This window comes from Ovis canadensis, chromosome 7, assembly GCF_042477335.2.
Source record: "Ovis canadensis isolate MfBH-ARS-UI-01 breed Bighorn chromosome 7, ARS-UI_OviCan_v2, whole genome shotgun sequence".
In the NCBI taxonomy this organism is placed as follows: domain Eukaryota; kingdom Metazoa; phylum Chordata; class Mammalia; order Artiodactyla; family Bovidae; genus Ovis; species Ovis canadensis.
In genome coordinates, this window is record NC_091251.1 from 67,922,611 (window position 1) to 68,066,789 (window position 144,179).

The 144,179-nt window shown below is 43.3% G+C and overlaps 1 protein-coding gene, 1 long non-coding RNA gene and 1 pseudogene across 2 annotated transcripts; all 3 read left to right on the forward strand.

Moving 5' to 3' along the window:
- Positions 1-8,073: 8,073 nt before the first annotated feature.
- On the forward strand, positions 8,074-8,564 carry LOC138443671 (peptidyl-prolyl cis-trans isomerase A pseudogene; annotated as a pseudogene).
- A 49,651-nt stretch (positions 8,565-58,215) lies between these two features.
- On the forward strand, positions 58,216-64,547 carry LOC138444171 (uncharacterized). Its single transcript, XR_011258402.1, has 4 exons — positions 58,216-58,831; positions 59,829-60,159; positions 60,371-60,459; positions 63,771-64,547. It is a non-coding gene; the product is annotated as an uncharacterized lncRNA (long non-coding RNA).
- Positions 64,548-73,278: 8,731 nt separating this feature from the next.
- ONECUT1 (one cut homeobox 1) lies at positions 73,279-107,717 on the forward strand. Its single transcript, XM_069596478.1, has 2 exons — positions 73,279-75,657; positions 105,663-107,717. The coding sequence occupies exons 1-2, from the start codon at positions 74,553-74,555 to the stop codon at positions 105,950-105,952; spliced, it is 1,395 nt and encodes a 464-aa protein (XP_069452579.1). The 5' UTR covers positions 73,279-74,552; the 3' UTR covers positions 105,953-107,717.
- Positions 107,718-144,179: the final 36,462 nt, after the last annotated feature.

Consider the following 144,179-nt stretch of genomic DNA (forward strand, 5'->3'; position numbering starts at 1 on the left):
TGATGTACTCTGCATTTAAGTTAAGTAAGCAAGGTGACACTGTACAGCCTTGACGTACTCCTTTCCTGGGACCACTCCATTGTTCCACGTCCAGTTCTAACTGTTGCTTCTTAACCTGCATACAGATTTCTCAGGAGGCAGGTAGTGTGGTCTGGTATTCCCATCTCTTTGAGAATTTTCCACAGTTTGTTGTGATCCACACAGTCAAAGGCTTTGGCATAGTCAATAAAGCAGAAGTAGATGTCTTCCTGGAATTTTTTTGCTTTTTATATGATCCAACAGATGTTGGCAATTTGATCTCTGGTTCCTCTGCCTTTTCTAAATGCAGCTTGAACATCTGAAAGTTCTCGGTTCATGTACTATTGAAGCCTAGCTTGGAGAATTTTGAGCATTACTTTGCTAGCGTGTGAGATGAGTGCAATTGTCCTACCCTCTTAGGCAGAGTCAGATGTCACATTCCTCATAGTCAAGTGATTACATGTACAAGTCTTCATTTCATTTGCCCTGTTGTGTTGTATTTTCATGTTATCATCAAGATAATTCAGTGCATATCACTGCGAGCTTCATTAGGATAGGGACTGTGTCTCAGACATCTTTGCATTCCCAATGCTTAGCACAGTGCCAGCACATGATAGATGCTCAACAAATACTTGTTGAATACAAGTAATCTTTGTTCTCTAGCCCTGGAAATGACCTTTCCTTTCGTTCCCACTTTTTCCAAAACAATGGTGTGGGCTCCTTGTTCTTCTTCATCCTGCTGCCTACAATGTCCAATCTTTACCCTGGTTTCCTTCCCCATGTATTTCTGGGGATGGAGAGAAGGTCTGAAGGATATACTTCTCATATCCTTAGGGACTTAACAGCCAGGGGTTATCTGGTTGTCACCTGTCACATAGATCTGAAATACTACTCTAGGCTTTTCTGTGGGTCATTGTTTGGCATGGTGAGCTTCTTCAGGCCACCTGAGAACCCTCGGTATCCATTTTACTAAGTGAGTAAAATGTCTTTTACTGTCTTTTAATTCTGTCTTTTAATTCTCAACACATAGTCTTAGGCAAGCTATCTTGGTCAGCAGACAAGTATCAAAGGGGAATTACAAAATACCAAAGGGGAATTACAAAAACAAGGAAGACCCATAAAACCTTATGTGAGCCATCACTGCTCCAAAGTCCATGAAGTCTCAAACTGTCCTTTTCAAGCAGGATCTGCACTTTACCTTTGCATTACCAAAGGCATGGTAAAATGTTAGAGTTCCCAGACCAAAGGAAAAAGAAACAGAATAGTCTTCGGGTCTTTCACAGTATAAAATCTCTGCCTCTGAAAAACAGAAAACTGCTACTATCTTTGAAATAAAAAATTTCACTAATCATCAAGCCTTCACAAACATTGTATTCTAGGTTCAGAGTATTGCCCTAGTGAAATGAATAAATCCATGAAAGAATAAACCAAAAATATCTACACAATGTGATTAAGGTTTTAGGAAAGAGACACAAGAGAAGAAATCATTTAAACCTACAAAGAATGGGGAAACTCATTCCAGGAGAAAGAATACAGAGCATAGGTCAGAACCCAGCAAACAGAAACTTTATGACACTTTCTAGGAAAATTATGGAGGAATCCAAGTTTATCAGTTAGGAGAAGTCAGACTGAAAGGTTAAGTAAGACCCCTTCCAATACTGAAATCCACTCCACTTAGAAGGGAAGCGACTTGAATTAAAATGTGTGTTTAAAGTGATAAGCAATGGTAAACCTTTCAAGGTTTTTGCTTAGTCTCCTATCACCTTGTGGGTTGCTAATTTTTGGTAGGAATGGTTGCAGTGAACCAGGTCATCAAATTACAAAAATGATGAAAGGAAAAAAATGCCACAGCATTAACAGTACCAGACCACCTGACCAGCCTCTTGAGAAACCTATATGCAGGTCAGGAAGCAACAGTTAGAACTGGACATGGAAAAACAGACTGGTTCCAAATAGGAAAAGGAGTACATCAAGGCTGTATATTGTCACCCTGCTTATTTAACTTATATGCAGAGTACATCATGAGAAATGCTGGGCTGCAAGAATCACAACCTGGAATCAAGATTGCCAGGAGAAATATCAATAACCTCAGATATGCAGATGACACCACCCTTATGGCAGAAAGTGAAGAAGAACTAAAAAGCCTCTTGATGAAAGTGAAAGAGGAGAGTGAAAAAGGCGGCTTAAAGCTCAACATTCAGAAAACGAAGATCATAGCATCTGGTCCCATCACTTCATGAGAAATAGATGGGTAAACAGTGGAAACAGTGTCAGACTTTATTTTGGGGGGCTCCAAAATCACTGCAGATGGTGATTGCAGCCATGAAATTAAAAGACGCTTACTCCTTGGAAGGAAAGTTATGACCAAACTAGATAGCATATTCAAAAGCAGAGACATCACTTTGCCAACAAAGGTCCGTCTAGTCAACGCTATGGTTTTTCCAGTAGTCCTGGATGGATGTGAGAGTTGGACTGTGAAGAAAGCTGAGCACCAAAGAATTGATGCTTTTGAACTGTGGTGTTGAAGAAGACTCTTGAGAGTCCTTTGGACTACAAGGAGATCCAACCAGTCCATTCTGAAGGAGATCAGTCCTGGGTGTTCTTTGGAAGGAATGATGCTAAAGCTGAAACTCCAGTACTTTGGCCACCTCATGCGAGGAGTTGACTCATTGGAAAAGACTCTGATGCTGGGAGGGATTGGGGACAGGAGGAGAAGGGGACAACAGAGGATGAGATGGCTGGATTGCATCACCAACTTGATGGACATGAGTTTGAGTGACCTCTGGGAGTTGGTGATGGACAGGGAGACCTGGCATGCTGCAATTCATGGGGTCACAAAGAGTCGGACATGATTGAGCGACTGAACTGAACTGAACTGCCTACTGATGATGAAATTATGATCGAATTGTTTTTGTTGTTTCATGTTTAGTACTGCTTCTTTATACATTTCTGCATAATATCCCAAAAATTTTTGCAAGAAGCATTTACCACTACAAGATAAATCTAAGGAAAATGTTGCTATAGCATTCATAATTTTTAAAACAAACTCTACGAAAAATCCTGAATAACAGTCAAATTAAAAGAAAGAGTCCTCATTGAGCAAACTTAGCCTTCTCTAATGGCACATTTACTAAGAAGGTAATTCAGCCGCTAAAAGCATTACCTCTCAAAAACTGCAGAGAATGGCAATGACCAAATCAGTATTAAATACAAAAAGTTGTATCAACTATGCCCAAGCCACTTTATCTTAATGAGTATACAGAGGCATAAGTATTCCTTTGTCCTCAGCAAGAGCCAGAGACAAGCAGAATGGCAAGAGGAGTTTCACTTCTTCCTAGAAACACATTTTTCTAGGAGCTAAATCCTAGTGGCAAAGAGCAAGTAACCTTACTCGTAGGCTAGGTACTTAGAGTACCTAAAAGAGAAATCATATTGGAGATTCCAAACAACTGAAGCCCACACTAGAGGAGGAATGAACAAGTTCAAAATGACATGCTTCTCAGAAAGAAAGTTTTCAAAAAGAGAAGAAAGAAGGAAGCTATAGAGTTAGAATACGCCCTGGTCTATGGGGTGAAAGAAATCCCTCAAGGACTTGGGAATCATAATCAAGATTAATGCTGGACATACATGGAAAGCATGTGGCATCATTTTGAAGATGGAAACATCAACATGAAATACCTGAATGAGCCTAAAAGTGAGAAAACAATGCCTGGAAAGGAGACGATAACGGAGGCCCACATGACCCTTCAAAGTGAACACAAGGAGAAGGCAAAGGTCAACGGTGAGATGGGAAGAGCTGCCAGTGGGATGAACTGGATGAAGGATGAAGTGAGCACAGGGACAAAGAAAAGGAGCATCAAATGAAGAGGTTGCCATACCATACACAACCTTTTCTGTAAAGCAACTCAGCCACTGGCCAATAATCCTTCAGGACAGAGAAGAAATTATCTGCCAGTTTTGAGCTTTGTGACTGTCATAATTCATAGCTAAGGTCCCAGCTTTTGACTAGGTGCTCCAAGATCAGCACACTTCAATATAGACACTGAAAGAAATTTTGAAATAAAATAAGTCAGTGGATTCAGGCCACATGTTTGAGTCTTAAGGCAAAAAGGAGTAGCAAACATTCATGGAAACATTAGCTTAAGAAACACAGGTTAGTGATCCAAAGGGTTTTCTAGATCAAAGGAGGGGTCATACTAGGACTTTGGGCTTAGTTGCTATAGAATTAATTGCTCTGTCCTGGATGTCCAAACTGACGGCAAATCCATGAAAAAAATTTGTTGAGGGAATCCCAATAATACAGAGAGAACTGAAAAAGAAGTCTTCAAATAGAATGCAGAAAGCAAAGGGAGAACTCATACATTTTCCTATTACCTGCAGGTAAGAGAAAAAGAGGCTGATGAGCCCTGGAATGCTGAGAAAAGCTGGACTTCATCAAATATAAAACAAAGTCCACACTGCAGCTACATAGAGGCTCACAAGACAAATAAAAGTTCTCTTTTCTTTTATTTGACTTTATATCCTAAAATGATATTTATAATCTATTCCACTTATAGATTATTATATCTATTATTATAATAAATTCCACTAAAGTGATTCATTCTAGATCACACATGAAATAACATGTGCAAAAGAAGTTACATAACAATATATATTGAGAAAGTAGGAATAATTCCTGGTTCATAACTGGTATTCAATAGATAGCTTGTAGTCATTCACTTGGAGCTTCCTAGATGGCACTAGTAAGAAACCTGCCTGCCAATTCAGGAGATGTAAAGAGATGCAGGTTTCATCCCTGGGCTGGGAAGATCCCCTGGAGGAGTGCACAGCAAACCACTCCATTATTCTTACCTGGAGCCCTTGGACAGAGGAGGCTGGCAGGCTATAATCCATAGGGTCACAAAGAGTTGGACATGAATGAAGCGACTTAGCACCCACACACACATTCACTTATTTATTTATTTATTCAATATTTATTGACTGTATACTATATGCAAGGCACTATTCTAGACACTGAGGATTCAGCATTAAAAAAAAAAAAAAAGACAAGGCCCTCATGAAGCTTCCATTCCAGTGGCGGAGACTGGTAAATACACAAATACTACATGTAACAAAGGCAGAGCATAATGAGTGAGTGCTATGAAGAAAAAGAAGATTAAGGACACAGAGAACACCTAGGAGTCTCTTTGGGGCTTCACTGGTGGCTCAGATGATAAAGAATCTGCCAGCAATGTGGGAGATCCAGGTTCAATCCCTGAGTCAGAAAGATCCCCTCGAGAAGGGAATGGCTACTCACTCCAGTATTCCTGCCTGGAGAATTCCATGGACAGAGGAGCCTGGTGGGCTACAGTCCATGGGGTCGCAAAGAGTCAGACAACTGAGCAACTAACACCTTCGCTCTTTCCAGAGGTCTCTTTAGATAGGGCAATTGGGGAGGTCTTTCTGGGGAGATGGCATTCAAGCAGAGACCTGGATGAAGTGAGGAAATACAAGGAAACATCATGCAGCAAGAGGGCAAATGCAAGGTCTTGAGTAAAGGACCAGTAAGGAGATGAGTGAGGCTGGATCACAGTGAGGAAGGAAAGAAGGATGGGAAACCAGTGGGAGAGAGAGGTGAGTGCCAGGTGAGTGCCAAAGTCATGAGAAGGACTTTGGATAGTATTTCAAATGTGGGAGGAAGCCATATGAGGGTCCTAAGCAGGAAAGCCACATGATCTGATTTCTATATTAAAATAACCATTGTGACAGATTTGTAGAGAGTGAGATGAGTGCAATTGTGCAGTAGTTTGAGCATTCTTTGGCATTGCCTTTCTTTGGGATTGGAATGAAAACTGACCTTTTCCAGTCCTGTGACTACTACTGAGTTTTCCAAAGTTGCTGGCATATTGAGTGCAGCACTTTCACAGCATCATCTTTCAGGATTTGAAATAGCTCAACTGGAATTTCTTCACCTCCACTAGCTTTGTTCGTAGTGATGCTTTCTAAGGCCCACTTGACTTCACATTCCAAGATGTCTGGCTCTAGATTAGTGATCACATCATCATGATTATCTGGGTCGTGAAGACCTTTTTTGTACAGTTCTTCTGTGTATTCGTGCCACCTCTTCTTAATATCTTCTGCTTCTGTTAGGTCCATACCATTTCTGTCCTTTATTGAGCCCATCTTTGCATGAAATGTTCCCTTGGTATCTCTAATTTTCTTGAAGAGATCTCTAGTCTTTCCCATTCTGTTTTCCTCTATTTCTTTGCATTGATTGCTGAAGAAGGCTTTCTTATCTCTTCTTGCTATTCTTTGGAACTCTGCATTCAGATGCTTATATCTTTCCTTTTCTCCTTTGCTTTTTGCCTCTCTTCTTTTCACAGCTATTTGTAAGGCCTCCCCAGACAGCCATTTTGCTTTTTTGCATTTCTTTTCCATGGAGATGGTCTTGATCCCTGTCTCCTGTAAAGTGTCACGAACCTCATTCCATAGTTCATCAGGCACTCTATCTATCAGATCTAGGCCCTTAAATCTATTTCTCACTTCCACTGTATAATCATAAGGGATTTGATTGGTCTAGCAGTTTTCCCTACTTTCTTCAATTTGAGTCTGAATTTGGTAATAAGGAGTTCATGATCTGAGCAACAGTCAGCTCCTGGTCTTGTTTTTGTTGACTGTATAGAGCTTCTCCATCTGTGGCTGCATAAAATATAATCAATCTGATTTCAGTGTTGACCATCTGGTGATGTCCATGTGTAGAGTCTTCTCTTGTGTTGTTGGAGGAGGGTGTTTGCTATGACCAGTGCATTTTCTTGGCAAAACTCTATTAGTCTTTGCCCTGCTTCATTCCACATTCCAAGGCTAAATTTTCCTGTTACTTCAGGTGTTTCTTGACTTCCTACTTTAGCATTCCAGTCTGCTATAATGAAAAGGACATCTTTTTTGGGTGTTAGTTCTAAAAGGTCTTGAAGGTCTTCATAAAACCGTTCAACTTCAGCTTCTTCAGCATTACTGGTTGGGGCATAGACTTGGATAACTGTGATATTGAATGGTTTGCCTTGGAGACAAACAGAGATCATTCTGTTGTTTTTGAGATTGCATCCAAGTACTGCATTTCAGACTCTTTTGTTGACCATGATGGCTACTCCATTTCTTCTGAGGGATTCCTGCCCGCAGTAGTAGATATAATGGTCATCTGAGTTAAATTCACCCATTCCAGTCCATTTTACTTTGCTGATTCCTAGAATGTCGACGTTCACTCTTGCCATCCCTTGTTTAACCACTTCCAATTTGCCTTGATTCATGGACCTGACATTCCAGGTTCCTATGCAATATTGCTCTTTACAGCATCGGACCTTGCTTCTATCACCAGTCACATGCACAACTGGGTATTGTTTTTGCTTTGGCTTCATCCCTTCATTCTTTCTAAAGTTATTTCTCCACTGATCTCCAGTAGCATATTGGGCACCTAATGACCTGGGGAGTTCCTCTTTTGGTATGCTATCATTTTGTCTTTTCATACTGTTCATGGGGTTCTCAAGGCAAGAATACTGAAGTGGCTTGCCATTCCCTTCTCCAGTGGACCACGTTCTGTCAGACCTCTCCACCATGACCCGCCGGTCTTGGGTTGCCCCGCAGGCATGGCCTGGTTTCATTGAGTTAGACAAGGCTGTGGTCCTAGTGTGATTAGAATGACTAGTTTTCTGTGAGTATGGTTTCAGTGTGTCTGCCCTCTGATACCCTCTTGCAACACCTACCATCTTACTTGGGTTTCTCTTACCTTGGGCATGGGCTATCTCTTCACAGCTGCTTCAGCAAAGCACAACTGCTGCTCCTTACCTTGGACAAGGGGTATTTCCCTACCGCCGCTGTTCCTGGCCTTCAATGTGGGATAGCTCCTCTAGGGGTTGCAAAGATCGGACATGACTGAGCGACTGAACTGAACTGAACTGAACTGTAGAGAGTGAACTGTGGAGGGTGTGAGAGAAAGAGTGGAAGCAGGGAGAAAGCTGGATCAAAGAATGCAAGAAGGACCTCACAGATGCAGCTGCCTAGAGCCTCACCCACTGCCCAACCATGGTCAACCCCACCTGGTCTTGGACATTGCCAACAAGCCCTTGGGTCACTTCTCTCTCAAGCTGTTTGCAGACAACGTTCCAAAGACAGCAGAACACTTCTGAACTCTGAGCACTAGAGAGAAAACATTTGACATAAAGTTTCCTGCTTTCACAGAGTAATTCCAGCATTTATGTATGTGCAGGGTGGTGACTTCACAAACCATAATGGCTCTGATGGCTAGTCCATCTTTGGAAAGAAATTTGATGACAAGAATTTCATCCTGTAGCACACAGGTCCTAGTATCTTGTTCATGACCAATGCTGGTGCCAACACAAATGGTTCCCAGTTTTTCATCTACAGTATACCAAGACCGAGTGTTTGGATAGCAAGTATGTGGTCTTTGGCAAGGCGAAAGAGGGCATGAATACTGTAGAAGCCACAGAGTGCTGCAGTCCAAGAATGGCAAGACCAGCAAGAAGATAAAAATTGCTGACTGTGGACAAATCTAATAAATCTGACTTGTATTTAACCACCAGACATTCCCTCTGTAGCTCTGGAGAGCATCCCATCATCCACATCTTCTTGAAATAGCTTCCATAATTTCTGTGCTCCCACTGCTGTTCTTTGGGTTCCATATTTTCCTTATTCCCCTCCAAGTTTAGCTGGATTGCAAAGTTAAGTTTATGACTATGAAATAAAAACTAAACAAAAAAAAAGGAATGAGAAGAAAATGACAGCTCAGGAGATGAAATAGAAGGCATCTCCAAAGAGAAGGTTCCCAAAAAGTATTTTAGCCAACTTGAATATATAATTTCAAGAATGTGGATTTGTCAAATTTCTACTTAAAGAAAGCTAGTGTTTTAATTTCATTCACATATATATTTAAATTATATCTACAGAATCAATCTAAAAATACCAATTTATCAATCAAGTATTTCTTCTTTACCAATCTCATATAAATGAAATAATTTTGATAAAACTCATCACAAGCATGTTTGACATCTTTTAAGAGCCACTTTTGGGGTCACTTCACACAAATTTCTAGGGCATGCCACTTTCACTCCCCTCTATACCTGTTTTGAACCCATGTATGGGCTTTCCTGGTGGCTCAGATGATAAAGAATCTGCCTGCAATGCAGGAGAGTTGGGTTCGATCACTGGGTTTGGAAGATCCCCTGGAGAAGGGAATGGCTACCCACTCCAGTATTCTTGAACTTCCATGGACAGAGGAGTCTGGTGGGCTATAGTCCATGGTGTCACAAAGAGCTGGACACAACTGAGCAACTAACATACACACACAACACACACACACACATAATGCTGTAGCTGAATGCTTATTCCAAATCACAAATACCCATTTGCAAAGATTCAGATTTTAAAGTAGAACTTACATCAGAATGTAGATTCTTTGATAGCAAGGATATTGTTTTCTGAACTGCTGTATCCCCAGTGCCTAGAACAGGGATCAGCAAATATGGCCTATGGACCAAACCTGTGAACAACAGTTTTATGAACAGTTTCATTGGAACACTGGCAGGCTTATTTATTTGCATATCGTCTGTGACTGCTTTTGCTCTGTCACAGCAGAGCTGAACAGTTATGACAGAGACTGTATGACTTGCAAAGCCTAAAACATCTAGTTCCTGGCCCTTTACAGAAAAAGTTTGCTGATCCCTTGTCCAGAGCATTGTATAGCCTACAGTAGGTATTCAACAGAAATTTGATATTGACTATATAGGTACAAGGAAACTTTATTTTCTGAAAAACAATTTGCAGAAGGAAAAAGCAAAACCTGATATTCTGTAGTATTTGTCAAATTCATCCTCAGCTCCCTCCATGCTTGGCCCTTCTAGTGGTTCTTTTCAAGCAATAAGTGGCATAAAAGCGTTTCTATCTGATTTCTATGGGAGCATTTTCTAAGGCAGCTCTCCTTCCCTCCACACCATAAATAACTCTAAAGACATCACATCTCTCTTCTGTGCCTCCATTTTCCACAACTTGAAAACAGAGTGTTAGTGGAACTTGCCGGTCAAGTGTTTTCAGAGAAAAGGAACTGCAGTAGGAGTGTTGGACTTTTATATCTGGAAAAAGCAAGGGGCAGAAGCATGGGAAGCCCATATACACACAGAGGGGTGAAAGGGCCAGTCAGCAGCTGGAGCCAGGAGAGAGCAAGCCTTGTGGAAAGAGAGCACCTTTTGAAAAGGGACTTCTTTCTCCATAGTTCAAACTTCTCTTATAAAAGCATGCTTTGAAGGGGTCCTGAAATTCTGTTCCCTCACATGTTGAAAAGCTATGTACAAATGTTCTGATTTTTATAGTACGCAGGCTCTTTCAGAAGTTTCCAGTGCTCCTATGCAGGTATGTTGGAAAGGTTTGCAGGTAGCTCAGCCTAGCTAAGGCTCTGTCAACAGCTGCACTGCTGGATATAAAATCACCTGAAAGAACTCCAAGCTAGAAAACTGACAGAATGGTGACTGCTTTATTTATTCTTGCAGAGCAAAGTGGGAATTACCTCACTTGTCGAAAGAGAATATAGTCTTAAGAGTCAAAGAGCCTATAGTTTTTGTCATTGTAAAGGGCTCAAAATAGTTCTGCTTAAACTCTCTGGTTCTTCTGCTTTCTGGAAAGGAACAGAGAGGAACTCTGAGAGAAGTCAGATGAACCCTTTTAAAGTATTCTAGCAGCAATTTGTATAGAGGATTGTCCTGGGAGTGACTTACTGTAGCCTGAACTATCGCCAGGGGCAGAAAGCAGAAGCTGTGAGGGCTTTTGTGGCCAAGCCTGAAGACCTGGAGCCACAGTCCTGCCCTGGAGCAGACTCCTCCAAGACCGACTTCAGAGGGAGTGAGCAAAGAAGCCTTCTAAGGAAGCCAGATTGCTAACTCAGCCTTGCTTTCTTCATTAAACACTATAAAAGAAATAACTTACAATGTGAAAGCACCTAGGGCAAAAAGTTCAGCTTAGCCTGGGATCCCCCCTGAGGGAGACTCAAGATGAGACAGAGGTTGTCAACTTGAAAGACACAAGAAACATCAGCAGGCAAGTGAGGAAGTGAGACCTGGCAGAAAAGGCAGCAATGAGGGGGCAGATAGCAAACCAGCTACACTGTGGATGACCAGGGAGCTTACTCCAGGGAGAAAGTCTGGGACATTGTGTAAAACAAGAGCCGTTGGGGCAGAGGGGCAGAGGGGCAAAGGGGAAAAGGAGTCCAATCACTGGATTCAGTGATTGATGGACAGATGGTGGTATGGTGTTAATTCCCCTAGAACTCCCTTTTTAGGTGAAGAGATGCAGATGCTGACACAGCATCTTAATAAGGTAAATTCCAATGGATATGGGTGGCATATTCACCATATATACTACCAGGTCTCTCAATAAAAGTTTCCTCTGGTCTTTTCTTGCCCACATGCCACTCCTTGGAAGCAAGAAGTTTGCTGGGATGGAGCAGTGATACCCACTTCATTCACAGGGTCCATTATCTCTCTCTTTTTTTTTTCGGCCTCACCATGTGGCATACAGGATCTTAGTTCCCCAACCAGGGATCAAACCTGTGCCCCCTGCATTGGAAGCACAGAATCTTAACCACCAAACTGCCATGGAAGTCCCAGAGCTCATTATCTTTTGAATTGACTTCTGTTTGGGGAAATACCTACACTGTGAATCCAAACTCTCCAAAGTAGAGCACAAATGTCCAGTTTCCCTTGTAGCTAGGACACAGGCCTGAGGTTAAGGCTCTGCCAATTTGGTGCACAAAGGTGACACTATTTGGGGGGTAAGCATGCAATGCTGGTGACAGACTGATGGAGATTTCCCTTGCTCGTGTGGAGAGGAGTGGTAGAGGCATGTAGTTTGGGGTGGTGGAGGCAGCAATGCCTCTGGAGGTTTTCTGGTAGTTCAGGGTACAATTTTTGACACAAAATTGGCAGCGAGGCTAGTGGCTTTAGCACTTGCAGTAATTTGGACTTGCCAGCATCATCTGGTGCTCAACAACTTCAGGGCTTTCCCATCAGGCCAGCTTCTGCAACTGGGTATGGGTGATCCTCCAAGAAGCTTGATCTCGAGTATGTTTCCCCCCACGCCCAGCTTTATATACTTTATGTCAATCCCTTTCTTGCTTTAACTAGTCAGAGTGGACTCTGCACTTCATGCCTAAGCCCATGACTGATACAGGGGTAAAAACAAATGGTAAAGTATGTAGTATGACATGGTGTATTTTATAAAAGCATAAAGAAACCGAAAGGGACTACTTGGTCTCCCCCTAATCTTCATAAAGAAAGTTACCTATAAACTATCTCAAATGAGAAACTAGTTTTCAAGTCTCCAGTGAGAAAATTCTATACAACCTAAAGAATCACAGGCTTCCCTGCTGGCCAAGATGGTAAAGAACTCACCTGCAATTTGGAAGACCTGGGTTTGATCTCTGGGTTGGGAAGATCTCCTGTAGAAGTGAATGGATACCCACTTCAGTATTCTGGCCTGGAGAATTCCCATGGACAGAGGAGCCTGGTGGACTACAGTCCACAGGGTCGCAAACAGTCACACTTGACTGAGCGACTTTCAGTTCAGTTCAGTCCAGTTCAGTTGCTCAGTCGTGTCCAACTCTTTACGACCCCATGGACTGCAGCATGCCAGTCCTCCCTGTCATCACCAACTCCCGAAGTTTACTAAAACTCATCTCCATTGAGTCGGTGATGCCATCCAACAATCTCATCCTCTGTCATCCCCGTCTCCTACCTTCAAACTTTCCCAGCATCAGGGTCTTTTCAAATGAGTCAGCTGTTGGCATCAGGTGGCCAAATTATTGGAGTTTCAGCTTCAGCAAAAGTCCTTCCAATGAATATTCAGAGATGATTTCCTTTAAGATGGACTGACTGGATCTCCTTGCAGTCTAAGGGACTCTCAAGAGTCTTCTCCAACATCATAGTTCAAAAGCATCAATTCTTCGGCACTCAGCTTTCTTTCTAGTCCAACTCTCACTGGATCCAAATCAGGAAAGGAGTATGTCAAGGCTGTATATTGTCACCCTGCTTAACTTATATGCAGAGTACATCATGAGAAATGCTGGGCTGGAAGAAGCACAACCTGAAATCAAGATTGCCAGGAGAAATATCAATAACCTCAGATATGCAGATGACACCACCCTTATGGCAGAAAGCGAAGAAGAACTAAAGAGCCTCTTGATGAACGTGAAAGAGGAGAGTGAAAAAGTTAGCTCAAAGCTCAACATTCAGAAAACTAAGACCATGGCATCTGGTCCCATCACTTCATGGCAAATAGATGGGGAAACAGTGCAAACAGTGGCTGACTTTATTTTTTGGGGCTCCAAAATCACTGCAGATGGTGACTGCAGCCATGAAATTAAAAGACGCTTACTTCTTGGAAGGAAAGTTATGACCAACCTAGACAACATACTAAAAAGCAGAGACATTACTTTGTCAACAAAGGTCTGTCTAGTCAAGGCTATGGTTTTTCCAGTAGTCATGTATGGATGTGAGAGTTGGACTATAAAGAAAGCTGAGCACCAAAGAATTGATGCTTTTGAACTGTGGTGTTGAAGAAGACTCTTGAGAGTCCCTTGGACTGCAAGGAGATTCAACCAGTCCACCCTAAAGGAGATCAGTCCTGACTGTTCACAGGAAGGACTGATGTTGAAGCTGAAACTCCAATACTTTGGCCACCTGATCTGAAGAGCTGACTCATCTGAAAAGACCCTGACACTGGGAAAGATTGAGGGTAGGAGGAGAAAGGGATGACAGAGGATGAAATGGTTGGATGGCATCACCAGCTTAATGAACATGGGTTTGGTGGACTCCGGGAGTTGGTGATGGACAGGGAGGCCTGGCATGCTCCAGTCCATGGGGTCGCCAAGAGTCAGACACAACTGAGCGACTGAACTGAGCTGAACTGAACACATCCACACGACTACTGGAAAAACCATAGCTTTAACTAGATGGACCTTTGTTGGCAAAGTAATGTCTCTGCTTTTATTAAAAAGCTTATTAAGGCTGTCTAGGTTTGTCATAATTTTTCTTCCAAGGAGCAAGTGTCTTTTAGTTTCATGGCTGCAGTCACCATCTGCAGTGATTTTGGAGCCCCAAAAAATACGTCTCTCACTGCTTCCACTGTTCCCCCATCTATTTCCCATGAAGTGATGGGACTGGATGCCATGATCTTCGTTTTCTGAATGTTGAGTTTTAAGCCAACTTTTTCACCCTCCTCTTTCATTTTCATCAAGAGGTTCTTTAGTTCTTCTTCACTTTCTGCCATAAGGGTGGTGTCATCTGCATATCTGAGGTTATTGACATTTCTCCCTGCAATCTTGATTCTAACTTGTGCTTCCTCCAGCCTAGCATTTCTCATGCTGTACTCTGCATATAAGTTAAATAAGCAAGATGACAATATACAGCCTTGACATATCCCTTTCCCAATTTCAAACCAATCTGTTGTTCCAAGTCCAGTTCTAACTGTTGCTTCCTGACCTACATACAGATTTCTCAAGAGGAAGGTCAGGTGGTCTGTTATTCTCATCTCTTGAAGAATTTTCCACAGCGTGCTGTGGTCCACACAGTCAAAGGCTTTGGCATAGTCAATAAAGCAGAAGTAGATGTTTTTCTAGAACTCTCTTGCTTTTTCCATGATCCAGCAGATGTTGACAATTTGATCTCTGGTTCCTCTGCCTTTTCTAAAATCAGCTTGAACATCTGGAAGTTCTTGGTTCACCTACTGTTGAAGCCTGGCTTGGAGAATTTTGAGCATTACTTTGCTTGCGTGTGAGATGATTACAATTGTGCAGTAGTTTGAGCATTCTTTGGCATTGCCTTTCTTTGGGATTAGAACGAAAACTGACCTTTTCCAGGCCTGTGGCCACTGCTGAGTTTTCTAAATTTGCTGACATATTGAGTGCAGCACTTTCACAGCATCATCTTTTAGGATTTGAAATAGCTTAACTGGAATTCCGTCATTGTGCATAGTGATGCTTCCTAAGGCCCACTTGACTTCACATTCTAGGATGTCTGGCTCTAGGTGAGTGATCACACCATCGTGATTATCTGGGTCATGAAGATCTTTTTTGTATAGTTCTTCTGTGTATTCTTGCCACCTCTTCTTAATATCTTCTGCTTCTGTTAGGTCCATACCATTTCTGTCCCTTGTTGCACCCATCTTTGCATGAAATGTTCCCTTGGTATCTCTAATTTTCTTAAAGAGATCTCTAGTCTTTGCCATTCTATTGTTTTCCTCTATTTCTTTGCATTGATCACTGAGGAAGGCTTTCTTATCTCTCCTTGATATTCTTTGGAACTCTGCATTCCATAGGGTTACAAAGAGTCGGACATGACTGAGAGTCTTTCACTTTCACTTCAAGAATCACACCATTGCAGGAACCTACAACACCCAATGCCAGAATGTTCTACTTTTGTAGTCAAGGAGATACAAGAACTTTCTGTAGTCGTTTAAAAGAAAAATGTACTTAAATAACTCATTTTCTCAGTGAATTTACCTTTAATGGTTTTTAATTTTATTATGTATAGAGCTGCCAACTGGCAGACATTAAGGAATCATCATCTTCATTTTTTTCCAGTTTAAGGTGAGTCAGACGAAAACTTGAGCGGAGACAAAGATGTCAATATTATTTTTAGTACCAAAGAAAACTCTTTCCATGTCACATGGGCATGAGAAGCACTTATTTTCTTACTTTCAGTTTCCCTTCTATTCTGGGTCTTTTGAAGCCATGGCAGGAAGTCAGGGAAACTTTCTCAAATCTCTACACCAAAAGCCAACATGAGAATTTTACCTGAATTCCTTCCTTCCCTTGTGAAAATGACAGTCTCCTTTCAGGAGCACAAATTTATCTTCCTCCAGTTCTTGAAGGATGTTTGTCCTCTGATACTTGCACTTAATGGCAAGAGTAATGATGATGATGATTACATATCTGTCAGTGGTTTTCAGAAATCATTTGAAGGGCATTGGGCCTCAGCAGTATTTCATTAACATCTTACCTTAAATGTTTTACTCATCGACCTTAAAATGCTTCAAAATTCATATTTTTCTTTAAAATTACTGGAAAATGTTATAAATATAACAAGCATAATGATTCATGAACAAATCAGGTTACACTCACAGGGAATAAGAGTTGGAATCAGACAAGCCTAGACTGCAAGGAAGGATCCTCCCATGTTTGTAACCTGATTCTCCATAGTTGTTAACTGCATACCATGGCCAAATCACTTAATAAGTCTTAGACTTAGTTTCTTCATATGTGACTGGGATCACATTACCCATCACATTGGATTGTTGTGAGGTTAGTGATGTAACATTTAAAGTAAGTAAAAACATACCTGGCATATAAAAATTCAGTTGTTTGCACTAACTCTTGTCCAACTTTGCAACCCCATGGACTGTAGCCCGCTAGCTTCCTCTGTCCATGGAATTCCCCAAGCAAGCATATAGGAGTGAGTTGCCATTTCCTTTACCATAGCATATAATGAAAATTCAGTAGATGGTTAACTATTATTTTTTTCTTAACCATCCATCTATACATGACTGTTTTCAAACAAATATGGCATATATTTAAATACGGATGAGAATTTTCTTTCAACTCTTGGTTTCAAAATTTTACATATCTCATTTCTGTGATCTGAGCCATTGTTAATTTAGTAGTCTTAGGATGATGACCATCTTTTCCATCATATCTTCTGACCTCTGCCAAAGTTCTTTTTTCCAATGCACATCAACCCACACTTTCATGTGCCAAAGTGGTTTCTCATTGCTGTGTGGATCTAATTCAAGCTCTTTATCACCTCCTACAGTCATTCTCCCATTCCCCAGCCGTGAATCACAGAGCTTAGGTGGTTTAAAATTACATTTTGCAAATCCCCTTGCTTAATAAATTATACCAGCAGTCCCCAGCTTTTTTGGCACCAGGGACCAGTTTCATGGAAACAATTTTTCCACAGACCAGGGAGTGGGGGTGGGGAGAGTTTTGTTAGGGGAAGCACACTGACTGAAACTGCCCACCCTGGCCAGGCACCATAGTAACCATTTGCATGAGCTGTTTTACGACAGGAGGTCCTGTTAAGGAACATGGAACTAATAAGCCACCACCAAGCAGGAGAGTTCGGGAAAGGTCAAAAGGAGACACCACATGTCCAACCACCTCCCAGAATCCTTCTCTCTGGCATCCATCTTGGCTGAACAAGGTGTGCACGACCAGGAAGGACTCTGAGTCAGAATGATTGGTGAAAGACAGCCCAGAAACTAATCCCATCACCATAAAACCCAAGACTGCGAGCCACATGGCAGAGCTGTTCTCCTGGGTTCCCTTACCCTACTGCTCTCCACCCAGGTGCCCTTTCCCAGTAAAATCTCTTGCTTTGTCAGCACATGTGTCTCCTCGGACAATTCATTTCCAAGTGTTAGACAAGAGCCCAGTTTGGGGCTCTGGAAGGGATCCCCCTTCCTGCAACAGTTTCAGGATGATTCAAGCGCATTTATTGTGTATTTTATTTCTATTATTATTATATCAATTCCACCTCAGACCCAGATCCCAGAGGCTCGGGACCCCTAAATTATACCCAGAGTAAGTAAAGTTGTTGAAGCTTTAATGACACCAGTGCCCAAGATCAGGAGCCACCAAATGCTTCCCATCCCAGATCTAGGTAAGAATCTAACACCATTATGCTTTTAAAAGTTTCTCCCCCACACTCATTCCAATTTCAAGTTTTCCTCTGGATACTTTAGTTCAGTCTCAACTCTCCCTGTGTATTTCTTTTCATTCTCTTGAATTCTTTGAGCCCACTTTGATCTCCCTTATATTGCAAACTGCTTAAAGGCAGAGAGATTATTTTGTTCACGGCAGTAAACGATCTTCTACCCAATTCACACACACACACACTCCAAGAAAACTGCTGTAGCATACTATAGATCCTTTTTAAAATGCTTGTTTGCATATCTCTTTGACGTTAAATGTTCCTCTCTTGGCATTCAGAACACAGTGGGTTACTTTGTGCTGAATTGCTTGCTCCCTCCAAGCTCAGAGCATCAAAAATGCCCAGTAAAAATCTTAGAAAGATGTATTTTCAGAACTATAGGGAGCCAGGCCTTAAACACCACCCTAACAAAGGCACCTAAACTGAGCCCACAGAGCCCACAATTGTCTCCAGAGAGTCAGATGAACAACCAGGTCATCTCCACCGGTTTGCAAAGAATTCCAGAGTCACAAGATATTTGAGACAGGAAGGACTTCAAGGGTCCTATTGTCCAACCTCTTCAATCAGTAGATGAAGAAACAGGACAAGAATAGAGAAACTGACTTGCTCAAGGTCATCCAGATGCTTTGCCCAAGAAGGACCTGGAGCCCCCAGCCTCTCTTCACTCAGTCACACTCTGCGTGCATGGCCTGGGGTGTTCAAACCACTCTTAGCAGTATCTGAAAAGCTCTTCAAGGGCCATTGGGAAATCAAGAGTGTACCTGACATCAGCCTTTCCCCAGAGTTCTTGGGTGATGACAGGGATAGTGACCTCAGTGACAGGTCCCTCAGCACTTCCCCAGCATCTTCACATCCTACTCTGCCCACACTCAATTCTCTTTAACCCTTCATTTATCACCCCAGAACTTGAGAGTGAAGCCAGAATGAGAGAAGGCCACCATTACTGGGTGTCCCCCACACCACCCTTCCTGCCCATAATCTCTGAGTAATGATTCCTTTTGCCAGAAGCTCAGCTCCCGAAATAGTGTGGTGCCTTGGCGGCAGTCCAGGAGCTAATAGGGATGGCAGCATTGTATCTTATGAGCCGTTTTAACTGAGCTAATTTAGAATTTACCTGACCAATAGTACCATAAAATGTACTCCTCAAGATGAGATTGTTAATTACCACAGGATGACTGCCTGTGTTTGCTGGCCAGGGGGAGAGCTGGAGGGGAAAGGCTGGTTTCCAGAAATAATCCTTCTCTCAGCACCAAATAGGAATTAAATGTGGGAAAGGGCAAAGGGGATGGACAGAGAGATTCACCCACAGGAACTAAATAGGGTTATAATTAGTTTGTGTGTTTGCAGGTGTCATCTTTCACCCTCTGCCTGCGGAGGAGACTGCGGGTAGGCTCAGAATCCTTTGTGTCTCTTAGAGAAGGGCATTGCGATCCTTGGGGTGTTACAGGAAGAGCAGGAAGCAAGACGACTGCTAGGAGCAAGGCGAGCAAAGTCTCTGTGGTGCAGAGATGCCCGACGCAATGACCCCCGAATATAACACTGTTTACTGACAGCAGCTCCCCACAGCTATTACAGAGCTGCCTGAGAGCATCCTAATTAGTGAGGGTTGTCAGCACTCCCATTATAATCCCCAGTTGAGTGAGCTAAGTGTTTATCTCAGCCACTTCAAGTCACAGTCTCTGAAACACAGCCTTGAGTCTCCAGTTTCATTACCCCATGACTTATCTAGTAATTCCTGTTTCATATGCATCTCAAATATATATTTAAGCAGTGCCATTTCAAATCATATCAACTGGATTCTCATAGCTGCCTTATTGCTGAGATATCTACATTTTACAAAAATGTCCTAAGCATTCTCTTTCCAAATATTTTTGAGATAGGAGTTATGTTAGATTCAAAGCATTTTCTCCCCACCACTTCTTTTAATGTTTTCTCTCGAGCTGGCTTTATATACTAGGACTTAACCTTACAATAGTTCTGTTCCTGCTTTGGGCTAAATGATAGTCTTGTGCATGAGTCAAAAATTGTTCTGTGAATTCATCCTAAGCATACTCTCCTTAAAATTCATTCATTCATGAAACCCATGTGAAATTTAGACTGTGTGAGATATTTAAAGACCAACCTTATTTAAAGACAAACCTTATTAAAAGTAAGGAGTATCTTGCATTTTGAATCAAGAACAGGAATAAAACTCAAATGGGACAACAAAAGTGTAAAAACATGATTCATATGGATACAGTCTTGTTAGAACTGCTTCCCTTCTTAGAATGCCCGTTTTCCATAGCCACAATTGTCAGGAGAATTCTAGGGTGAAGGGATGTGGAGGGGGAGCCTTATTTTATTGAAGTACCAGACAATACCCTAGGTAAGTATATCAAATATCAGGCTTCCCTTAGGCAGTGTGGAGCTGACCTAAGCTTAAGTCTGTCACCAAAACAAGTGGTTTTGTGAAAAAAGAGAAGTTCAATAGATACTAAGAAAATAGAGCCCACATTGAATCCTTTTTGAGATCCATGTAAAATTAATACTAAAAATGCTTAATGTGAATTCATCTATTAAACAATGCAAGAACATTAACAATAGTCAAATTAAAATTGCTTCGATTTACAGAGTTATAATCCAACACTTAAACTGAATATCATTTTTTAACTTTGTATTATAGGGATTTTTAAATGCAGACAAAAACAGAATAGTTTAGTGAATCCTATGTATTCATTACTCAGCTTCAACACTATTCACTCTTTTTTTTAATTTATTTATTTATTTTAATTGGAGGCTAATTACTTTACAGTATTGTAGTGGTTTTTGCCATACATTGACATGAATCAATCATAGGTGTGCATGTGTCTCCCATCCTGAACCCCCTCCAACCTCCCTCCCCGTCCCATCCCTCAGGATCATCCCAGTGCACCGGGCCTGAGCACCCTGTGTCATGCATCGAACCTGGACTGGCGATCTGTTTCACATACGGTAATATACATGTTTCAATGCTATTCTCTCAAATCATCCCACTCTTGCCTTCTCCCACAGAGTCCAAAAGTCTGTTCTTTATATCTGTGTCTCTTTTGCTGTCTCACATATAGGGTCATCATTACTACCTTTCTAAATTCCATATATATGCATTAATATACTGTATTGGTGTTTTTCTTTCTGACTTACTTCACTCTGTATAATAGGCTCCAGTTTCACTCTTAAAAACCTTGTTTCATCTTTACTCGTCATCACCACCTCTACTCACCCACCCCCATATTAGTTTAAAGCTAAATTCAGACTATTTCAAGAAATTTAAACAGGAATTTTACCTGCCTTAGAAAATTCATTTTGGATGGATTTCCACCTCCAGTTAGTGTACTGGGTGTACCCCCTGCTACACTCTCATAACCCTACCAGCCTCAGAAAGTGAAAGTGAAGTCACTCAGTCATGTCTGACTCTTTGTGACCCTATGAACTGTAGCCTACCAGGCTCCTCTGTCTATGGGGTTTTCCAGGCAAGAATACTGGAGTGGGTTGCCATTTCCTTCCCTACCAGCCTCAAGAAGGTCTCAAAACTGAACACAGCCATCAGAGATATCCTTCCAGGGTATCTTCAAACTCACTATGAACCCCATCAGTGGCCCAAAATCCAAGGGAGTGACTAGGTGCCCCCAAGTAAGAGCAACTACCAGATGAATCTTACAACCTGAGGGGCAACACTACCCTTGGCCTGAGAATGGCCCTCATGACAGGACAGCATTTCCTAGTTACTAGGGCATTGACAGCAAATGCTCCATTATCAATGAACTGAAAACAAGAACGCATCATCCTTACCACTGAAAAGTTCATTCTCTTTAAAACAAAAACAGAAAATAAACATGCACCTATGGTTTGTGAACAAGTGTAGTCTTCATTGTAGAGAAACACACATGGAGAGCAACATCATTGCAATGAATGCCCCAAAAAATGTTTTTCAAATACAGCTTGTACTATGATACCAAAAGCTGACTCCCATGTCATCACCACTATTTATATATTTGAAGCTATTCTTTCTAGAATCATATTAGAAAGACATGTAAGGGGGAAAAAAACATTTGCACCCCCTGAAAAGCAACTTTACTCCTCAAAGTATGTAGGAACTTAAAGATATAAGCAAATGTGTGAAATAAATATCTAAGGCAGTGAGAATTTTAAGTGTCTAAAAATAATTTTTTAAATCAGCAAGCCCCAGATCTTGGCACATTAGGAGCTATTGCTATACTAAAATGATCTGTCTGGAAGGCATGGAAAAATCACAGACATTCTCCACTGGAAAGTAAACAAGTTTGACTAACAAGATGAGCCTGTACTAAACTGATTATTTTCCTCATCAGAGCAAGAGTAAATGGAGGCATTAATGAGAAAATACACATTTTTAGATGACATTCTAGAAATATACATCGGATAAAATGTGCATCCACAGAGTAGCTAACTTGGAAAGAAAGAGCAAATTTTAGGTACTAGTTATTAGGAAAAAAGAAAGGAGATCTTCTTAATCAGCCTTTGCCACCTGAAACACAAGGAGAATGGCAATACCAGTAACCAGGCTTTGTCAACAAAGAAGGTAGAGCTGAAGGAGCCCTAAGAGTTAAAACCCTGTTTACTATGTCTGGAGGTAGTGCAATCTATATACCAATCACTGAAGTCATTTGAAGCTTGCCTGTTGCTGACAAACGTAGATGGACAGATATGTAAAGATGATACGTCATGAACTACAGCTGATGAATTTCCTGCAGAAGCCCCTGTACTCACATCAGAAGTGTCAAGAGGTGACAGAGCTACATCACACCGAGTCTGGCAGTTTAATTTGGTGTCGGCTATTAGTGTTGACTCTCAGCACTATTGCCATTCAGTGTTTCTGCTGGCAAAGTGGCATAGCCTTAAAGATTGCTAAATTTCTTTGTTGAGTGAAAGAGAGGTTGCCTTAGTAATCCCTTGCTGAACAATGAGAATTGCAAAGGGGCAGTGGAAGGAAAGAGGGGAAAGGAGAATTCATTTCACAGGTCTCCTTTAAAACATTTATTGTATAACTCCAGGTAAGAATCTGATGGCTTTGATAGGTAAAAAGCAAACATCTGAGACAAGGATGATTTATGTTGAAGGTTTGGCTGAATCAGAACCTGAGTGCCCAGGCATCACGGAAGTACTCTCCCTATATGGGTCCCAGAGAAACCACCACATTTGCTTAGTAAGGAGGATGTGGTGAGCTGCTCTGACCTCTGGGTGTCACCCAATGAGTCAAGCTCCCTTCTCCTGGCCCCATGCTTAGGGGAGACACAGACTTTGGCCATGTATCCAAAGACATTTCAAATTTCCTTGGTTATTCTTCCTCCAGAGAATGTGTCTATAGCCTACATCCTTCCCCTATCTCATGCCACTGCTTGCAGGGTAAGAAGACATGGGGTGCAGGTCAGGGAGGCCCTTGCAGCTCCATACTGCCTGAGGAAGCTTGACATTGACTCAAGGAATTTGGTCAAAACCTAATAATAGATATCCCCTCCTCCACTCTGCCCAGGACAGCACTGCCATAGAGAAATGTGGCAGTCTTCACACCATGCAGGCCACAGGAAGGTGATAAAGATTACCAGCTCCTAGTATACAAACTTCCAAAACTATGAGAGTAGGGGAAGGAGTTAAAGAAACATGGAAAATTAGTTTCGGTCTTTGGGAGTGAAATAATCTGTAGCACCAAGAAAAACATGGCTCAAAATTTAAGCAATTTATCCAAGGTAGCAATTACGATTAGAGGGGCAAAGAGGAAACCAGTTAGGAACTCTGTAAGAACAAGAACAGACTGCAGTGCTTCTTATCACCTGCCCTACCACACTGGACAAGAGCCTGCTCACAATACTACCCTCCACATATTTTCATGGTATTTCATACTTGTCTGTGATTTTTTACCCCCATTATCTCTTTGGAGCCTCAGTCATTCCATGGTTTCCTGAAGGCACTCCCAGAGGCCATCCTCTGATTCTGAGCTCTTTCAAGGCACCAACTTCCACCCACATTCTTCTACTTTAAAGAAGAAAGAAAGCTGCATGTTTCAGGAGAATTTCACACACTGCCTTATGAAACCAATACCATCTGAAACCAGCACAATACCACAATCCAACTTCCCTGGTAGAACAGCTTAGAAACTTATTGTGGGTAAATTTCTAAGAAGGAAATTCATAGGTTATCCCAAGGAATTCTGCATAAACAAGAAATTTTACAAGATTTTACAACATTTTACAAGAACCTCCTTAGAATGAATTTCCAATCTAAAAGTCTTTGGAAATACAAATTCACAATTATAGCGCTCTTACAGGGTTTTCTTTGCCTGTGAAAACATCTGTGGTTGAAGGACATTAACACTAACATCTGAAGGGTCCTATGTCTCTGACTTCTGCTTTCTGAAACTACCTCCCTCCCACAGACATCTTTATAAGTTTCCAAAGCTCCCGTAAAGGCTACTGGACTGTATACGTGGACATAATGTCTGGAACAAAGTCAGCGAGAGTCCCTGCTCCACACTGATCACCTACCTGGAATATCGAGTCCAGCTGTAGGAGCCACACTTGATGAGGGGACTGACCAGTGGAGAACGTTCATGGGAGAGCAGCTGGGGCAGTGGGACGGTGACACCACCACAGGGAGTGGTTGAAGGTCCTTGGCCAAAGAAGACAAAGATAGGTAGAGCCAAAGTCCTCAGTCAGTTAGAGAGCTGTCACATGAAAGCTAAGACATGTTTATAAAAGAAAATAGAGCAAGGCTTTTCTGACTAGAGAGGGGTCCATATGGTGTTGTTCTAGGTTCCTGCAACAACTTAAAGAGAAACTTTCGCCATGTGCAGAGCCCTTGATGCCTGCAAACGAAGGAAGAGGACGTTGCAAATGAAAGAAGAGGACATCTCAAATTCCTTGCAGCAGAAACAAACTGAGGTGACCGGCTTACCAATGGAGCTGTAAGTCTACAAGAGGAAAAGCAATGGCATCTGAAACATAAGTCTGAAGAGAACGTGGTAAAAGCTTTTGCTCCTACCACTGTTGCCATTTAAAACCCAGCTGAGGTCCTCACCACATCCTCCAGGAATGCTGGCCTGCCAGCTGTGTTGAAGGCTCCTCTTGCAGCTTCACGTCTGGAAGCTGGAACCTTCCCTAACTAGACCCAGGCAGCCTTCTGGAAGCCTGGATCTCGGCTGGTGGTTGATTCCAGGGCGACAACAACTTCTCACAGAGGTGTCCCATGTTAGCCCGCCTACCGCTACTGTGTAACACAGGCTGTTCTCTGTGACTGGACACTGTCACCCCAAACTACAAGGAATGTCCCACTGAGGCAGGTCTGAGGTGACCGGGGGGAGGGCAAGGGAGGGGGCGGTGGTTGGCAGCCCCTTCAGTTGAGATTAGCCCCTCACGAGGTCCTCCTCACTGGAAGCTTTCCCGCCTCAAACTCCCTCTGTCTGGGCCTTGCTCTGCTTCGTTTTTTTCAAAAGACCATTAATTTTCTGTCAGCCATATTTTCAGTTTCTGTTTAAGAGTCTGTGGAAGGCCAGCTTAACCACCAGTCAGTGGTTGTTCCTGCCTGAACAACCTGAGCGGTTGGGGCCGCAGTCCAGTCCCAGATGGCGAGTGGTGGTGGGCTGTGATTCCTCCTCGCACAGGTTGGAAAGCAGAAATTGGGAAGTTGGCGCAGCCCATAGTCTCTGAGACGCCTCCTGGGTCATAACCTTGTCAGCAGCAGTCTCCTTTTCAGTCCCCTCAAGATCTCTGCAGCAGGAGAGAGCAGGTAACTACGCGAGACTTCCCACGGGAGTTTGTCAGGTGGCACTCACTAACCCTGCAAGACTTCCCAGGGGAGTTTGCGAAGCGGGTGGGATGGGCGGGGATGCGAGGCTGGGTGGGGAGTGGGGCAGCGCCTGCGCAGAAAGTCTAGATCTTCACCTTCCAGACCATCACCTGCCACCTCAGACCCACCGCTTCCTCGAGGGAGCTCCCCTGTGTGGGAGTGACAGGTGTTCACACACAGAGGAGGGTCTGCGTTACACAGCAGAGGTAGGCGGGTTAACACGGAATTACTCTGTGAGAGGCTGTGGTTGCCCTGGGATCAGCTACCAGCCGAGGTCCCGGATCCCAGAAGGTTATTGGATCTGGTTAGGAAAGGTTCCAGATTCTAGTTGTGAAACCACAAAAGGAGCAGCTATAGTGGCAACAGTAGACTTCAGGGCAGCTGGCGGTTATTCCTAGAGAATGTGACACTGACCTTTCATAGTGAAAGAAACTAGTCTTTGAGGAATATATGAAATAACTTTGGACTTGAATCTCATCTCAGGTGGTGCAATGATAAAGACTCTGTCTTTCTGCCAATACAGGAGACACAAGATCAGTTTCTGGGTTGGGAAGATCCCCTGGAGAAGGAAATGGCAACCCACTCCAGTATTCTTGCCTGGAAAATTCCATGGACAGAGGAGCCTGGTGGGCTACAGTCCACAGCTGGCAAAGAGACCCACACGACTGAACGGGCGCACGCACACACGTTGTTGGAATCTCAATCTAATAGCTGATAGCAGTGAATCCAAGAGCATTCGCAAGGCTCCACCCAGTGACTTGATGAAGCAGATGAGAATTAAAGGAGAGCAGGCGGCGGGGGCGCGGGGGCCCGGGGGCGTGGGGGGGGGGGGGGGCGAGGAGGGGGGGGACATCAAAACAGCCTTGGGAAATGTCTTAAAATGTATATAAATTACCTTCAACCAAAAAGAATTTCAGTTTGAACCTATCTCATTTGCTCCCTCTCCAATCCTAACCTTCCCCATCTCCTTTTTCTGCTGCTATCTTTCTAATTAGTATTTCAACATCAATGATGCTGTCAGTCACCACAGAAATCCCTTTGACAAGTCAGAAACTTGCCAAAAATTAGTGACCAATATCATTGTGAAGAAGCATGATTATCTGTACCAAAGCTTGGACTTTAGAAAATAAAGCATAGAGGCATGAAGTCATAGGGTTTTTTTTCTTAGCCTGGGCATGCTGAGAGAAAGCATTTATTAATAATTACAAAGTAACATACCTCCCTTACACTCTGTGATACAGACCCTGGGTTGGTAGGAGTTAATGTGGGTGCAGAGCCCATATCTCCCACTTCTTTCTTGCTCTCACAAAGTTCAGCAATGTTTTCCACCTCATAGGAACTCAATAAGCAATTAATAGATTGAAGTGGAGAGTTACTGTTGGCAATCTCACACCAGGCACAAAATTCACAAGACTTACCATTGCTACTGCCTATAGAGATTGATCCAGCTCAAAACTATATATACATGTAATGGATTTGTAGCCTTAAACTTTAAAAAGCACTGATATTTCCAATCTGGAGAAATAAAGATATTTTAATCCTATTGCATCTTTCCATTTAAGATATTATATTAGACTGAAACAGAAATTATAACTCTTACTCAAGAGATATCTCTTCCAGCCTCATTCCATTAGTTACAACAGGGCCCATCATTAAAGACTTTACCCTTGCTGGGAGAGAAGTGATGAGTGACTGACTCTGACAATTGGCTTAGGGAACCAGACTCATTCATTGAATCAAAGAAAAAGAACATCAAGGAATAAGAGAACATCAAAGAATAATTCTCTAGGCTCATTTTTTTTTAATTTCCTTGAGTCAGATCACTAGTATCTTTCTTAGAAATGAGGTAACATTCCAGAACAAAGATCTGAGAGCTCAAGTAACTTCAGTGGGTCTGCAGCATTCATTAAGCACTGAGTGTGTGAGTGAGTGAAAGGTGCTCAGTCATGTCTGACTCTTTGCGACCCCATGGACTATACAGTCCATGGAATTCTCCATGCCAGAAAAAGAAGTGGGTAGCCTTTTCCTTCTCCAGGGGGATCTTTCCAACCCAGGGATCAAACCCAGATCTTCCTCATTGCAGGTGGATTCTTTGCCATCTACGCTACCAGGGAAGCCCTTCATTAAGCACTGCTGCTGCTGCTAAGTAGTTTCAGTCGTGTCCAACTCTGCAACCCCATAGACAGCCCACCAGGCTCCCCTGTCCCTGGGATTCTCCAGGCAAGAATACTGGAGTGGGTTGCCATTTCCTTCTCCAATGCATGAAAGTGAAAAGTGAAAGTGAAGTCACTCAGTCATGTCCAACTCCTGGCAACCCCATGGACTGTAGCCCACCATGCTCCTCCATCCATGGGATTTTCCAGGCAAGAGTACTGGAGTGGGTTGCCATTGCCTTCTCCACATTAAGCACTAGCTGTATACAAATCCTTCAATGGGATGATAACTGCTACTGAAGAACCTACTGCAGACCTGACCATGCATTCTTTGCCTGAGAACCTTATTATCTCGTTGAGAAGACTTAAAACAGAGCAGAGGTTTTTTTCAAAGAAAGAGCACCATAAAAAATTAGTGGAAAATAATAAAATGCTAATGAAATACCCAAGGGGCAAGAAGAGTTGGATTAAAGCAGCAATTAAGTCAACATAGGCAATAACAAATAATTCTTTCCATGTATATAATACTCCACAGTTTTCTAATTATTCACATATATCACCTCTTAATTTTCAAACAATTTTATGAAATAGGTTTTATCTTCCCCAGTTTTTTGATGAGAAAGCAGTCCCATAAGGATGAGGTGACATGTCCACAGCCCTGGTAAGTGGCAGAGCTGAACAGAAAATAATTTAGGACTCTAACCTGCTGACATCTAGGCATCATTGTTTCCACTTTCCCACATAATCACTCAACACATATATCTGTGCAGAGCTTTATTTTCACAAAACATTTTCATGGGCATTTTATCATTTGGTGCTCTCAGTGCCTAATGTGAAAGGAAGGGCAAAAATTCCACAGGAGAGCAAACATGGATGCTGGTGAGCTTTCCCGCATGAAGCCATCCAACCAGAGATTGTTGTTGCATCCTGACTCCCCAGCACAGGGACCACTGATTCACACCTAGCTGTGATTTCATGGTAGGGTGAACAAGAAAAAGGACAGGGCTAACAGGAAAAATGTACGTGCACTTTCACTTCTTCCTGGATCTCTACCTGTCAGGTAGCAATTCAAACCATGAGACTAGAAGAGGAGAGGGGCTGATGTACACACCAGCCTGTTCTCTCAGCAGCTTCCTTGCTTTTCAGAGCATAAGGAATGGTGATGGTTCCTCACATCCCCTGCACACCTCTTTTGGATGTAGGAAATGGAGTTAGATGGTGAATTTAAATCATGTCCCCAGCTCCCAACGCTAACCTGTCTAGGCTGTCAGAGGAATTGCCACAGCCTCTCTGTTTTGCATGCACTCTGCAAAGGAGAAGGAGAGAAGATAACCCCGGGGTGAGCAAGAGAACCACTTTGGGAAATGTATTCCTGCAGCACCTGAGAAAGAGTGGGCTAATTGGCTCCAGAGGCAGCGACAGTCGTGCAGGCAGGTAGGATCATGCCTTCCTTTATTGACTAGTGCAGTCACTTGTTGGGAACCTGTGTTCATTAGCTGTGTGTAAAGTGATATTAGAGCAGAGACGCTGGGTCCTGTGCTGAATGATTGAGCGCCCCACCTGATGGGAGGTGCATTATGTAAAAGCACTTGCAAGAGTAATCCGGTTACTTAAGTGGATGTGTTGAACGCATCTGAGAGGGTGATGCTGTGAGAATGCAAGATCAGGGCATTGAAATGTGAAAGGCGACTCTACCTCAACTGAAATAAGCCCTCAGCCCTTTCATACCCATTCTCCATTGCTCTCTGGAGTTATTGTGCAGAGCTAAAAGGTCTTCCCCCTCTCCTGTGCTCACTCTTCATGTTTCTAAGCAAAAAAGTGGGTAGTGAGCTACCTGAACCTGTTTGTTTAACAGGTCCAGGAGGAAAGCAGAGAGGCCAGCTCTTCCCTCAAATCTTCCTTTAGTCCTTTCTGTGACGTGAGGAAGCTCATTGGCTACTCCCTAGGCTTTCAAAGATACCAATAAATTTTTTAAAGCTACTAAAACAATGGTGTCTCCCAGGATGTTTGCTGGTTCAAGCCAAAAGTAACAGAGAGCTCACTGTATTTGTCCCCACCCACCCTTGCTTTTGGAAGCATAGAAAGGAGAGTCGGGATAGCATCAGCCTTGTGCTGAGACCAAACAAGGTCACCAACCCTCAAAATGGGATGCGTCAAACTGCAGCATCTCCACCACTGTTGCTCCACAAAGTGTTTGTCATTAGTCCCCTTCTTTATTTCCTAGTTCACTGCCCTCTGAAACCCCCTCCTCTCCTCTTAACCACAGCCATCTCAGAGAGACAGTGACATTACACAAAAGCTTTTCTCTGACTCTGCCCCCACTCACTCTGCAGGACCTGCAGACCCCTCCAGAGCCTCCCAAATCATCCCAAGAATCCCCAAGAGTACTTCCTAAGTGCTGCTTCAAAACCAAAGTTATGGGCTACCAATGTCCCCTAGACCTACCACATTTGCAAAGTTGTAGGAAGTGTCTCCCATCAGAGCTAGCACCAAATAAATTTATATTAAAAAAAAAAAGTAGCACCTATGCCTCCTGAAGTCTAGAACTCAGATCCCTTGTGCAAGTGGTCTGCAGCTGGATGTTCAATCCCCATCCCAGTTCTCCAAACATGGCACATGCTAGAGGGACCAAAGCTTCAGTTCACACCAGGACCTAGCTCACTTTTAATGGCTCTAAACCATGTACACTTCCCAGGTGGTTCAGTGGTAAAGAATCCACCTGCTAATCCAGGAGACACAGAAAACATGGGTCCGATCCTCTGGTAGGGAAGATCCCCTGGAGGAAGGAATGGCAACCAACTCCAATATTTTTGCCTGGAGAATCCTATGGACAGAGAAGCCTAGTGGGCTACAGTCCATAGAGTCATAAAGAGTCAGACACAACTGAGCAACTGAACTTGCTTGCACCAGGCTTCCATCTCTTTCAGCTCAAACCATGTACACAGTGCAGCCCAAATTCTTCACCCTGGCATTCAAAGCCCCAGTCACTCCATTTCCACTGCAGTTCCTCTTCCTGCAAATCAATCCTTACATCCAACTCATCACCCACCTCCCAAACTATACACCTTTCACTAAACACATTTTGAATTCTTCCTGCCACATGCCTTTATCCTAGGTTTCCTGCAGTTGATGTCCCTCCCCTCTACCCTACTCATAGGCCTTTCAAAATCCAGCCTATCAGACAGCAAGACCCAGCTCAGGCTTTCCTCCTTCCTGTCATTGCAAACCAGCTTATATCACAGTCAGTGGTGTGGGTCCCTTCCTAAAGGATACTCCCTGGGGAGCAAGGACCACATCTAGTTTATCTAAATCCCTAATGTCAATAGGGGTTCCCTGGTGGCTCGGATGGTAAAGAGAGAGTCCACCTTCAATGCAGGAGACTCAGGTTCAATCTCTGGGCTGGGAAGATCTGGAGAAGGAAATGGCAACCCACTCTAGTATTCTTGCCTGGAAAATCCCATGGACAGAGGAGCCTGGTGGGCTACAGTCCATGGGGTCACAAAGAGTCTGACATGACTGAACGACTAACACTAGTGTCAGTAACAGATTGCTTTGCACGTAGTATTGTGAGTATGTGCTTAGTTGCTCAGTCATGTCTGACTCTTTGTGACCCTTTGGACTATAGCCCACCAGGCTCCTCTCTGTGCATGAGAATTTCCCAGGCAAGAATACTAGAGCAGGTTGCTTTTTTCCTTCTCCAGGAGATCTTCTTGACCCAGGGATCAAACCCACCTCTCCTGTATCTCCTGTATTGCAGATGGAGTCTTTACCCTCTTAGCCATCTAGGAAGCCTGCTTTGCACACAGTGTGTGCTCACTAAGTGGTTATCGGATTGAAGAGGATATGCTATGAATCATTGCCTAATTATAAAATCATTTATCCATGTGTCTCTTTTACCTGAAAGTGTTCCAGAGTAATAGGACCCAGAACTGACAAAGTTAGATAAGGTAAGGTTAGGATTGGAAAATGCCTAAAGCCTGGTCCACAGGACACCCATGTGTAAGGTCCTTACCACCAGTGGGAAACAAAGAAAATGGAGTAAGTGGAGAAACAAGGTGGGAGAAAGGAGACAGTCAAAACAAAGAAGCAGGGATGTCCCTGGTGGTCCACTAGTTAAGACTCCATGCTTCCAATTGGTTGGGGGGGGGGGGGGACCTGGGTTCAATCCTTGGTCAGGGAACTAGATCCCATATGTTGCAGCTAAGACCCAGTGCAGGCAAAAGAGGAAAAAAAGAGCCATCACTGACAATGCATGCTAGTTGATACCCTTCAACCTTTTACTTCAAAAATAAAAAGTTTTGTGAGAAGTTGAAATCATCAAATATTAGAATTACATGGCCTAACCCCTTCATTTTGTAGAATCAGCAGTGGATGCTCAGAGAGGTAAAATAACTTCCCCAAGGTCACACAGCCAATTAGCAGCAATGTCAGAACTAAAACCAAGGTCTCCTGAGTACATTGTGTATTTTTTTAACTAATATTATAGTCTTTTCTTCCCATATATTTATCATTCATTTTCATAAGACAAATGAGAATGAAGTGAAAGGATGAGGAGGCAGAGAAAGGGGAACTGAAAAGCAATATTCATTCATAAATCTTGGTCATATTTCCAATGAATCCCCCAGCACAACCAGTAAAAAGCTTTTATAAATTCCCTTGTTTTCCTGAAAAGAAGACATGAAACTCACAAATGAAGGCGTGAAATTCATAAGTGACTATGTAACCAGATGTTGAAAGCTAAACTCCCCCTGCTAGGTACGGGCACCTAGCCCTCCTGCTAGCTAGCATGGGTAGGCTGAGCATGTGGGTGCATGTCTTTGGCACTAGTCCCCAATCCTGCCAGCCTTTCCTCTCTGATTTATTAGCACAAACCCAGCACTCTAAAAATATAATTACTACATTTACAGTGTTCTACCTATCTGTAGGCTGCAGGGGCTTAAGCAGCACATAAACTCTTCTGACATTGAATTATACCCTGAAAAACCAAAACTGTGCACTCTGCAAAGCCAGCCTGACAGCTGGATGATCCAATGAGCTGGTGGAGCTCGTTAGCAGCTGCCACGTGAATGAGAGCCGTGATCATTTTTAACATAAAGTCACAATTAATAGCAAAGAAGGCAGCCTCATAGATCTTGATCATCTTAATATGGATTATTTTCTGAGTTTTAAAAAATACCTCCAGATTCTCATCCTTGATCTAGAGAGAAACTATAGCATTTCTTTGTGACATTACTAATACAAGACAGGTTAAAGAGATGAGTTAGGCACCATGTTTCTGATGAAAAGAGTGTCTGGGAAACACAGTTAACCTGAAGCATGGGTCCCTCAAACTCAACCATCTACCTCTTTTATATGACCTTTAATGCCTTACAGACTCCTCACGGTCTCCAGGCCCCTCCAGGACCCTGAGAAGGCCTTGAGGTATAGTGACTTGTGTATCAGCCTATCCCTGGAGGTTTACTGTGTGATCATGCAAAATGGTTCTTTGTGTTTTGATCATCACAGTCACAAAATGGGGGTAACAGCCTTCCTGTATTAGCTTATCAGGGCCACCATGACAAAATACCTTGGACTGAGGGGCTTAAATAACAGTACTTTTTCTCCATAGTTATGGAAGCTAGACAGTCAAGATTGAGACATCAGCAAGGCTGATTTCATGCTAAGGCCTCTCCCCTTGGCATGCATGTGGCCGCTCTCTCCCTATGTCCTCAGATGGCCTTTTCTCTGTGCTCACACATCTCTGGTATCTCTCTGTGTATCCAAATTTCCTTTCCTTGTAAGGAAATCTGTCAGATTGGTTTAGAGCCCACCCTAATGGCTTCATTTTAGCTTAATTACCTCCTTAAAGACCTTCTCTCCAAATGTGATTTCATTCTGAGATACTAGGGGTTAGGACTTCAACAAACCAATTTTAGGAGTGGGAAAGGGAGACACAATTCAACCCATAACACCCTGACACTGACGTGATGGTAAGAAGCAAATGCAGTAATGTGTGTAAGTAGCTAAAAGAGAGTCTCTACACAGTAAATGTCAGCTCTTACTATTATCATTATTGGCTCTTTTGATAAGATAATTTTGAGTTTTAAATAAGATTCAGTTTTATAATGTGTATTCCCTGATTAGAAAGCTTGCAATGTCATTGGAGGCTTTTGACCAGAATAACAGTCTAACAACCTTAGCATCACTTATAAACTCTTCAGAACCAGGGTTGACCTACCTTTCCTACCTTAGTCATGCCTTCACATTCCTGACGCTCTGTTACTCCAGACTTCTTTGTGTTCTCCAAATTTGCTGGCTCTATCACACATTTAAGTACCTCTTCCCTCCGCTATACACTGGATGAACCACACATCCTTCAACACCCATACTAAATTTTACATCTTTTGTGAAACCTTTCTCCTAATCCTAAGTCAAAGTCAGTTTCTCTTGTTATACAAATAAATTACTTTGCCTACAAATTCACATTAGCATGTATTGCTTTATACTATAAATATTTATCAATATGACTATCAGTGGTTTATTTACCCTTTTCCACATAGTAGGTGAAATTGTATCAGAATACAAAACAAAAATTGTATTGGAATTTAATAAAATGGTATTGAAAGAATAGGGATGGAGGGAGTAAAGAAGGAATGGGAGATGAAAGAAGAGACAATCATAGGGGGAAAAAAGAGAAAAGAAAAGAGAAAAACCAGAAGGAAAATAAAGAAAGAAAATCCAGCAAACCATACCTATGAAAAAGCTAAAGACAGCAGAGGCAAAGGAAGCCAGAGGTCAAGCCAAAAGTCTAACCTCACCACATCCCCACTGATGCAGTGTGCTAGAGAAAACCAAAATCGTTAAACAGACAGAAAAGCAGATGTCAGCGAAGAAGCACATCTTCAACAACATGAGTACTTCCATTACTAAAGTGGTGCCTTTTGGCTTCAAAGCTGGTAGAGGATGGAAACTGTGAGTCACCTAGTTTCCCCAGAGGATCTAACCCAATGCCCACTAAATGAATATGAAATGAAAACACACCTAACCACGTCTGGTTTGGTGTTGCCAAATCAAATTGATTTTTGTGCAAATAAAATGTTTAATATGTCTCAGTTCATCTTTTAACAGCTCTGGTGTCAGAGAGGACCTGAGGAGACCCCCCAATAACTCCCAGAAGCAATGAGCGACCAGGTGTAGGCACCCATGAGCACCCTGAGCTTGCTGCTTTTTCGCTGCCTCCAGAGGTCACCTGTAGGTAAGTCCCTCTTGGATCCCAGCTCCATAGCCGTTGCCTTATGAGTTTTCAGAGACTTTACTTAAGCATTTCTTTTCCTGGACTGGGTCTGAAACCAGTGGCAGGTCTGCCTGGTTTTGACTTAGAAACTGGACCAGGTCCACAGTCCGAGTAGGTCCAATTTAAAGTAGTAGACTGGGTCCATTGTAAGGTCTTGGGTGAATAAAATTTTGTTTTGAGGATGAACAAGTAGGTTAAACTGACCAAAGATAATCTTGAATTACAGTGGCCACAGTGGAAAACTTTCAACCATCTTAGATGAGCTTATCCATTTGCAAGGTGCCCTAGGGTAAAGGGGGATCTTAAGCCAAACGCTTAGCATAATGGGTAGAGAGAAACTTATTTTTCCTCCTCTACAATTCTAGTGATCAAGATGAGACCCACTGGATGTCTCACTCCAGACTCTACAGACCTGGGAAAGCTTGCAGTAGCTGTTGAAGGGTAAAGATTCTTAATGAAGTCAGCTCTCACAGAACTCATTCTGTGGTGACTGGGCAAGAGAGAAAGGTAAGGGCTTCCCTGGTGACTCAGTGGTTAAAAATACAGCTGCCGATACAGGGGACATGGGTTCTATCCCTGATCCAGGAAGATTCCACATTCCCCAGAGCAGCTAAGCCTGTGTGCCACAACTACTGAAGCCAGAGCACCCTAGAGGCTGTGCTCCTCAACCAGAGAAGCCACCACACTGAAATTAGAGAGTAGCCCCTACTCACCACAACCAGAGAAAGCCCATGAGCAGTAGCAAAGACACAGCAAAGCCATAAGTAAATAAATAAATTTTTTAAAAAGAAGAAGGTAAAACTTCACATTGTTCCTTTCTTTCCAAATGCAGATTGGCAGAAAAAAAATTCTGGTTATTGCTCCTTCCTCTCTCTCAGGGACAACTAATGTCTTCTTTTTGGTCTCATTTTGTGTCCTGAAACATGGAATGTCTGGACCAGATGAACACCAGCTGTTTCTTGAAGCCTTTCCCAAGGCCTTCCGGTTAGTTCTTGCATCATATGAGAGGTGTTGTTCTTCTTCTTCTTCAGTCACTCCATCGTGTCTGATTCTTTGTGACCCCATGGACTGCAGCACACCAGTCTTCCCTGTCCTTCACCATCTCCTGGAGCTTACTCAAACTCACATCCATTGAGTCAGTGATGCCATCCAACCGTCCCGCCCTCTGTTGCCCCCTTATCCTCCTGCCTTCAATCTTTTCCCAGCATCAGGGTCTTTTCCAATGAGTCGGCTCTTTGCATCAGATGGCCAAAGTATTGGAGCTTCAGCTTCAGCATCAGTCCTTCCAATGAACACTCAGGCTTGATTTTCTTTCAGATTGACTGGTTTGATCTCCTTGTTGTCCAAGGGATTCTCAAGAGTCTTCTCCAACATCACAGTTCAAAGGCATCAATTCATCAGCAATCAGCCTTCTATATGGTCCATCTCTCACATCCACACATGACTACTGGAAAAACCATAGCTTTGACTAGAAGGACCTTTCTTGGCAAAGTAATATCTCTGCTTTTTAATATGCTGTCTAGGTTGGTCATAGCTTTTCTTCCAAGGAGCAAGCATCTTTTAATGTCATGGCTGCAGTCACCATCTGCAGTGATTTTGGAGACCAAGAAAATAAAGTCTGTCACTGTTTCAATTTTTTGCCCATCTATTTGCCATGAAGTGATGGGATCGGATGTCATGACCTTCATTTTTTGAATGTTGAGTTTTAAGCCAACTTTTTCACTCTCCTTTTTCTCCTTCAGGAGGCTCATTAGTTCCTCTTCACTTTCTGCCATTAGGGTGGTGTCATCTACATATCTGAGGTTATTGATATTTTTCCCTGCAATCTTGATTCCAGCTTGTGCTTCATCCAGCCTGGCATTTTTCTCATGATATACTGTGCTGCTGCTGCTGCTGCTGCTGCTGCTGCTGCTGCTGCTAAGTCGCTTCAGTCGTGTCCGACTCTGTGCAACCCCATAGACGGCAGCCCACCAGGCTCCGCCATCCCTGGGATTCTCCAGGCAAGAACACTGGAGTGGGTTGCCATCTCCTTCTCCAATGCATGAAAGTGAAAAGTGAAAGTGAAGTCGCTCAGTCATGCCAGACTCTAGCGACCCCATGGACTGCAGCCTACCAGGCTCCTCCATCCATGGGATTTTCCAGGCCAAAGTACTGGAGTGGGGTGCCATTGCTTTCTCTGGATATACTCTGCATATAAGTTAAATAAGCAGGGTGACAATATACAGCCTTGATGTACTCCTTTCCCAGTTTGGAACCAGTCCATTGTTCCATAAGAGAAGTGAGTCACAACTATTTAAGAGACCCCCTGACTAACCAGAGAACACTCTAAGAAGAGAAAAAGAAACTGAAGATGTTGGTATAGAACATAAGGAAAACTTGGAAGCATGGCCTTAAGTCTTAGTCCAAAAGCTCAAGGAGCCCAGTGTTCAGTTGGAGTCCAAAGATAGGAAAAGATTGATGTTCTAGCTCAAACATTCAGACAGGAGTTCCCTCTTACTTAGCCTTTTCATTTTATTCAGATTTTTTAATTGATTGGATGAGACCCACCAACATTAAGGAGGGCAATATGCTTTACCCAGTCTACCAATTCAAATGTTAATCTCATCTGGAAATAACCTCACAGATGCACACAGAAATAATGTTTGACCCAATGTCTGGGCACCCCGTGTCTCAGTTAGGTTGACACTTAAATTTAATCACCTCACGTAGTGTTCCCAAAACTTATCTGACCTCAGAATGCCTCTCTAGAACAGTGTTTCTCAGGCCATGGTGTTCCATGGGTCACCTGTTTCAGAATTCCCTGAACTGCTCTCTTGAGATTCTGATTCAGATTTGGAGTTAGACCCATGAAGCAGCATTTTCAGGACCATAACACGTGAACCCATGGATCAATCTCAGTGCCACTAAAAGTGGGACTCCTCTTGCTGTGTCACAGTAGAAAACACACTGCACCACCTGTCATATATTCTTGCTCCTAAATGGAACCAAATCTAAACAAATCTTAAATCTCAGTGACTATCAGTTAATAGGAAATAATGGCAAACTAATTAAAATTAACTGTTGGAATACAGTAAGCCAAATTTAAAATGTTGCATATTCCAAAGGATTAATTGTTTGATTTCTTCAACAAATTAGTGGTATGGGCTTTCCTGGTGGCTCAGACATTAAAGAATCTGCCTGCAACACAAGAGAACCTGAGTTCAGTCCCTAGATTGGGAAGATCCCCTGGAGGGGGAATGGCTACCCACAAGTATTCTTGCCTGAAGAATACCATGGACAGAGGAGCCTGGTGGGCTACAGTTTACATGGGGTCTCAAAGAGTCAGACATGACTGAGTAACACTCACTTTTTTTTTCTTCAACAAATAAGTGGTATTTTTTAAATTGATGGGGGACTATCATAGATTAACAGAAACTTAAGAAATATAAAACTCAGTGCAATGTGTAATATGTAGAAACTATCTTTAAAAGATATTTTGGAGACAAATATGAAACAATCAGACAATATGAGTATGGATTATGCATGCATGCTTAGTCCCTCAGTCGTGTGCTACTCTGTGACCCCATGGACTATAACCCTCCAGGTTCCTCTATCCGTGGGATTTTTTCAGGCAAAAATGCTGAAGTGGGTTACTATTTCCTTCTCCGAGGATCTTCCTAACTCAGAGAACAACCCAAGTTTCCTCTGTCTCCTGCACTGCAGGTGAATTCTTTACCCACTGAGCCATCGGGGAAGATTGGGTACTAGCTTAATATGAGGGAATTATTGCTAATTTTATTATATGAGATAATGGTATTGTGAGTGTGTACAAAGAAGTGTCATCTGGGAGAGATGCATATTGAAGTACATGCAGATGATATATATATACCATCATATGATAACTGAGATTTTCCTTAATTACTCCATTTAAAAAATTATAAAGATGAAATATTTGCAAATGTTGATTATAGCTGAATGTGGGTGGAGGACATAATTTTAAATATAATTTTCTCAACTGTTTATTATATTTACATTGTTCCATGAAAAAAAATATTTAAGAAAAGATAAAAGGAAAAAGCACCTCTGGATGATTCTTACACATTCTGAAGTTTTGCTCTCCAAGTGGTGCTAGGACAAGTGGGTAATAAAGAACCAGAAATCAACTCACTATTTCAGAAGTCTTCTAACAGTCAGATATATCTGACTCTGAGAGTGTTTAGGAGAAGGTCAGGGATAAAGGCAGCTGCAGAGGGCCTTTCTGTATTGTTTTTGGGGACTGGACAGTGATCCACATAGCCAGTAGCTTGTGCAGTCTAAGGCCTTTCCTTCACCATTCCTGGCCACCTGCCCTCCAGGGAACAGGAAGGTTACCAAGTTCCAGCCACCTATCCTCATTCAGCATAGTCACAGCTCTCATGTTATAAAATGTCTAATCTCCAACTCTGAGGATGGTGAGGGCCCATAGAGTTTTTGGTGAGACTTACCACCCGCTTTGAACTTAAAGTGGCTTGTCCCAGACAAAGGCAGTGGATCAGTCATGTGAGAGCCTCTCTAGCCAGTTATTTGAAATATTTGACAGGCCTTGCAAATAGTCACTTGCTCAGGGCAAGAAACTATTTATTAGGGGCACATAGAAAAGGATATTAATTTCACTTACTGTACTGCACGTATTTGTCCCTGGAGGGCAAGGAGAGATCTAGTTTTAAAAAAAGAAAAAGCTACTGTGGGCTAAGGGGAATCTATAAATTTTTAAGTATGATGGTTTAGGAATATGTTTAATTTGAATTTGACAAATTCATGTGCTAATTGTCTAGCTCCTCCATGTCCTGATGGAGAACCAGCTGAAACTGTGAGAGATACCAAATAATGAAGAAAAACAAGACATGTCCATTCATCACAGCTGAAGCTGGAGACAGGCTAATGAAGTTGGCTTGCAAAGTGTCAGTTATACTTTGCTCTTAAGGTTATCCGGAGCATTTTATTTTCCTTCATTTCTTGCCCTTTAAAGGTTTTCTAGCACCTTGGCCTGTAAAAATCACCTTTGCAAATAGTGGCCGTGATTGAACACAGAAGTGAGCTCCCTGTTTCAATTCAGAATCACACACAGTTATTCAGTGACTTTTCCAATCAGCTATGTTTATGATGGCTGCATGGCAAGGATGCCACCTCACAGTTATTTTTCTTCTGCAAAGTAATGGTGTTGCGTGTCTCTATTAAAATAAGTGTGTTTGACTTTTCTATTAAGGTATATTACTCTAAATGGGTTGTCAGTCAGATTGTGCTTATTAGGCATTCAAAACTCCAAGTTCATCAGGGAATAAATTTAGACTGGCTAATGATGTTACAAAGCTGCCAACTCTTATTCATAAGAAAAACTGGTTCTGTGATGTCTCAGGAATCCATCTCTTCCTTTCTTCCCCCATAAATCTTATTCAAATTCAGACCCTCCCTCCCTCTGGCACACAAAAAAGCCTTCTCTCCTCCATCTCCACTCACTTCACACACATACACACACACACACACACACACACACACACACACACACACACAGAGCTTTGCTCTTCACTTTGACATTTAAACCAAACCATCTTCTTCCCTGGTGGTGGTTCAATGGTAAAGAATTTGCGTGCCAATGCAGTAGACATGGGCTCGATCCCTGGGTCAGGAAGATCCCCTGGAGAAGGAAATGGCAACCACTCCAGTATTCTTGCCAGGGAAATCCCTTGGAAAGAGGAGACTGGCAGGCCTGTCCATGGGTCACAAAAGAGTCAGACACGACTTGGTGATTACACAACAAACAACCATCTTTCTGGCTTTATCTCTACTCCCATCTTCCCATCAAGGCTCCCACTACATCACTAAATTGATGTCCCAAACACATCCCACGGTTACTATGTCCTGAATAGATTTAGTATGTATCCCTTGCCACTCCTTCCTGCCTGAATGTCCCTAACCCACTTCTAGGTGAAATTTTCATGTTTTCTAAATAGCTAATCTCTTCCTTCATTCATTTAACTCTCCTTATACCATTCTTACAGTACACCAATAGCTTATAAATTTTATAACTATGCAGGTACATACCTTCTCCTCCACCAGAAAATGAGCCGTGGGAGACAGAGACCTGTCATGTTCATCTTTGCTTCTCAGGCAACATCTACCTGGCATATGGCAAATGTCCCAAATGTTTCAAGGTTACAATGAAATGCTAGGCAGCCATTCAAAATAATACATGAAACTATAAACAAGATATAACATTAAGTAGAAAGCAAAGCCAGGAAAGTATTTATACTATGTTGCCATTTATGTAAAATAAAATATGGATAGAGATATATAGAGATATAAATAGATTGATCTCTGATACCTCTCTCAAAAGAAATACTTACATACATGGACCAAAACAAAAGCAAAAACAGAAAGCCTCTGATAACAGTGGTTGGCACTGAGGAGGGAACAGGTACACAGGGTCAGTGGTGGGACAGAGTCTTATTTTCTCTGTATACCATTTCATAGTGTTTAAATTTTATTACCATTGTATGTATTACCTTGTACATAAATTATCCACATTACCTATGCAAAGATAACAATTCAATTCAATTAAATTGAAAGTAATAAATGTTTGACTTTAATTGAAACTGAACTGAACAACCCTGAAATTAATAATAGAACTAGCTGAAGTAGTCAAATTAGCCATTCCCAAGGAGTTCAGCATTCATAAAGAGAATTTTATTCCTCTAATTATATGGTGATCCAATGCCAAGTTGAATTCATTACTTTTAATAATAGTAATAATAATGAATATGCTTATAAAATTAATAGATCAGATATAATTTTTCATGTTGAGAAATTTTATCCAAGTGTATAAATTCTATCAGTTCACTAACAATGTGAGCTCTCAGCTTTTTATCCAGGATTATTATTGAAAAGTATTGCCAAATAGCATAAACTGAAACATTGCAATAAATTTATCATTAAATCTTACAATTGTATAAATTATATCAGTAAGTACTTGCTGGAAATGTGTGCATAGATGGAATAAAAACTGGCCTGTTCAAGATATGATATCGCCTGAGAAAAGCCTTTCAGTGAAGAACTAGAATATGGTATTTATAGCTAAGAGGTTCCCAGACTGAGCTGTGTGGCCACGTTTGCACAAGTCTGTGGAAAATGTCATCCTTCTTCAAATTTCCACCATACAAGGAAAGCACTCACTCTGTCATACTAACTCAAGACACCATGGCTCCCTGTTTAGCTACTTTTGTGTCTTTCCTTCTTCATGATCTGTTAGCAAATACATGAACATTCAAAGAAGATTTTAAAACTTAAAAGAAACCCTTTCACAGCATACATGGACTGCCTTCTTCAGCCTTTCTGGTGAAAAGACCCTGCTTTGGACCCCACGGTTGCATTGCTTTCATCATTATTTTAGCCTCTGGAGCTACAAATGTTACATGTGGCAGTTAAATTATCCTGCCATCTCTAAGATTCCTTTTTAAAGAGTCACCTATGATGTATGAGCAGCACTGAAACCCCACTCCTGGAGGCACTCACTGAAATGTTAGGGGCAGAATGGAAACCCATGCTGCAGCGGCAGATCCTGGGGGATGCTAATGAGGGGCAGGGCCCTGCTTTTATTAATATATTAGCCCTGTAGGGCACTGTGCCAGTTTTAATAAGCAACCAGTCTGCAAGACTTCTCTGCTATGAAACATCTGGAAACTAAGGGAAAAATAACCATCTATACTATAACACCTCATTTCCAGCAATGCCTAAAAAACACTTTCCATAACAACAAATTCTCAGTCACTGCTAGTCAGTATACTAATCTTAGTATTAGTGCTAATATGAACATGACTTGTTACTCTCTACAACCAGTATGTTTATCATAGTGTATATGTACTGAATATACTGCCATAGCACTCATGCTAATGATTATAAACTGTCATAAATATTTTGTTCACCACTGGAACCCCAGGGACTAGCCTGGGATGTGGCAGGTGCCCAGTACTGGTTGAATCTAACTGAGTATTACATACAATATGATACATAACATACTGTCTTATTTCCAAGAATGAAGATGCAATTTCTTGAAAATGATTTCTGACTCTCATATGTTCCTATCTGCAGATATCATCATTTACTTGAAAATCACAGAAAAAGGAGACAGCAAAAATTCAGAGATGGATACATCAGAGGAAAGACTAAGGAGAAGAGAGCCTCTGAGCAGCTGTACAAGGTCAGTGACGAGTCACCCTGTCCCTCCTTCCTGCAGTCAGTCCTCCCTGCTAAAGCATGAAGAGCAATCTTCGCCTTTAGACAAAAAAAAAATTTTCATATTCAAGCCTCTGACCCTTCTTTTAAGTGCCCATTTCTTCTCTTTGTCTTCTAGTCCATGACAGACTCTGAATCACTTATGGAAAGTACTTGCAACCACTTTCCCCAGATTCTGGAAAAAAATATCAGCAATGCCCTTTAAGTTCCAGGTTCCAGTCATATACTGCTGGTTGGCAAGAATATTGGTACAAGTATTTTAAAGAGAAGTTTGGCAATATACTAGTAAGAGCTCTAGAACTGTGCATTTCATTTGGTCCAGTAAGTCACCTTCTGGAAAGCTAACCTAATGGAGTCATCCCAAATACATAAAAGGCTTTCTAGTTGAATGTATGCAGAGCCACATCTGTAACAGTGAAAATCTGGATGCAACCTGACTTACTAACCAATGACAGAATGTTTTAATCCATTCACATGTTGAAACACTATACGGCCATTTAAAGATTATTTATGAAAATCATGTAACAAAGAGGAATCGTTATGTTTTCATTATAAGAAAGTATGTGTATATAGGATGATCTTAACTTATTTTAACTTATTAAAATATATGCAGAAAAATAAGAGGCTCAATTTCACTAAACGAACTGCAAATAAAAATTACAATGAGATACTACTTCACAACTTGAGATCAGCAGAATTTAAAGTCTGCCAATAGAAGTGTTGATGAGGCTGTGGAAAAATTAAATTCTTGGGCTGGGATAGCAAAAGTTTTTTTACTGAATATATAAATTTTTTTATGATGGTTGGAGAAACGGGCATTCTCATACAGTGTTGGAAAGGATAGCCCCAGCCAGCGCATGAGACCCACTGGTGCACCCCGGGCTGAGGACAATCCTTCATACCCATACTATGTTTGACTTGCAATCTTCCCTTTTTTACTCTATCCAATCAACTTAGCAGGGGTCAAGAGCAACACTTCTAAATTTCCAGAGAGCAGCCAAGATGGTGAAGTAGAAGGATCCCAAGCTCACCTCTCATGAGCACACCAAAATCACAACAACTTGCAGAACTATCATTTAAAAAGTGTGAAAAGATATTCTACAACTAAAGACATTAAGAAGGAACCACAAAGAGACTGGTAGGAGGAACAGACTCATGATATAATCAAATCCATACCCCCAGATAGGTGACCCACAAACTGGAGAATAATTATGTTACAGAGGTTCTTCCACAGGAGTGAGTTATGAGCCCTGCATCAGGCTCCCCAGCCCAGGGGTCCAGCACTGGGAACATGAACCTCCAGAGCACTTGACTCTGAAGGTCAGCAGGGCTTTGTTACAGAATCTCCACAGAAAGGAGGGAAATAGAGACTTCACTCGTAAAAAGATGCACACAAAATCTCACACACAAGGGCAAAAGCAGTAATTTCATAGGCATCTCAGCCAGACCTATCTAGGTCTTCATGGGGAGGTGGGGAGTGGCTGTGGCTCACACTGGGGACACAGGCACTGGTTGTGGGCACCCCAATGTTCACTGCTGTACTGATTACAATACCCAAGACGTGGAAGCAACCTAAATGTCCATGGACAGATGAATGGATAAAGGTGTGATATACATATACAGTGGAATAGTACTCAGCCATGAAGAGAATGAAATAATGCCATTTGCAGTAACATGGATGGACCTAGAGATAATCATACTAAGTGAAGCAAGTTAGACAGAAAAAGACAAATGTCATATGACATCACTTATCTGTGGAGTCTAAAAAAAATGATACAAACAAATTTATATACAAAACAGAAATAGACTCAGAGACATAAAAAACTGACTTATGGTTACTAAAGGGGAAGTTTGGGATTAACATGTATTCATTACCATATATAAAGCATATAACCAACAAGGACCTACTATATACCCCAGGAAAATAACTCAATATTTCACAATATCCTATAAGGGAAAAGAATCTCAAAAAAATAGATATTTGTATAACTGAATCACTTTGCTCACAACATTGCAAACCAACTATATATCAATAAAAAATAAAATTATAAAAAATAAAAGAATGGAAATATGTTTAAAATAAATTACCAAATGAAACAAATTTTAAAAAGACTAACAATAATAGGTTTAGTATGCTCTATATCTGGCGGGCTGCCGTCTATGGGGTTGCACAGACTCGGACACGACTGACACGACTTAGCAGCAGCAGCAGCATGCTCTATTTGTGTATTATTTTTAAAATATTTTTCAAGCATATGCCTGCATATACATGGAAGAATTTAAAATATTTTTAATGTATAAAAGATTACATGAGAAGCTGTTAAGAATGATTCCTGGAGGAGAGGAATAATGGAGAAAGAGGTTTATTTTTCTTTTCATACCCTATGGTGTTTTGAATTTTTAATATTTATATATATTGACTTCAGCTATATTGCTTTTATTTTAAATGTTTCTTTCATTTGTTTAGAAATAAGTAGCTATTACTGTGTTTTTTCAAATACATGTATGTGCTGTGTGCTCAGATGTGTCCAATTCTTTGCAACTCCATGGACTGTGGCCCGCCAAATTCCTCTGTCCCTGGAATTTTCCAGGCAAGAATATTGGAGTAGGTTGCCATTTCTTTCTCCAGGGGATCTCCCCAACCTAGGGATCAAACCCAGGTCTCCTGCATTGGCACATGGATCCTTTACCATTGGCACATGGATCCTTTACCATTGGCACATACATATCTGGGAAACCCTGATATGTACATGTGTACATGTTTATGTGTATGTGTATGTGTGCAAAAAAACAGACAAAAGAAGCATCACTGGATCTACATTAAAGAGGTAAATAGTATACAGCATTATTCTGGGTTAAATGATATAGACTTTGAACACTTGAAAATATACTTCTATTTCTTAAACACTCTTTTCACTTCCCTTCCTTCCACCTCCATACATTTTGTTTGTGCTTTCAATTAGAATGACAAACTGTTTCCCCTGAATAGTATAAAGCCCAGTCCAAATATTGTAAATCTCAAATAGTCCAAATCAGTCACATCTTAGAATGCTTCCTTTGTGATCCTACAACATACCTATTACTATGGAGGCTTCTTGAAGAATATGAGTATTCATATTGATGACTAAGTGGGAAGGCAGATGTAAAAAGAAGAGAATATTTAGGGAAGAAAGTTAAAAACCGAAAAGAAAAGTTAGACAAGACAAAAAAACATTTCTGTGAATGTTAGGAATAGTTGTGGGAAGTAAATGTGATTACACAGGAAGAGGTGTTTCTTTGTAACTGAAACTTGGCAGGAGGGACATTAAGATACGACAGTTGGAACAGACTATATTTGAAAAGGTAATAATACTATAAGAAACTCCAAGAGATTTCCTAGAGTGTTGAAAAGAGTAGCAATTGTTTGATGACATATAAGATTCTGAAAACATGTGAAGCAAAATTAAACATCGTTTAAGAATATAAATCTATACCCTGTGTATATCAGTAAAAACAGTCTTAGTTAAAAGTAGGCAAAAATAGATGCCTGTCTGCTGTATTTTTAAAGATCCCTTGGAATAGGGATCACATGTTTATGTACACTCGTATATACACAAAGTGTAATGACCAATCATCCCAATTTGCTTGGAACTAATGGGTTCCCTGGATGCAGGACTTTTGGTACTGAAACCAGGATAGTCCTAGGCAAACTAGGAAAACATTCATTACACTAACACAGAGGTAGATAAACAAATATTAGGACAAATAGATAGGTATATATGATAGATAATGTAGATAATGAATATAGAAACCTTTACATACAGGTCTCTGAAATATGTTTGCAGCATTACAAAAAAATTAGAATTATTGCTGTGGCTATTATTTTTCAAGGCTATTTTTTTAGAGGAGTTTTAAATTCACAGCAAAATGGAAAAGAAAGTACAGAGATTTTCCATATACTCCGACTACACATAAGCACAGCCTACCCCATCATCAACATCCCCAACCAGGGTGGTACATTTGTCACAATTAAAGAACTTACCTTGACGCATCATTATCATCCAAAGTTTATAGTTTACATTAGGTCTCACTCCAGACGGTGAACCTTCAATAGGTTTTGACAAATGACTTTCTGGGTGGCTCAGACAGTAAAGAATCCTCCTGCAATTCAGGAGACATGGGAGACATAGGTTTGATCCCTGGGTAGGGAAGATCCCCTGGAGAAGGGAATGGATACCCATTCCAGTATTCTTGCCTGGAGAATTCTATGGACAAAGGATCCTGGAAGGCTCCAGTTCATGGGGTCACATAGATTGTATGTGTCCAGTATTTTTGGTGTGAGGACTGGTTTTGGTATGGATGACAGCCACATCTTTCCCCAAAGTGTGCTGGCCATTATCCCCTTGATAGAGGGTGTGATTGGTGTTGTAGTGACTAGATCCTGTGCTGAATGTGAGGTAGGGTATTGGCTATCACTGACCTTTTGAGGTAGAGTTTGCTCCCCAGTTGTTGGAGTAGAAGCCCTGAGGTTTGGGTTCAATCAGTCTCCATTGCCCTTGAGTATGTGCCTTTTCCCAAAGGAGGGAATTGCGGAAACAAGTGAGGCCCATGTAGTCACAGAGCTCCTATGCACTGTCTGTGTAGACATCCACCATTCGTCTCAGAAGTGGCCCAAGGTTGCATCCCTTTCTCTGTTTTGTTCGTCCCGGATCTAGTACAAGGCTGTAGTGTGGATTAAGCTGCAGCTGGGAATCGGGACCCTGTGGCTGTAGGAACTGAGGTGTCTGTGCCACCACCTGGGATCTGGACTGCTTCTGTGGCAGATGTCTCCCAGGACCTGTCTGCTCCAGATCTGGTGCTAAGCTGCAGTATAGAGTGGGAGGGGCCAGTGCACTCTCTCTGTGCACTGAGATTCAGCACTTAAGCACCATGCATTCTTGTGGCTCACCCAGTGTGCATGCTGACAATGTCTAGCGGTCTCAACCTGCCACCCCCGTGCATGTACTGACAATGGCCTCGGCAATTCTGCCCAAATCACACCCCAGGAACCTGGGTCTGTCTCTGTGTAGCTAGACCAAATCTTTGCCCTGATTTCACACCAGGTTGTCATGTGGAGTGAACGGGGCCAGGGCACTTGCCCCTTTAGGTAGGGAAGTACAATAAGGAAGTGCAGCCAGCCAATACAAGGCTCTCTTTGCCCTGATCGTCAGCAAGCTAGCTTGGACATACTCTTCATGAGTGAGGCTAGGCTTCTCCAGCCTTTCTATCTGTCTCAGTGGATTTCCCAGCAGGCAAAGGGCTTGTCTTCTCGATGCAGGGCCCTAGGACTGTGATGCCCAGATTTTGAGTCAGTCTGCTCCCTCCCAAGGGTGAGGGTCCACCCTGTGTGGACCTTCTTTTCCCTACAGATCTGTGCCAGGGGCACAGGTCCTGACCTAATGCTTGTTTTTCCCCATCCTACTTGGTTATGTAGAGATCTTCCTTGCAGCTTTGTTGTATAGGAGATCTTCTGCCACTTTCCAATTAGTTTTCTGTAAGAATTGTTCCACATGTGGATGCATTTTTGACGTGTTTGTGGGGGGAGGTGAGCTCCGCATCTTCATAGTCTGCCATCTGGATTCTCTTCTCCTTAAGAGTTATCTTTTAAACTCTTTTCCCTCACTACTGCTTCCCAGGTGGCGCTAGTGGTAAAGAATCCACCTGCCAATGCTGGAGATGCAAGAGACACAGGTTCAATCCCTGGATGGGGAAAATCCCCTGGAGTAAGGAAGGTAACCCATCCCAATATTCTTGCCTGGAAAATTCCATGGACAGAGGAGCCTGGGAGGCTACATAGGGTTGCAAAGAGTCAGACAGAACTGAGCAACTACCTCTCCACTTTCATTTCATCTACAGTTGTTATCAACTCCACTTCTGAATCACATTCCAAAAGTCTCCATTTTTCTTTTTATTCATGTTACTTTACACTTTTTCTATAATTTAACTGTGGTGAGAACACTTATGAAATTTACCCACTTAACATTATATAGTATAGAAATACCATATTGTTATCTATAGGTACAATGTTGTACAGCAGATTCTGGAACTTACCTTGCATAACTGAAATGTTATACCTATTGATTAGCAACTCCCTATCTCCCCCACTCCCAGCCCCGGGCAACTACAATTCTATTATTTGCTTTCATGAGTTTAACTATTTTAGACACCTCCTATAAGTGGAATTTTGCAGTATTTGTCCTTCTGTGACTAACTTATTTCACTTAGCATTATGTGATTCAAGTTCATTCATGTTGTTGCACAAGACAGGATTTCTTTCCTTTTTTATGCCTGAGTAATATGTATGTATATACCATGTTTTCTTTATCTGTTCGCTTGTCTGTAAACATTTACATTTTTCCCACTTCTTGACTACTGTGAATAATGCTACAGTGAACTTTTAAAAGCAAGTATCTCTTCAGAATCCTGATTTCAATTTGGGGGGATAAATACCCATAAATGGGATTGCTGGATCATGTGGTAGTTCTATTTTTAATTTTTGAGAAACCTGCATACTGTTTTCCATAGTGGCTGCACTAATTTACATTCTCATCAGCAATGCACTAAGGGTTCTCTTTTCTCCACATCCTCACCTGCACTGGCTACTGCTTACCTTTTTTTAATATACAATAGTCATTCTATACTTCTGATTTACCAGTTTTAGATTAAAAGTTCCCATAACTACTCCTCAGACTTTTCAATGCCAGTCACAAGTCTAGGCTGTTATATGTACTTCTAACTGACTGGTTATAAATCAGACTTTCCCACAACCCTCTCCTTTGGTAATAGTAATTTGCTAGAGTGACTCAAAGAACTCAGAGAAACATAATACTACATCAGTGCTTTATTATAGAAAGATATAACTCAAGAACAGCCAGATGGAAGAGATGCACAAAAATAATAATTTTAGGTTGTCAGACACATCTTAAATTTCTTCCTTTCCTTTTTTCCAGTGCTAATTTGTCTTTAAATGTGGGTTATTCTGCTTCTGAAATAAACAGGCAAAGGAGTGAGACATTTCTCCAAAGAAGGTATACAAATTGTCAATAATCACATGAAAAGATGATCAACATGACTAGTTATTAGGGGAATATAAATTCAAACCACAATGAGATACCAGATAGAAGAGATACACAGGGCTAGGAACCGGGAAAGAACATGTGGCTTCCATGCCCTCTGAGAGGGTGCCACTCTCCCCAAACCTCCATGTGTTCACCAACCTGGAATCTCTCCAGACCCCATTCTTTGGGGTTTTTATAGAGACTTCATAACACAGGCATGGCTAAATTCTTGGCCATCAGCAGCTGAGTCAACCTCCAGCCCCTCTCCCTTCCCCAGAGGTCAGGTGGTGGGATGAAAGTTCCAACCCTCTAATCACATGGCTGATTCTCCTGGCAACCAGCCCCCATCCTTAAGTGCTATGCAAAAGTGTCTTCATTAACATAATAAAAGACATTTTTATAGCTCTCCACACTTCGCAAAGTCTAGGTTTTAGGAGCTCTGTACCAGAAATGGGGAAGAAGACAAATATATATTTCTTATTATAAACCACATCACAATGTTCATCGGGGAATATTGGCCTATAGTTTTCTTTTGGTGTCTTTACATAGACTTGGAATCTTGACCTCATAAAATTAGTTTGGAAGGGTTCCCTTCTCTTCAGTTTTTTGGAAGAGTTTGAGAAGGATTAGCATTCAAAAGTTCCATTTTTATCCTTCTCCACAGCCGCCACCTGAGTCCAAATCATCATTTCTCACCTGAAACTGCTACTGCTGCTGCTGCTAAGTCGCTTCAGTTGTGTCCAACTCTGTGCGACCCCATAGACGGCAGCCCACTAGGCTCCTCTGTCCCTGGGATTCTCCAGGCAAGAATACTGGAGTGGGTTGCCATTTCCTTCTCCAATGCATGAAAGTGAAAAGTGAAAGTGACGTCACTCAGTCATCCTAAACTGCAATAGCCCCCTATTCACAACATCCACTCTTGAACTTCTACTATTCATTCCTCTCAGAGCAGCCAGAGGAATCTTTTAAATCACAGATTAGATCATGTCACTCTGTTAGAAATCCTTTAGGGGCTTCACACCACCTTTGGAATACAATGTAGACCACAAAACCCTGTGTGGTCCAATCCGATCTACCCAAGTCTCCAACCTTGTGCCACTGTAGCGCTCAACTGCAATTCTTTATCTAAGCAGTCCATCTTAACAGACACATTTATTGATTTGAGCAAATATATGTTAACTTTTGGGCTTCCCAGGTGGTGCTAGTGGTATAAAGAACCAGTCTGCCAATGCAGGAAATATAAGAGACATGGGTTTGATCCCTGGATCAGAAAGATCCCCTGGAGGAGGGCATGACAACCCACTCCAGTATTCTTGCCTGGAGAATCCCATGGACAGAGAAGCCTGGAGAGCTACAGTTCATGGGGTCACAAAGAGTTGGACACCACTGAAGTGATTTAGCACGCACAAATATGTCAACTTTCTTGGAGTCAGGAGAAGGAAGGTAAATACTATCTGTATCACAAACTAAAACAAATAATTATCCTTTTTTAAAATCTAACATTTGCATAGATTTATTTGTGCATCAGGAATAAAATTCAAAACAAGTAGGCAGATACTGTTGCTCTCCTTTGACAACTGAAACATGCAGAAAAAGTCATGATACATGAAGTAGTCATAACTGCCTCAACTTAAATGTAAATTAAATCTTAATGGAACTTCAGACTACAATTCATCCTTCAGAGTAATATTAAGTCAGCATCAAATATATGCCCTATATTACAAAAGTCTTAAGAACTATAATGTTATATTGCTTACATTCATTTTTAAAGAACCATTTTTAAACATCTGCATCATTCTCCCTCCGAAAATTGTGTTATTATTACAATTTGGATTGTCTCCATAGAGCAAAATTGCATTTGTATTGTCATTATGGCAAAAGAAAGTCTTGAAATATATAAACCACCCATGTTAATAAGGGACAATCATTAATTTTCTTAAGTCAAAAATCTAGTTAGTGATCTTTGACATTTCAAAACAAAATAAAAACTCATAAAAACAAGTGGGATATTTTTATCAATATAGGTTAAGATTTGTTCTTATTTGAATGCTAAAATTAATTTTAGAAGAGAATTTTTATTGTATTTGCTCATTTGTTAGTAATCACTAAGAATGAGAAGAACTAAATGACCCAGAGGTGCTGAAAATACTAATTATATATGCCTATTTGAGGTACAGTACCAAATAATGCTTTCTTATTGCTTTTGTAAATAAATTCTTTACCCAAACTAATTCATACCCAAAGTATTTTATAAAATAGAGCTACTGTGGTTTGAGTGGGGATAAAAACCCAGCAATCCACCAGCAGAGTCACCTCCTCATTTCAGTCCCCTAAGAACCTAGGGTCTGTTAGATTTCTGCTTTATAATCCACAGAAGTTGCTGAAATTTTACTTTTTGTCCAGATGAAAATGATGAATTTTATAACACAAATTTAACAAGTATCATAGCTTGGTTTTATTTTTTACTTAAAGTAGTATTTCTATTTCAAATTGTTTATTGCTCTCTTTTCTCTTATATGATTAACTCTATTGTTATTCTGTTTCCATTTTCAGTGACTATAAGCTATGAATTTCTAAAATACAAAGGGGAATAAACATACATTTTAAGGAAGAGATTCAGCATTTTCATGTATTAATATTTTGTTCTAGAAACTTTGGATCCAGTGAGCCATAAGACACTGGCCGTTGTAATGTACGGCTGGGCACCTGGCTCGGAAATAAGAACAAAAGTCAGTGGTTTGAAGCCAAATGCTCCAGCGCTGAAATAAAAACAACAGAAAAAGGCACGTGAACACGAGTTTCTGGGGGATTTTGCTATCTACATCAATAAATCCAAATAGAAGAGAATATATCATAACAGAAAAAAAATAATGTTATAAGTCTCAAAGAAGGAATAAATTAAATTCAAGCACAAGAGTACTAGATATCAAACTCAAACATAAGAGAAACCCTTAATTATGTGGCTTGAAGACAAAGTCATTTAGGAGAGCCCCCCACTAACCAATGTTTTATTTTTTCAGTAAGTGGATAATAGTCTCCATCACTTTAAGCACCACCTGGATGCAGGCGTGCCTCAGGGATAGCCCATGTCAGCCAGGGTAAACAGGCATTTTTTTATAGCATAGGTCTGGGTCTCCCCATCATCTCCCCAATCCAATCATACCCAAAACCTGCTTTATTAAGAAATATTTTGGTATGTTTCCTTTACTCTCTAAAGTAAAATTAATTAATACTATAACCTACTAATGCACATGTTTCATAAGGTTCCAATAATGATGTAAAGAAGAAATAAAGCAATTTATCATTTAAGAGTAAATATTTCAAAATGTAAATATTCAGACATCACTGAAGAACTAATAAAGTAATTGGAAGCTTATAGCTTACCAATAATGAATGAATGTTTGGTTTAAGAAATATAAGAAAATATTATAAAAATCTTAAACCAAATACATTTTATATACAAAACAGATAAAAGAGGGCATATGAAAGAAAGAACATACAATAAAATCTAGTGTTAGGAGAAGTAACAAGAAACCAAAATGTAACTGTATGCAACAAGACAAAGAAAATAACCAATAGTCCATGATAAGTTACAGACTGCCAAATTAAATTAAGATATATTATATTCTTTCGATTGATTAATAATGTCAGTATACCCCTGCCAAGACTACCAGATTTTAGAATTTACTTTCAAAGTCTGTGAAGGTAATATCACTCAGAAATACATGCAGCAGCTGCCAGTAACATCTCTGAAATAACCTTGACTTAAATCTGATAAAGGCCTCTCTCAAAAGGAAAACCTAAAGTTAGAATGATCATCAGGAACCAGGCTTCTATATTTCTGCCATGCTACCTTTAACATATAGCTTTTATCCTCAAAATAGCCTCATTATTGCAAGATGATCACTGCAGATCCAACCATCAAGTCTATGACCCAGGCATCAGGATAAAGAGAAGGGCAAGGACCAAGGTCACACATTCCAGCTAACTCAGCCTCCTTTAAAGTACTTTCCTGGAAGTCTCACCATGTGATACATGCTTACCACTCATGGACCACTCTCCTTAACTGCAAGAGAAAGGGGGAGATTCAGCTGCACATTTGGGCACATTGCTACACCCAACAATCTAGGAGTTTTACTGCTGAGGAAAAAAGGGGGAAATTCTGGGGCAAGAATAAAGAGATATCTAAAGATGAAATTTAGGAAGTTTTGCCTATGAAGAGCTAAGTAAAAAAGGGTAGTTCAAATTTTAAGACACTTTCAAGAAGACAGATAGTAAAGATCCACTTTATTTTTCAAAGCTTTTTGAATTGCTTTGTGTTTCATTTTAATATGACCAGGTCACACTGCCCTAAAGACAAGCTTCCTGTCCTGGGGCAATGATTATCCCCCCAAAACATACAAATCAAATTCAGTTGAGAGCAATAAGATTCAAAGGCAAAGCTAAAGGGTATTTATTGTAATAGAAGGGGAAATGAACCAAAAGTAATAGTAAACAGAAAAAAAATTATACATTCTCCTCAGATAAAATTTCATACTGCGATTTCTCTCTGATTAAATCAGAAAAATGAAGATTTGGAAAATCATTTAATGAATTAGGGCTTCATATACACTCATTGGAAAAGACTCTGATGCTGGGAGGGATTGGGGGCAGGAGGAGAAGGGGACGACAGAGGATGAGATAGCTGGATGGCATCACTGACTCAACAGACGTGAGTCTGAGCGAACTCTGGGAGTTGGCGATGGACAGGGAAGCCTGGCGTGCTGCGATACATGGTCACAAAGAGTCGGACACGACTAAGCGACTGAACTGAACTGAACTGATACACCAAGAGTATGAGTACTGGTTTCGGTTTGGTTTTCTGTTTTGTCATTTTTATACTGGCCTTCCTAACCCCCATCTTCTCATGCTGCCACAGGTTATCCAGGGGATTTTCCCAACCCAAGAATCGAACCTACATTTCCTGCATTGGCAGGCAGATTCTTTACCACTGAGCCACCAGCGAAGCCTGACAAAATGTCTAGTGGAAGGGACAATAAAAAGTATTTCCCTTTCTATTTAATGGATTATCACAGAGCAGAAAGAGAAAGTGAGGTTAGGTGGGCAGCAGTAGGAAAGACCTCTAGAGAGAGGAGAAAAAGCAGCGAAAGAAAGAGAAAAAAGCTCTCCAATTTCAGACTCTGCTGTCTACCTACCTATACCTCCTGACTACTGTCTTTTCCTCAAGAAGTCATCCCAGCCAATGCCTTGCCCCTTTCCCATTGAGCCTTCTATCTGGGATTTTCCACTGCTAACCAAAAATAAAAAGGAAAATTTGAGTTATACCAAAAATCCAAATGATGTGATTTTACTAGGATATTTACTCTATCTTGACTAACTATCTATTTTATCAATATAAATGCCTATATTACATTCAGTAGTATTTATTTTGTTCTAGCAAATAAGAATAATTCAGGGTTTATATTGTCTCTGTAACCAGCAACGTCCAACAGGTCAATTTGATTTTTCTTCACATTCTTTGAGAAACATTCTTAGAATAAGATGGCTTATCTTTTTAATGTTTTAAATCTAAATTGTGTCTGAAAATTCCTTTCTTTAGCTCTTTAATATTTGGCATCTGCAGATTTTAGTCCCAGAGTTAGATCAGCCTGGAGAGTTTCTAATTTCTTGAACTCTCAGTTCTGGCCTGATTCCTACCCCCTGGGAAATATAATGCTACTTCTAGAATCTATCTAAACCACACAAGGACTGTTGTGTAAGGACATTTCAGTGATCAGAGTTTATGACTCAGAGCTTTAAAAAGTCTAAATTTTAGTATCTATTCTTAAATTGTGTCCTGGTCAGAGTTTAAGCCTCCCAGTTTTCCCCCACTTCATGTTACAAAAACTAGATCCAAGAATTGATGAGACAAACTACATTTGCAAAGATAATGTTAGATTATGATAAGAAAACAGTTTACAGAAGACAAGAATAAACATAAGGGGAGAGAAAAGTTAATGAATATTTGGCAGTCATTTAGAAATTAACCCAATATTGAATATCTACTATATGCCAAGTAATTTCACATATATTCTCCCATTTAATCATTAAAGTAACCTTGTGGCATAGGTACTATGTGACTCATTAAAAGGGAAAACTGAGGCTCAAAGTGGTTAAACGCCTTGCCCAAGGGTCCCATCACTAGTGAGAGTTACAAGACTCCTAGTACAGAATTCTTTTCCCTGCCCCACTCTGTTGAAAAGACTAATAATTCTACAGTTGGCAATTTGTCATCCACTACCTATGATTCACTATTTAATATAAACCTTACTAAAATAAATTCATTTTTATTCTAGTACAAACTCAAAATATTACCTTGTCTAGAAAAGTAAAATTGCAAGGTTGTCCCTATTAAAATAGTCTAAGCAAGAATGGGGAAAGGTGGAATTTATAGAGAGTTGATACCATTCCCTGGATTCTTTACAAACAAGGATAAACCCCTATCTAATGCAGACTACTCAATGCTGTCTCCTTTTAGTCTAAGTGGGGCCCTTTTACCGAGGAAGCTGCTAATATGGCATCAAGCTATTAATGGGAAAAGCATTTACTTTAGATTAAGAATAGTGTAAAGTAGAGCCGGGCCCTCTATGACTGGCTATTAGGGATGTTAATTAAATATTTATAATGTCTAAATTAGCATAGTGAAAGCTCAATTCATCAATTTGTTCTGGTCTGTTTGTAAGGGGGAAAAAATAACTCCAAATGCCCATGAAGAAAGATGCTATGTGAGTCAATAGGAGGATGACTGAACAATTTATTATGATTGTGGTAAACTTTTTATTTTGATTTTATTTAAAGATACTTGTTGCAGCACCTTATCTTAAAGACCATTTACCACAGTCAATATACTGGAGGGCCATGTATTATTCATTGTTATCCAATGAAAAATTTGCTAAGGTGCTTCCATGCTGAATGTCTGATTGATTCATTGATTTCTTGATAGTTGCTTCCAAAAAGTAAAGGCTAAGTTTGATCTTGAGAAGTGGGGCTGGAAGCCAGAAGCCCCAATTCCTTCCTTTATTACCAACTAGCCTGCTGAAAGGCCTAGTTTTCCAAGCCTTTAGATGATATCTTGCTAATAGAACAGTTTTCAGGCTTCATGGTTAGTAACTGAGAGAAATAGTTGGATCTTCCACTGAAAACTGCTAAGTATGTGGCTGCTTCTCCTTCTGTCCCTGTAGGGAAGCCAGGAATATTAACACCTAAATGCCCATAGCCTGTGAATGCCTAATTAATGTCTTTTATGAATTCCATTCAATTAAAATTATTTTTAATCTCATTTTATTATGAGAAAGTTCCCAAAGGAAAATTTCAACTGTAGATGAGGCTGGCTGCAGTGGAGACTTCATCACCAACATTTAAATGAAGTTGTGTGTGGCTGGCTTAAGCTCATCACCACTCACACACGTTTGGGTAAATACACTTAAATATGGGTGGAAAGTTTGGAACTTTTTTTTAGCAAATCCATTCTCCCCATACTGGCCCAGGAGTTAGTTCCCTGATCATACCTGATGAATGCACTTCCCCTCCAAAACTAAAAACTAGAAAATAAAACTATTAAGACCTCATAGTTTGTTTTGGTTATAATGAACTGTTTTCCTTCTGTCTTGTAGGTTTTCTTCTCCAATTAAGAAGTGACCCGAAATACAATGTGACCCCTCGTTATATGGGTGCATCTGATCACCCTCTTTCTTTCCTCCATCAGACAAGCTGGCCTTCCCTAGAGGGTGGGCTGGCGTGAAAGGGTTAAAGGTTCTCTGGTCAAAATGACCCAACAGAAGGAGCCCGGCCCAGAGCTGAAATCTAAGTGCTAATGACCGCTGCCCTTCACCCCGCTGTTGTCCACCGGCCGGACCTGAGGCCGGGTAGGGGCCGGGACTGGGAGTGGGCACAATGTTCTGCATTTAACATTTGAACTTCTCCTATCCGAGGCAGCAGGCCGTTTTGTCCTGAGGTCGCTGACCCTGGCTCCCCCATCAGCTGCCCTGAAACCTTAATTGAATGACAGATGGTCATCTTCGGGGGCGCCAGAAGCTGCGGGCTGCCTGCCGCGCAGGGGCTGCGGCCCCAGGCCCCAGCGGTCCTGCCCCGGCCCAGCCAACAAGGGGCGGGCAGCAGAGGCAGCAGGAGGCCCTCGGGAGCGGCGGACCTGGTGGGTCTCGGCCAAAGGCGTGGCCCCGCGCCCCCTGAGGAAACAAGCGCCTAAGTGGTCGCACGGGCGAATAGCCGGTTCCTAGTGCCCTAACCAGCCTCCCAGGCCGAGCGCCCCAAACAGTCCAGGCCCTATCTAGGCCTCGGGCCCCGGAAGGCAGCCGAGAAGGGACAAAACGTCTCATTGTCGAAGGCCCGTATTCCAACAACCGCGGGCCCCAGGCGTCGAGGTCTGGAGTCCGTGCGGCCTAAGGCAAACGGGCCAGCGTTCAAGCCCAAGATGCCCATCCCCAGGTGGGTCCACCCTCCTGAGCCGGCGAAAAGGCCCGGAAAAGACCGATCCCATACCGCATGCGGCCTGCCCTGAGTCACCAAGAGCGCCTTCGGGCGAGCGCCATTCCCGGCCGGAGGCCACGCGAGCCACGCTGATGTCCGAGCGCTGGTGCCCCAAAACCACCCCATTGCAAAGAGCTTTCAGGGCTCTAGGGTAATAGATGGGAGCCCCAAAAGGCTCCTGGAGGCACCAGAGTACAGCAGCGCTGCCTCAGCCGTTCGTCCGCGCCCTAGTGTCCTATTTCTTTAAAATAAAAGCTGCGAGCCCTACAATTACTGGGATTACAGTGAGCAGGTATTGATCTGCAGCCGGCATTGTAGGATCAAGCAGGCGGAGTGAGGCAGACATTGCCGCTCCCACCCCCTTGCCGCCGCCTAGACCTGCAAAACGCTAAAAAACCGTTTCTAAATGTTTGGTTTCAAACGCACCATCAACACCTGCTGCAAAAGTACGACCGTCACCGCCCCCCTCCCCGCCTGCACCTCACCTCCTCCCCTCCGCCCGTGGGCCTCCCAGGCCCAAGCCAACTACATCGCCACCTTAAGCCCCCTCCCCCCCCTTCTTCCTTTATTTTTAATTACTGAGGGAAAATATACACATAAGCACAAAAAAAAAAAAAAAGCCTCCCCGGCAGGCGCGAGCGGGGGTGTTGAGGAGGCAGGCGAAGGCGGTAATGCAACGCTAATGCACAGATAGCTGACATCAACTTCCGTCAGGCAGCTCCTGGAGATCGAACCTTTCGATTGTAACTGGGACAATTTGCATAGTGATTCCCTTTCAGAGCTTTCCCGGGTCCATAACAAGCCCCGGCAGCTATTCAAATGCAAGTTGCAACCCCAAATGCAAGACTTGCCGGACCAAAAAGAGCTTTCCGGCGCTCGGGAGAAGCGAGACCCGTGCTTTGGATGTCATCCTTCTCTCTTCTTTTTTCTTTCTCTTCTCGGGTTCCTGATTTAGCTGGGAGCTGTTTATTTATGGCTGCAAATGTGTGCGTGCGAGAGAGAGGGAGAATTGATCTTTTCCTGGACTTAAAGATGGAGCCGAAGGCGCTAGAGGGAATTTGGGTTTGTGCGCCTAGCTCAGACCGGGGCGCCGAAGGGGGCCGTTTGGCACGAAGCCCGAGGTCGCTCTTTTCCACACCCCTCACCTCGCGACATTTCAGGGATCTGAGGGGTCCTGAAGCGGCCTGGCTAACCCACCTGCCCGGGCTGCCCGGGGCCGAGCTACCGAGAAAGGCTTCATGGAGGGAGCCATCCGGTCCCTGTCTTTAAAATGAGCGCAATAAAAGGTATCACCTGCGACTTATGCGGATCACTTTTTCTTACTGTCCACTGGTTCGGGGGCGGGAGCGGAGGGGAATTACAGTTTCCGGGGTGAGGGGGGGGCTTATAGAATCCCGGGGAGGGGGGAATTAGGAGGCTAGAAGTTAGGCTCCCCAGTTTCCCGGTTTCTTTCTCATTTGAAATTATGCAGATTGACTCTCGTTTCCTCCCTCCTAGGGGGCAAATCCTCAAACGCGAACCTGATCACTTGTCACAGAAGCAACTTGCCATGAAATCCGCTAATGCGCCGCGACTCGCCCACCCGGGTAAGCCTCTCTCACAGGCGCGTGCGGAGGTGGGTGTTGGGGACAGGCCGGGGCAGGGGCTCCAGGGGCCCGGCGTCGCTGGTCCACTGCTGAGCCAGTAGCCACGCAGACAGGGTAGGAACCGAGGGCGGAGGGCAGAAGCCGCGTCACGGTCAGGGAGCCGAGCTAGGGCGCCCCCCTCCCACCCTGCCCACCCAGCTCCGGCGCTAACAGGTCCTCCTGGCAAATTTAAAGTAGCAAATGAGGGCGGGGAGGAGGCCTCCCAAATAGGGTGTAAATATCCGGGCGTGCCAAGCGTGGCGGCGGGTACGCGAGCGCGCGTCTGCGGTCTCTGAGCGGTTCTCCCGCGAAGCCGCATGCGGCGGCAGAACTGCACCTGCATCCGTCCGAGTCGTAGAAATGGAGATAGCCAGGGTCACTGACCTGGGGAAAACCCCGAGTTAGAACTTGTCTACACTTCCCTAGGCTGGTTCCTGCTTTCTAAATCTCCCAGGTGGCTTGTTGTCTGCAAATCCAACACAAACCTGCTCAGGATTATCTCAGGCCACTGTCCTTGCAGCACTGACCATTATCTCGATGGAAGAACCAGCTTCTCTGGTCAGAAAGCATAAAGCGGCGGCTAAATTCGTGTCTGTCCCCACCCACCCACCCTGCCCTTTAATGGTGAGAAAATATAGGCTTCTCAAATCCGCAGAAGCAACCAAACACACATTCCCCAATGTTCTTTGTTTATATCCGTTCGGGTGCTGGAAGCTGTCTAACAGGGAGCTTTTTCGTTGAGCCTGTTTTACGCAGAGCACTTGGGATATTTTTCAGTCTTGTATCTTAAACATATATATATATATATATATATATATATATATATATATATATATATATGGTGCTTTATGGATGGTTTTGCAATAGGTTTCTTAAGGAACAGACATGCTCCTAAGTGTTTGGGATTGAATGGTGAGAGAAGCTGCCTGGAAAGTATAAATAAACCCAATGCAAATTAAAAACACATTGAACAGAAGAATGAAGATGAGGGCATTAACTAGTTTGGAAAAAAGCGATTTTAATGTCTGAATTTTCCAGATTTCATGGCCACAAATAACAAATTGAAAGGAATTTAGTCTATCCTTTTACTTATGTTTTCTTCATACACAATGGAAGAACACAGGCCCCACTGGGTTTGTCTGTCAAGTGCACATTTATAAGCATTTCAATGGACAAATCAGATTTGGGATGTTTTCCCACTTTTTCCGTAAACCACAACCAGTTTAGTTCTGATGGAAAACAATTTAAAATTAATTCAAGGTGTAGAAAAAAGAAAAAATGTAAAATCCTGACAGTTAAACTATTACCAGATTCCAAGGGGTTAATTTGATATAAATAACCCACTTGCCTGTGAGCACAGAAGGTGGAAGTTAGAGGTCCTGGCAGCAAAAAGACTCTGGTGGTAACAGAGCTTTGTGAGTCTGAGGGGGTCTGCAGAGGATCTCAGCCTAGCTTTGGGTTTGTTGCATCCCTCTTGCTCACTTAAAACAGTAACTCAAGATGTAAGTAAAAGTGTTTTCATTTTTTATTGATCCCACTAACATCTTTCATTATCCAGCATGTAGCCACAGCAAATTATTGCTCATTTGATACCGAGAATTCTATTGACCATCGCTTTCGTTGGAGAGAGAATTCTAACTACTGGGCTCCTCTATAGTCAGAGCTGAGGCTGAGAACATTCCTCGGCTAAAACCCAAGTAATTGAGCCCTCTGCCTCCAGGAATTGATGGAGATGTGTTCATTACATGAAGCCACGTGAATGTGCATAGAGATCTGCTTTTTACTCTGCCTGCCTTGCCCCCACTCATGCGAAAGGTCGGTCCCTTTGGAACAGATCTGCCTACTTGGAGAGCTGGGCATTTGTTAACCTCTCCTGGAGTCCTTCTGGCAACTTCTTTCCAACTCTGACCAGGGTTAGGGCAAGAGAAATGAGGAAACAAAAGCCTGCTCTTAAGGTCAGTCAGTCCTGTGCTCAAAACCACCCCAATGTAGACACCTATGGAAATCATTACCCACTCCCTCCCCAAAAAAAATGACTCCTAAAATATCCAGATGAGTGACTTTATAGTCTGGATACAACTTTCTAAATTAAACTACCATCCCCTTCAACTCTTCTTGTCATCAAAGAGGTCTAAGTACTGGAAGAGGGAGCTCTGAGTTCAATGTCTGTTTTCTCTTTGGTTGGCAATGGGTGTCCAGCCCCGAATGACAGGCCAGGCGACTCCCGTGCTCCCCGCCAGTGCACGAAGAAGGCGAACCCTGCCGCCTGCGCCCCCAAGCCCCCAGTGAAGGCCTGACCTTTGACCCCAGGGCTAGCAGCTTCGGAGTACTCATGGCTAAAGAGGGAGGAAGGTAGAGAAAAGAGGCTGGAGAGAGGGTCCGGGAGAGGAAAGGAGAGACCAGACTTGTTTCCCGAGAAGCTAGTGGCTGAATTGCCTTCACGCGAAAGGAGTCCAGAGCTGCCCCCAAGCAGGCGCCAGGCGAGGTCTCAACCCTCGGGCTGCCTTCCCCCTTCCCAAGGTGGCTTCCTCAGATCTGCCCGTCCGGACCCAGGCGCCCTTTCGGTCTCCCTTCGGGCGTCTCCGTGAAAAGTGCCCCGATTAGAGGGTGCGCTGAACTGGCACCCCAGCAACGAAGGGAAAGACGTCAAGCCTGACAGCGAGCGGGGCCCGACCACCGCTAGCCCGCCGTCGGCGCCCAGCCGTGCTTGTCACGTTTCCCAGTAGTAGCAATCCATGCTCGCTACACCGTAAGCCCTCCACCCCAAGAGGAGGCCAGGACGGTCTTGCAGAAGCTATGCCCGTGAGGACTCGGTAGAGGAGACGGTTTGGTTAGGTTTCATTTCCACAACCACCAGGTTTTCCCCTAGGTTCCAGAACAAACGGAGAGCAAATTAATGCGTTTAAGAAATGAGTCGGCGCTTGCAGCCCGCCAAACGGCTCCAACTCCAAATCCGAAGGCGGATTTGGGGCTCTTAGGGACCCTCTAGGTAGTTATTTTCCTAATGGTGCTAAATGAGCTTAAAACTGTTCTCTCGGGGACCGCGCTCCAGGAACCTTGTGCGTCTGGGAGCCACTCTTGTTCTAGAACAAGGTAGTGACGGGTTGGGAGCATGCTCTGAGCACGCGGGACTCTTGCCCAAGAGCAGCAGCCTAGAGATGAGAGTAGATTCCAAGTGGGCTTTTAGGGGTTTCGAAATAGGGGAGGGGAATTTAAGCTGGGATTCATACAGTGGATTTTTTTCTTTGTTTTTCTTTTTGTTTTTAACGTAGATAGATAACCCCGGCAGTGGTGTAACCAGCGCGCGTGCCCAAAGCCGTCTTGTCCCTCGAATGCGCTCACCGCCGGCAACACTTGGAGAATCCAGCCCACAGTGGTTTCGAAAACCCCATTTTCCTGATTGCAGCTCAGACTCTGGAACCCCGAGAGCCTCCCCAGAGAGGGAGCCTGAATCGGGCCAAGTAGTGGGTCGGGGACACACATACACATACGCACGCACGCACATGCACACAGAGGCAGAGCAGTGCTTCATAGGATCTAGATCCAGAGTGGCTGGAAAGGGATCTGGGAGGCCATGGCTGAGGGAGCCAGCAAGGCCCTGGTGCTGCCCCTGCCAGAGCTGTGCAGCCACTGAAGCAGCCTGATCCTGATAGTTATTTTGGGGGAAAAAAAATCTGGAAGCCAGGTTTGAGCTAAAGAAAGTAAGGGCAAGTGACAGATGATCAAGCATTTCTTTGAAATGAGGAAGAACTGAGAACTACCCAGCTGGCCTGGCATTAGGGCAAGCTGGACATTAGGAAACTACTCTCCTCGAACACAGAGCAGCACACATCCTCCGACGGCAAGCTCACCCATGCCCAGCAAGGGCCACTGCACCTCCTAACTGCTTTTTCGGCCTCCTCCAGGTTTTGCCAGGCAAATGAAACAAGAACTCAATAGTAAATTATTTTGTTGAGACTTCTGTCTTTTTATGAAAATAAAAGGCAACACTTTGTCATTTTTAATCATATAAGCAGACAATAAACCTAATCTTGATATTGATTTTTCCAGAATCAAGTGATTTTGTGCAGTGTCTGTTTTATTTCCTTTCTGAGGAAGAGCCGTTTGTTGGTAGATGGTGTGGCTCTAAGACTACACTCCAGTGGGCAGGTGCTTATCTGAAACATGTAGTTGATTGTGGACTTTGAAGCGAGATAGCTAAAATGGGGTTCTGCCTGGGTGGCAGGAAGTTTGGTTTTTGTCTAGTTATCGAGATAATGGTTTCAACCTCTGGTGCCCTAGGACAGGTTTAAGACTCAGCTGGTGCTTTTAGAAGTTACGGCCTCAGAGTTTCATTGCAATTTTTTTCAACATAAAATCAAATAAATAAAAATAAAACCAACAACCCCAAAATCTTGATGTTATTGGTCCCAGACAGCACCGTGAGAAGCATTAGCAAGAAGAGCGCGCTCTCGAAGCAGCCCCAAGTTTAGGAAAGGGATTATGAACCTGAGCTGGCCGACCTTGGACACCTGCAAAAGCCCAGTAGATAAGTGGCAAGGGATGCAGGTTCCTGCTAATGGGCTCAGAGACATGGATGATTTCTCTGAATTCTGGTGTTCTTTCTTTCCTTTATCAAAAACAAAGTGATATTTGATGCTGATGCCAAATGGTGTTGGCACCTTTCATGTGAAAGTCTTGAGGTGCAGGGAGGTGGGCCTGGCCTCCACCTAGCTATAGAAGGAAGAGAAAGAGGGAGGGGATGAGGGGAGAAAGCTTCAGAGAAGAAAGGAATGAGTTGGAGAGAGGAAGGAAGAAAAGGAAAAAAAAATGAAGAGGTGGAAAAGGAAATGAAATGGGAGGAAGAGAGTAAGATAGAAATAAAAGGGGGAAAGAGAAGTAACAAGGATGGTGAAGGAGAGGAAGAAAGGAAAAGAGGAAAAAACAGATTTCAAAAGACCTAATAAAAAAACAAAATTACCCCATCCCTCGGAGGGAATTGTTTGCTCTGTGGACTACGTGGGAATTTTCTCACAGCTCTAGGTAGTTTCTCCTCCTTCCTGAAATGCAGAACAAATTACAGTCGCCAGCATAAATTAAAATCCCCGAAACTCCCACTCCAATCCAAAAGGCTGGATTCAGGGCGAGCCGACCGCGGACCCACCGGCAATCCTGCCATCCACCAGCTCCCCCCAGCAACCCCCTCCCCCGCCCCCTCAGTGAATGGCAGAGGTCACCACCAGCCCACTCCACCACCCACCACCAATTTCCAAGGGCCTAGGACCCTGGCTAAGGGAAGCGGACTTGATGGTTCTATGCCCTGCGGAGGGGGATGGAACCTCGGGCCTTCGAGTGACCCTAGGGCTCTGACCTTTGCCGCGGTCCTCTGGGGTCAGCAGTTAACCTATCGCTCCCCGCCCCTCTTCCCGTCCCGCCCTGGTCACTCAGCGGCCCCGGGCTAGGGAGAGTGCGTCAATATTTGGGACCAGCGTGGGGGAGGGAGCGGCGTCCAGGCAGGATTGCAGGAGGATGGAGCCCAAACCTGCGTGCTCATTCCGCTCCCCATACCCAGAAGACCCAGCCTCAAAGATCCGTCGCTTGCCTGGCGCTCAATGTCAAGGCCCAGCTAACCTCGTGCCTGGTAAAAAACCCGCTAAGGCACGTAGGAAGAGAGTGGGGATCTTTCTCAGTTTTCCTGCCCTGTTTAGAGCAATTTATCTTCATTCAAAGTGTTACACACCCTTCAGACACCAGCCACCCACCCTTTTGCATTTGGGGAATTCAAAGAGCCTTGGGTGAGAGGGGGAGCAGTGTAGAGTTAGTCTTGTGTCCTCCTCAAGCCCGAAACCTTGGACTAGTCTCTGCGAGCAGCTGCCAAGAGAACTAGTGAAGAAATTGGGCCAAAGTCCATGCTACGGGGCCCAGCTGACCGCCTCACTGTCCCCTCCGGGACTACGGGAACCAGCCTAGCGCCTGCCCCATCCCACTTCCAAAAGTGCCTGCGACCGGCGCCCCAGAGGGCTCTCCCGGCGGGGACGGAGGGGAAAGCGGGCGGCAAACCGGAGGCTGCCGAGGCTGGCGGAGCGCCCCCAGCCCCCAGCTCACCGCTGCTTGGGGTTTTCGCGGTCTACCCAGCTGGAGCCGGGGCCGCCAGGAGCCGAGAGCGTTAGGTTCAAATGCATCAAGGCTCTGAAGTCATTTATCCGGTTTCATAAATAATTTTCTTATTACACTTAAGCCCGATTCCTGCCCCCTTCCCGTTTTTATTGCGGGGTTTCAGCGGCTAAAAAGTTTCTAAGTCGGGTGGGCCGTTGTTTTCCTTTTTCCATCATTAACATCATTAATATAAGCTATCAATAACCCTGTCGTTCGGAGCCGAGTTTCACGGTATTGATCCACGCGGCTATTCATCTCTGCCATGCAAGACACGGAATAATTTTCGCATTACAGTAGCTTGGATTTGCTTTTAATTCATATTTAAAGCTGCAACCGGCTCGGTGGAGCGCTCTGCGAAAGACTAGAGGCGCCTAATTAATAATAAGTTAGAAACGAAGGAAGGCACCGGCGAATAAATAATTAATACAGACATCTATGTCTCTTTGAATATTGCTCCTTTAAAAATTTAGACTTACCAGGACCATACTGTAAGTCTGCAATTTATATTGCAGGGATGATTTAAGAAAGCTATTTTTTTTTCCTTGAAATACAATACTAAATTATTTACAGTGTTTTTGCAAACCTAAGTTCCTTCATTAGCCAGCCCCTCGGGTTTGTTCCTTCCAGGTGGAAAACACCAATTAAAAAAAAATAGTAATCAAAATAAGAATCACAATAAACTCCCAAGAACCACTGGCTATGATTAGTTTAAAGGTGGCAAGGGTGGGGGCAGATTGGCTGGAAGAGAGGCTTATGGGGTTTTCAGAGGAGCAAAGAGCTGCCCTGTGGGGGGCTTGAGGGGGAGGGCTTGTTAGAGAAAACAAAAAAATCTAGTCAGTGGCAGTGACTTGGGACATTCACTGGTGCTGTAAGGAACAAAGTTTTAGGTAAACTCAGAGTTCTCAAGGGGACTCAGGGAGTGTCCCAGGTCCTCCCCCCTAAAACACCCCCTGGGAGGAGGGGGAAATAGAATTTTTAAAGAAAAACTATTGAAAGTCATTTCTGGATTCCAGGCTATCTGGGAGCTACCACTGGGCTAGGAAAGATAACAAAAGTTAAGCAGGTCAAAGTGACTGAGAATCAGACAAGGGTTTGTGTGAGAGAGACTAAAATTTGTTTGCAATATTGTTAGCAATATTGATTTTTTTTTGTTATTTGGATTAATGTATGTTAAACAGAGAAATACAGGCATTAGTAAAGTACATTATAATCATCTATTGTTGGGAGCAACCTTTCTCAGGTGAGTGCTGGAGACTCAAGACTTCGAAGCACTTCCAGGGGCTCAAGAGCATCCAGGTCCAGATAGGGGCATCCGGGAGCCCACAGGGGCGGGTAGTGCAGACAGAAGGCACCCTCAACCCCAGCTTGCTCTTCCTCCTGCTCCTTTTAGAATTACAGGCTTATTTAACCAATCTACTACCCAGGTATGTCAGGCTCAATCTCTAGCTGTGTAGGTGACTACAGAAATGTACATACAAGCTAAGTCACTTCAGTTGCGTCTGACTTGTTGCAACCTCATGAACTGCCAGGTTTCTCTGTCCATGGGATTTTCCAGGCAAGAATACTAGAGTGGGTTATCTGGAGAGGTGGAGGCATTCTTGACACCAGAAATTCTTCGCCAGCCCCAGGCATTTTCCCACAGCCTCCTAGACCGGCTTCCAGGTCTATTGGCCCTGGTGACTATCCCTACAACCAGTTTGGGTTTCGACCTAAGGCTGGGAACTCCCACATCCCAGTCAGTGGCCTGAGGCCTGGCAGGGAGCACATTGGTGTGCCTACCCGAGTACATACAGATGCATCCACACCAGTTAGACCTGAAAAAAGATACAAACTGGGGAGACAGACACCTGGAGACCCTCCCAGTCCTGGCTCTGGATCTTGGGTGCTGGCACAGCCCTGGGAAGTGTGCCTCTGAGACAGCAGACATCCCCCACATAACGGTCCCCAGTCATCCCTTCACCCCAACCCAACCGCAGGCCTGCTCCCCACAGGCCCTGGAGCCTTGCCCTGCCTCTTCCCCCGCAGTTTGGGGGGAGGGGTTCTAAGACCACACACTCTGCTTTTTTTTCTCATCCCCTCTCCTGCACCCTGGGTCACTGTATTTAAGGAGCAAGACCCTGCGACATGAAGTTCCCAGCAAGTGAAGGTGAAGGTCTTTTACAAGCTGCACTCATGTTAAAGGACTTGCAAAGGGCCCCTTGGGCCTTGGATGGTTCAGAAGGGGGCAAAAGTGTTAGAAGGTAAGGGCTGTAGGGGGAAAGACTTATGGGCACCATTGCTCGGATGGTGCTGGGTCAGACACTGGCCCAGAGCCCAAGAATCACAGCCGAGGCTGGTTCTCCTGTCAGCCGCAGGGATGAAGGAATGAGAAGGCCAAAACTTACAAGATGTACAGGGCCGGATGGGCAAAGAAAGAAGGGAACGTGTAGAAAGTGTGATGGGGAAAGGAAAGATGAAGGTTGGGAGGGGAAAAGGTGGCTCAGCCTCAAAAAAACACATGGCCAGGCGCAACCAGGGCGGGAGGCACAGGCAAGGGATGCGGAGCCCAGAACACCAACACCGGCGTTTCATTTTTAAATCTTCTAGGTGTCTGCGGGTCAAATAAAGACAAGGGCAGTAACGATTATTCTGTTAAATCTATGGTACTTGACTTCGCAAACACTAATTGATTAGACACCAAAATGATTTGTTTAAAGAGTTTTCGTTCCCAAGTGCAGCTGCTCTCCAGTGGGTCGGCATGATACTGCAAGGCTGCGGAGGAGCTCACCAAATGGGCCATGCTCCCGGCTGCAGAGGCTGCAATCAGCCCAGCGCTCTGGGGGCTAGTCCACACCCATCCACCTCAGATTCTGGGCTGGACTGCCACCCTCGACTTCCATCCTTCCTGTCCACCAGGTCCGAAGCTTGGTTTACCTGGAAATCATTGTGAGCCAACTTTGCCCTCTCTCCAGTCCTTTTGCTCGAAGTTGTCCTCACTTTGGGTCGCTTTGATCTGCTCCAGTGAAAGGACCCCTTTTCCCTGTCCTTCCCAGTCTCAAGCCCTGTCGTTCTCTACATCAGGGGCTCACCAGCTAGCCTAGAATAGAGCCCCAGAAAGGAAGCACTGGAAGAGCATTTACCACCGCCCCAAATCTTGTAAAGTCACTGCCCCACCGCACCTGCAGCCCAGATAGGTCTCCTTTGTAATATACTTCAACAATACAAAGACTAGGAAAGAAAATTCACTGAAGGGTTGGCCAGAGAAGGTCACCTGCCCCGGAATCTGCTGGCTGTATCCATAGCAGGGTCTTGAAAACAGTATGTTCCATCTGGGAGCCTTGGACCCCATCCCAAGCCCCAGGGCATCGGGAAGCCCCTCTCCCTTTAGGGCTCTTAGAGATCTTGAAAGAGATCTTGAAAAGCCCTAGCCAAAGTGGGCAGCCATTGGAATGAATTTAAGTCCAGGAAAAGCTGCCTCTAGCTTATCCGGTGGCCCAATTGCCCAAGAATGGGGAGAGGAATGTTGGACCACCTGGGCATCTCCTATAACCCAGAGTCTGCTGAGCTGGCAGGAGCTGTCAAAGAGCTCTACACCAGAGCATCTTCTCTTTGGGATTTGGAAAGTGTAGGTGGGAAATGCCACAAAGGAGAGAGTGAACTCACACTATATATAGTGTGCAAAACATAATTTACATTAAAAAGGAAAAAACTAACAACAGATGAATAAGAAGTATATGAAGGTCAAAGATTGATGAAGAGGGCTAGAATAATTGATTAGCACTTCCTTGGCCCTCATAAAGTGGAGAGAAGCCACTGACTAAATTTTTTTAATGGTTGTCAATAGGGAATCACAGGCCACCCTCTTCTGAATTTGTCCTATTCTAAGCCAGTAGCAATTTTCTGGATTTAAAAAAAAAAAAAAAATTCTGCAGAGGTGGGAGGAAGACAGGAGAACCTGGCTAGAAGCACCCAGGATCAAATCCTTCAACCACAGTTATCAAGTGCCTAACTCTACCCAACACCAAAGAAATGGTTCCTCACCTAGAGGTTAATTCTAAACTTGCTACAGGCATCAGAAAGGCTGGTGAGTTACCAGCCTTGCCATGAAGCCCTGGATGAGGGAATCCACCCTGACACTCAGCTTTGCTGTTTGTGCTGTCTACAAACAGGAAGTAAACATTTAATGACTCAGAGGGGCTGGAAACAGTTCTTTGGAAAGGTACTGAAAACTGGGACTGAGTCATATGCCACATCTCTGTTACTCACAAAGAACACTAAAGCAGCAACTCTGAAACTGATAGAAGGTTCTCAAAGAACCTAGTGTGGCCAGCATTTGGAGGAAAGACTTCATTCTCATTCTCTTTTCTAAGCCTTCTGGGGTCACCAGGCAAGCTCTAGCCCACCTAGCATAGGAAGGACTGGACCTGCCTGACCACCACCAAGCAGTACTCCAACTACAAAATAAGTAGTCTGAAATCCTTGTTTCCACACTGAAAATATTGCCAGCAACAAGCATCCAGTCCATAGGCTTGTTTCCTTTTTTCTTGAATATATAAGTGTATGAAACAGAGTCGTGACTGACATTTTTTTTTTAAGTTCCTGCAGCTACTCAAAATCTAACCAACTAACAATGAGCCCTCCCCTCAAGCTTCTTGGCTATTATATAGAACTGTACACATCCTGTAATCACATACATTAAACCCATCAGGTAATTTCAAGAGACCCATCCTTGGGCTCTTTATTCCTCCATAGTGCACCTGATGGGTGCCAGGCTGGGCAGTGGGACGTGGAAGGGCAGAGAGGGACAAAATGACAAGAAGCTATCCCAGTCCTCTGGTTCCCCCCTATACACACATATGCACACGCACACACATAGATATGCATTCACCTTAATTAGGCCTAAGAGCACCCATCCCACCCAACATACATTCTTAGTAACAGGAAAGTTTTCCAAGACATTGAGTAAGAATAAAAATGTTTCTGAGAAATCACTGCTATTCAGTCAACTCCAGGAAAATGAAGGTTAAATAAAAGGCATAAATGACCAAGAAAAATTAAGGAGATTTCCTCCCCAAGCAAGTCCTGTACACACTTTAGTCCACCATATAAATACTTATCCAGATTTTTACTTTGGCTCCTCCTTTAGGGACCAGCACTGAACCAGGCCCCTTTTCATAAGGTCGGGGGAGGGAGAGTTAAGCTCACCTGATCCCAGCCCTCTTCAGGTAGACTCTAGAGGTTCAACAAGGAGCCTCAAAGGAGGGAAGGTTTCTAGGATCAAGTCCCTAATTAGTTACACAAAGAGAAAACCATGAACAATTTGTGCATTTGGTGGTATTTACTTCTTTCTTTTAACAAACTGCCTTTTGGGAACAGAGTTGTCATAAGGGCAAATCAATCACTTCAGGAGGATTAGAATGAAGGGGGAGAGGCAAAAGGGAGGCAAACGGTTTAGCTCAAAGTCTGCCTTCTATGTTAACCCATTGTTTGGTCTCATACCAGAGCTACATGCTCTGTGTTGTAAGAAATGAGATCAGAAACATTAAGGAACCAGCAATTCAGCTTGCCGCCAACATATTGTGATCCACTAGGCAGAAAATATGTTTTTTGCTTGTATGTGTGTATGTATAAATAGACAGATGTAGATACGAGTAATTTTAAAATTAATTTTTGTTTTCTGAATTCCTTTTTGTCAGTCTGTGTTTCCCAAAGACCTTTTACCCTCCAGAGGTTTTAGATCCTAAATATTCATTGTTCAAGTTGATGCTAAGTCCACAGAGATGGACCCCCATAGGCATTGTTTGGACAAAATAGGAGTGTCTGTGGTGATGAAACCAACCAGGTTAACCCATCTCTGAACAGGACAGCTTTCAAAGAAGTCAGAGAGTGAACCCACTGGTCTTGACCTACGTTGATCTTCATGTTTCCTGGGCTGTGGTAGGGACCTGTGCAAAGAGATTGGCCTGCTTATGCTTAGCTGGTGGGACGTTTCCCCACCTCCTCCCTCACCCCATGGATAGGCCAGCCCAAGCTTTTGCCTAAGGGACTCAGCCACCACCACTATCACCACCGCACCAACATGAGCTTTCCTAGGGTCTGGGAACATTCCCAGGAGAGACACCGGTGATGGGCTCTGATCGGAATATAAGGTTGGAGTTTGTCTCTGCTCAGGTCACAAACACTTTATTTCATATCCCAACCCAGATAGACACCCAGGCTCTGAGTTGTTCCCCCATTGTGAGCACCACTCGCCCGGGGCTGAGGCTCGGCACTGACCGGGTCGTAACTGCCAAGGGCCTGACAATGGGCACATCTGTCCTTTCTCTGAGGGATGAAAGCACCTAAGCGGACACGCTCTGCCTTTTGTTACGGACTTTTTTTTCTTTCTTTTGTAAATGAAAGAAAGCCGGCATGTGGCAGCCGGGAATACGTCCCATACTGGGGGCTTCCCCACGCGTCCCCAACCAGGCCCAAGGACCAGGTTCGATTCCGGATTGGAGCGCGATTGTGGAAAGCGAACAATTACTCCCGAAGCTGAATTGATTTTCAAATCTGGAGGCTTCTCGCAGGGACGCCGGGAAGAGTGCGTCCCTACGGGCCAAGCAGAGACCGGCGCGCCTGATCCACCCTGAGGGCGTCAGTCCTTCCGCAAGCAGCGGCCTCTGCGTGCTTTACCAGGAGGGCCATGAAGAAGCCACAGAAACAGCACGAACCTCTGCGGCCCCATCAGAACCCACGAGTTAACGTAGGAACCCATCCAGGGCACTTATAACACACACACACACACACACGCACACACGCGCGCGCGCGCCAGTCATTCACGAAGCGGCGCACCGCTTATTATCAGCTGAACCGGAGAAGGACCCAGGCGGATGAGGACGGAGAGGTATGGTCCGGCCGCGACTCTTGGCACTAAGCGCGCCTCTTCGCAGAGCATGGAAGAGGAAGGGTGGGCAAAGTATTAGGGATCACAGAGACTGTCGGCTGAACAGCCACTGGGTTGACCAAGGCCTTTAAAATATTTGCTCCCCTCCCCAGCAAAAGGTCAAACACCTGAAGCTGGGGAGAGCGTGGACTCTCAGAGGCCCTCCCGGGAAACAGGCCAGGGTGGAAGAAGTGATGACACCAGCTGAGGCTCCTGGGTAACCTTCACCAGGAGGCAGCAACTGGAGAGAGGGGCGATGGCTCTCTAGGCACCGTGCGCCACTCGGATGCGAGTCCAGCAGGTGCGGCCGGGGACTGGGAGGAGAGCCCACCCGAGGCAGGGAGCCAAGGGGGACGCGTTTCCCGGCGCGGGGTAGCAGCCCCAGGTCGCGCTCTACGTTAGACACTCGCACGCGCCCGCCGCTTCCCCGCCACCCGGCGCTGCTGGTCAGGCGTGGAGGCCCCCCACCTTCATTTGTACGGGGACGTCACCGACCGAGAGCGCGGGGACCGAGGGGGCGGGGCCGGTTGGCGCGCCTGCGCGCTGCGCCCGGCTGGCGGGAGGGTGGGCCGCGGCGGCGGCGGCGGCGGAACAGCGGCCACAGAGTCTGCAACAGTAACCGAGCCATGGCTGGAGCTGGCCAGCGGCACGGACAGGCAGCAGCCGCGGAAGGCGCGCGGGCTGCGTCAGGGGAGCCGGGGGCCTCACGATTCTAAGAAGGAGAGGGGCGAGAGGGGGCCAGGGGCGGGAGGGCTGGGGGCACCGCGCTCGCCCAACGGCGCAGATCCTTTTTGGAAATTAATATTTAAAAAAAAAAAAAGAGGACGCAGAGGGGAAGGTGGGGACAAGAGGGAAGGCGAGACACACTGAGAGGGAGACAGAGCCCCACAGTGAGAGGAAGGAAGGAAGGCAACAGTCACCAGCAGCCGATGTGAAAACCGGACTGCGTGCGCCCTTCGCCGCCTCTGCCCGGCCTCATCGATGTTGTGTCCGCCGCCCGCTCGCCCAGATCACGATGAACGCGCAGCTGACCATGGAGGCAATCGGGGAACTGCACGGGGTGAGCCATGAGCCGGTGCCGGCCCCTGCCGACTTGCTGGGCGGCAGCCCCCACGCGCGAAGCTCGGTGGCGCACCGCGGCAGCCACCTGCCCCCGGCGCACCCGCGCTCCATGGGCATGGCGTCCTTGCTGGACGGCGGCGGCGGGAGCGGCGATTACCACCACCACCACCGGGCCCCCGAGCACAGCCTGGCCGGCCCCCTGCACCCCACCATGACCATGGCCTGCGAGACTCCCCCAGGTATGAGCATGCCCACCACCTACACCACCTTAACCCCTCTGCAGCCGCTGCCGCCCATCTCCACCGTCTCGGACAAGTTCCCTCACCATCACCATCACCACCACCACCACCACCACCCGCACCACCACCAGCGCCTGGCAGGCAACGTGAGCGGTAGCTTCACACTCATGCGGGACGAGCGCGGGCTGGCCTCCATGAATAACCTCTATACCCCCTACCACAAGGACGTGGCCGGCATGGGCCAGAGCCTCTCGCCCCTTTCCGGCTCCGGTCTGGGCGGCATCCACAACTCCCAGCAAGGGCTCCCACACTATGCCCACCCGGGTGCCGCCATGCCCACCGACAAAATGCTCACCCCCAACGGCTTCGAAGCCCACCACCCGGCCATGCTCGGTCGTCACGGGGAGCAGCACCTCACGCCCACTTCGGCAGGCATGGTTCCCATCAACGGCCTTCCTCCACACCACCCCCACGCCCACCTGAACGCCCAGGGCCACGGGCAACTCCTGGGCACGGCCCGGGAGCCCAACCCTTCGGTAACCGGTGCGCAGGTCAGCAATGGAAGTAATTCAGGGCAGATGGAAGAGATCAATACCAAAGAGGTGGCGCAGCGTATCACCACCGAGCTCAAGCGCTACAGCATCCCACAGGCCATCTTCGCGCAGAGGGTGCTCTGCCGTTCCCAAGGGACCCTCTCGGACCTGCTACGCAACCCCAAACCCTGGAGCAAACTCAAGTCCGGCCGGGAGACCTTCAGGAGAATGTGGAAGTGGCTGCAGGAGCCGGAGTTCCAGCGTATGTCTGCGCTCCGCTTAGCAGGTGAGCGGCCAAGTTGTTAGGCGCGAGAGCAGATAAGGTATTGGGGAAGCTAAAGGGACCCAAGGAGGCAGAGAAGGACAGCCTTCTGTGCACGCTTCATCCCGTCCTTCTTTCACTGAGAGGGGGGTTCCTAGGCCTGGAAGAGCCTGAGCGTGGCTCTCGGGAGCAGACAGCCCCTTCCAGGACTCAGTGCATTGGGCTGTGGAAGGTTCCGGGAGCTGAGCGGCGCGGCCTGGGTGATTGCGGGGACGCATTTGTGCTGGGAGACAGCGCAGGAAGCTCGAACAACCATAGGAAGAGAGGAATCCCCACACCTGGATGGATACGATTTGTGCGTCGCTTCTGGGTTTCACACTCGGGTTTGGGGAGAGAGAGGCGAAGCGTGCGTGAAACTGTGCGCAGATGCTGCCAACCAGTATCCTTGGCACATACCTGGGCGCTGCGCTGGAGCGTGCAGGAGCTGCCTGCCAATGTTTATCTGAACTCGCTGCGTTGACTCCCCACTCTGGCGCTCACTCTAGTGGCACCGAGAAGGGCAGGGGTCTGGGGAGTGGGGAGCGCACTCTGGGAGTTCCAGCAAATGGTTAGGGAACCGCGGAGGTGGGTGTGTGGCGCAGATGCTTCCTAAGATTTAGCACGCACTTTGCGCGGGTGACCGACTGTTGAGACGGAGGCAGACCGTGCCAAGGTCCAGGTGAGGGCGGCCAAGGAGTAAGGGAGCTTCTACATGAGCGCAGAGACCGCTTTCGTTGCCGATTCGCTTAGTACTTCTCATTTTGTTTTATTCTTCCACATCAATTTTCGTCTGAATCCCCATGCAGGGGGTGGGAGTGTGAGAGGAAAAAACAAAAAACAAGTCTTCGAGCAGAGGTCTCCTGGCCCCAAACCCCGAGCACTAGTGTTTCTGAGTTGGGCGGGAAGGTCTCGGTGGCGTTGCATACACACAGCGCCCAGCTCCCCCAGCCTCTCTAGGCCAAGATACGGCGAAGGCTCTGGTCAGCCGACTGGCGGAGGGGACAAGTGACGCCAGCCTGAATCACACGGGGGACTTCAAGCAGATTCAGCCACCCTCTAGGGCGGAGGACAAGCGGAGAGGTAGAGCCAAGGGGAGCCGAGGGTGGACTCGGTTTGATGAGACCGGGGCTGAGTTGATTGACTCTTGGGTACATACTGCCGCTCCCCACCCCATCTTAGCCCGGCGCCCTCGCCAGAGTCCTGGCGAAGAAAAAGGTAAAAGCCGGAATGAGGGTTTGTTAATTAACTGATCGTTCTCCATTAATTCGTCCCTGGAGTACAAGAGACAGTCAATCCGCTCAGAGCCGGGGGCACTGAGCCGTTTCACAGTCTAAAATCAAAGCGAGAGGCCAGGGCCCCCTCCCCCACATCGTGCGGGCCAATGAGAAGCTAGAGGGGAGCAGGTGCCGGCGTCCCCGCGAGCTTGCGACTAGAGCCGGAGAGGACTCAAAGCACTCCTGGCGTGTGAGCGCTTGTGGCCTGGCTAAAACGCCTCGCCGCCTGAGCCTCTGCCACCGCCAGGTTTTCCAGCCCAACCCCGCGCTCGTAGGCTCCAAGCAAAGTCCCCAGGAGGACTCGTGTAGCCTTCGCCCAGAAGTCTGGAGAGGCTGGGGTAAGGGGACGGGAGGGCAAGAAAGAGCTTGTCCGGGTATCCTCTGGGGCTCCCGCAATTCCATTCTGTAGTTGTGTGTGCGGCCACCAGATCGCCACCCCCCCCCCCCCCATCTCATGGGTTGACCGAGACCCCAGGACAGTTGAAGTTCTAGAAGGAATGGCCGAAAAGCCTGTTCCTCTCCCTGACTGCTTCGCCTCTACGGGAGCCCAAGGTAGTGCCTTTTCACACGCGCGCACGCCAGGCCAGCCTCGAGTCGGGCTTCAGGACCTTTTACCCAGGCAGTGTACACACAAGCCTCACTTAGTGGGGTTAGGGGAATGCAAGGAGAGAAAGCCGTCCCCTCAGGAAAACTCGCTCCACGCCCCCTACCTCGTGAAGGCGCTTCTTCAGGACTTCAACGACTCTCTTTCCCCAGGGCCTCCCATCTCCCCCTCGAAAGACTGACTGAGAAGTTAGGTTCAGAGACGTCCCAGAGCCCTGGCAACACGGCCTAGAGCTCTGTCCTGCAGGAGCGTCCTCTGACCTCCTTGCGTGGGCAGGCCTGGGGAGGTGCGGGCGGCGTACCCACCAGGGCTCTCGGGGACCCGAGTTATCGAAGGGGCCGCTGCCTGGCACCCAGCAGCTAGTGGAGAGTCTGGGCGCGTGGCCTTATCCTCGGTGAGGTGGGGGTGGGGAAGGAAAATCGGAGACTTTCGGCGGAACAGGCGTTTGGCGCCAAACCCCCAGCGAACTCTGCATCCTAAGACCCGGATGGAGAGTCGTCTCTTCCATTTTCCTTTCTTTAACTTCATTAAAGGGGTGGGGCTGGCTGGGATGAGCGTGCTTGCGGAGCCAGCCGGGATCAATCCGGGAAGAACCACGACTTGTTTTTAAGACACCAACTAACAGCGAACCGTCCTGTTAGCATTTCTTTTACGGAAAATAAAGGCGGGGGGCAGATTCCTGGGCCGTTCAAATGATCTCTTGTAGGTTCTGACTGCAGGTGACCTAAAACAGATTGCAGGACATGTTGGCCCCAGCTGTGGGACGTCGCCGCCCCCCTCCCCGCTGCCAGCTCCGTCCGATGCACAGAGAAATGTGCCACTTGCAGCTCTGCTCGCCTTTACATTCAAAGACCCCCCCCCCCCCCACACACACACACACACTCGTTTCTACCCCATTCCAGGCAAGGCCCATCGAGGTCGGTTCCTTGGCTGGATGGCGGGAGACTCGCTTCTTCGTGCCCCTCCTGGTACCCCAGGTTCCGGGCAGGTGGCAGACTGTTTGGAGAGACGCTTTCTCTTCATGAAATTACATCGGCTGGTGGAAGAAAAGAGTCAGGAGGAAATTTTCACCAAATTAACTACCTTTAAAAAATCAATATATTTTTCCCCTCAATGTAGTACTTGCTGCTGCCCCATTTAAGTGCAGTGCATAGGCTCACGTTGCGTCTCCTCCCAGGTGGGGAGAGTGGGCTGGGCTGTGCGGGTGGGTGGTCGCCCGCCTCTGACGTGGTTGCCTATTAAGAGGGGAGGAGATTAGTTTCCAATTAAAGATTCCAGAAGACTCTGGCCACATTAGGGGAGCTGCCAGTGGAGTAAGTCGCTGCAAGTGCACACCCACCAGCGGGCAGGGCCGCCCTGAGGCACCTGTGAAGGTGGAGGTGTGGAAACCTCCAAACTGCAGCGCCCGGGAGCCACACGGGTCTGCAGCACCCAGGACTGCTCCTATTTCCAGGCTGGCACTTGCCTCAGGGCCACCTGGAGAAGGGCAGGGGTGAGGGTGAGGGGGTGGCAGTCTGGCCAGAAGGTGGCCATGAGAAAAGTCTCCGCTAGGCCAACCTGGGCCATGTTTGCCATAAGTGGCCTTGCGGTCTGGTTGATTGATAACTGGCCCCCGCACAAGTCCATTTGCTTTTGGTTAATATTTATCCCAGCGGGTGACACTTCAACTGTCCCCTCATTTCCCTGGACCAGGGGAGCCAAGCAGAAGGAGTGCGATGCTGGGCCCTGGGAACCCCACTTCCCGAATCCTCAAAGACTCTGAGCCGGGAGAAAAGCCAGGACTGGGCCTAAGGAATGCAGGAACAGAAGGGTTCCTGTGCCCAAGAGTAGGAGGAGAAGGTGCCAAATAGACTAGTTCCCCCCATACCCAGGCCGGCGTCTCAGCGCCGCGGGTCTCCGGCAGTGCAGCTGCTCCCATCAGGCTGTGGCGCGAACAAAGGGCCCGTGGGGCGCAGAGGACCGAGTCAGCCTCGCAGCCTGAGGGCGAGGAGGGCTGGCTGCCGGGAGGAGAGCCTCTTCCGAACCTTTCTTATAGCCTCCTCCCAGCGTGGCCTGGGGGGCAGCCAGTTGTCAGGCAGAGGCAGAGTCCCCTCACCAACTCAGGCCCATCGGTCGCCTTGCTCCCGGGGAGTTGGTTTGGGACCCCCTGACACACTAGCCAAACAGGTCTGGCTCTGGAGTCCAGTCACCAGACTGCTTTGCGTGCACCTTTCTCCCAGCCCATGTCTGAGTCCTAGAGGCCGTGTGATAATAGTTCTCCCTTGCGGTCCCCACTAGGGAGCACAAACTCCAGGGAGGAGAGGAGGGAACACATGGAGTTAAGTGTGCATGTGGTGAAGATCACAGCAGATAGTTTGACTAGAGTGGAGGAGATCTGCTGGTCGTGCTGTGGTGACCTGGTGTCGGGGCATTGAGCACATCCGCCAGAGACAATAAACCCTGCGGCCTGTTCCTAGGGCGGTTGGCTCTCCCACCAGCGGGCACAGGCCCAAGTCAGAGGGCGATCAGGGTCAATAGAAACCCAATCCTGCCGTAGCTGTTTTGTACCTGACACTTGGGACGATCTGTGCCAACAACAGCAAGGTTGTGTTGTAGCAGCAGAGAGACTCAAATCCCAGGCTGCATCTTTATCTTCAAGCTTCCAGTGCTCAGTGCCAGGTGGGGAGCTAAACTCCTGCCCTCGCTGATGCCCTCGATCTGGACTCACCTTCCCCCAGTAGCTTAGGGGATCGTACTGTGCTCCAGACTGTGCTCCGGTAACTGCGCGCGCCCCCTGCGGGCCGCAGAGCCAGGCACCCAGTAAACCTCAGTGCCTCAATCCAATGGGAAGAGAAGAGGCTTTGTTTTAGAACACTGATGTGATTTTCAACCGATAACTGTTTTGATTGGTAGAGTGTAGTGGAGGGAGGAAAGGATACTTAGTGGATCTGTCTTGGTCCTACCCACTTCCTGGGTATGATCCCACTGGTGAGACAAAATCGCCATTCCCCCAAATTATACTCCAACTCTAACCTCTCCAAACAAGATAGCATGTTTGGAATTTATATCCAAATTATACTTCTGCTGGCATGTTGAGAGTATCAGGATCACAGGAGAGAAGGTGACCCTGGCGGTCTGAAATCAGAGATTGGGGCTCAGGGTGTAGTGAAGGGAGAGTGGATTAGCATTCCCTTTGTTTTGTTGTTTCGCCTTCCAGCTAACTGACCGGAGTTGGAAGGCTGCCCTGAGGCTTTGAGCTTGAAGCTCTTTGTTTGCCTTCTGGTGGGGTGCATGAAGGCACGCTTGGAGGCCTGGCAGCCTGAAGCCCCAGTGTGGCGTCAGGACCCTGGACAGGGCCCAGTCAGGCCTGTCGTCTGGGTTTCTCTTGCCCTTAAAAAGTGGCTAAGATGGCTTTGAAGAGTTGTGGTGAGGAAACAAAAATTAACAGCTAATATTTCAAAGTTTATGAGAAGTCATGAGACCCTACCAGTAGTATCCATGAGCACAATCAAGTAATAATGGAAAAGATCAAACCTATCCTCGTCAATCAGGTGGTTGATCTTTTCTTCCCTCCCCAGCAGCTTTCTGCATGCATCTGAGTGCACATACACACCTGCTTGTACAATCAGAATTTAAGTCCCTATGGGTGTGACAGGGGTTGGATCATTAAGCTAAAACGTTCAATTCAGTCCCTTTGATCCGTGCTGGGGAAAATCTATAGTCATCTCTAATCTATGAGGTCTTTAAGGAGGTTGTTACATGAGCTGTTTTGATGTCATCATTTCCACATTCATGGCAAATTCAGCTAATCAAACAGATGCTGCTACCCAAAGTTCTCAGAAGAAAGAGTTCTTGCAGAGTATATCGGTAAAATTTATTCTTGATTTCCTTATAAGAAAGAAAATCCTCAAGTCTAGTGAAAGTGGGTAATTGAAAAGGAGGTTCTTGGGTGTCTTGCTCCTCAAAATACATAGTTAGAAGCCTTGCCCTTCAAGTAACAGTGCTCAGTGCTCTTTGTAAACTTCATATATTGGAATAGTTAAACACCAGTTTAATATTTGAAGTCAACCAAGGAGTTTAGATGGACAGGATGAGAAATTTCTAATTTCATTTCAGTCCCCATAAAAACAGAAGTTTCCACACTCTTGGCAAATTTGAATGGTCCTCAATCTAGGGTACCAACAGAAGGAGGGTCTTATTGAAGTCATAATAGTTAAAGTATAGATTTCCTATAACTTGGGATAAAGGTTTCAACAAGTATTAATTAAATACTTTTTCATTTTGTTTGTATTTAAATAAGATGGCTAAGCACCTTTGAGAGAAGTCATTTCCTGAAAAGTGTCAGCCTTATAGAGTTTAGTAAAAAGGAAAAACCTGATTTCTAATGTGAATTAATTTAATGCATAATCATACATTCTTGTCTTTATCAATAGATTTGCATAGATTTTTACTTTAACACAAGTATGCTAATTTGAATGAAGCTTAATTTTATTCTGAAATTGTAGAATTGGCTTAGATGACCAGGCCAATCACAGGACAATCTGATTATTTTGATACAAACATATAAATTTGTTTTACCACAGGGTCTGGCTATAGAAACATCCACATTGTGTTCCTCCCCAAAGATGTAACATGATCATAAAGCTAAACAAATTAGCTTCCAGAAATTTTCCTCTCCTTTAGGTGAGATAGTTTGATAAGATAACAGCTGAACAGAACGAGATCCTGAAGTTCAACCCACAGATTTGTCTTGGCGAGTGATAAGGAAGTCAGTTGATAAGGAAGGAGCTTGTGTCCATTGTGTACCTATTATTGGTCAGGAACTCTGCTGGGCACAAATGTGTTGTGCTTAGTTGCTCAGTCATGTCTGACTTTTTGTGACCCCATGGACTATAGCCCGCCAGGCTCTTCTGTCCATGGGGATTCTCCAGGCAAGAATACTGGAGTGGGTTGCCATGGGGATCTCCAGGGGATCTTCCCAGCCCAGGGATCAAACCCAGTTCTTCTGTGTTATAGGCAGATTCTTTACCGTCTGAGCCACCATTTAATTCTCCCTGTACCAGTGGTTCCCAAATCTTGCTATACTTTGAACTTATTTAGGGATCTTTTCAAAAATTATTCCTGGCTAAAATCTCAAATATTCTGAACATTAGTAGTATAGCGCATGACCTGGGCACTGTGATTTTTAAGAGCTCTGATGTGATTTTAATGTGTGGCAAAGTTTAGGAGCCACTAGTGTATGGGGTAGTTACCATTATTTTCCGGCTTCTCTGTTCAATGAGGTTGAATTACTTAACTGCGGTAACAAAGCTGGAAATCACTGAGGCCCTGTGCACAACTTTCTCAACTCAAAGCCCAGAACCCCCTTACCCTCCACCCTGTGCCTCAATTACGGGTTCAAGTTCACCAGGTCAGTGGACCAAGAATGTGGAAATGTCTGATCCCCTGTCATAAACACCAACTTGGAAAGTCTCTGCATAATAAAGGCCTTGAAAGTAGAGAATGTGTGTCTTCCCTCTGGGATGCTAAAAGAGAGATACTTGTGGAAACTTCTTTTTTTTATTAAGACTTATAAGAGAGATCTTTTGTTGCTCCTTTGAAGAAAGAGGGAATGTGAGGCAGTAACAGAGCTAGCCATGAAACTCAAGTCTCCTTATCCATTTGTTCACTTAAACAATTATTGATGGGCAAGACCCATCTCATTAGATGTGTTCTGTGGGTAGGACTGGTCCACCGGGACCCAGCCTGGAGGAGGGCCCAAAGGCCCAAACCTCCCATACTTTCTGGCATTGGTGTTCTGATCCGCACTTGCACAATAATTATATTTCTCGGCTTCACATCAGTTCCTGTCTTGCTATTCCAAAGCTTGCCTGTTACTCATGTTTTAGGACTCTGCACTAAAAAATAATAAATTGACTTAAACTCTGTATATATGTTGGCAGTCGTCCAGAGGGTAACTTACAGTTTCCCTCAACCACTGCAAGCTTCCAGTTATCTGAGTGTTTCTCATCTCCCTTTGCAATCGCCATAGGATCCTCAGAATCGACAGTTTCTGAAATCGCTGCTTTCGTTTTTGCATCTGGTGATGACCTTATAGTCCCAAAGAGAGGTTATCAAAGGAACATAATAAACTCTATTCTTTTCACTTTCTTTCCTGTTGTCTTCTAAAACAGATCAACGCGGGAAATTAAATAAATAAATGAGCGAAACGCGCCACCTAGTGAATCCTGTGCTCACTGCAGGTGAAGTGCGTGAGAGGAGTGGCTAGCGCGATTCAAGTATTGATGGAGTCACAAAAATCGTTCATTAAGGCAATTTAATCTTTGCTATTAAATGTCCTTTCAATTCATTTGGGGTAATTAAGATGCAGTTAAAGTGATTAAATTCTAATTACTTATGCTAGACAAAGACATATTTGTCACACTAATGCGGTTAACTAAGGACTCAGAAAGAAAGTTAACATTTACTTCAAATGATGCAACTGGAAAAATCAGTTCCTCTTTTCATCATTAATCCAGTGAGCTGGGTGATTATGTAATGGCACTACAAGCTCATTAAACAGGGGAAGTGCTGATTAAAATGACTGCTGGGAGGAAAACCTGATCCAGGAGTACCAAAGTACCCTTTGGTCAGCATTCTTAGCAAAATTACTTGAAGGCCTCTCTCTTCAAGCCGCCCCCCCTCCCCCAAAGTAATAAGCAGCTCCTGAGTTTTATCCTGACATTAAAAGAGGGATGCTTCTTGGAAAGCTTTTATTGCCAGCCTGCAGACACTGTTAAACCAAAAGATATTTTCAAATGGTAAATGGATTCTTGGGGTAGAGACGATCAAGGCAAGGGAGGTGGGGGAGGGGGGATCTCTGAAGTAAACAACTGGGAATGAAAATTTCCACTTCAGGTTTTTGAAGCCACTACACATACACCCTTCCTACTAATTAGTCCTTCTCCGGTCCCCAGTTGCTTCTGACTACCTCTTATGTGAGAACAGATTCCTTTACACACACCATGCTTGTTATGCACACTCTGAAGAGCATAACAGCTGCATAACAGCTTCAGCTGCAAATTGATCTCTTTTCAGTTTTTCTACATTCACATGTAAAGGCATCTAAGATTATACACCATCAGCTTACTGGGACTATATTATATGGATATGTGTAATATCCATAAATAGGTCCTAGCCTCCTACAACAGCTTAATTCTGAATACTCAGAAGAGGAGGATGAATTGAAATTTCACTGCATTTGAAGTTTATCTGGGGCTTCCCGGGTGGCTCAGATGATAAACAGTCTGCCTACAATGCAGGAGACCTGGGTTCTATCCTTGGGTCAGGAAGATTGCCTGGAGAAGAGAATGGCTACCCACTCCGGTATTCTTGTCTGGAGACTTCCATCAACAGAGGATCCTGGTGGGCTACAGTCCATGAGGTCGTGAAGAGTCAGGCATGACTGAGCAACTAACACTTTTTCACTCTTTCTCACTTCCTCGCAAAATGGCTTCTTAAGCCCAAACCTATATTTTGCCTGGGGGGAATGATCCAAGGATGAGGATGACAAGTCAAAAAATTGGAGATTAATTTCCCTGGGAGATTGGTATCTTTAAAAACTGTTAAATTTGCCTATTAAAAACCATTATTATAGAGATTGCATCTTTTCCCTATTTATCCCATTGAAATTCAGTATTATTTCTGTTTAGTTCACAAGGAAAGGACCTGAAAATATCAAATTCATCAGTCACTTACATCAAAGAACTACCTTTTAAAAGTAAATTGGCAGTTTTAAGTATTTACAGAGTCGTTTTTAATTTAATAGATTTCTATACCATTTTAAATTACTAACCAACTAAACACATTTAAAAACCAAAAAAAAAAAAAAAAAAATAGGCCTAGACTAAGAATTGAGAGCCCCAGAGTCAGGTTCTTATACTAATTAGCTCTGAGAGCTTGTCAAGTCATTTAACCTTTCTGGGCCTCAGTCTCCTTAAATATAGAATGAAGTATTTGCCCTTAGAGTCCTTCAAGATCCATGTTCTATGATTGATTGACTTCTATGATGACTGTGTCTCTTATCTCAATTTAGTACTGTGTCCCAAAGTCGGGATTCAACAAGGTGTAAGTCCCTGGGGCCCATCTCTTGGGCAGTCTCAGATCAGTCTCTTCTATTAGATGGCCAAGAAGACACACCTGTCCAGTCAGGGGCACTACATTCTGGTACAAAAATGCTGCCATTTAAGGATACAATTCCTGGGTCCTAACAATACAAGTGGTTGGTGAGGATACAGATCACCAGGAATTCATGCCCTGCTGGTTGCTTCAAAAGATCATTTGGATTATAAACCTCAACCCATACCTGGACCAGGTCTACTCCTTGGTGTATACCCTAGATAAGCTAACAGATGCTCTTGAAGACGAGTACAAGGATGGTTTGTAACAGCACTATTTCTAAGGGCAAACAACCAGAAACATCCCAAAAGTCCACTGATGAGGAGCACAGGAATAAACTGTGATATATTCATATTAATGCAGGAGTATATTGTGATGAAAACGAATGAGCCGCAGGTATACACCGCAGCATAGCTGAGTCTTAGGAACAATGTGTTGTTTTTTTTTTTTAAAGAACAAGCTACAAAAGGTCACACCAGAACAATACTGTTTTTACAAGGCTCAAAAGCAAGCAATGCTAAACAACTTACTGTTTAGAGAAATATAAGTATGTGGTAAAAACTAATACTAAATTCAAGTTCCTAAGAGTGGTTACCTCCAATAGGAGAAGGTCAAAGATGGAAGGAGAGAATACCTTTGTAGCTTCCCAAACAGTAGTTGTTCTGGTTCTTTTGTCATGTCACGTGTGTTCACTTTGTTCCTGGGCTTCTTATCTTAAATATATATGATTTGTAAGAGGTAAATATTATGTAATTTTAACTTTTAGGAGGAAAAATATTATTTCTGTCTGGTTCCCCAACCCAAACAACTTGGACCAAACAAACCCCAGGACGTTTGAGTTGTTATTTACACAGTTCTTAGCCCTGTACTAAATGTCAGCCCTCTTAGGAATTAGATTTGGCCAGTTATGGACGGGGCATAAGACGTGGAAGAGGAAAGCTCACTAGACCTGGAGAGAGTGGTTCTTTCTTTATTCGTTTGAGCACCAGCATAACAACACTGTGCTCAATACTGGGGATGGTGTGTACAGCAGACATTTTTGGAACTCATAGTCGAGTGGGGAAGAGAGACAAATAGCTGTTTCTTGGTTGCATTTTTGTGCCAAAACAAAAGGTTTGGAATGTGATGAAAGGATAGTTTTGAAGATCTAGGGGAAAAAAAAATTGGACTTGGTCAGAAATAGAGAAAGAGTTTTTCAGGCAGAGGGAACAACAGCATCTGCGCACAGCCTGGGTGGAACCTCTTTGCAGAAGATTTAGCGGATGTGAGTTATTATACAACCGGAAGCTTGTTTCTTCCCCAGCACAACCGAGAGACACAGTACCTTTCTATCAATAACAAAAGTGTTCTCCAAGGCTGTAGTTTTTTGTAGTGGGGAGGGGTGGATGGAGGGTTTCATATTCCTCAAATCAGGTTGGCGGCTGGCAGAGAAGTGGGAAGAAAATACATGCCGATTAAAAAGTTTTTCAGGTGATTCTAACTCCAAGTTGAGAATTAGAACATTGATATTGAGCATTACTATATATAAAATAAATAAGGATCTAATGTATATAGCACAGGGAACTATATTCAATATCTTCTAATAACCTATAGTGGAAAAGAATCTGAAAAAATATATATATATGTGTGTATATATGTATGTATGTGTGTATATATATATATATTTAACTGATTCACTTTGGTGTACATCAGAAACTAACACAACATTGTAAATCAACTATAGTTTAAAAAAAGTATTGATATTGAGACTTTAAAAGTAAATGACTTTATTTATACTCCTTTATTATTTATTTTACACCTTTTCTGGAATGACCTATATAATTCTATAGTTATATATATTTTAATGACACATAATATTATTATATAACATGTATTATATTAATATCATTTTATGATATTTTACCTCTTTTGAGATCAAAAGTTCACTCAAAAATTCAATATTCCTATTGGAATGTTATGTCCATACTTTCATCTGTCTGAAAAACTCTTACTGTTCACTGGTCCTTACTACTCAGTGTGGTTCTTAGTACAACAGCAGAACTTATAAGAAGTGCAGACTCTCAGGTTCCCCTCTGGACCTATTGAATCTGAACTTGCATCTTGACAAGATCCCCAGAAGAGTCACGTGCACATTCAAGTCACCAAGGGTTACATTACATCGTTCAAAAGATCCATTTTCCTTCATTAGCCCTCATGCTATTGGAGCACCTCCTGTGTGCAAGTTCAGTTCAGTTGCTAAGTCACGTCCGACTCTTTGCAGCCCCATGGACTGCAGCAGTCTTCCCTGTCCATCACCAACTCCCTGGAGGTTGCTCAAACTCATGTCCACTGAGTTGGTGATGCCATCCAACCATCTCATCCTCTGTCGTCCCCTTCTCCTCCTGCCTTCAATCTTTCCCAGCACCAGGGTCTTTTCCTATGTGCAAGATGCTGGGCTAAGTGCTGGGGCCCAAAATTCATATCCTATAGGAGCTCACAGAAGGACGAGTATGGGTAAAGAATTACTTACTGTGCCCCTGATGATTGCTGGGGTAGGTAGGAGTACAGTTCTGTGGGAGCAGGGAGGACACTGGAAAGAAGACTGGAAAGGCAGGACGTAGTTGCGTGTCTGTCCAGTCCAAGGGACTGGAGTTGGTGACAGCAGGAGCTGAAGGAAGTTGTGGCCTCTGTTGGCGTGAAGTTGTCAGGCTTGTGCTTTTGAAAGCCATCCTAGTGTGAACCAATAAGAGAAGCAGCAGCCGCAGGGCAGTAACTAGGAGGGGTGGCAATAGATGATGAGGGTCAGATTGTATGCTACTGTCAGCAGAGGTAGAGAAAATATATGTTTCTTTTCAGGTTTTTTTTTCCATTATAGGTTACTGTAAGACATTGAATATAGATCCCCATGTTATACAGCATGTCTTTACTGTTTATCTATTTTATATATAGTACTGTGTATCTATTAACCCCAAACTCCTAATTTACCCCCCCCCATACTGTTATTCCCTTTGGTAACCATAAATTTGTTTGCCATGTCTGTGAGTCGATTTCTGTTTTGTAAACAAGTTCATTTGTATCATTTTTTTATATTCTACATATAAGCAATATTATATATTTTTCTTTCTCTGACTTATTTCACTTAATATGATATCTCTAGGTCTGTCCAAATGGCATTATTTCCTTCTTCTTTATGGCTGAGTAATGTTGTATATATGTACTACATGTTATTAGACACTTAAGCAGCTTCTGTGTCTTAGCTGTTGTAAATAGTACTGCATTGAACATAGGGGTGTGTGTATCTTTTCAAAACAGTCTCCTCTGCATATATGCCTAGGAGTAGGACTTCAGGATTACATAGTAACTGTATTTTTAGTTTTTTAAGGAACCCCCATACTGTTCTTTATAGTGGCTGCACCCACATACATTCCCACTGAGAGTATAGGAGGATTCCTTTTCCTGCACACCCTCTCTAGCAATATTATTTATAGACTTCTTAATGATCATCTAGTGCTTTTAAAACATAACTTCTTTTTACAAGTATTACTACTAATCAAGAAAAAAGGTGACAAGAATCACCCATAAGCATAGGTAATCCTCATTTTTGTGAATATCTTTCCAATCTTTTCTCAGTGGGATGATCCATACATACTTTGTTACAATTTTTAAAATTGAAATCCCTTGTTACCAAATTTATGATAGAACATTTGAAAATACATGGAAGAATAATGGAGACAAGAAAAAACCCCTGGTAATTCCGCCATCCCTGCCCTCTCCCAAATACCTCATGCCTGGCGTGCTGCAATTCATGGGGTCGCAAAGAGTCGGACACCACTGAGCGACTGAACTGAACTGAGCTGAGCACTTACTCATTTAGCAGATTTGTATAGCTAAGATGTTTACAGTTTGCAAGACGGCAAAGAGTCAAAGCCCTCCCCCTACTCCTGGAGCAGTTTGGGTCAGAAAACATTCTGCACATTGTGTTTTACAGCTATGCTATAATTTAACCAACCCCCTATTTGTGGATACTTAGGTGGTTCCATAAATTGATTGGGCAAACATAAATTTTATGACTAATATTTTAGAAGTATCATAATTTATATAACCTCTCCAACAACCTTTCCTGTCATTGGACATTTCAATGATTTCAGGTTTTTTGTTTTATTTTGTTTGTGCTATTAGAAATCAATGACATAACAGTCAGCAATATTATATGTAAAACTTTTGTGAATATTGTCCTTTTTCAAAAATAATTTTTCTCTAATAACTTAGAATAATATGAAACACTATAAACAATATAACAGAATCAAATCATCCATAATTCTGTAACCCAGAAATGATACCATCTATATATTGGTTTGTTTTCCTCTAGGTTTTAAAAGTACATAAATAAAATACATTTTTAATTTTAACTTTTCACAAAATTAAGCTCATAAAGAGTTAACAATCAAACTTATCTCAATGTGAATATTAATCAAAAGCATAATTTAAGATTTTATTTGAAAATTTCAAATTTTTCAAACGATACAAAAATAGAATAGTACAAAGAGCATATACCATTTACCCACCAGTTGACTAATTGTTAACACTTTATCCCATTTGTGTTATCATTTGTGCACCTATGCTCTCTATCTGTCTGCCAATTTCTCTCAGTCTCTCTTTCTCTCACTCTCTCATATGCACAGAAATGTTTTCATTAGCCATTTCAGAGAATATTACATACATCATGGCCCCTCACTCCTATGTACTTAGGAATGTATTTCCAAGAGTACAGATGTTTCCTCTGTAGCCACAGTTCACTTTTTTGTCCACTGATAAGATTATGCAAATATCCTACTACTCATCAAAATTCCCCCCAGATTTAGCAACTATTGATTCTTGCCTGACCTACTCTTCATTGCTACGGCTTCAAAATGATTTTCCATCTCCAGTTTCCTGCCTTGTTTGACAGTCACCTCTCGGCTTTCTTCTGTGAGCAAGAGCCCCTTCTCTCTCATTTACTTACCCATTTGTTATTGGTGTGGATTCACACATTGCTTCTTTCCCAGTGGTTTCTAATTCAGTTCTGTACATACCTGTTTTGGTACTCTCAAGCTTTCTCAGATTTGACAAGGAGAACCCCTTTAATTTGGCTCATGTGTTCTTGTGACATGCTTCTGTCTTTTCCTTCTCCTTCTCATCCTCCTTCTCCCTATCTTTTTTTTTTCTTTAAACTTTATGGCATTCTTTGTTATAAGATGTTCCAGGTCCTAGAGTCTACCTCTTCTTTGATAAGCCATGGTTTATTGTGGTGAGGAATGGTGTTAGAGACCAAGAAGGCCTGGGTACTAAGTGTGCTCATGGCTACCAGGGTGATTTTGTTTTTCAGCCCTCACAGAAAAATCCAGGGGAAAAAAATGTATGTCTATTTATGCACACACACCACACAAACATACATATGCACTTGTACATACATAATATATATGTGCACCTAAACCCAAATGGCACAGTGGCAAAGAATCCACCTGCTAGTGCAGGAGATGCAAGAGACGTGGGTTCAATCCCTGGGTCAGGAAGATCCCTTGGATGAGGAAATGGCAACCCACTCCAGTATTCTTGCCTGGGAAATCGCATGGTCAGAGGAGCCTGACAGGCACAGTCCTTGGGTCTCATAGAGTCGGACACAGCTGAGTGAGCATGAAAGCATACACATAAACATTCTTACATACATATTTTTTAAATCATGAATTTGCACCTCCCCATCTAACTGTAATAAATCCCCATAGGATTTTTTCTTGCCTACCCACATTCCATAATTGTATGTCCCTTCCTCTACAGTGAGAACCCTGTTACCCAAGAACTTATCCACCCCACCAACCCACATGCACAGTTACTCATTTGCTCAATCCTGTGATACATCCAAAATCATTTCAGACTTGCTTCACCCATACCCATAAAATAAATAAACCCGCTAAAATTTTTTCTGTAGTATTCATTTGCAGTTCTTCTCACATACATATGCCCCAACATCATTGGGAACTTGTTAGAAATCCTACTGGGAAAGAGCTCAGTAATCTGAGTTCTTACAAGCTCTCCAAGTGATTCTAAAGCATGTTAAAGTCTGAGAAGCCCTGCCCGAAATATGTGGAACAGGTTTATGATAGGTTTATGTATATGTACCTTTGTACCAACATGTTATTGTATACAATAGTACTTTAAAAATACCCTAAATGCAACAGACATAAATGGAGAAAGCAATGGCACCCCACTCCAGTACTCTTGCCTGGGAAATCCCATGGATGGAGGAGCCTGGTGGGCTGCCGTCTATGGGGTCGTACAGGGTCGGACACGACTGAAGCGACTTAGCAGCAGCAGCAGCAAACATGAAACAGGTCCAGTGAAGACTCATCAGGGTCCTTTTGTCAGCGTGGGTGTGGAAGTGTGATATAAAAGAAGATAAGCTCCCAGTTCTTTGTTTCTGCTCCTTTGCCAGCCTGGTGTATAATCAGGAGGAAGAGGAAGGTACGGGTGTGAAGTACCCTCATTTTCCAGAGGGAGTGCTCTTCAGCTCCACAGTTGCCTCCCCTCTGCCCTTCAGCATTAGGAAGTTCTATCAGTTAATGACAGAATTTCCTCCAACTTTATTCCAAACTACCTGGGAAACCTGGGAAGATGTATGTTTGTGAATCCTATTCTCTCAGAGAATCTAATTCAGTAGGGTTAGGATAGGGTTCTGGAATGTGCATTTTGAACAAGCCTCCCCTTCATGCTCCCAGGTGATGCTGATATATTTGACCCACACCTTACAGTTTCTGCTCTGGACTCTAGACCCTGGTCACTCAGAGGACCATCCTGGACCAGTGACTGAGTAGTGAGCAACTGGGAACTTGTTAAATGTGCAGAACCTCAGACTCTGCCCTGACCAGCCAGATCAGAATTCTCATCTTAATAAGATGTCCAAATGACTCAAGTTTATGCACTCAAGTTTGAGAAGCACTGATTTAGAATAGTGATTCTCAGCCTTATCTACATGTTAGAATCACCTGGGGACTTTCAAAGGATTGTGTCTTGGATGGCTCCCCATTTTCTATGGGCCCACATCCAACTTATTTATCCAACAAGGATGCTGAGTATGCCAGATTAATAATCTGAAGTCTACTCTGACAGAACTCATTGTTGTTTCCTAGTGAGAGAGATGGGTAGGTAATAAGTAATTTTCTGGGGAGCTCTATGGGCACAGGAGACCACAGTTCTCCCTAGATGAGACAGGGGATGGAGAAGCCTTGATAGAAAGTGAGATGCTTGAGCTAAGCCTTGAATTAGGGAAAAGAAAGAGAAGGACATTCTGAGTGAGGAAACAGCTTGAGCAAAGGAATAGAAGTGTGAACATTCATTGTAGATTTAGGACTGACTTCTGAGTAATGTGACTTAGTATGGATAGTGGCTGCGCAGCTGTGGGAAGTGAGGTGGGAACAGTGGTTGGGATCAGAACGTCAAGGTCCTTGAATCTCATGATGAAGCAGCCACCAAGGGCTTTCTCTCAGGCTTTCTGGAGATCCTTGTGAGGCCAACTGTATGATACATGTGTCACTGGAAGAAGAGCATTTTCAACTGACTCTGCAGATGACTTTCCAGGAATGAAAACAAGGAAAACCACTAATTTAAAATTAAGAAATGTCTGATGACCAAGCAAAAAGTCAAAATTGTAGGCTATTTTTGAAGGAGTTCCATTTTATAACTTTCAATTGCTGTGAATATTGTGAAGTGTTATATATGGCTATTAATTAAAGAAATGGGATCGATAAGCTAAGACTTACAATTCACAATGGGCCTGCATGAGATAATAATGCATAATAAGCATGTAATTCATCAGGTCTGCCATTTGTTGTGACCGTTTTGCAGAATCAACATCATAACTAGGGCATCGATATCACGTATTTCCAATTATCGGGGCCCAAACTATTGAGGGGCTCCACTAGTTACTGTCAGCAGCTGTACATTTCAATTGACTCTATTCCATCCCTCACAGGCTCAGCCAGCCTCTGCTCTCCTTTGGTTATAAAGCCCAACCTCTTGGGCTACGGCTCTGGAGCCTTCTTTAGAGAAGAGAAATTGATGGAAGTATTTTGGAGGACTCCAGGCAGCAGATGGGTGGGAAGGCAGGTCTGTGTCTTGAACAGCTCAGTTATAGAAGCAAACGGTGGAGAGGTGAGAGGGTTGGGCAACTTTTCCAACCTGAGTTTGGCGCAGCAGACCTCTCATGACTTTAGCTGCTCTCCATCTTTCCTTTGCTTTGGATCAGCTCAGGTTTCTTCTGCTTCCTCTCAGAGCCGATATCCACACCGAGACAGCCTCTAGTGTTCTTCTGTGCCCCTACTGAGACTAGACTCACTCTGGCCCCTCTCCCAGGCCAGTGTGGGTCTTGCATCCCCTTCGCTGCCTGGGCTTCCTTCATCTCAACTTGCATGTAACCCACTTTCCTGGGTGGGCCAATGCAGTCCTTTCTGCCAGACCCATCTGGCTGATAACAGGCCTGCTGCCTGCCTAGCCACCTGCTTCTGCTCCACTCACCAAGGCTCTGGGTTCCCTAGGCTCCCCTCACCAGCTGCTCCTTCCCTATTTAACCATCCTGGGGAAAGATTTCATGATGTGTCCACTGTGTTGCATCTGCTTCCAGGGCACAGTGGAGTTGCAGGTCCCCAGGTTAACCAGCTGTGTGCCCATAGGCAAGTTACCTCACCTCTTTAACAGTGTTTCTTCACTTACAGAAAAAGACATACTATCCATTTCTACCTCCCCTGAGTTTTGTGGGATCACATGGGAAGGTTTAATGGAGGTGTTTTAAGCACTGTAAAGCATGGTACAGGGGTAAGGTACAGTGATCATCCTTGACTAGGAACATCTGTTCTTTCCATGTTTGTATTAGGTGTTTCATACGCATGCCCAGAAGAGTTTCCATAGGTGCTTGAGCTACCCACAAAGTCATAGACACCAGCAAAGCTCACCTGTGTCCAGCAGGTTGTACTGGCCCCATCTCCCTCTCCTGGGCATCATCATTACCAAATAGTCCATGCAGGTGTTCCCTTCCCGTGTAAAGGCTGCCCTTGGCCATATCAGTTAGAACTCACTGGAGTTGCTTTTCAGATTGTACTTTATCCTGTGGGAAGGGTAAATTTGCTGCTTAAGAGCTGTCCCATCCCCAGAACAGCAAGGGGCTTGGCTTATAAAAAATATGCACAGGACAGTAACATAACACAAAGCAAAGCAGATAACATGATGACCCAGCACTCCTGCAGTCTGACCTCTAATCCTGCAGTTGTGTGGCCCACACACTGACACTCTGATCTCCACAAGGTGGATGCCGGCCTGTTACATGGGCTCAGGAACCTCCCATATTCACCTCCATAGTTGCCCCATTCTTGTCTTTTTGAAAAATGTTTATCGGAGTATAGTTGATTTACCATGTTGTTACCCATTCTGTCTTACTGAAGTCTCTTCTATTTGCATGCTTCCTCCTCAAATGTGTATTGTCTTGTAGAGTTTACTTTAAAAGTAGCTTCAGCTTTCAAGAGACAGTGTTTGGGGGCTCAGTACACATGAACAGCAATGCCAGCATCCTTGTTAGTCCAGGAGAGGTTTCCTCTCCATGGCAGGTGGGCAGTGAGAGCAGACGGCTCACTCTGTATGTGTGCCCAGCTACTTCTTTCTTAAATAGTTTTACTAAGAAATAAGGGCTTCCCAGGTGGTGCTAGTGGTAAAGAACCCACCTGCCAATGCAGGAGACATAAAAGACCTGGGTTCGATCCCTGGGTCAGGAAGACCCCCTGGAGGAGGGTATGGAAACCCACTCCAGTATTCTTGCCTGGAGAATCCCATGGATGGAGGAGCCTGGAGAACCACAGTCCACAGGGTTGCAGAGAATCAGGCATGACTGAAGTGACTTAGCATGCATACACTAAAAAATAATTTACATACTATACAATTTACCCATTTAAAGGGTGTTAAGTCAGTAGTTTTTAGTATACTCACAGTACTATGCAACCTTCAGCACAATTTTAGAACCTTTTTATCTCCTCCCCAAAAAGAAAGCCTGTACCCATTAGCAGACCCTTGCATTCCACGCCCCTCACTACCTACTCAGCCACAGGCAACCACCCACTACTTTCAGTCCCTATGGATTTGCCCATTCTAGTCCCACTGCTTTTTTATCCCTTTTCCTACCCATGAAGTCCCAAGCTCCCCTGAGCAGGAAGTGTAAGAAAATCCCTGCTGACTCGGTCAGGAATCTGGGTGGAATTTCAGTGTGTGTTTTTGCGCTCCCCGTGCACCCTACTGGTCCTGGAGACCCTGGAGCAGGAGAGGAGCAGCTGCCCGGACCCTCCTCCAGCTCCAGGCCAGGCCTTCCCTGAGTGATGTGGGACGTGGCAGGCTCACCTGTTCAAGAGCACTTGGCTCTGCAGGTTGTAGCTTTCAGCTCTGTCAGCAACCTTTAGGGGGAAGACATTGTGTTTCTAACAGGCCCCTGATAAAGTGCCACACTGTCTAGAGATGACAGTGCAGTTTCATGGTGCCCTGGAATCCCAGGCCTTCCCCTTTCTGCTCCCTGGCCCACCTCCCCTCAGTCACAATAGGACAGCAGACTCTTGAGCAGTTGTTTGGAGGCGGAAAGTACATGGCTATAGTATAAGGACCCTCAGGGTAAAAGCCAGGTGTGATTGGGGAGCTGTAGGCATACAGTCTCCTTCCTCAGTCCCATAGAGGCAGATCACCAAATAAGTCAGATTTGAATCAACCAAGCCTGGTTCTGTCTTGGCACCCCTCAAGTCCTTTCATCCTGCCTCTCTAGAGGTCTCCAAACATTGAGGTCAAAACTGTTCTCTCCTCAAGTTGAGTCCCAAATTTCCTATTAAATGTCATACCTCACCGAGCTATTGCTAAAATTAAATAACATCTCTAAAGTGAGAGACACACAGCTTATCCTTCACCTGACTCCATCCTCATCTTATTCTAGCGGATACTGTGGCTTCTTGGTCACTTGTCCGTTTGTACATCTACAACCCCCACCAAACACACACAGTTCTCCATATACCTCCTTAGTGTAACTAAGATAAGTGAAAGTTTTCTAGAAGACCTTTTCAAATTGTCATTACAGCTTATGAAGTTCAGCTTTCTGGTCCCACCTAGTGATACTGTTCACTGGGCACACATGTCTCAGTCCCTTTCCTACTCCATCTGCAGGTGCTCTGCCCAGAGGTCTTCCCTCCCCACCACCTGCCAGGAGGGAGAAGATGGTGCTGGCACGGGGATATTCTGAGACTAGAGGGCAGGGTGTCAGGGAGGGGGCCAGCTAGAGTGAACACTTCAACCCTCTCACTTCTCCAAGTGCCCACTTAGGACATAGAAATCTGAACTGTATGTCTTCTCCCTGGAGTGATATTGAAAGCTCTTTACACACGTCAAGTCATAGGGCTGCACCCAGAAGGAACTGTGAAGTTTTTAGTCAAATTCCTACATTATTATACAGTTAAGGAACGTGGACTGGCCTAGTTAAGGGATTTAACCCAGCCATTCAACTAATTAATGACAGAACCAGAACCTAAAACTTTCAACAACTAGAGCTGTGCTCCTTTCAGAACCTTCCTCCCTTATAGACTGAGAATATAATGGACACCCTCAGTCTGCTTGGATCCTTGGTGCACTTTCCATAAGTTCACACTGAAACATCCACTAGTGTCCCCAAGAAGACAGCCTCTTCTATCTATTGATAAATAAATGAATTTATTAAATAAATAAATATTTATTTGGCTGCACCGGGTCTTAGTTGCAGCATATGAACTCTTAGTTGTGGCATGCAGGATCTAGTTCTCTGACCACAATCGAACCTGGGCCACTTGCCTTGGGAGCCCAGAGTCTTAGCCACTGGACCACCAAGGAAGTGGTGGTCCTCTTTAACCCACAATTCTGTGCTATGTGAAGCAGCCAACTCTGGGACAGATATACCAAGAACCTCAAGAAGCAAAGTCAGACAATTTTCCTACCATTTTAATGAAAAATAGAAAGTGGCAAAAATATAAAATACCTATTGTTCAAGGGCTCAGAATGCTTAACTGTTCACAGGGTCTGTGGTTGTTGCTGTTATGATTTTCATCTCTAAAGCTCATAAGTCTGAAGCCACTGTGAAGAATGTGATCCGGACTGTTTGTAAAACTGGACAGTGTCCCTGCAGAGCAACTACCTTCTCTTTTTGAGAAGCCAAAAGGATGGAGAAGATAAAATGGAAGAGTTACCATAGTGGCTATATATTCTAAAAGACAGAGTATGGTTACCTTGGAAATTTTTTAACAGATAATATAAGACTTTGGACACCAGGAGAGATACTGCATGGGTTTACTCATTGACTCACAGGGCTTTAAAGCCTGCAGGGGCCTTAGAACTCTGCCTACTCATTGAAAGGATGCAGAAAAAGAGATATGTGATGTGCCCAAGCTTATACCACAGGCTAGAGACAGAGCGAAGACCCAAACCTGCTGTGTAAATTCAGTGTTTACACTTGCATCTTGATCAGAGAAGAAAAGATCAGAGAATTAATTTGTAAACACCTAGAATATCTCCTAAGCGTTTGTCGTTTTACCAGTCATTTCAACAATCAGATCTTGTGTGCATGCTAAGTTGCTTCAGTCATGTCCTACTCTGTGCAGCCTCATGGACTGTAGCCTGTTAGGCTCTTCTGTCCATGGGATTCTCCAGGCAAGAATATTGGAGCGAGTTGCCATGCCCTCCTCCAAGGGATCTTCCTGACCCAGGGATCAAACCCTTGACCCGCGTCTCTTATGTCTCATGCATTGGCAGGTGGGTTCTTCACTAGTGCCACCTGGGAAGCCCATAGCTTATCTTACCTAATGCTTATTCTAATCCTGAAAGGAAAGAAGGCCATTGTCCTCTACCTTGCAGCTGGGTATACTAAGGCTCTAGAAGACAAGTAACTTCCCCAAGATCACACATCTATCAGTGGCCACAGAGCTGGGACTTGAGCGTGTGTCCTGTGAGCTCAGGTTCATTTAAGAAGTTGTATTATAATTCTGTCTGGCTTTATAAATGTCTCTCAAGCCCACATGTCTGTACCTATGTATTTTTTTGAATATGGCACAGCAGATCTTTTTTTGTTGTAATTGTTAAACTATAGTTGATTTACGATATTGTGTTATTTTCAGGTGTACAGCAATGTGCCTACGTATTCCCAAACAAATTCTTGGCAGACTTTTGCACAGCTCAGTCAACAGTTTAGATGTTGTAAAGTCCTTTGTTTCGTTATATCAGGAAAATGGATATGTTGACACACAAATGCTTGGGTGACAGCTGATTCTAGGATGTCACTGTATACCATGTTTTATAAAGTATATTCTAAGACAGGGCTTCTTCAACTCTGTATAGTGAAGTTTGTCTCTAATTTCCATATGTTCTGGACCAATAGTTTTGATAATACAATAAAAAATGTATTACTAGAACAATAATCACAGAATGTTGGAGCAATGTCAAACTGTCATAAAACTTTCTAATTGTTTATTCTCAATTTTCTGATCTTGCTACAGGTCAGTAACAGTTTATAGACCAGCATGGGTCTGGCAACCAGATTTTGAGAGACATGGTTATAAGCAACACCATTCCTGAGAGAATCTCTGAGTAAAGAATTGCTTAATCAAATAAGTTTGAGAGCCCCCATAAGCTAGAAACCATCAGTGCGTATTAGCATTTTTAATCTGAGAAGTCCTGCATTAAAGAAGCTTGCTCAATCATTAACTCAGCATTTCCCAAACTGCCTGACCTCAAAACTCATTGTTCATGGAATGCCTTTCAACATCTTTCAGAATTCATATTTCTTGAAATACCTTTGGTTCTCTCTTGCCAACTCTGGGCAAAGCATAGACCCCAGGCATGCCTGAGATGAAAGCTTGTCCTTTGCCCACGTCCTCATGCGTTGCCTTTAAAAAAAGCAATTCTTTATAATCTTGTGATACATAAAATCACTCTCTGCCTTTTACTGTCTTCCACACCTGGTTCTGTCTCCCACACAGTACTGACTGTAGGTGACCTGGCTCCCAGAGAAGATCAAAGTCACCTGAGACAGCCCCATTACACTTGGCCACTGCATCCTGCAAACATATCTACTTGCCCACCTTCATGGAGGTGACTTGGGATGAGTCTTCTTCCTCTTCAGTACTGCCTTTTGCATGTAATAGGAATCTTCTTCCCTTTAGTCCAGTTCTGTGATAACTACTCTATTTTTAGTGAAAACTATATACCCACTCAAAAATATAATTTTCTTATAAAACACATGCAATACTGTTCCCTAAGCAGTGGTTCCTATTGTCAGACTTTATTCCCACTTTCTCATTCTCTCTCTTTATCCACTGCACACTTTTATGGACCAATTGCTGGTTTTCAACCTTATATTAGGTAATCTCTGGGGCTTCCCTGCTGGCTCAGTGGTAAAGAATCCAACTGCCAATGCAGGAGATGTGGGTTTGATCCCTGGGTCAGAAAGACACCCTAGAGAAGAAAATGGCAACGCACTCCAGTATTCTTGCCTGGGAAATCCCATAGACAGAGAAGCCTAGCAGGCTACAGTCCATAGGGTCGCAAAAGAGTCAGACACAACTAGGCTGCTAAACAACAACAACATGTACCCTGACATGAGTTCCATGGAAATGCCAAAACATTGCTCTCGTTTATACTCTCTTAACAGGTCTCACAGCTATAATGCTATACACTCTTCTAGAAGCATGATTTTGTTTCTCTGGGCTGCTCCTCCTGGGCACCTCACTGAGGTTACACACTGACCTTCAGCAAGCTTTAGTCCACTCTTCACTCTATAGATATCTCTACTTTCTTATTCGGCCACTCCAACTTCTGTACAAAGCTCTTTCCAGATATAACCACACACATTTAATCACAGTCACCCCATCCAGTACCCATATGGGTACTGAGCTCCCCTTACATCCAAGCACTATGGCAGCCTGCCTTGGAGAGACAGAATGAGTTGGCCAGGCTCCTTGCCCCAGGAGAATCCCAGTTCCCAGGTTCTGACATAGTGACATTTGCAAGGCTTGAAAGCTCAGGGCAGGAACTTCCAAACAGCATTTTCCCAGAATTAGTATTGCATAAGACATAGACAGACAGTCTCTACCAGAGTCCTGGAATTAAATAAATTTGAGAAACATAATTATATGTGCTAAACACATATTATGCATTTTGAAGAAGAGGCTATGTATAGTAGGTTTTTCTGAAAGTACTTGGCCTGCAAGCCGTCTTTTCAAGTAACTCATGTTTGAGACAATATCATGCCTCTGATGCCATTTGGGAAAGGGTGCTCTGGAGTAGCTTCAGCCAAGTCCTTCCAAGTGCTAAGGACCACACTGAAGTCATTCAGTTACCCTGTGTGTGTGCATGCTAAGTCGCTTCAGTCGTGTCCAACTCTGTGTGACCCTATGGACCTACCCCGCCAGGCTCCTCTGTCCATGGGAATTCTGCAGGCAAAAATTCTGGAGTGGGTTGCCATGCCCTCCTGCAGGGGATCTTCCAGACCCAGGGATCAAACCCAAGTCTCTTATGTCTCCTGCATTGGCAGGTGTGTTCTCTACCACTAGAGCCACCTGGAAAGCCCTCGGTTACCCTAGTTAGGTTGAAAATAGATATCTCTTTGTGATTTCCCTTAGTTTTGCCTTTTGAATGATAAATAAGTAGAGTCTGCACCCGATGCTCAGTTATTTATTTTTACATAGGTATGTGTTCTGTGTAATTTAGTCCACTCTTCACTCTACAGAGCTCTCTACTTTCTTACTTGGCCAATCCAGCTTCTGCACAGGGAAGTGTCTAGAGCCCTAACGACTCCCAGTCTATATTCCTAACGCAGATCTCTCCCCTGAGGTCCAGGCCCCATGTATTCTGCCGTCTGCTGGACAGCCACCTATTGGAGATCTTTAACAGGATGTCCAACATGCACTTCAGATGGATTTGTCCCTCATAGAAGTGACAACTGCTTTCATAAAACTCATTCCTCCATCTGCATTCCTCATGGCCCCCTTACTACCATCCAATCAGAAGCCTAGGAGATGTTCTGAACTCCATCCTCCCAGCAAGGTTGTTGTTACTAATTCCTCTTGGTTCTCCCTTCCAAGAAGCTCTTAAATTTGCTTCCTATTTTCCATCTTCAACTGCCATTGTCTATCTTGGGGTCCTCATAACACTGATTTTCTAATTGGCTTACGCCAAGTTTTCTGAGAAACAGACTCTGAGACTTGCCTGCAGAAAGAGGGCTATGGAGATTAACCCTTTTTGAGTAGGGAAGGGCGTGGAGGAAGTACAACCAGGCAGATGGAGTTGAACTTTAACAAAGTTGCAAAAATTAACCTCATCCCATCCTACAGGGTACTCTGGAGCTGGATAATGCTTCAAAGTTGTCCCTACTAGATGCAAGGGTTTGGTGTGGAGGAGTCTTAAACCAATTCATTCCACTGTCTTCAACCTCTGCCCTCATACTCCCATCCCCTACTCCCCCAATCCCCCCCTGGATGTGTCTAGCCCCTCAGCTTCTCTCTGGGATGGCATAACCTTTGGCCAAGGGCAGTTCCCACCATGGATCTCAGCTGAGAGTCACCAGCATCTTCCAACAGGTGCAAGAATGAGTGTCCTAAAGGAGGTCAAAGTAGCACATGTCAGCATACATGTCCTGAAGTGCTGCTTTCCACCTCACCACCCCCCCCAACACTGCCAGAGGGGGTTTTCTAAACTAAAATTCAATCGCACAGCAGCCTTACTCAAACCTTACCTACGAGATAATTCATATCTGATCACGGTCTATGTGTGAAGCCTGGCCCCCACAGCTTTCCTCCTTGCATGCACCTTGCTCCACCACCAGTCTCCTAACACTTATCAGTCCTTCACAAGTGCTACTCCCCCTGCTGCTGCTGCGGCTAAGTCGCTTCAGTCGTGTCCGACTGTGCGACCCCATAGATGGCAGCCCACCAGGCTCCCCTGTCCCTGGGATTCTCCAGGCAAGAACCCTGGAGTGGGTTGCCATTTCCTTCTCCAATGCACGGAAGTGAAAAGCGAAAGTGAAGTCGCTCAGTCATATCCGACTCTTAGCGACCCCATGGACTGCAGCCTACCAGGCTCCTCCATCCATGGGACTTTCCAGGCAAGAGTACTGGAGTGGGTTGCCATTGCTGGGAATGACGTTTTCCCACTTTCTCACTAGCAAACTCCTATTCATCCTTTAGGGCCTAGCATAAGTATCCTTCTTGTGTGATGCCTTCTTTAATATCCTCAAGCAGAGATAATATCCTGTAGGCTCTTGTCATACTCCTGCAGTTATTAGGTTACATAACCATTAGATTGACTTCCTTAAGAGAAAGGCTTGTGTTATATTCGTTTTTGAATGTAAGTGAATGAATCAACCAGCCGCGCGCATCAGTATTATGTAAAGATGCGTCTACTTGGGTTGACACAAACTAACTAGACTTGACTTTAGTCTAGTCAACTTATTTTTTCAGGGACTTAATCTGGTTGTCCAGTGAAGGCTGTGGGTTGCCTGAGGGGAAGGACTCTCTCACTTAGTTCAGTATATACAGCTCAATGCTCTGAGGGAGTTGGGTGTCTAATAAATCTTTCCCATTATGTAGATGTTTTCTGTCATGGTGGGCAAAGGACATAGCCAGTGATCTATGGAATGTGTTATAAAAGGTACCAGAAGACCTGACTAGCCTAAAATCTCTCTTTCATAACTGAGGACATAAAAGAGAGGCCTCCCATCATGTCCAGGCTTCCCAGGTGGCTCTCTGGTAAAGAATCTGCCTGCCAATGCAAGAGGCATGGGTTCAGTCCCTGGGTATGGACAATCTCCTGGAATAAGAAATGGCAACCCACCCTAGTATTCTTGCCTGGGAAATCCCATGGACAGAGGAGCCTGGTGGGCTATAGTCCATGGGGTCGCAAAAGAGTCAGACATGGTTTAGCAACTAAACAACAATCCCTCGTGTCCATTCTGAAATTCTTGTTCTTATATTTCCTAATATATTGGACCTGTGGTCCCTGGAGTGAGGCAAATGCACTCTGGGGCCTGAGTAAGCTGATTCAACTGTAGAAGAGAATTTCTATATCTATTTATGTTATTTTACCCCTTTAAAATTTTCTATATTTTGTGTTTGCTTTATAATGTCTGTAACACAGTTGTATAGTGCATATCATGTATAAAGAAATAATATAAGGGAATGTAATACTCAAAGCATTCTTTACTAAATAGCACATAATTTAAAAAAAAAAAAAACTTGGAGACTCCCAGATTGCACTCTGAAGACTGGAGGCTTTTTCAACCTGTACCCAATAGCTTTTTAGCTGCTCTGACTGCTCAACTGATTTGTGCTAAACGGACACCTAAAGCTTTTGGGGAATCCACCTTGTGGAACAGCAGGGTACAAAAGGTAGGGGCAGGCTGAAGGGCAGGGCTAACTGGGGAGAGCACAGAGGCTGCACCTAGCCAGAGGCGGTGAACCACCTAGTAAGGAATTAGGAGCCTGGAATACAAAAAGACGGGAGAGGGAGCAGGGGACAGCAGTAGGTAGGGCAGCCGGCCACGGCGACAGGAGAGAGAGGCAGGCCCCATCTCCACCGGAAAGACGCCCTGTCTGCCTTTTGCTGTGGTGCGAGTGTACACCTTACAGAGTGTACTAGCAGCTGTGAAGATAACCGAGGCTGCTCCGGAACCTCTACACTGAGTGGGCGGCAGGGGGAGTGGGGGCGGGAGTGGGGGAGGTGGCAGGAAAGGGGAGGGGGTGCAGCAAGGGGCCGGAAACTGACAGGGATTACAGCACCAACCCTTGATTAAAGGTGAAAGCATAGCCAGAGAGCACTGTTTTCACTTCAGTTGCGTGGTTATGTGGGGATGGCTGCGGGGATTCATTGATGGGGGAGGTGGGCGGGAGAAGGAGGGGAGGGAATCGTTAGCAATTCAGTGCCCCTTTGGCAGGTGGAAGCTACTGAGCCAAGTTAGCTGAGAAACCGGAGTATGGCATCTGAGGTGAGGAGACCCCGATCCAGCACCAAACCCTGGGGACCTGAGGACCACATTGGGATGATGCACCAGAATAGCTCTAGCAGCCACGAGGCAGCTTCATGATACAGGAGCTGCCTGTATGGGCATGGGCAGGAAATGGGCCTTCTCGGTGGGAGGTGAGGCGGGGGAAGAGGGCAACTCCAACAGCAAGATTCTTGTGAAGAACAAAAAGGAGGCACAGGGCTAATGTCACGGTTTAGCCCCAGTGATGATGAAGTGCACTTCATCCCTGCTCCCCAAGTCCTGATTCCACCAAAGAATCAGTGGAAAACTGTTTGATGGGCATGGTAGGACACTATGGAGTTTTCTTACATACTAACTCTTTCCTAGTTTGTTTCCTAGGAAACAAAAACAATCAGAAGGGGAACAAAGGCAATATCTTTTTATTTGGCTTTTAGACCCTCAATTAGGCTCTTAGTATTCCACTAGCAGCAGACCGTAGATGCTTTGAGGGCAACACCCACTTCTAGGTGATAAGACTTTGTGTTTGTGAAGCCCTCTAGTTAACGTTAACTTTTACATGCCATTTCATATATTCTTACCACAACCCAGTAAGGTAGATGTTCTTACATCTACTTTACAGATAGTGATAAACAAAAAGTTCAAATAATAAGTTCATCTATTTAAAACCCAACATTCCACAGATGAGTAATCAAGGTCCATACTCCGTTAATTGATTTACCACCAACAAAACACAGATACTCGTCAAAGCCAGGACCCATGCCCACTACTCACAAAACTCTATCTCCTCATCATTCTCCATGCCTTTGTTACACTTCCCTCCCAGCCCATGATGGAGGTCAGCAGATAGAAAGTGGCCGTGAGGAATGCCTAACAGATTGAATGGGCTGGGCCTTTCTACTCTCGAGTCTCCCAGCTGGTCTGTTCTAACAGCCTCTGTGTCTCTTTGCAGCATGCAAAAGGAAAGAGCAAGAACACGGGAAGGATAGAGGCAACACACCCAAAAAGCCCAGGTTGGTCTTCACTGATGTCCAGCGTCGAACTCTACACGCAATATTCAAGGAAAATAAGCGTCCATCCAAAGAATTGCAAATCACCATTTCCCAGCAGCTGGGGTTGGAGCTGAGCACCGTCAGCAACTTCTTCATGAACGCGAGGAGGAGGAGTCTGGACAAGTGGCAGGACGAGGGCGGCTCCAATTCAGGCAACTCATCTTCATCAAGCACTTGTACCAAAGCATGAAGGAATAACCACGAACTGAAACCTCGGTGGAAAAGCTTTAAATACAAAGAAAAAATTTTTAAAGACCAGGACCTCAAGATAGCAGGTTTATACTTAGAAATATTTGAAGAAAAAAAAAAAGTGTTATTTATAGTCCAAAGAAACCAAAGACATAGCTCACCTGCATTCTAACTTTGTTCGGAGACACACACTTCAGCCAGGTGACAACTTGGCAAGAAAAATTATGAGCGGGAAGGCACCACTGGATCTCACAGCTTCAGTCCGTGATCATCCTCGCTGTGCTTGGCTCTCTTGTGGTTTGGAGCATAGTGATTTTGAGCCATTGAGTGGACACCTTTGAGATGAGACTTTCTCATCCACTCCACCGCGCCATGAAGGTGTATGGTGTCTCAGTACTGTGTGTGGGTGTGTGCGTGAATACACCCACACGTACACATGCACACCACCACCACCAATACCACCACCACCAGTGGTTAGGGACTTAGGCAGGGCTGGTCTTCAGGAAGGGTTGTGCTGTAGGAGTGCAACCAACATAGTGTGGGGTTGTCTGAGTTCATGGGATTAGGAGCTTGATTTTGCTCAACTAGCCTAGCGTTTGAACCTGCCAGGCCCACAACCTAAATGCAGATTCAAACCCAGCAAAGAAATTTGAATGACACCTAAACCAGTGCATTCTCTTTGTTTGTTAAGGAATGTTCAGATATTTTTTAAGAAATGAAACAAGAGTCCATCCATTAAAGAAAGAAAATCACCTAGGTACCAAAGAACACACTTAATATTATAGTGCAGGTATTTTATTGCAATGATTTTAATAACCAAAGCTATTTTTACACAAGATACTATGTAAAGTTATACGTATGAACTGATCTAGCTGTAATACACATACCACGTAGAATCATGACTATTGTTTATGACTCTTGAAGCATTTGAAATATTAGTTTTCAGAACTGGCAAGAAAGAATGTAGCTTCAGGGAAGCAATTTATATCATAACAGAGAGGTCAGTGCAGTATACACATACATCCATATGGTACATTCCCTTTTGGGATCTATAAATGTCACTTAAGTAAACATATAGACATGACTCCATGCTCTGTTCATAGCTGAGAAAACCTGGTGATTCTTCCAAAGTAGGACCCATTTGCAAACTTAGAAAACTTAACAGGACAGGTAGCTAAACTAGAAAATTTGTTCAAAGTCATTCTTTTTGGTAAAATGCCACTGAATGAAGCACCCCATACTTAGGTAAATTTGACTAAAATTTGCCTTATGCATTTGACACCAAATACCTATTTAAAATACTTTACAAACACACAAAATAAACAGACCAACTTTATTATTAAAATGAAGTATCTAGTTCATTATATTCTGAAAATATAATCGAGCTGATTTGATTGCCATTCTCAGACATTTTGTGACTTGGACACCAATAAAAATAACAGGTGCAACCAAGAGATTGTGGAACTGCATAGAGAAAGCAAGAATTCTAGTGGAAGGTAAGACCTTGGGTTCCATAAGTATTAAGCTATCTATTTCACTAAGCATAGCCTCCAAAACATACTACATTCTTTCTTGCTACTGCATTAAGCTGGAAATTTTGTAACATAGATTCCACTCTCTAATAGGGACAGGTTAAAAACTAGACCTGAAAATTTTCCAAATACAAAATTTTAAATTTCTATTTTTTCAAGTCACTTAAACCAGGGCTATAGAAATCAAGGCAAAAAAAAAATAAATAAAATAAACAAAAACAAAAAACAAAAAAACCCACCCAAGGTAATACAGTTGTTCTAGTAGTACCCAAGTGAATCACTTGGTTCCCAGAAAAATTCTCTCGGGATCAGTTGAACTGTAACCATGTAAGTGGATACCTTTTGTACTAGTAGGTTAAAGAATTGGGTACTCTTAATCACCACACCTAACTAGAAATATAAAATTAAATATTATCTCAATAATAAGCTATTTATTGAGACTCATTTAAATGCTAAATTAAAAATTGAACCATTTTGACACAAAACCTAACTTCTTAGGATCAAATATGAGCATCTTGTCCAGGTCTAGAAGAGGCAGGCACCTGGAGAGAGGAACCCACAAGCCATCTGTGTCTGCTTCATGTCTGCTGTGGGATGAGAAAAGGAAACCAAGACATACTTCTCCTTGGATGAGACTGTGCATTTGCCTTGACACATTTTGTCTTTGTCTTTTTTTTCAATCTCACCCCAAATTCCATTTTTAAATTCCCCCTTCTAAATATGGCACAATTATAGTTCAGCTATTAAAAGAAACCATTTAAATGGCCATCCTCTCAGATTTGCTAAAAATATAATCTTGTCAATGACCTAAGTTAAAAAGAAAAAAACTGATGAATATTTTTTTCTCTCTCCAGAAAAAGGGGGGGGGGGCAATACAATACAATATATTTATCACTTAGGAGAGAAGAAAGCCTTTTTTATTTAAAACGTGAGAATTTTAAATGCAGGGAAATTCAAGCTGTGTCTACACACAACCTTACCAAATTCAATACCCCAGGAAAAACGAAAGTTGAATTCAGACAACCATGTCTTTCACTTTATTTTCCCTATGTTACCCACTCAGATTAGTTGGTTACATTTTTGACCAACACAATTTACATTTTCAACCAATTATTTTGGTACTGTGTAGATACAGTCTCAAGGAATATTGCTACACTTTTAATATTCCCACCACAATATTTTGTTTTGTTTGGTCAAGCCTCGTGGCATTTGGGATCTTAGTTCCTCAGCTAGGGGTCGAGCCGATGCCCCCAGCAGTGAAAGCATGAAGTCCTAACCACTGGATGGCCATGGATTTCCCCATAATTTTTTTTTTAATAACCAATGATCCTATTTGCTAACACCAAAGATAATTTTCATACCAGCATTGAATTTGCACCCATTATGCAATTTCAGGGCCTAGAGATATATTTTCTCATAAACAGATGCACAAATCAGAGCCTGAAAAGCAGTTTTTTTACTTGACTATTTAGGCATACTCACAAGCTTTGCTTTTTAGAAATCCTAATGGACAAACTCAGCTTCTCACAAGCAATACATGTATTACATCATGTATGACTGATTCCTTCTTGCTTCTGACTTGGCACATAGAAAATGCTTCCATTATTCCTGTTCAGGCTGGCGTTAGTTTACGTCTGAAATGTCTTCACCTGCCACACTCAACAGTGCTGTTTGTTCACCTATCATTTCTCAGTCCTTTAGTGAAATCACCTAAAAAGATACCGCACTCTTTTCTTTGTATGCATGTTTATTCCAAAACTGTATTTCAAATAGCATGTTTTGGTTGTTTTTTTTTTTTTTTTGTGGAAAGGAAGTTAGACTGTTTTTGGCCATAAATCATTCGGGTCCTCTCATGACTAGAAGCTTCCCTGAAAAAGGGCCAAGAGAAAGAGTGGGAATTACGATGTCTGGACACCCCAAGAGCCCAGACGTCAGTAAATGTTCAGGTAAAAGAATTCTTTTTGTCAAGCACTGAGTATTCCAGTTCCTGGATACAGCTGGAGTAGACAACCCCCACCCCCCAAAAGAAGAAAACCAAAGAAAATGTGTGGGGAAATTTAGAAGTTCCAACTGAACATGTCACTCACTCTACCCCCAAAAAGCATAATTAATTTTCCAGGAAAAAAAAAAAGTAAAGCTCTATATTACTTCCAGATTCATGCCACTCCTATTGCGACCCCAGGTGAATGATCGGTCTTTGCAGGTTAAATGCAGACTTTGCTATACCAAAGAGTCCTAGGACATTTTCACACAAGCTATAAAGACATTTTCCCTAAGAAAGGGCCTCCCTTCTTTGTACATAAAGGATGAAAACTATGCATTTAGCAAACAAAGAGAAAGCACTTCTCCCTTTCCTATCTAGTTTAGGGTGCATTCAAACACCAGAGGCCGTTTTGAGACTCGATTGGCCTTCTGGATTATTCTTGTGGTGTGGTTAGCTTTACAGTACATTTGGTAACTATTTACTAAATAGTAAGGACAAAGAAGCAGAAGGTAAGAAATAGCTACTTCCACTTGTAAAAAAAAAAAAAATGTGTAAAGATCTACTATTTATAGTGTGAACCAAAGACGCTACCTCACTCGATTTCCATTGGTGATTTTAATCACATTGATGATACCAAAGAATACCAAAGATATTTTCGTGCACGGCCTTGGTCTGCAGAGGGAACTCCTCCCCTCCCCCCTCCCCCACCTCCTCTCCCCACCTCACTCTTCACTCAGTGTGTAAACTTGTCTTCATTCTTAATAATAACGATACGATAATGACAACAAGAACATTAGGAAATACTACTCTTACTACTGCTAGTTCTACTTGTAAATCTCTAGGCAAACATGTTGCAAACTTTGTAAACTCCTAGGACGAGTGCCTTGCTTGAACCAAAGTGTTAAACCGCTGTTGACCTCTCTCACCTTATACTCTTTGAATACCTCAGCCTCTTAGAAAGGCCACTAATGAAAAAAAAAAAAAAAAGGAATAATTAATCACCGTGGTGCTTTTTCCGTGCAACCATGCAATGAAACTTTCTTTGATACCAAAGGATGACTTTTTTCCCCCAATTTCTTGCTGATAAACCAAAGCTCCTCCTCCTGGTTCCCTCTCAGAGCTCCCCCCAACTTCACCAAGTCCCTTTCCCAGGCAGGCCGTGCATCACTTTTACCAATTCCTCCAAATACCTCATAGTATAAAGTTTTAGGGTTATGTTGTATAGAGAGTCTATGTGATAAGGCAGAACTTACTAGTTTGATAATTGTTAAGGTTACTTTTAAAAAAAAACTTTATAATTCTTATTTATTTTGTAGTTTGTATGTTTGGGATGTCCCCCACCCCACCCCCACTTTGGTTTGGGGTTTATTTTCTCAGAAGAACTGCTCTGTTGCTCAAGGAAGACTTAATTTCTGAAAATGTTCCCCAGGTGGGTGAAGGGTTGTGTAAAAATGCAAGAATGGAATAAGAAATGATTTTTGTTCTGACGGTTACTTACGAAGTTTTTGTGTTTTCGTAGTAAATTTGTTTCCACAGGGTAAAGAAGTATATATAATCTTTTTTTGTGAAACTGGTTCCTATTTTTCTCTATAATGTGCTGTGATTTTTTTTAATTTAAATTACATTTTATATGAGCTTATTTAATCACTGTGTTAATTTATGACTGTGTAGTTTTTAAAATGTATATAGTAGAATGGAAATGGCCAAAGCTTTATGTTACAATCTTTTTGTTCTCTATGCTAAGATTAGCTGAAGGCAAGAACTTCTCTTAACTGCAGGGTGTATCTTCAGCTTTTCTTAGCAGGCACTTCAATGTGTGTTGTGAACACTGCCAGGCTCCCCCCTCAAAAAATCTGTTCATGCCAAAATGGGTGTTTCAAGGTAGTCTTTTCTGTCATTTAGAAGAAAGGCATTTTTCGTGTTCTTCCTTTAATTTATCAAATTTTTTTTTTTTCTTTAAGAAAAGGTTGCTTTGCAGGTTAGACCTGAAATTCCAAAGAATTTAAGACTTATTTAATGTTTCAAAGCACCGGCATTTGTGAGATATTTTGCCACTTACAAAAAACAAAACAAAACCATTTGCCCAGGTATGAGAAGTAAAAAGTGTAAAAACTCGAAGAGACAAGCTAACTTGAATTTGGAAATCCTCTTAAGTGTCACCAAGTTTCTGAAGTGCTTCAAGGCAGTGGGCAGGGCTTGGAGACAGTTCCTTTCCCAGACCTAAGAGTTCATCACAGGTCCGTGACCTTGGACAGAAAGTCAGGCTAAGTAGCAGCAGACCTGGCCCCTGCCTGTCCAGCCAACCTGCAGAAGAAGCAAAACACGATTGCTGAACTCCAATCAGAAATCAAATTTAAGAAAAATGTTTCAAAGATACAGATTCCACCTCATGTTTGTTTGTTTGTTTGTTTCTTGGCATCTACTACCCACAATTACCCTTTTCCCTCCCCAAACCACCACCCCCAACAAAAATTAGAAGAATTCTCAAATGCCACAGTCCTGGGGTGAATGAACCTCAGACTTGTTTGAATTTGTCTCTTCTCACTGGTCCTCTTCCCACTAGCTTTCTTGCCCACGCTAAAGATGGTCCCTGCCCCAAACCCCCTTAATCAAGGCTGTTCAGACACTTGGCCCTGCTTCAGATCAGCACACACACAGAATTCTCAGCTGACCAGAGCGTCCTCAGAAGACCCGGTGCCCACTATTTTGTTTAATTGTGCTAAGTAAGTTGCTTCAACTACATAACATAAATCCATAGATGTAAATACTTTTTCTCCTAATACAAGAATTTTACCTTATTTTCTTTTGCAGGGGTGTTTGGTGGGGTGGGGAAGGAAAGGGAGGGTTTAGACTTTGGGTCAAATGTTACATTTTCTTAGAAACATTTTTATACTTGTTATGTATTTTAATAGGGCAATAAATCTGCTCTGAGTTGCAGGATCATTCAGTGCTCTATTGGTAAGCATTGATTAATTATTTGTTTTTAATACAAGTGCTGTGTAGTGAGTTACAGAAAGCCCAGGAAAATGGTTGAGGGAGCTGACTTTCACCATCACCAATGAAACGCTGAACAGAGTTGTATTCATAAGTCGTATTTTCTGTTTCTGTGTTAGTCTCAATTTTTTGTGGTATGTTCTGCATTTATTACATAATCATTGTGGGCTCATTTGACATTTGCCGTCTGAACCAAGTGACAAGTATTTTTTAACAAAATAAACTTTAAAACATTGTCTTCCACTTGCTTCGGTAGTTGTCTTCATATCTCCCTGAGTTTCTCGTCCCTTCTAAAGTCAGCCCATCTGTCACTCATGTAGACCAGTCCCTTCTCCCTCTTCTATTTTCAGTAAATTTGACCTTAGCTCATGTTTGAGTGTGACTCAGTTTCCCTGTTCAAGTTAGCTTGATGGTTTATTATGTAAGGAGGGTGCCTAAGACAATCATCAGGTAAAAAAAAAAAAAAAATTAAATTAAAAAAAAAAAAAAAGATCAGTAGAGTAGAATATCTTCCAAGAGCAGAGGGAGTTCTTCCTTAGTAATGAAAAAAAAAGGTAAATACATAATTAATTAATTTTAAAACCTAACCATGAGGGGCTTAGAAGATTTTTGATAAAAGACAAATGTTGCTGTCATTTTCTTTGTCAATTAGAAAGCAGTGATAGTTTCTACGTTGCATCTACATTTCAGACTAAATGATTATTGTACCCAGTTATGGTTGTTTGCTAATATTTTGTCTCTCTCTCTTTCTCTCTGTCCAATGCTTCTTCTGTATTTTTGTGTGTAGCAACAAAAAGTGTAATGCATTAGGCATTTCCTGGTTTGTTTATGAGTATCTCCTGTACTGCATTAAGGTTTCTTTCTTTTTTTTTTTAAGCTTCGCTACTGTTCTCACTTTATGCCGTGCAATATCATCTGCTGTGTTTGCTAAGCAAAAAAGAAAAAAAGAAAAAAAAGCAAGTGATGATGCCATCATGCTTTTCAGTGTTAAAATGTTTCAGCATTTATGTAGTCACCAAAATGTAGTAAATAAAATGTTGGATTTTCCAGCACTTTAAATTTAGACAATTCTTGCCTTCTCTTGTTTTTATTCTCTCTGCAATCCTCAGTGAGTAGCTTGTGGGTTTTCTTTGGAAGAAGGGTAAAGTTAAGGGGACAACATGCTTGGAAACTCAAGCCAGTGCCATGACCTAAAGAAAAATTAAGGGGAAAAAAAGAAAGAAAGAAAGAGGTGTTCTCTACTGGAACAGAAACATTTTTTAGATGGAAGCTGGACAATTTATTTGTAGATGTTAGGCATTTATATTAATCTAATTGACCCTCAGAAGAAATGAAAATTATTATTAGAGAGCATGGCCTTTAGAAGTCCTCTCTGATAAAATAACATGTGTGTGTGTGTGTGCATGTGTCATATATGTGTGGAGCTAGGGGAGGGCTGAGAAATTAAGATCCTTATATTTTATGATAGAATATATGATAGAATATACTGATATGATAGAATCATAGAATATACTGATTGATTAAGAGGCCTGGCTCAGGAAAAACAGAAACTGAGTTTGAATTCCTGCTATACTGATTACTAGCTATGTGACTTTGAGCAGATAATTTAATTGCTTAACTTCCCTAAATCTCAGCTTCCTCATCTGTAAAATGGGAATAAATATCTATATTACAATGTTGCTGTGAGAACTAGAAATTTGAAGTAAGTAAAGCTTAGCATAGTGTCTGGCATATGACAAATCTTCAGTAAATCTTACCTATTTTCATTATTATTAGTAAATTAATCTTAAAATGCAGATTTTTTTCCAATTTAAGGAAAACACTAATTTCTAACTCAGTTTAAAAAGATTTTTTAATATAGTTCGGTCACTCAGTCGTGTCCGACTCTTTGCGACCCCATGAACCGCAGCATGCTAGGCCTCCCTGTCCATCACCAACTCCCAGAGTCCACCCAAACCCATGTACATCAAGTCAACAATGCCATCCAACCATCTCATCCTCTGACGTCCCCTTCTCCTCCTGCCCTCAATCTTTCCCAACATCAGAGTCTTTTCCAATGACTCAGCTCTTCACATGAGGTGGCCAAAGTATTGGAGTTTCAGCCTCAACATCAGTCCTTCCAATGAACACCCAGGACTGATCTCCTTAAGGATGGACTGGTTGGATTTCCTTGCAGTCCAAGGGACTCTCAAGAGTTTTCTCCAACACCACAGTTCAAAAGCATCAATTATTTGGCACTCAGCTTTCCTTATAGTCCAACTCTCACATCCATACATGACCACTGGAAAAACCATAACCTTGACTAGACAGACCTTTGTTGACAAAGTAATGTCTCTGCTTTTTAATATGCTATCTAGTTTGGTCATAACTTTCCTTCCCAGGAGTAAGCATCTTTTAATTTCATGGCTGCAATCACCATCTACAGTGATTTTGGAGCCCAGAAAAATAAAGTCAGCCACTGTTTCCACTGTTTCCCCATCTGTCATGAAGTAATGGGACCAGATGCCATGATCGTCGTTTTCTGAATGTTGAGCTTTAAGCCAACTTTTCCACTCTCCTCTTTCACTTTCATCAAGAGACTCTTTAGTTCTTCTTCACTTTCTGCCATAAGGGTGGTGTCATCTGCATATCTGAGGTTATTGATATTTCTCCCAGCAATCTTGATTCCAGCTTGTGCTTCCTCAGTTTCTCTTGATGTACTCTGCATATAAGTTAAATAAGCAGGGTGACAATATACAGCCTTGACGTACTGCTTTTCCTATTGGGAACCAATCTGTTGTATTTGTTGACATGATCACTGTAATTACATTATATTCTCCAAAGGTGGGGGTGGGGAGAAGCTGTAGAATAAAATGTGAGTGAGGGGGCCCTCTCAAGTGGTCCAGTGGGTTGATCCTGGATAGGTCTCTATTAGTTCAGTTCAGTTCAGTCGCTCAGTTGTGTCCTACTCTTTGCGACCCCATGGACTGCAGCATGCCAGGCCTCCCTGTCCATTACTAACTCCTGGAGTTTACTCAAATTTATGTTCATTGAGTCAGTGATGCCAATCAACCATCTCATCCTGTGTCATCCCCTTCTCCTCCTGTCTTCAATCTTTTCCAGCATCAGGGTCTTTTCAGATGAGTCAGTTCTTTGCATCACGTGGCCAAAGTATTGGAGTTTCAGCTTCAGTATCAATCCTTCCAATGAATATTCAGGACTGATTTCCTTTCAGATGGACTGGTTGGATCTCCTTGCAGTCCAAGGGACTCTCAAAAGTCTTCTCCAACACCACAGTTCAAAAGCATCAATTCTTTGGTGCTCAGCTTTCTTTATGGTCCAACTCTCACATCCATACATGGCTACTGGATAAACCATGGCTTTGACTAGATGGACCTTTGCTGGCAAAGTAATGTCTCTGCTTTTTAATATGCTGTCTAGGTTGGTCATAAATTTTCTTCCAAAGAGCAAGCATTTTTTAATTTCATGGCTGTAGTCACCATTTGCAGTGATTTTGGAGCCCCCCAAAATAAAGTCTCTCACTGTTTCCACTGTTTTCCCATCTATTTACTATGAAGTGATGGGACCAGATGTCCTGATCTTAGTTTTCTCAATGTTGAGTTTTAAACCAACTTTTTCACTTTCCTCTTTCACTTTCATCAGGAGGCTCTTTCCTCTTCACTTTCTGCATAAAGGTGGTGTCATCTGCATATCTGAAGTTATTGGTATTTCTCCTGTCCTTGAGAACCCCATGAACAGTATAAAAAGGCAAAAATATAGGACACTGAAATATGAACTCCCCAAGTCAGTAGGTGCCCAATATGCTACTGGAGATCAGTGGAGAAATAATTGCAGAAAGAATGAAGAGACGGAGCCAAAACAACAACACCCGGTTATGGATGTGACTGGTTATCGAAGTAAAGTCTGACGGTGTAAAGAGCAATATTGCATAAGAACCTGGAATGTTAGGTCCATGAATCAAGGCAAATTGGAAGTGGTCAAACAGGAGATGGCAAGAGTGAACATCGACATTTTAGGAATCAGCAAACTAAAATGGACTGGAATGGGTGAATTTAACTCAGATGACCATTATATCTGCTACTGTGGGCAAGAATCCCTTAGAAGAAATGGAGTAGCCATCATAGTTAATGAAAAAGTCCGAAATGCAGTACTTGGATGCAGTCTCAAAAACGACAGAATGATCTCTGTTCATTTCCAAGGCAAACCATTCAGTATCCCAGTAATCTAAGTCTATTCCCTAACCAGTAATGCTGAAGAAACTGAAGTTGAACGGTTCTATGAAGACCTACAAGACCTTCTAGAACTAACACCAAAAAAAGATGTCCTTTTCATTACAGGGGACTGGAATGCAAAGGTAGGAAGTCAAGAGATACCTGGAGTAACCGGCAAATTTGGCCTTGGAGTACAGAAAGGAGGAGGGCAAAGGCTAAAAGAGTTTTGCCAAGAGAATGCACTGGTCATAGCAAACACCCTCTTCCAACAACACAAGAGAAGACTATACACATGGACATCACCAGATGGTCAACACCGAAATCAGATTGATTATAGTCTTTGCAGCCAAAGATGAGGAAACTCTATACAGTCAGAAAAAAGAAAAGAAAAAAAAAAGACCGGGAGATGACTGTGTGGCTCAGATCCTGAACTCCTTATTGCCAAATTCAGACTTAAATTGAAGAAGGTAGGAAAAACCATTAGACCATTCAGGTATGACCTAAATCATATCCCTTACGATTACACAGTTGAAGTGAGAAATAAATTCAAGGGATTAGATCTGATAGAGTAACTGAACGACTATGGACGAAGGTTCATAACATTGTATAGGAAGCAGGAATCAAGACCATCGCTAAGAAAATAGGTCTCTATCTTAATATTTAAGTACCAAGATACCAGAAAGGAAAGAAGAATTATCCACTGGGTAGCAGTTTTTAAGGGGTGAGTTGACTTTGAGCCTTACAGAGGATGAGGAGACTCCTGGAAGCATCTCAAACACCATTCCCTAAAGGCTTCAACTGTAGATTCTGTAAGAGACTGGAGTTAATTTGGGGAGATTTGGAAAGCTCCACAGAGGGGACTTGGGAGGATTAAGATCCCCTTGGGGCTTCCCAGGTGGTTAGTGGTAAGGAATCCGCCTGCAGTGCAGGAGATGCAAGAGACATGGATTTGATCCCTGGGTTGGGAAGATTCCTTGGAGGAGGAAATGGCAATCCAATCCTCCGTCCAGTAAGAATACTGGACAGAGGAGCCTTGCAAACTACAGTCCATGAGGTCGCTGAGACGGACACTACTGAGCAACTGAGTATGCACTCATGAGGAAGGGTTACAAATAAAGCCCAGGGGAACGAAGCCAGAAGAAATTTGGAAGCCTCCAGATGGTGTCAGTATTTCTCTTCTATTTCATTAAAGTGCTGAAAACAATGTGTGTACATACTCTTACTGATGGCAAACACAATTTATAAATTTCAATTGGTTTCAATTCCTTCTAAAGCAATTTTTCCTATTTCTCCCCTCCTGGGCAGGTCCTCACTTCCAGTGATTACACTTGTGCAGAGAATGATGCCCTCGGTATGTATGCATGGGCACAAAGGAGGTGATGGGAGAGAATGTACCTTGCTCTTTTCCCAGCTGTTTAGATATCCAAGTTCATGAAGCTCGTCAGTTCAGTTCAGTTCAGTCGCTCAGTCGTGTCCAACTCTTTGTGACCCCATGAATCGCAGCACGCCAGGCCTCCCTGTCCATTACCAACTCGAGGAGTTCACTCAGTCTCACGTCCATCGAGTCAGTGATGCCATCCAGCCATCTCATCCTCTGTCGTCCCCTTTTCCTCCTGCCCCCAATCCCTCCCAGCATCAGAGTCTTTTGCAATGAGTCAACTCTTCTCATGAGGTGGCCAAAGTACTGGAATCTCATAGGTACCCTCAAAAACTCGAAGAGATCTATCTTTTCTAGACACACTATAATAAAACTGTCAAAAATCAAAGACAAAGAGAACATATTAAAATAGGAAGCTTGTAACTTACAAGGGAGACTTCATAAGACTATCAGCAGATTTTTCCATAGAAACCTTTCACATCAGGAGAAAATAGGGTGATATATTCCAAAGTGCTGAAAGAAAAAAGTCAGTCAAAAACATAGTATCCAGTAAAGCCATTTCTTCATAAGTAGAGAGATAAAGAGACTTTCCCAGACAAACAAAAGCTAAAGGAGTTCATTACCTCTACACTTGCCTTATAAGAGATGCTGAAAGGCATTTTTTTAAGCTGAAGTGAAAAGATGCTGTTGTTCAGTCGCCCAGTCATGCCCAACTCTTTGTGACCTCATGGACTGCAGCATGCCTCTCTGTCCCTCACCATCTCCTGAAGTTTGCCCAAGTTCATGTCCATTGCACTGGTGATACCATACAGCCATCTCATTCTCTGACACCCTCTTCTCCTTCTGCCCTCAATCTTTCCCAGCATCAGGGACTTTCCAATGAGTCAGCTGTTCACATCAGATGACCAAAATACTGGAATTTCAGCTTCAGCATCAGTACTTCCAACAAGTATTCAGAGTTGATTTCCTTTAAGTTTGATTGGTTTGATCTCTTTGATGTCCAAGGGACTCTCAGGAGTCTTCTTCAGCACCACAGTTCAAAGGCATTGATTCTTCTACTCTCTGCCTTCTTTATGGTCCAGCTCTCAAAGTCGTACATGACCACTGGGAAGACTATAGTCTTGACTATATGGACCTTTGTCAGCAGAGTAATGTCTCTGCTTTTCAACACACTGTCTAGCTTTGTCATAGCTTTCCTGCCAAAAAGCAAACATCTGATTTCATGGCTGCAGTCACCATCCACAGTGATTTTAGAGCCCTAAGAGGAAATCTGTCACTACTTCCACCTTTTCCCCTCTATTTGCCATGAAATAATAGTGCCAGATGCCATGATCCTAGGTTTGATATTTAGTTTTAAACTGGCTCTTTCACCCTCCTCCTTCACCCTCATCAAGAGGCTCTTTTCACTTTCTGCCATTAGAGTGATATCATCCACATATCTGAGGTTGTTGATGTTTCTTCAGCCTATCTTGATTCTAGCTTATAACTTATCTAGCCCGGCATTTCTCATGATGTGCTCAGCGTACAGATTAAACAAACAGGGTGACAGCAGACAGCTCTGTTGTACTCCTTTCTCTGTCTTAAACCAATCAGTTGTTCCATACAGGGTTCTAACTGCTGCTTCCTGACCTGCATACAGGTTTCTCAGGAGACAGGTAAGATGGTCTGGTATTCCCATCTCTTCAGGTTCTTTCCATAGTTTGTTATGATCAACACAGAGGCTTTGACGTAGTCGATGAAACAGAGGTAGATGTTTTTCTGGAATTCTCTAGCTTTCTGTATGATTCAGCGGATGTTGACAATTTGATCTCTGATTCCTCTTCCTTTTCTAAACCCAACTTGGACATCTAGCAGTTCTTAGTTTGCATAATGCTAATTAATGTGAAGACATATGAAAATACAACATACCAGTAGAGGTAAGTATATATTCAAGTTTAGAATACTATACTATATAATATGGTGGCAGGTTAACCAGTTACCTCTAGAATAGATGTTAAAAGATAAAAGTATTAGAAATGACTAGGGACTTCCCTGGTGGTCCAGCGGGTAGGACTACATGCTCCCAATGTAGGCGGCCCAGGTTCAATTAGAGAACCTGATCCCACATGCTACATCATTAATCGTTGGGGAAGTGCAAATCCAACCCATCAAGGAACTATTACTTCATGCCCACCAGCATGGCTATACTAAAAAAGATAATACTGAGTGTTGGCAAGGATGCAGAGAAATTGAAATGGTCATACATTACCAGTGTGGATTTATGGTGCAGCTACTTCAGAAAACAAATTGTCAGTTCTACAAACTGTAAGTCATAGAGTTACCTTTTGATCCAGAAATTCTACTAGTAGGTATATAACCAGAAGAACTGAAAACATATGTTCACCCAAAAGGCTGTACACAAATGCTCATAACATCATTAATCATAACAGCAAAAAAGTGGAAGCAACCCAAATGTTCATTACCTGGCTAAGTGAATAAACAGCTTGTATTATGTTCATATATTGAGCTGTTATTCAGCTATAAAAAGAACTGGTGCATGCTACAACATGGACAGATTTCAAAAATGCTATGCTAAGTGAAAGAAAACAGACACAAAAGGCCAAATATTGTACGATCCCATTTACACGAAATGTCCAGAATAAACAAGTCCGAAGAAGAAAAAGTGGATTAGTGGTTGCCAGGGCCTGAGGGAACAGAGAAATGTGAAATGACTAATGATGGCTGAGGGGTTTCTTTTGCAGGGGGTGATTACAATGTTCTAGACTTAGACAGTGGTGATAGTTTCACAATCTTGTTAAAATGTGAAAAGCCACTGAACTGTACAATATAAAAGGATAAATTTTATGTGAGTTATATCTTAATTATACTATTACTTTTTAAACAATAAGACCTGTTGAAGGGTATAGGAGACAACTTTAAAAGAGCTCCCAAAGGCTTCAGTTTGAACAATTTGAACTGCAAAATAAATAATGAGTATTGGATTATAACCCATACAATAAAATAGATATTTACCAGTTCATACTAACATAAATATATAAGTGACTAAATAAGTGGGAAGGAGGGACAGCCTTTACTACAGTAGAATTTTAATTTAAAAAAATGTCAAAGGAGAGACTGAATTAGTTAATCACCACTAGGCAAACATCACCATAATAAGTGCTGCAGGCAACAACTATTGATGAATGGTAAAATCGGTAAAAGATAAGAAATTGGATATGTGCAAAATCTCAAAGTATCTCCATAGAAGATGCTTACTAATTACAGAGGGGAAAGATAGTAACTTTAGAGCAGAGAAACCTGATAGCTCCTTAACCGAGAGATCAAAGTTAGCATTAGTGAAAAGTGAAAAAGTGGAAACATCAGTTGCTCAATCGTCAGACTCTTGTGACCCCATGGACCCCGCCAGGTTCCTCTGTCCATGGAAATCTCCAGGCAAGAAAACTGGAATGTGTTGTCATTTCCTTCTCCAGGGGATCTTCCTAACCTAGGGATCGAACCCAGGTCTCCTACATTTCCGGTAGATTCTTTACAGTCTGAGTCACCTATAAATAACACATATCAACATCAGTATACTATCCAAAATAAATTTCTTCAATCTAATCATGAGACAGTATCAGACAAACTGAGGAACATTATAGAAAATTAACTGACTCGTACTCTTCAAAAGTGTTAGGGTCAAGAAAGACTGAAGAATTGTCACTATTGGAGGAGATTAGGAGACATGACAATGTGAGCTCTTGGACTGAATTCTGGGCAAGAAAAAAGATATTAGTGGGAAAACAGTCAAAGTTCAAATTAAGTCTCTAGAGTAGCTAAAAGTATTGTGTCTACATTAATCTTCTGGATTCAGTAATTGCACTGTGGTTATGTAAAATGTGAATATCAGGCATAGCTGGATAAAGGGTAAGCAGGACTCCCTGTACTGTTTCTGCAACTTCTCTACGTGTCTAAAATTATTTCAGTGTAAAAAGTCTAAACTATTTGATTTAAACAACTATGTCCAAATTCAATTTTCTTTTTAAGTCCAGTTGTGGGTTCCTTCTTTGCTTCATAGGTTGCTAACAGAATAGTGTGAAAAGCAGCAGCCCAGTCACTTACAGCGAAGCACCTTGACTTGGAAACTTTGTTGTTTTGTTCAATCGCTCAGTCGTGTCTGACATTTTGCGACCACATGAACTATAGCACACCAGGCTTCGCTGTCCTTCACTATCTCCCAGAGTCTGCTCAAACTCATATCCACTGAGTTGATGATGCCATCCAACCATTTCATCCGTCACCCCCTTTTCCTCCTGCCCTCAGTCTTTCCCGGCATCAGGGTCTTTTCCAATGAGTCAGCTCTTATTATCAGGTGGCCAGAGTATTGGAGCTTCTGCTTCAACATCAGTCCTTCCAAAGTGTAATCAGAGTTGATTTCCATTAGCATTGACTGATTTGATCTCCTTGCTGTTCAAGGGATTCTCAAAAGTTGAGTGCAGCACTTTCACAGCATCATCTTTTAGGATTTGAAATTGCTCAGCTGGGATTCCATCACCTCCACTAGCTTTATTTGTAATAATGCTTCCTAAGGCCCACTTGACTTCACACTCCAAGATGTCTGGCTCTAGGTGAGTGACCATACCATTGTGGTTGTATGGGTTATTAAGACCTTTTCTGTAGAGTTCTTCTGTGTATTCTCGCCACCTCTTCTTAATATCTTCTTATCTTAATATCTTCTGCTTCTGTTAGGTCCATACCATTTCTGTCCTTTATTGTGCCCATCTTTGCATGAAATCTTCCCTTGGTATCTCTAATTTTTTTGAAGAGATCTCTAGTCTTTCCCATTCTTCTGTTTTCCTCTATTTCTTTGCACTGATCACTGAGGAAGGCTTTCTTATCTCTCCTTGCTATTCTTTGGAACTCTTCACTCAGATAAGTATATCTTTCCTTTTCTCCTTTGCCTTTTACTTCTTTTCTCAGCTATTTTTAAGGCCTCCTCAGACAACCATTTTGCCTTTTTTAAATTTCTTTTTCTTGGAGATGGTTTTGATCACTGCCTCTTGTACAGTGTTATGAACCTATGAGACCTAACCCCTTGAATCTAGTTGTCCCTTCCACTGTATAATCATAAGGGATTTGATTTAGGTCATGCCTGAATGGCCTGGTGGTTGAGAACCCAAGGTTTTAACATTTTCCAGGCTGCAACTCCTTAGTTATATACCATTTTGCCAGCAGGTGGCAGCACTTGATTAGTTTCTCATCAGTGAAACCCAAGAAGAGAGAGGAGCTTAAGGAGGTAGGTGAAGCAGTGAGATGTCCTGGAGATAGGGGATAAAGGTGACATTGTCATTATTTGATATACGTCACTCTAGGGTGATGCCATTATTTATGAACACTTAAGTGATGAGGCATAGAGGAAAGAACTTGTAAACAGTGATCTAAGGCTTGGAGGCAAATTTATCCACTCCACCCTATCCCCAGCCAGCTCCCACCCCAGCCTGGGGCATCAGGAAGGAGCCCTGGGCACTGCCTCCACCAGGTGCTAATGCCATATTTGAGAGACTTTTAAAGAAACTATAAATCAGTAACAGTATAAAAGTTTAATAATTTTTAAATAAGACTGTTACCAAATGTCTTGCTGGGTTTTCTGAGAACAGTGGGCCTAGGGAGGAACTCCACTCGTTTCTCTTTTCCTCTCTGCTGTCTTCTCTCCCAAACCCCAGAACCACTCCCATCATCAAAAACCTGACCTCAGTGTCTCAGCCATCTTTGGTAGCTGTGAACCCCAAGCGGGCAGGAGACACCACAGCCAGCAAGTGCTAGAATTAGAACTTCAAGCCAAGACTTTGATGAGTCCAGTCCCCCTTCCATGGGGCAGAGGAAACCCATCCTAAGTTCCTGCCTTTCATCTGTGCCGGTGAGGGCTCCCAGGTGACAGGGGTGGGATGATTTCTGGTTCTGGGCACCAAGGAGTCCCTGATGAAGTTCAGGCATGCTAACTAAGATGAACCTCCCCATAATGGTTAAGACATATAAGATACGGTTATTTCCGATTTGGGTTTGGGGTTTTTTTCAATTTTGTTTTTGGTTGGCTGGTTTTCGGTGTTTTTGGCCAAGCCACACAGCTTGCAGAATTTTAATTTTGATCTGCAGCCCCTGCAGTGGAGGGCTTCCCAGGTGGTGCTAGTGGTAAAGAATCCACCTGCCAACGCAGGAGACTTGGGTTCAATCCCTGGGTCAGGAAGATCCTCTGCAGGAGGGCATAGCAACCCACTCCAGTGTTCTTGTCTGGAGAATCCCATGTATAGAGGAGCCTGGTGGGCTACAGTCCATGGGGTCATGAAGAGTCAGACACAACAGAAGCAACCTGGCACACCCCTGCAGTGGAAGCTCAGAGTCTTAATCACTGGACTGCCAGGGAATTCCCTAAAATATGTATTTTAATGATGCATTGTGTTCTGATTTTCTGAACCTGGGAACGTTTGTTCCTTGTTCCACTACTGAACCTGACTTAACTTTTCTTTACCCCACTGCAGTGGAAGGATAATTGTTGTGAAACATAGAGCCCGAAACCTGTGGCCAGACCTTCCTGGTACTTCTGAAGCTTCTCCCAGAGAGACTTCAGTCACTAGGCCCGAAACCAAACAAACAAAACAGAAGTCTATTTGAAGATGCCCTTTCTACCACTCCTAATCCATAACCTCCTGCTAATGGACAGATGAGCGCTGTGCTGCCTGTCTAGTGAACACATACCACCTGGCATCCTAACTGCCCCCAGCCCCTCAACAAGGCAGCAGGTTAGAAGGATGTGTGGGAGGACACGGCCTTCAGAGCCAGCAGGGATCCTGGCCTGAGAGGTGTTAGGACTGACAGGGAGGAACTTCAGGAATCAGCCCCAGCAGGAGAGGCTCCTGAGTGCCTCATCCAGTCCAGGTTGGGAGCCACCACAGGCAGCCATCGCTGCAAGTGTCTCAAGGTCTAGTCCAAGCCAGTCGTCAGGAAGCTGGAGGGCCCAGATCACAGGTGGCCCTTCTCCTTGGCTCCTCCCAAGAAAGGATTCCTTACTTAGAATGTCAAAGCACAGACACGATCCTGAGGTCTGTCTGCTTGGAGGACACTGAAGAGCGAAAGTGTTAGTTGCTAAATGGTGTCCGACTCTTTGCAACCCCATGGAGTATAGCCAGCCAGGCTCCTCTACCCATGGGATTCTCTGGGCAAGAATACTGGAGTGGGTAGCCATTCCCTTCTCCAGGGGATCTTCCCCACCCAGGGATGGAAGCTGTGTCTTCTGCACTGCAGGCAGATTCTTCACTGTCTGAGCCACCAGGGAAGCCCTGAAGTCCCCCACACCCCATTTCTGCCTTCCCTCCCACCCAGAGTCCCTGCAGTTCACTCTGACCCGCAGTAGCCTGAGGCCCAGACACCGGTTGCCTGCTGTCCAGGCCTTCTGTGCTGCCTCTGAGACTCTTGCCACATCTGCAGCTGAATGAGACAGGATGTGGGTAAGAGGGCTTGAGGAGTGTGATGCCAGAACCCTTGGTTTTACATAACACATGTCCACTCTGCTGAGTGTGCAAAACTTAATACAAGAACTCAACCCCTTCAAAGAGGCAACTCAAGGAAGACAGCCAGGCAAGGCAGCAAACACACCCCACCTGAGACTGCCCACGGTGATATTTGTTTTCACCAGAATGAAAGTGAAAATGTAGCCCCGTCCCATCACCCTATCCTGAACTGGTAACCTTCATTTTAAGAACACCAAGGTCTTGGGGTGGGAGGTGGGGGAAACCCACAGTTTGTTTTTTAACTTCAGTGGACATCTTTTTTAAATAACATTTTTTAGAGTCAAAAGAACATTTTCACATTTAGCCAAGTTAAATTATATAATTATATTCCTTAATATATAATTTCCAGTTAAAATTAAAATTTCTCAAACTGTCCTTAAAAATATCCTTTATAGCTGGTTTGTATAAACTAGGACCCAATAACAAGATCCTTCATTGTACCTTATCTTAAGCTCCTATTGTCATTTTCTTTTTTTTTTTTTAAGATTATTTTGGCTGCACTGGGTCTTCATTGCTGAGCACAGGCTTTCTCTAGTTGTGGCAAGCAGGGGCTTCTCTTCGTGCCAGAGCACAGGCTCTAGAGGTCATGGGCTTAATAGTTGTGGCACATGGGCTGTCCTGCAGCACGTGGGACCTTCCGGAACCTGGTATCGAACTTGTGTCCCCTGCATTGGCAGGCAGCTCTTAGCTACTGGACCATGAGGGAAGTCCCCTATTGTCTTAATCTACAACATTCCCTTTTCTCATGCTGTTGCTGCTGCTGCTAAGTCGCTTCAGTCGTGCCCGACTCTGTGTGACTCCATAGACGGCAGCCCACCAGGCTCCCCTGTCCCTGGGATTCTCACTGACTATTTGGAGACATGGAGTCAGTTGACTGCAGAATGCCTGCCTCCGGAGTGTTTTTAAAGACTTCTAGATGAGGTTTGGCTTGTCTCTCTATCCCTTGACTTTCCTGTAACCTGGAAATTATATCTGAAAGTTAGAGTTTCAGGTGCAACCTGAATCTAAATGTATTTTGTAAAATGGAGAAAGTGTCCCACTGAAAAGCCAATCATATTAATACATAAAGTATCACAGCTGCATGAACTGCTGCCACTCATTTAGGCCACACTTATCTTAATCTCCTGAAACACAAAAACTAGTTCCTTATCCATTGTATGGATGGAGTTTACTTTTAATTCTATCTTTAAAATCTTGTAAGTCACAAACTTGTAGTCTCATATGGCTTAGAAGAAATTGACATAAAAGAAATCAGGAAACATGCTTGTTTTCCCTTAGGAAATGGATCTGTCTCCAGTTTTTGACTCACAGCCCTAGCCCGACCCAACTCCTGGTTCTGGCCCCCATCTAGCCCATCCACTTCACGCCTGCTCTGCCCCGTCCCTACGACACCCTAACCCCATAGTGGACAGATCAAGAGACGCAAACACGAATCCAGATTGAAATTCTGCCCTGTTCTCACAGTTTTCAAGAGTCCTCATTTCAAAATTTCATTTACCCCAAGTTCTAAATAATATCCTGTGTTTCGTGGCATGAATAATTCATTCTACGAGCTTGTGTCTTATAGGAACAAGCCAATTCCAAGTGATCTCGGCCATTTCTTCTGTTCAAAGAAAGATGGAGCCTCTGGACCTTCCTTAAGCAGGGTCAGCTTTGCTTTCTGTGATGGTAATCATGGAATACTGGAGAGCAGCTGGGAAGGAAGGATATGCTCCTTCTTCAACTGCTTAGTTACACTCAGGGTAAATTAGTCAGTAAAAAAAAAAGTCAGGGACCAAAAAAAAAGGGGGGGGGGGAACGGGGCAAGGAGCCACACCTGTGTGCTCACAAGCAGGTAAAAAACGGAGGGTGGGGTGCTGTAAAGGAACACCGATTTTACATATGCCTGCATATACATGGTCTGTTTCTGGGAGGATATGTAAGAGCCTGATGGGTATAATTGCAGGGAGATTGAGGATGAGAATTCCCTGGACAGAGGAGCCTGGTGGGCTACAGTCCATGGGGTCACAAAGAGTCGGACACGACTAAGTGACTAACTTTTGAGGATATGGGGTGGAAGATTAATTTTACTGTATAATCTTTTGTACTGTTTGATTTCTTTTACCATGTGCACATATGACTTTTTCAACAATCATGAGTTTGTTGGTTGTTTCTTTGATGCAAGCATTAAACAAACCATCTGTGAGGCAACCACTCTCCAAAGGAGCTGCTTTTTCACATCTTCAGCTAAAGGCATTTGTCAGTGATAGCATTTCAGGTGGCTGGCTATCAGGGAAGGGAAAGTATACTACTTTACCCAGAAGAAAGTCTTTCCCAACTCTCCTCAACTTTTGATGATATCTCAGGACTGGACTAGTCCCACAACACTTCTGAGAGAGTATAGTGGGGGCTATGCTTGTGTTAATATTTGGGCAGCCTTCCAGAAGGAGAATGCCCTGATTAGGCAGGGGCAGCTTGGCCTTTGCCGCCCCTCAGCAGAGTAAAGCCCTGCTCTCTCCCAGCCAGAGTGCAGAGTGGTATTTTTAACCTTGGTATTGGCTTACACAGAGGTTCAGGTATTCTCTGGGTGTACTCTGAGACAGGAAAGCTGAGATCTGACACTTAGACTCATTTGCCTTACCTCAGTGTACTGCTTTTATGCTCCTTGGAGAACTGGACTGTAAAAGCTGTAATAAGTTAAAACTATTTATTGTGCTTCCCCCACCTCCAAAACACTTTGGATATCATCTTTCTTTTGTTTCTGACAAAAGAAAGTGCAGGGATGGGCAGCTAACCAGACACCCCATCCCCATGGGGAAAGGGAGAGAAAAATTACCTCCATATCACCTGCCTTAACTACACCAGGAAGACAAACCAGATGTGGGTCTATTACAAAAGAGTAGAATTACAGGTAGGCTATTGAAGTCCTCTTGAGAAGGTGGTGTGCATTAGTCATAAGACGTAATGGCACATGCATGAGACAGATCAAGTCAACAGGAAATTGATCATGGTGTCTATGAGATGAAGACAGAAGTTGACGTATGTGTGCTACATAGATTCTTAGGAAATTGGGATCATGGATTTTTTTTTCTCACCAAATGAGAGAGTGAAGGGATTTCTGTAAAGAGTGGTTTACAGATTTATTAACAAAGGAGGGATGCAGACATATCACTTAAGTCAAAATACATCTCTGTGAGCCACTAATGACACAAGAGTTAGGCTAGAAAGGAACTTGTCTGGGCCCGTTTAGAGAGTATCACCCCTTCCCTCAGATGAAAGGAAGGTAAACTAAAGGAATTAGTGAGTTTGTTTCGAAAAAGAAAAATAGGAAGTTAGACGCCTATAGAGATCATCGAAATTTTGACTAGACTGCTACGTGATCCTTTCATTCTACAGCCTTCTGGAAAATGGAGCCCAGTGAAAAATCTAAATAAAATTTAGTCCAGGATTTTCGTGTTCACACCGGTCTAAGGATAAGCTTGCTTCTAGCAGTTTCTCAGATCATGACAAACTGAACACGGATGCTCACCTGTCGCTGCCATAGAATGCTCCCAGTTATGGGACAGGGAAGGGTAATATATATCGTCTAGCTTTCTGCCTTATTCCAGATTCCAGATACCTTTTTGGAACCTCTCAAGGAGTCCTCAGGGCTGGAAGGGAGGGAGGTCACTTCCAGATTGCTGAGTCACCTCCAAGTAATAACCTTGGTACCCAAGGGTTCTTGGCTGGGCCTCTGTCCATCTCTCACCTCCATTCCTGCTTCTCGATTGCTCATCTGTCTTCTTTATGTTGGATCTTATTGTTAACCTTTTAAAAATCAAGCTCTAAAATCATAAAATAATTTTGACCATGTGGCTCTATAACTATTAAATTTTTACATTCCACTTTTTTTTTTAAATTTCTTCAGCAATGTAAAATGACACAATTGCTAAAACACATCTGAAATCTCAGTAACTTTAAAACTCAGAATTCATTTATGGACTAAGTCCCCATATGACAAAGGACTTCATGTGGTTAGAGTCTAATATCTATTGCCACACAGACTTAACTAAAAAACTTTGGTTCTTCTTACTTCTTAATTGGAAGAGGAACCTGGAAATCATTGCCAAATAGGCTGCACGAGTGATGGCAGGTGACTGTATTCTCCTTTCTAGTATGAGGCAGTGCAAGATAAATTTGGTTTCTATTACTTTTGTTATTTCTCAGTAAGAGCAGAACTTGCAAAATAGCTTAGGTTTACAGATCTGATTTACTTCAATGTTCATGTCCTTACAGGGTTGTTTCTAAGGAATAATGCAAGATCTTTTCATTAACTCCTCAAAGGCTCTGGGAATCAGGCCTCAAATGTGATCTTTTTTGTTGTTAAAACATATTTGGACCACTTAATAGCCACCATCAGTTCTACGACTCAAGTGTTCTGTTCAATGAATGTAGTTGTAACAGCCAACACATATATATTTTTTAAGTGTACCTTTTTTAGAAAGTGTGCTTATTTATTTTTGGCTGTGCTAGGTCTTCATTGCTGCATGTGGGCTTTCTCTAGTTGCGGTGAGTGGGGGCTACATTTTGGCGGGGTGTTCAGGCTTCTGATTGCGATAGCTTCCGTTGTTGCAGAGCACAGGCCCTAAGGGCATGGTTTGACAGCTAACAGACTTTTGGTCCTTTGTTTCTCATTTTACATTTACTCGTTTCATAAATGTGAAATCAGTGCCTACAGTGCGCTGTGGGAGAGAGGAAGGTATAGGATTTGACCTCTGATTTCAAGGAAATAGTTGGGGACTAATTCTAGGGTAGCACAAATGGCAATGAACAATGTATGTATAAATGCTGAGTGTTTAAAAAGGAGAGCAATTACCATGGGAGATGACTCAAGCAGATGTAGAAGAAAGAACAGGGAATTTGGTACTTAAGAAAACAATAGAATTTGAGGCACTGCTGGCAGTATGTCAGACTAGATACTCTGAACAGATCCTCCAACAAAACAACTAGACCTCCAATGAAATATACTCTCCTTTGCATCAGTGAGCTTGCAGAATTAAGGGAAATTTCCCTGATGCAGAGATTAAAATGTTTGTTAAAACCAGAGTGGTGAATGAGGACACAGGAGGGAAACTGTGGTTGCCCTGGGGGGAAGTCCTAATGAAGGAGCTGTGGCGCCGGTATCCGTCCGCTCAGGCTGCTGTAAGAACAGACCACAGGCGGGGAGGGGGTTGAAACCCAGAGTGTATGTTCTCACAGTTCTGGAGGTTAGATGTCCAAGGTCTAGGTGCCAACTCCCAAGGTTGGGTTCTTCTGAGGTTTCTCTCCTTGGCCTGAAGATTGTCGCCCTCTTGCTGTCTCTTCACACGGTCGTACTCAGGCCTCCCTAGCTTCTTTTCTTCTTATAAGAACACCAGTCATGTTGGATTAGTGTCCCATCCTAACAGTCTCTTTTTAACTTTATCACCTCTTCAAAGACCTTATCACTTAGCATGGTTACACTCTGTGGTATTGAGAACTGGGACTTCAACATAGTAATTAAGAGGTAGAGGGAGGCAGAGTCCAGCCCATAACAGAGTCTAAGCTCTGAGTCCTGGCTCCAGATTAAGCCAAAAACCCTGGAAGGGGCCAAAAGGTCCCAGTCAGTAGTGCTCCCTGTATGCAGAGGTAAATGAAAACATTGCCTGAAAGAAAGTAACCCAGTCTTAGGCCGTAAGTGTCCTTGTAGATCAATAGCAAATACATATGTACTCCTTACCAACAACCAACAAGAAAAAAAGGCACCATGAGTGAGCATCTGCAAAAACAACAGACAACAGGGTTAGAAATGCTCAAAATTTTAAATAAATATTAGTGTCAACAAACATTCAATTAATTATCAAGTTAAGAAAAGGGGAATTTTATTTGACTCAAACTGAGGATTATAACTTAGGAAGCAGATTCTCAGAAAGCTCTGAGAACTACTCCATCTGTCAGAAGGTACAGTCATATACATTTTCAAGACAAAGGACCATATATCAACATGATATACTGACACTTTATGTGAAGTTCACCAAGGACTGGGCTTCTCTTGTGGCTCAGATGGTAAAGAATCTGCCTATAATGTGGGAGATGTGGGCTATATCCCTGGATTGGGAAGTTCCCCTGGAGAAGGAAATGGCAACCCACTCTAGTGTTCTTGCCTGGAGAAACCCATGTACAGAGAAGGCTGGTAGGCTACAGTCCATGGGGTCGTGAAGACTCAGACACAACTGAGCGACTAACACTTTCACTTTCACCAAGGATACATAGGCCAGGTAAGCATATACAAAGCCAGGAGGAAGTCACTATGACCCCCCTGCTGCTGCTGCTGCTGCTAAGTCACTTCAGTCGAGTTCAACTCTGTGCAACCCCATAGACGGCAGCCCACCAGGCTCCCCTGTCCCTGGGATTCTCCAGGCAAGAACACTGGAGTGGGTTGCCATTTCCTTCTCCAATGCATGAAAGTGAAAATTGAAAGTGAAGTCGCTCAGTCATGTCCGATTCTTCGCGACCCCATGGACTGCAGCCAACCAGGCTCCTCTGTCCATGGCAAGAGTACTGGAGTGGGGTGCCATCACCTTTTCCGCCATGACCCCCTACAGAGCCACAAAAGAACTCTGTTCTTTTAAGAAGTTGCCTTGCTAGCATCAGAAGAAAGAAAAAGAATTGCTCCTCAGGGTTGAGCAGGCACTCCCACCTTTGAGGAGCTCTGGTTCATGTGTAATGCACACTGCACTTTACGGAGAGAGGAAGGGAGGGAGGGAGGAGGCCCAAACACACAGAGGGAATTTTGTGTTTAACTTTTTTCTTGACCTGCCTTAAAATATAAATTTTATTTCATTGCTGGAATTATCAAATAAACAATAAATAATATATGAAGTATCTAGATAAATGAAAGTCAGAATCACAGAAGTGGGAGGGAAAGAGACAATGAAAATGAGTTTGATTGAGAAAAGATCTATAAAGAACTTTTAAAACACAAAACATTAGTATAGAAAAATTTAAAACTCTATAGAGGGATGAAATAGCAGATTGGAAACAGTTGAAGCAAAAATCGGCTAACCGAATAAGAAGTCTTAAAAAGTCTATCAGAATGTAGCAGAGAGAAAAGACAGAAAACAGAACAATGTCTAGCATATGTCTAATCAGTGTCTCGGAAGGAATAAGAGAATGCAAAAGGCAGTATTTAAAGAGATCATTGCTGAGGATTTTCCAGAAGGATGAAAGAGTTCACAGATAGAGGAAGAAATAATCTATGCCAAGGAAGGTTAAATTTCTTTAAAATCTATACCCAGTTGTATCATAATGAAACCTGCAGAACACCAGAGACAAAGAGAAGATCTTTTCTCTAAGAGAAAAGGCAAGTCACCTACAAAAGGATGGTGATTAGAATGACAGTAGACAATGAAATAATACTTCCAAAGTTTGAGAGAAAACAGTTGGCAACCTAAGATAGTGATCCAGCAAAACCATTTTCCAAGAGAAATAATAAAATGAAGGTGTTTTCTGACAAACAGAAACTGAATTTGTTACTAATAAACCTGTATTAAGAGAACTTCTAAATGATCTTGTCTTTGGGTTCCCTAAAGAAAATACTCTGGACTGAGTGAAAGCAGTTTGAGAGGTGACCCCAGGAAATACTTGCGAGCAAGTGGGGATATGACAGGGGAAAGAAAAGGAAGCCAGAAAAGATGGATCATCAAGCAGGTCACCACTATGGATGACGGGAGCTTCATCATTTTGAGGGACCTGGGTCCAGCGTGAAGTGTCCCAGTTTTCCTTGCCAAAGGGCGAGAGAGCTGGGCCACCCACCGACCCCCTCCAGACCTCCTGGAGGGCTGCTCGCAGGAGGCAGCACTCCCACATATCCTTCGCCGGCACCTGAGAGCAGCAGCAGGGCTGCAGCAGCCAGACGGAGCCCTCAAGCCGAGTGACAGGTGCTGAGAATTAGAAGCGGGCCCCGGGCTGATATGAAGGGCCACCAGTAAAGCCTCACTATTCATGTGACTGCAGGAGAACTGGGAAATGCCTGTGGAAGAAAGTCGGGTGCGCTTTAAAGACGGAGGAGCCAGTAAGTTTGCCACCATGGAAGCACATCCAGATACACACTGTTGGTGTAACATGATGACATTAGTATCTAATTTGCAGTCCAACAAAAAATGAAACAGAACCTAACTACGGTATTGGATACTAGTGTATTTTAAGCCAGAGTCTGCGATCATGGGCAAGAAATTAAAAGTTAGGAACCATAAGTTTTTTCTAAAAGAGTAACATTTGGCCATCTGGATTGGTGGAAGGAAGATAAAAGTACGTCAGCTGAGGTTGCCTGATGGGCTAGAAGAGTGGAGGGAAGCTTGGAGGAACACGAGTGAGCTCCAGCAAAGGCAAGCCTCACGGCGGGGAGGAACTGTGGTGGATAAGACTGCACAGGTGAGGCAAGGGGAGGGTGACTGGAGAAAAGTCTTGAAGACCTAGCACTTTATCCTTTAGGCCAGGGTATTTTTTAAAATCACATTAAAATATTTTAAGCTTGTACCCCATATAGAACATTTGTACTCTCTACTAATATGCTCATTATAAAGCATATATTCAAAATAAAGGAGATTAGTTAAATAAGCATTTAAAAGTTATTTTTAATATTTGTTTTTTCTAAAAACAAAATGAATAATTTCTGCTGAGCAATGAGATGGGCTATGATTCATTAGTTTGGAAATTGTGACTTACAGAAAACAGGTACATTTTGACACTGGGTTTCAGTGACTGTCATAGCTGGTGAAAGACACCTCACCAAAGTAAAGCAGACCCAAAGGAAGAAGGGTGCTTATACATCATGATAATTACTATTATTATTTCAATCCGACATACCCATGATGCAAGCATTTTTGTTGAAATGTGGCTAGGAAGTTTCCATGTTCTCTGATTTCAATCAGTGGTAATATTAATAGCATACTAGTCAGAAGGGTTTCCCAGGCGGCTCAGTGGTAAAGAATCCACCTGCGAATGCAGGAGACACAGGTTCAACCCCTGGGTCAGGAATATCCTCTGGAGAAGGAAATGGCAATGCACTCCAGTATTCTTGCTTGGAAAATCCCATGGACAGAGGAGCCTAGCAGGCTATAATCCACGAGGTCGCAAAGGTGTCGGACACGACTGATGACTGAACATGCAGATGGGCCTGATTTACAGGTTGTGGTTTGTTTGTTGTTTTTTGTTTTTAACAAATGAGTCCAAACTCCATTAAAAAGCTTCATCAGAACAAATTTTAAATAAATTGGAAAATTATATTTCTGAGTTTTTAAAGCCGGCTCTGCCAGTTCACAGCATCTGTGCTGATAGGATTAAAGCCTCTTCCATCAAGAGGAAGGTGCAGAAAGAAGGGATCTGAAGACAGAGGTGACAGGAGTTGGTAACGGCATTTGGAAGGAAGGGAAACAAGGAGAAGCTAGGGCTGGAATCCCTGGGTTTGTCAGGTCCTTTCAGGTTGCAAGATGCAAAAGTATCATCAAAACACCTCTGTGAGTGGGAGTGAATTAAAAGGATACCTGGAAACTTAAAGGGGACAAGGAACCATTTCCATAATTGCATTGGTGGCTTCATAAACATGTCACTCATGTCATTTCAAGATACCACATGGCCCTGGTGACCAGTATCAATTCAGGGCTCAACTGCAATCTCTATCGTGGCCGTGTTTGTGACAGTTCTTCCAAGTAGAGCCTGCTCTTCTCTTGTTTCTTCCCTTCTGCACAGCAGACCGACTGCCCTACTAGTGCCCACCTCGCGGCTCCTGCTGACTCATATTTTCTGTGCCTCCTGCCTCCTCTTTGCTGCTTTCTGTGTCTCTCTCTAAGCCAACACCAGTTCACTCCTCCAGCATCTCCTCTCTGCCTTACTACATATCTCCAAGGGAGAGTCTGACTTGTCCACTCACCACTATGTTGGCTGAAGGTCTCAGGTGAGGCCAATCCTTAGGTCACTGGCCAGTCTTTAAGATGGTTGTTTATGGAGTGGGTGTTTGTGCCTGGGATGGTGGATCATGTCTCCGAGGCACAAATAAGAGCACCTATGTGATCAAGATTCCTGAAGAGCAACCAAAGCAACTCCCTAAGCTGTGGACCCACAAATACCTTGAGGCTTTGTGTAAGTAAGCCGCTTATACAGTGTGTCCATTATAGTCTGGGAGATGAGATATTCTGGTTGTAGCTTCTTATAAAGTAAAGGCCAGTAACATGCATGCATGTATTTTACTTAACCCCCAAGGCTTTACTTCAGGTATTAGCATAGGAAATAACAATTTTAAAGTATTGTTAATACTAATAGTAGAAGAAGTATGAGAAGCCATGTGGTTAATATCACAAACTTTGGGACTAGATTGCCTGGGGTCAGATCCTCAACGTTGTCACTGACTGGCTGTGTGACCTTGGGGAAATTACCTAACTGATCTATGCCACAGTTTCCTCATCTATGAAATGAGTATAATAAAGTCTATCTTGCTGGGTTGTTATGAGAGTTGAATTCATTAATATATTTAAATGACTTATAACAGTGCCTGGCATATAATTAACACTACATGAGTATTTGCTATTTGAGTATTTGCTCCAACTGTGTACCAGCATTATATCTATTATTTTGGTCTCTCTAAATTTAGTCTCTGATTAAATGTTATCTTGCACTATTTTCAAATTATTTCCTGTTGCCAGTCTTGGCTCACTAGTAAGATTTTATACTTTAACAGTATAAAAAATATTTTTTTACTCAGATTTTAAAACTATTGTTTGTTTTTATTTTATAGCCTATTCTAGGACTTCTTAGTCTGCTAAATCAGAGGGTCAAAATTCTGGAAAAGGAAATAATACTTATAATAAATATTATTTTCATTTCTTTTATCTTTGTTTTGGGATGTTTGTTATATTTTCATAGTTTGATCAGTTTCCCTCAGGAGAAGGTCAAATTTCTCTGGAACATTTGATTTCATTACTTTGAGATGAAATAGGTGTTACATGTTTATTAAAAGTTATCCATGAGAATGCATCAGAAACCAAAAGGCATTGATATTTTTTGCCTCAAAAATCTTACTGGCTTGCTTCCATACTTGAATTTGAATGCTGTTTTAAATTAACATTTTATACGGTAATCAATAGTTGGCAGGACTTGCTCCAAGTATTTGAAACTGAAATGTTCCACTATATTTTCAGATGTAAATTTAAGCAAATCTTCCAATATCATTATATTTTGAGATTGCACACCCTAAGTGTAGGACATAAAGCTGTATGGCAACATGCCCGTAGATACATCAACCGGTGGCTTCATCACTCCTGGGATATGGGGTTGGCCCATCCCTGAAGTGAAACCCAGGTTTCCCTGACCATGTCAACTGCAACCATTTTCAGTAGCTTCACCTTCCAGGAATCTGGTTGGAACTTATGCAGGTCTCCTCTCTTTCTTCTCCCTCAGGGGTCAATCACCGAGCCAGAGCAGTAACCCATAGGCCATCCTTCCTCCTCAAAGCCCTGGGAGACAGAGAGAGAGAGAGAGAGAGAGAGAGAGCCAACTCATGCCTCCCCGTTTGCCTTTAAAAAAACCTAAGCCATCAGCATAGTCGCTCAATTTCCTAACTTGTTCTCTTTGCCAGCATTATCACTGTCAGTCATGGAATCAGGGATTTCACTGAACCTCATACAGGTCAGACACTACGCTTTTTTTATTGAAGTATAGTTGATTTACAGTGCTGGGTTAGTTTCAGGTGTACAACAAAGTGATTCAGATATGTATACATATTAATTATATAAATATAAAATATAAAATAATATTCCTAAGATTATTTTCCACTGAATATTACAAGATGTTCAGCTGTTGTTCAGTCACTCAGTCATCTCCTACTCTCTGTGACCCCATTGACTGCAGCAGGTCAGGCTTCCCTGTCATTCACTGTCTCCCAAAGTTTGCTCAAACTCATGTCCATTGAGTCGATGATGCCATCTAACCATCTCATACTCTGTAGCCCCCTTCTCCTCAAATACATATTTATAATTTTTTTAAGATTTTTTCATATAGGTTATTACAAAATATTGACTATATTTTATAACCCCTGTGATGTTCAGTAAATAGCTCCATGTTATTCATCTATTTTTTATATAGTGATATGTGTTTGTTAAGTTCAAATTCCTAATTTATCCCTCCCCACACCCCTACTTTCCCCTTTGGTAACCATAAGTTTGTTTTCTATGTCCACAAGTCTATTTCTGTTTTGTAAATAAGTTCATTTGTGTCATTTTTTTTAGATTCCACATATAAGTGATATCATATATCTGTCTTTCTTTGTCTGACTTACTTTGCTTAGCTGATCTCTAGTCCATCCATGCTGCTGCAAGTGGTATTATTTCACTATTTTTCGTGGCTCAGTAATATTCCACTGTATATAGATACACATCTTCTTTACCCATTCCTCTGTCAATAGACACTTATGTAGCTTCCATGTCTTGGTTATTGTAAATAGTGCTGCAGTGAACATTGGAGTGTATGTATCTTTTCAAATTAGAGTTTTCATCAGATACTACTATTGATAGGACAGAAGAAGGCAAAGAATTTCAAATCAGATGAGGGCAGGATGCATGTTTCCGAGTACACTCAATAATGTAGGAGCTCTGGAGGTGACACATTAAACAATGATGGTTCAATCCCTCCTAGCTTTATACCAATACTGAAGGCCTTTTAGATTGCTCACAGTAACTACCGTCTCAGAGAGCTCCTCCTATATGTGGTCTATATGTGCCCTGTGATCTCCAAAACCCAAAGTAGGGTCAAATGGAATTCCAATGTCATCATACAATGTGTGAGATATAAACACATGACCCTTCACATCATCAGTGCAGCATTTTCTAAGCCAAAATTGTGCACTCAATATGATTCTCAGTATATGCTGAGACCATACAAAAATGTATGAGATTCTTCCTGCCCTGAAGAAAAGCATTATCTTATTAGAGAGGCAAGACTAGCAACAGGAAAGAATGTGAAAACAGAGGTAACCTTTAATCAGAAATCATAAATTAAATCAGAGAAACCAAAATGGCAGATACTACAAGGCATCCAGGAATATGTGGTTTGGAAAGAAGCATTTACTTTTCCTGGACTTCAGTTTCCTTGTTGATTTTTGTTTTGTTTTTAGGTAGGGGTAATATCAATCCCTATCTTTTGAGTGATCCTGGGAGGCACAAATATAACACAGTATGTGTCAGCACTCTGAAAAATTCTTAGCACTATTCTAATGTCTTTGTTTAGTCGCTAAGTTGTGTCCGACTCTTTGGCAACCCCGTGGACTATAGCCCGCCAGGCTCATCTGTTCATGGGATTTTTCAGGCTAGAATACTGGAATGGGTATTCATTTCCTTCTCCAGGGCATCTTCCGGGACCAGAGATTGAACCTGCATCTCCCAGATTGGCAGGCAGATTCTTTCCCATTGAGCCATTCAGGGAAGCCCCTACTATTTTAACATAGGGTTTTATTATTATTGCTGTGATCATTGCTGCTATGATTATTAATACAATACCTGGAGTTCAGAGAAAGGAGGGGTCCTGGTACAAAGGGAAGCCTGCTCAGAGAAGGAAATGTGTGGAAACCTGAGCCAGCCTGGAAGGATGTGCAGGATTCGGAAGGGGAGTGAATACCTTGGGGAAGTAGGGGGAATGGCCAGGGCAGAGGCAAGGAGAGAGTGTGAAGGATGTGAGGCGTCAATCAGGTGCCTGCTTGGCTGTGCAGAGGGACTACTGTGGGGAGGAACAGAACACATATTGGGTGGATAAGGAGACTGACCCAGGGCAGACCTTACCATCCCCACAGAACATGAATCCTGCAGTTGGAAAGGGAGAAATTGGCATTTCCTTTGTTTAAGATTAGGGGTTTGCTTAGAAAAAAGCACAGTATATTTACCAGTCTAGAGAATTAAAATGCTCATTCTAGGGACTTCCGTGGGGGTCCAGCGGTTAAAATTCCAAGCTTCCACTGTAGGGGTTGTGGGTTCATTCCTGGTTGGTGAACTAAGACCCCCACATGTTGTATGGTGGGCCAAAAAAAAAAAAAAGAATGTTCATTCTACTACTTTTATTGAGCATTATCCTCTTCTTCCAAGTGAGTGTATACTTTTCCTGTGGTTTTGTTTGTATCTAGCCCAGGGCTTAGCAGATAACTGGTACCCCGACTCTGGCTGGTTGAACTGAAATCATGCCATCTGTAGTATCTTTCATCATCACTGCTACTGCTGTTCCCCAGCTCTTTTAAGTTACCAGTGATCTCATTTGACGCCAACCAATGGTCATTTCTTTGTCTTCATCTTTCTCGACCTCTGCTGAATCTGTGCCTGGTCCTTACTCATCCAATGTGTTCACAGAAGGCTGTATTGTCTACTCAGCACTGGGAACAATTTCATCCCCAATTCCCAGGCAAACAGCTTCAGGATTCTGCCTGAAACTTAAACCACTGAGATATCTATACCTATAAACCAGCATTTTCCTTTAAAATCCAAATGCATCCAAGGTGGCTAAGGAGGGCAAAGATTCACACTTCACTTTTAATTATTTTAATTTATTTATTTTTCTGCTACGGTCTACCTATGAGCTGCACCTCAAGGAATGAAGGAGTGCTTGTTTGGACAAGTTTGGAAGGCTGGAAAGGTCATCTGGAAGATGAGGGAATTATAAGTAGCAGACTGAAGAGCAGATCGAGGATAAGAAAGGTGAACCTAATTTTCAAACTTGTTCAACTCTCAACCTTGCCAGTGCATATATATACCAGGCTCCCCTTCCAGCCCCCAATCCATACTCCAGGCTTTTCTCCCCTGATGGCCTCAAAAGGGAGAGGCAGCTTCCAATGAAAAGAAATATAAGTGACTTTCTTCCCTCAAATAAGTCCTGTGGGGCTCTCAAGTGGGACTCCTTGGCTCCTTTTCAAGATCCATCTCAGAGTTTCATTGCAAACGCTCCAACAAATGCTTTTACCTACTCACACACCCATGAACAATAATGAGTGAATGTCGCCTGGCTCTGTCCTGATTAAAACTTGGGCTCATTTACAAATGGAACTTTCAGGACCCAACTGTCCCAGAATGTTCTATTGAGGGGATAAGACTGAGTCACGTGACAACCAAATAAGGGACTACGTCTCTCCTTCTTCTCATGCCCCATCGTTGACCTCCAAAGTAGTAACTTCTACCCACACTTTGTTCTCTTTGGGAAGCAAGAGAGAAAGCTGCTCCAAGCTGTGCCCTTTGGGGAAGAGTGACTGATATGACCAGGAGGATAGGGGTAAAGATCACACTGCTTGCTCGTTCTTTTGTTCTTTCGGGCTAAAGCCTACCCGCACATTCTTCTCTCTGACTTCATTTGGCAAGCAGAGCCGGGGGGCGGGGGTGGTGGTGGTGGGGGCCTGTCTTCTGGAGTCTGATGTCTCCCTGAGTCTGATGGGGAGTGAGGGCAGAAACTCCCTTTCCTGCACGCAGCTCTCCTCACCCACAGGTAGAGCTGAAGGTCCTGCCGAGCCCACGGGTGCAAGCTGTGTTCTCCAGTCCAGCTTTAGCACGAGCAAAAGTGTGGTTTTACTCCCACTAGGTTGGTCTGCCCATCTCTCAAGTGACTCAGAACCTGAGGGGAGGAGGCATGGGCTTGACCGGCATCCCTAAGATGTCAACAACTTGAGATGTGCTTAGCAAAGAATTCTCCCCTTAGAGTCTCAGTGCAGCATGAAGAACTAGCATCTATTCTGATAACATTATGTTAGCGATCTTGCCCCTGCCCTCACCTCCACACCTAGCCCTCACCTTCCCCTGTCCTCCTCATTTGGACCTGGGGTTTGTCAAATGTATTCTGTGGGCTGGAGGACACCTAACTCTAGAAATAAATACCTAGGCATTCCCAAGTTTTATCCTGTTCTACTCCCTTCCAGTGTCCTACCGGGTCTAATTCGGGGCACACCATGATCACCAGGCTATTTGGAATACTCTAAGATACACTTAAATCTATGTGGTTTCCCTGCATAGTTATCAATGTTAGTATCAAGGAAAGAGTGTACCATTTTAAAAGTCATGGGACTTTCCTGGTGGTCCAGAGGCTAGGACTCTGTACATGCAATTCAGAGGACCTGAGTTCCATCCATGGTCAGGGAACTAGATCCCAGATGACGCAACTAAAAATTTCCATGTTGCAGCTAGAAAAGATCATGCATGTCGCAGCCAAGACCTGGTTCAGTCAAATAAATAAATATTAAAAAAATTTTTTTTAATTCTTCCTATCCTTTAGGAAAAACCACTGTGGGAATATCATCATTATTTATCAATGAGACCTTTCATAACACCAAATATTTTTATCTTTCAAGCAAACATTTGATGGATTGCTTTTAAAGAAAGACACATTTTTGTTTCTCATATTGTAAGTGAGTTTAGAATAGTAGCTCTAGAATTCAATTACATTGTCAGAGTTTTCTGGCACAAACCATTATTGCAGTGTCTCATAAAAAGCAATGAAATGAAAAAATAACCATTGTTTTTATGACTGGAATGTTGGCTAGCTAGCTCTCATGGCCCTATTCCAATCAGAATAATTATATTCCATTTACATATAACCCACATATAATTCAGCTGAATTGATCTATAATAGAAAAAGTCATGTCTCAGACTTTTGAGAATACAGGCTTAGTAAAATGCCCTGGCAGTGGACTTTAAAAATTAGTAATAAAGCAATTTCAATAGCCCTGTTTTGCAGATGATCAAATTCTAAGCCATAAAGGCTATAAAATGAAGTAATTTGTATAACTTGAGGTAACATGATATTTAAATAGAAATCACACATCTTCTTAAAGTGTATTGCCCTAAGATATTTCTGTTCATAAACATTTCTAAGCAAAAGTACTCTTATATCTGATGCTTGGAGCAATGCTTAAATTTCTACACTATTATGAGTACATGTGAATGGGTGAAAACTCCATTGAAACATATGAGAAAGGGTTTTGCTCAGTTATAAAAAAATTATACATGCTAACAAAAACCTGAGATTCCTAGGTCAGAGGGTTCCCCCAGCTCTACTGGTAACCCAGGATTGAAACTTCAGTATCTTCTGTTGTCTTTTTTCTTTTTTGTTCTCCCATATCTGGATAGTTTCTGAGAACTTGATAATTTTCCCTGTGTGATCTTCCCAATCACTATCTCTTTTTCATCCCTTTGGTGATGCTTGTGACCCTCCACTGCAACTTCTACAAGAGGCTTCTAACTGCAGTGCCATCCTTAGACCCTGGCAAGAGGGGCCCTAGCCCTGGCCCTCCTCCACTGTGCCCTTCTGCACAAAGAGGATACTACGGAACTGAAAGATCCTCAGCAACCCCAAGTCCAAGCCCCCACTCTAGGCCACTGATGGAATGCTCTTGCCCAGATCCTGGAATTTCTTGTCCAAATAGTCTTAAACCTGCTTCCAGAGCCTGTGCAGGCTTTTTCCTGGCATCTGTCCCCCTGCCGTGAATGTTGCAATCAGTATGCACAGCCCTGGATCTAAGGGGTAGCTGGATCTAGAGGTAGCTATTTGAAGGGTGTGTGGACGTGCAGTTTGGGTGTGGGAGAGATGGTCACAGAGTTGGATGGTATCAGACGAAGAAAAGGGAGGAGGTGCTGGAGCAGGGGCAGGGAGACAGGGTCAGCTCGTTCTGTGGTGCCACATTTTGATATGAGTTTCTGAGAATTTAAAACTCAACCTGGCTCTTCAGGTTGTTGTGAATGTGTATTTGTCAAGATAGGAAGATAAAACATAATTTATTTAACAATTGATCAGTTTTATCTGCAATTCTTAAATATTTTCACACATGGTGTATGGGCCTTTGTACTCTTGCCCCAGCTCTACCAGCGTTAGCAACAGGTCTGCCTAACTGGTCTCCCTATACCTAGAATTTTTCTTTCTCGTTTGTTTTTGTTTGGGTTTTTAGAATTTTTAATTTTTATTTTATATTGGAGTAGTGGATTAACAATGTTATGTTAGTTTCAGGTGTACAGCAAAGAGATTTGATTATACATATACGTATAGCTCCAGGAGTTGATGATGATGGACAGGGAAGCCTGTCATGCTGCAGTCCATGGGGTCTCAGAGTCAGACATGACTGAGCAACTGAACTGTTACATATATCTATTCTTTTTCAGATTCTTTTCACATATAGTTTATTCCAGAGTAATGAGTACAGTTCCTTGTGCTACTCAGTGGGTCCTTGTTGATTATCTATTTTATATACACTAGTGTGTATCTGTTAATAACAACCTCCTAATTTATCACCCTCCCCACCTTTTCCTTTTGGTAACTGTAAGTTTTTTTCTAAGTTTGTGAGTCTGTTTCTGTTTTGTAAGTAAGTTCATTTGTATCATTTTTCAGATTCCACATATAAGTGATATCTTATGATATTTGTCTTTCTCTGACTTACTTCACTCAGTATGACGATCTCTAGGTTCATCTATGTTGCTGCAAATGGCATTATTTTGTTCTTTTTATGACAGAGTAATATCCATTATATATATGTACCACATCTTTATCCATTCATCTGTTGGTAGACATTTAGGTTGCTTCCATGTCTGTAAACAGTACTGCAATGTT

Excerpts from the sequence above, each read along its gene's own strand:
- ONECUT1 (XM_069596478.1), top strand. The coding sequence starts at position 74,553 with ATGAACGCGCAGCTGACCATGGAGGCAATCGGGGAACTGCACGGGGTG. Across the intron at positions 75,658-105,662 it reads GTCTGCGCTCCGCTTAGCAG|CATGCAAAAGGAAAGAGCAA; the intron begins GTGAGCGGCCAA and ends GTCTCTTTGCAG.